At 41.2% G+C, this 140050-nt stretch overlaps 10 protein-coding genes across 15 annotated transcripts; 6 read left to right on the forward strand and 4 right to left on the reverse strand.

The window, feature by feature from the left end:
* Positions 1 to 10891: 10891 nt before the first annotated feature.
* On the reverse strand, positions 10892 to 22707 carry LOC125005002 (coiled-coil domain-containing protein 81-like). Of its 2 annotated transcripts, none has more exons than XM_047579894.1 (16): positions 22150 to 22707; positions 21955 to 22016; positions 21647 to 21800; positions 20451 to 20635; positions 20300 to 20374; positions 20039 to 20210; positions 19371 to 19458; positions 18069 to 18162; positions 17793 to 17939; positions 16029 to 16127; positions 15186 to 15355; positions 15023 to 15101; positions 13477 to 13590; positions 13205 to 13314; positions 12998 to 13123; positions 10892 to 11463 (listed from the first exon to the last, which is right to left on the reverse strand). In XM_047579894.1, the coding sequence occupies exons 1-16, from the start codon at positions 22223 to 22225 to the stop codon at positions 11325 to 11327; spliced, it is 1890 nt and encodes a 629-aa protein (XP_047435850.1). In that variant the 5' UTR covers positions 22226 to 22707; the 3' UTR covers positions 10892 to 11324. The 2 variants fall into 2 exon arrangements, with proteins under 2 accessions (XP_047435850.1, XP_047435849.1); XM_047579893.1 differs by having other exon boundaries at positions 20003 to 20210.
* A 95-nt stretch (positions 22708 to 22802) lies between these two features.
* On the forward strand, positions 22803 to 28469 carry LOC125005020. The gene is made up of 8 exons (XM_047579917.1): positions 22803 to 22993; positions 25301 to 25553; positions 26004 to 26187; positions 26860 to 27004; positions 27087 to 27149; positions 27248 to 27371; positions 27472 to 27617; positions 27698 to 28469. The coding sequence occupies exons 1-8, from the start codon at positions 22936 to 22938 to the stop codon at positions 27871 to 27873; spliced, it is 1149 nt and encodes a 382-aa protein (XP_047435873.1). The 5' UTR covers positions 22803 to 22935; the 3' UTR covers positions 27874 to 28469.
* A 4468-nt stretch (positions 28470 to 32937) lies between these two features.
* Positions 32938 to 39022, forward strand: LOC125005017 (interleukin-18 receptor 1-like). 2 transcript variants are annotated; one of them, XM_047579912.1, is made up of 10 exons: positions 32938 to 33142; positions 35608 to 35848; positions 36394 to 36568; positions 36937 to 37084; positions 37177 to 37242; positions 37332 to 37434; positions 37515 to 37663; positions 38004 to 38147; positions 38239 to 38391; positions 38468 to 39022. In XM_047579912.1, the coding sequence occupies exons 1-10, from the start codon at positions 33043 to 33045 to the stop codon at positions 38836 to 38838; spliced, it is 1650 nt and encodes a 549-aa protein (XP_047435868.1). In that variant the 5' UTR covers positions 32938 to 33042; the 3' UTR covers positions 38839 to 39022. The 2 variants fall into 2 exon arrangements, with proteins under 2 accessions (XP_047435868.1, XP_047435869.1); XM_047579913.1 differs by having other exon boundaries at positions 32939 to 33142; positions 36397 to 36568.
* A 2338-nt stretch (positions 39023 to 41360) lies between these two features.
* On the forward strand, positions 41361 to 48860 carry LOC125005469 (interleukin-18 receptor accessory protein-like). Of its 2 annotated transcripts, none has more exons than XM_047580829.1 (12): positions 41361 to 41688; positions 41850 to 42054; positions 42819 to 42975; positions 43066 to 43234; positions 44300 to 44368; positions 44516 to 44642; positions 44815 to 44969; positions 46026 to 46154; positions 46393 to 46506; positions 46592 to 46732; positions 46806 to 46921; positions 47602 to 48860. In XM_047580829.1, exons 1-12 carry the CDS (start codon positions 41601 to 41603, stop codon positions 47812 to 47814), a joined length of 1683 nt encoding a protein of 560 aa, XP_047436785.1. In that variant the 5' UTR covers positions 41361 to 41600; the 3' UTR covers positions 47815 to 48860. The 2 variants fall into 2 exon arrangements, with proteins under 2 accessions (XP_047436785.1, XP_047436784.1); XM_047580828.1 differs by having other exon boundaries at positions 41391 to 41688; positions 46026 to 46163.
* Positions 48124 to 51345, reverse strand: LOC125005470 (PEST proteolytic signal-containing nuclear protein-like). 2 transcript variants are annotated; one of them, XM_047580832.1, is made up of 5 exons: positions 51197 to 51345; positions 49930 to 50156; positions 49654 to 49728; positions 49506 to 49561; positions 48124 to 49391 (listed from the first exon to the last, which is right to left on the reverse strand). In XM_047580832.1, the coding sequence occupies exons 1-5, from the start codon at positions 51243 to 51245 to the stop codon at positions 49280 to 49282; spliced, it is 519 nt and encodes a 172-aa protein (XP_047436788.1). In that variant the 5' UTR covers positions 51246 to 51345; the 3' UTR covers positions 48124 to 49279. The 2 variants fall into 2 exon arrangements, with proteins under 2 accessions (XP_047436788.1, XP_047436787.1); XM_047580831.1 differs by having other exon boundaries at positions 49930 to 50159; positions 51197 to 51304.
* Positions 51346 to 51957: 612 nt separating this feature from the next.
* stk16 (serine/threonine kinase 16) lies at positions 51958 to 58327 on the forward strand. The gene is made up of 8 exons (XM_047581484.1): positions 51958 to 52023; positions 53670 to 53796; positions 53958 to 54177; positions 54263 to 54396; positions 55224 to 55311; positions 56012 to 56140; positions 56271 to 56392; positions 56589 to 58327. Exons 2-8 carry the CDS (start codon positions 53711 to 53713, stop codon positions 56725 to 56727), a joined length of 918 nt encoding a protein of 305 aa, XP_047437440.1. The 5' UTR covers positions 51958 to 52023; positions 53670 to 53710; the 3' UTR covers positions 56728 to 58327.
* A 19188-nt stretch (positions 58328 to 77515) lies between these two features.
* mnx2b (motor neuron and pancreas homeobox 2b) lies at positions 77516 to 82473 on the forward strand. The gene is made up of 3 exons (XM_047580910.1): positions 77516 to 78935; positions 80134 to 80294; positions 81212 to 82473. The coding sequence occupies exons 1-3, from the start codon at positions 78503 to 78505 to the stop codon at positions 81632 to 81634; spliced, it is 1017 nt and encodes a 338-aa protein (XP_047436866.1). The 5' UTR covers positions 77516 to 78502; the 3' UTR covers positions 81635 to 82473.
* Positions 82474 to 87231: 4758 nt separating this feature from the next.
* On the forward strand, positions 87232 to 95336 carry atic (5-aminoimidazole-4-carboxamide ribonucleotide formyltransferase/IMP cyclohydrolase). Its single transcript, XM_047581650.1, has 15 exons — positions 87232 to 87403; positions 87581 to 87707; positions 87792 to 87935; positions 89552 to 89640; positions 89804 to 89955; positions 91303 to 91459; positions 92172 to 92297; positions 92386 to 92493; positions 92578 to 92663; positions 92743 to 92832; positions 93326 to 93451; positions 93535 to 93627; positions 93716 to 93898; positions 94407 to 94562; positions 94993 to 95336. The coding sequence occupies exons 1-15, from the start codon at positions 87385 to 87387 to the stop codon at positions 95110 to 95112; spliced, it is 1776 nt and encodes a 591-aa protein (XP_047437606.1). The 5' UTR covers positions 87232 to 87384; the 3' UTR covers positions 95113 to 95336.
* Positions 95337 to 96631: 1295 nt separating this feature from the next.
* Positions 96632 to 115414, reverse strand: fn1b (fibronectin 1b). Of its 2 annotated transcripts, XM_047580146.1 has the most exons (46): positions 115096 to 115414; positions 114597 to 114722; positions 114261 to 114395; positions 114002 to 114133; positions 113496 to 113633; positions 113261 to 113407; positions 112939 to 113124; positions 112649 to 112831; positions 112221 to 112397; positions 111641 to 111796; positions 111389 to 111517; positions 111125 to 111268; positions 110114 to 110235; positions 109291 to 109459; positions 109029 to 109205; positions 108665 to 108793; positions 108479 to 108568; positions 108187 to 108381; positions 107162 to 107440; positions 106807 to 107070; positions 106614 to 106708; positions 105859 to 106027; positions 105655 to 105741; positions 105261 to 105452; positions 104105 to 104383; positions 103684 to 103875; positions 103500 to 103589; positions 103129 to 103395; positions 102914 to 103030; positions 102666 to 102827; positions 102403 to 102558; positions 102201 to 102317; positions 101637 to 101906; positions 101363 to 101550; positions 101187 to 101274; positions 100910 to 101089; positions 100715 to 100804; positions 100427 to 100615; positions 100205 to 100294; positions 99357 to 99787; positions 99138 to 99276; positions 98088 to 98249; positions 97879 to 98004; positions 97679 to 97785; positions 97504 to 97596; positions 96632 to 97364 (listed from the first exon to the last, which is right to left on the reverse strand). In XM_047580146.1, exons 1-46 carry the CDS (start codon positions 115232 to 115234, stop codon positions 97287 to 97289), a joined length of 7371 nt encoding a protein of 2456 aa, XP_047436102.1. In that variant the 5' UTR covers positions 115235 to 115414; the 3' UTR covers positions 96632 to 97286. The 2 variants fall into 2 exon arrangements, with proteins under 2 accessions (XP_047436102.1, XP_047436103.1); XM_047580147.1 differs by lacking the exon at positions 104105 to 104383.
* A 17597-nt stretch (positions 115415 to 133011) lies between these two features.
* psmd14 (proteasome 26S subunit, non-ATPase 14) lies at positions 133012 to 137376 on the reverse strand. The gene is made up of 11 exons (XM_047580597.1): positions 137257 to 137376; positions 136425 to 136488; positions 135981 to 136052; positions 135767 to 135886; positions 135550 to 135620; positions 135227 to 135377; positions 134968 to 135075; positions 134255 to 134329; positions 134035 to 134160; positions 133525 to 133587; positions 133012 to 133186 (listed from the first exon to the last, which is right to left on the reverse strand). Exons 2-11 carry the CDS (start codon positions 136470 to 136472, stop codon positions 133088 to 133090), a joined length of 933 nt encoding a protein of 310 aa, XP_047436553.1. The 5' UTR covers positions 136473 to 136488; positions 137257 to 137376; the 3' UTR covers positions 133012 to 133087.
* Positions 137377 to 140050: the final 2674 nt, after the last annotated feature.

Here is a 140050-nt window from a genome sequence, read left to right on the forward strand (position 1 = left end):
GTATGTATAAGTACATTTAACTAAAAATACCTTTTTTTTCTGTTTCACCTTTTCCATTTAGTTGGAAGTTTCCCTTTGGAAAGCAGAATTTTAAGCTCGGCTTTAATGGATGCACACGCTGCAGCAGGATACATATGTAGTCCAACATTTCCTCCAGAGATTCCTGCCTGAAATGTTTCAGATAGAGGACTGGATGCAGTTTTCACTATAATCCATCATTTTAAGGTTGAGGTGTTGTAATATTAAACACATTCGGCCCGGACCAGGGATTTCTGCAGGAAATAGCCTGTATCCAGTTTGGCTTGACTTCAAGTCCGCCAGTAATTGCGTTGGTGTTACATGTCGATCTGGATTTGAGTTTCAGCCCACGCACACACACGCACATAAAGTGGCTTTTCTGTTGCTGTTGGGGCGTATAACTCATGTCTTTCCCTCTACCTCCCTAAAGTCATGAACATTTACCGTGAATTTACTGCATTTCACTGGAACTGGAAGGCTTTGTGTGTTTGCTCTTGTTGGTGAGGTAAATCTGTGCACATTACTCACATCTAGCTCTGGAGAAAGCTGATATATGAATTTGCTCCTTTGGTTGTTACCGACCAGAGGCTGCACTCCTCCATCCAGTTTGATTTAACTCTCTTCTTTTCTTATTTCTTCATGTAAAACTCGTAAATTAATGAAATAATGTATAATTCTGGGAAGGAGAGAACAGCATTCAGAGAAAATGGAAAGAATCCCAGAAGTCTATTGACCATGTTCTTGGCTCTCTGCTGTTTTTGCTGTTCCTAGCAGGCGTTTGATTGAAGACACTCAGAAGAGTTTTATTTCTGATGCGATGAGGCCACAAATCAACCATGAGTGATTCTTTTGGCCACTTGGCAGGAGCGGAATAAACACAGTAACACTAATCTGATACCATCAACTGCAGGCAATATAGAGGTAATGTTTAAATGTAGTGTGTGAGATTTTCGATTAAAGTCAGACTTTTTCTCATCATTCTTATTTTAAAGTCTAACAACAATTTTTTTTTCAGTGGCCCTAATCCTCTTCCGTACATAAGAAAGCAGCATAAACATAAATATAAATATGGGCAACGTCTCCCCATTTCCTTGCACTGGCCAAACTGACCTATTTTCTCACCATCTTGCGACTTTGGAGCCAGAGTCGGCGCAGCACGGTCTGAGAGTGGAGCCACGCAGAGCCGTGACCTCGATTACACGGGGCCGTTTTATGGAGCAGTCCTGTCACATCCTTCTTCTATTGTATGGTGTCAAATAAACACCTAAAAAATGAAACCACAACTAAAACAAATCAAAAAATGACACATGAACATGCATCAACATTATATTAATTACCTAAAATTAGAGAAACCATCCATGAAAAAACAAACAAACAAACAAACATGTGATGCCCGTGTCTCATCCACTAACATGGAGAATCTTATGACCTATACTGCAGCCAGCCACTAGGGGGAGTTCTTCTTGCTTTGCTTCTTGCTCCCTGTACACTGTATAATGACAGTGTACAGGGAGACAAGACATTATTAGATTGTTTTTAAACCAATGAAAAAGAAGCTGCTCAAGATGATTAGTTGTGTTATCTGTTTTATTTACGGTTGGGTAGTTTTCTCAAACTGAGTGTCAGGCCTCATCCATAGTTTTTAGACTTAGACTTAGACAGACTTTAATAATCCACGAGGGATATTACTTTGTCACCGTAGCTTCGTTGCATATAAAAGTAAACACAAGAAAGATCAAATAAAATGAGATTAGATTAGAGTAAAATAAAAATAAAAAGTTTTAATCAAAAGATTATGCCCAGTGCCCAGGCTAAATTGATCCGTCGCCTTCACTGAACAACTAAATAACAACATTAACTTAATCAAGACTGCAAACAAGATGCCACACAAAGTCACAAGTGAGGGCTACTGCGGCGTAAAACTGAACCGAAAAATTGTTACTACTGAAACTACTGTACGTGTTGCAGAGAAAAAAGTCAGAGAGCGGGAACCATGCCTCATGTCATCGCCTGTTAATCAACTACAGTTCATGAGCTCCAGTCGCTCTGCACTGGTTCTGTCTCCTTTAATAACCGAGTGTCTCCTGATATTATGAAGGAACAGCTCCCACTGATCTGCAGTATCAGGTGGAGTCCGTCAGCATTAGGTTGAAAGTTGCTTCTTTTCCTTTTTTATACAGTTTGGCAGGCAAAGCGGGGAAGGGTCTCTGGAGATATCAGTACGACCCAGCTGTGAGCACATCGTGGTAAAGGTGACTCATTACGGTCAGCCGGTGTGTGTGTGCACGCATTTGCATGTGTGTGTTTGCACAGCTTTCCGTGCAATACCGCATTTCCAGACCCTTGATTGCCTGCTGCTAATGAGCAGAGAATTGATAGATGTGAACAGCTGGAGAATGGAGAAGGGAAAGACAAAGAGAGGTGGATGTAATGTTGATAATCTGCCAAAACCAAGAAATTAAACCAGTGTGTGTGTGTGTTCATCTATACTTGAAAGGACTCCTGACATTTTGACTTACGAAAGCTCCATGTCTTGTTTAAACAGCTCTTATCTCAGTTTGCTGTATTTTATTAGTTGGAAATCTGAAGTCAGATTTAGTTAATACTGAAAGACCAGCTTTAGAATATAGTGGAACATTACATAGAGATGAAAGGTGCTGCCATTTGCCTAAGTTTGACCAAACAACCGCTTGGCCTGTCTCTGAAAGTCACATTAAAATGGACAACTACAGGAGAAATGATGACAGCCTGGTACAAAACACTGCTTTGGTCTATAAAGCTCCCATTTAAGACAACTGTACTGATTTGTTATATAACTCACCTCTTGAAAAAGATCCAGTTATACAGTTGTACAGTTATACAACAATCAGCCACAACATTATGACCACTGATGGGAGAACCTGACTGAAACCTTACTTTCATGTGGATGTTTCTTAGACGTGTACCACCCGGCTTGACCAGTCCATGCACCACCTAGTACTTACATAACTGCCTGTTAAACTTCATCTTAATTAGTCATGTTGATCCACCAGAATGATGCAGCTAACTGTTTCTGATGTAATATCTTATAGTTTTAGCAAACTCATTTTGTCGTTCTCTGTTTTATTCTATCTCGTATTGCCCTCTGCTGCCGTCGTGTTTTTCTCACTGAACTGAACCTCTGCCAGAAAACAAAGTAAGAGTGAAGTAAATTAGAAACAGTGAGAGCTTTATAATTTACGACTTACTTTTTAATCACATCTGGAAGAACTGCCACCATGTGACGTGCTTTACCAACTATTTAGGAATGTTTATTTTTTTCTTTTCTCTCTTTCTCCATATTTCTTCGTCTCCATCACTCGATAACTCCACTCCTTCCTCCCGTGCCCACTGGCTGAGCTCTGACTGCCCTCGCCAGCATATCTTGACCATAAACAGGCATCAGGGGCGGCCGAATTAAGAGCAATATGCGCACAAAGATATGCAATAGATTTCAGAGAAGGTTGGAATGCAAAGACTGCCTTAGTCTTTTTCATCCAAACCAGCACACTGCTTGTATGATTTGTCCTTCTTTTTAAAACTAGTTTTGTGTTATCGCAGAGAGTATATTGTCGCGTACTGTCAGAGCATTGATATTCAGTGCAAAGCAACGATCATCTTTAAAAGACCACAACACGGAAACACACATCGACGCGTCCATGCAGATCTTCTGGTGTTGCTGCCAAGATGAGCTCTGCGCAGCTGCTGCTCTTTTGCCCATAATTGAAAACATGGTTATAAAATTAACACGAACGGGAACCTTGAATAATACGCTCGGAATGGGCAAACACAGAGAGAAGCCTTACAAAGGATAGCCGAGAGGCGGAGGGCGAAAAGAAATTAATCAAAGTCAAAAAGTGAAAAACCAAACAGGAGAAAAAGGATGGGCTGAGGGAAAGGAAAAACCGCAAGGATAATCTCACAGCTGGTCAAAGAACGAGCAAAATGCAGGAAAAAAAAAAGGAAGACTTTGAGGTTGGAAGGGACGGGAGGGGAGGAACAGGGATTGAGGAGAGGGGAGGTCAAAGTCAAGGCTGTATGAAATGTTTGTCCAACTCTAAATCAGAAGTACAGCTGCCCTCTGTGTGCACGCGCACCGTCTGCGTTGTTCAAGTGTGAACGATTAAGGATAAAATCCATGATCAGATATGCAGAACATGTGACAAAAGACTCCGCCTGGATTTGTCTGTAGAGATTGTGTGAAACATGGGTATGTGTGCATGTGAGTGTGCAGGCTCTCACGTGTCCCTGTGTAGGACATGCTGTTGAGGAGCCCGGGGGAGCAGGCGTGGTCGTTTTTCTGGGCTCTGTCCTGAAAAGATTATGGTTCTCTCACGTGCTGAAAGAGGCTCTAATCAATAACAGGCGTCCCGTTTGAAGATAAACACAAACGGCCTCTCTAATCATCATCATCATCATCATTATTTCTTTCATGATATCCATGAGTTGTTTTGTTATTTTTCTCACAGAAAAGATATTCACAAATGTCTGTATTTATTTATTAATTATACATTTTTTCGTCATAGGAACCGACTGTAATCCTGCACATTCAGATCCAGTGTCGCCATTTGAATGAATGTTAAATGTGTTAGTAGTAGTGAATGGTTTCTCTTTCACATTCATTCATGCCAGTATTCCCTTTTCAGTTCAGTTCAATTTTATTTTACTTATATAGCATAATAGCAATACAAATTGTCTCCAGACATTGAACAGAACCAACAGCCAGAAACCCCAAGAGCACTCACTGAGGCCACGGCTGGAAGAAAAAAAAAACTTTTACCAGGAAGAAACCTTGAGCAGAACCCAACTCATATGAGGTGGAGCGTGTGCTTGAGGCCAGCTGGGATAGAGACATTATAAAAAAAGAGAGAGAGAACTGTAAAGTTGAGCAGCTGAGTTCACATGTATATGAACAAATCATACATGCAGCATCAGTGGACGCAGTTTACTCTAATCTGACCACTTTTTTCCAGTAACACGTAATCTAACGCGTTACTGTTTCCAAACCAGTAATTAGATTAAAATTACTTATTGCGTTACTGTGCGTTACTATTTTTCACATTTTCCTAAGTAAAAAAGTATTTTCTTTCCTCTTGCGTCTCGGAGAAGTGACGTCACGAATGCGACAAGTCCCGTTTCCAGCGTGAGAACGATTCACGTGTAATAACACTCAGCGACACAAACGTAAACAACAATGGAGGCAGAAGACAGGTGAGTGTTTTCCAGCTCGAAACATCGCCAATGTTTTGAGTTTGTGTGGCTGTGGAGTATTGGTGCGTACCATTTGTATTCAGAAATCCTTGCGATGCCCGAGTTGAGTTACCAAGATGGCCGCCCCGCGTGTAACCAGTAACTACAAGCTCCTGTAATATTCTGTTTATTAGCACTTCTGATTAGTCGTCGTGGCATTAAATCGGTCGTACAGACAGTGTTTTTTCACATACGTACGCTGAAATGCTGTTGCAGTGTAATTTAAATTTTTCATGTGTTATATGAGAACTACAAGCCCATGTCGTGCTAACAGTGGCTAAAAACAACAGCCTGGTAGAACCACAACAGTGCGAAACAGCATCGTGGCAAACTTAATAGTGTATTTTTTTCTACAATTAAAACTTTGAAATTAATTAAATATTTTTTTGTATATTAATTTACTGCCTCACGTGGTCTTGTAGATTTCATCACTGCAAATGATTCTAGTAAAAAACTCATGAGTTGGTTCAAGTCATCTGTTCCTGTTATCTGTAGGCGGCCTTCTTGTTTTACCATTTATTTTTCAAGGTAACTGTGGCAACACTGTGCAGCATATAAATAACAAATAGAGCATCAGGGGATCTCCTTCCATATTATTGTACCTTATTTATCCTTTCTAGTGTGTATTTACTTCTGTCCCCTTTTTATTTTATATTTTATTTATTATATATTTATTAATAAATTTACTATCTTCCAGCTATTTTTCTTTTTTGCTAGTGATTGTTAAGAGTGCCACAACCCCCGCGACCTGATAAATATAATGCGCGTAGCCATTAAATGCTCAGTGATGCTCGCTGTCAGATTTATTTATTTTGGTGGAAATTACGTTAAGAGCAGGAGAAACAGAACGAGGGCCCTGCTGATGAGAAACATTTACACGTCAAAGATTGACACTCACTGTTACACTAATACAGCAGTAGACAAACCAAAAGCTGTTAAACTTGTCATAACTGAATGTAAGAGAGCCCAACCAAAAATCACAGATTGTATTTCACTTCATTGATGGAAATAATAACAACGTTCCATTGGAAGCGAGCCACTACAAAACACTGTAACAGCTTCAAAGCAAAAGAACACTGATTTCGAATTTCAAACACACGCACTAGCTAATTTACACATTTTTATTTGGGTGGATACAGTAACGTTAGACATCCCACAGCTGGCCGATCTAGAGATGTGTTACTCTCACAGACTAAGTATTCACAGAGGAAAACTCTCACTACTGTCAAACTCAGAAATATGATAAACATATCCCTTAGGGGGTTTGCTCAGTGTGCATGCAAACAACCGGGTTCGTCTTTGGTTTCTTCCAGAGTGTAAACAAGTGTCAGTGACACCGCCTGCCCACTCTCATGGCGTGTGGGCAGGGTGGGAACATCTGGATGTGAAATGAACCTCGAACAGCCACGGTCAAAAAGCCAAGAACCATCTGCCTGCCAGCTAAACAAAGATGAATGTCCATTGGATCTACTGTAGCCTGGGAATCTGGAAATAAGGGAACGTGCGCACACTAAACACAAATGGCTTAGGGGGCGGAGAGAGAGAGGGTGTTCACTGTGTTTCTCAACTTTCTTTAATTTCAGACACTTCACGGATTTTGTCCAGAGGGACATTTGAACGAAACAAACAATTTAATTCTGCTGCAGAAAACAAAATTGCTCGGCCTCACCTCACATAAACCACCTCCACGTGCGTGACAAAAAATTTTAAGCATGTTGTCACTGGCCTCCTGCTTCACTGCCGCTTAAGGGCGACATCAGATGCCTCACGAGGCAGTGCCCTCCACCCCTGTGGGAACGCACAAGGCAGCTGATGAGTAACTCACGGCTGATGTTATAATTGAGTCACCAAACCTAGATTCCAAGTCTCCAGTATTTCATTTAAACAACCATAGAAACCACCCAGGGGCAAATTCATGCTGGATTAAATGATTAAAAACATGTTAAAGGGTTTTTACAAACCGAGGAGCTATAAAACAAAGCCTGTCAGATTTCTTTCGAAATAGAAAGCCTGAAGTGCGTCTCTGATGAAATATTGTGAGCAGCAACTGATATAAACTACCAGCAAAGCTCCACGTGTCTTAAACAGCCACAGCCCATCAGCAAGACTTATAAATAGCCAGCAGTGTGACAATGCTAAAATGCTGATGTTTAGCAGACCCACTGCGAACATTTAGTATGTAAACACTTCCTGAGTCGCACTAAAAACAAAGTGGGTTCAGAGAAGAACCAGATGAATTTAAAGTAGACCTCGTGATGGCGCTAGAGGATACCAGAAGGTGTCACTTAAATTGTTACCGTGCACCAAATTCATTTCAGAGCTGAAAAGTCACACACCTAAAGATGTCAACCACAACATGAGGCCCAATGGACAAATTGTGTCATCCCCAAATAAATTAGATTGTATCCTTTGCATGGATATCTGTACCAGATTTCATGGCAATCTCTCCGGTATTTGACAAAAAAAAAAAAAAAAATTAAAAATTAAACAACGAATTCTCTGGGCACTAGGATATCTGTGCAGATAACTAGCCACGTAAAATAGTTGAGATGTCAGGCATAACATTATGCCCACCTTCCTAATATTGTGTAGGTCTCCCTTGTGCTCCCAAAACGGTGACTCATCAGAGAACGGACATGGAGCTTCTGAGGGGGTCCTGTGGTGTCTGGATGTTGTAAGGGGGGGCCTTTAGGTCTATTATGGGTTCAGGGGAGGGGCCTCTGTGGATCATCCCACAGATACTTGATCAGGTTGGGATCTAGTGAATTTGGAGGCCAGGTCAACACCTTGTGCTGTTCTCCATGTTCTTTGAGTTGTTGCTAAACCGTTTTTGTGTGTGTCTGTGTGTGTCTATGGGATGGGGGTGCCTGGTCTGGTCTAGGTGGGCGCTACATGTCTTAGTTACATCCACACGAGTGCCAGGTCCAAAAGTTTCTCAGCAGAACACTGAATTGTCACAAGATTGTCAATGTTATTTACTTCTCCTGTTAGTGGGCATGGTTCTTCTGAGGGGGTCCTTTGGTGTCTGGAAACAGGATGTTGTTAGTGGGGGGTCCTATGGGTTGACGGGAGGGGCCTCCATGGGTCAGGCTTGTTCAGTATGATACTTTATCTGTTTGGGGTCTAGTGAATTTGGAGGCCAGGTCAACGCCTTGTGTTGTTTTTCATGTTTTTTTTGTTTTTTTGTGTGGGGGTCTGTGATAGCCTGCTGCCATCAAAGAGTATCGTTGCTATGGGGTGGGGGTGCATGGTCTGATCTAGGTGGGTGGTACATGTCTAAATAACACATGAATGCCAGATCCAAACGTTACCAGCAGAACATTGTATTGTCTGAAGATGGTCAAAGTTATTTACTTCTCCTCTCAGTGGTTTTAATGTTGTGGCAGATCGGTGTATACCCCCCAAGGCAACCCAACTCAGAGTGTTTAGTAAAAATTGTAAAGATTTCATTGTTGGTCTGTTACTGGTGGCGTATCTCTTTTCTGTGGAGATACAGTATGTGAAGAACACATTTCTTGTGTCGCCACGCAACCTATATGCAACAACACACATCCATCTCTTTATCAAGCTGTAAACTAATCAGCCACATTTTATGGGACAATTTCTGTGCATCTGTTTCAGTACAAAGACCGTTAATGAGTTCATTAAGGCAGTTTTGGCTTTACAGAAGACTGGGACTACAGCCAGGAGAATGCTGTCGAGATCTTGCTAAACAACATTTATCATCCATAGATCCTCCCATATCAGAGGCTCATATCTTCTTTCATCCGTCTCTTGTTTTGTTTTCCTTACTTTTATCTTTGCTCCAATTGGTTTTCAGCCCATGATGATTTATGATAGAAACCATAACTATTTCCAAAGATTTATGTTTTCTTACGCCTATCCTCGCAGACTCGAGTCCCCCATCGCTTGCTGGGTTCAGATACAGGACAACTAGCCTCCATGTTTCATTTCCACTTTCCACTTCCGCAGACACTGTCACACTTCTGCACTGTTCAACAGTGTTATTGTTTGGAGTGTAAGCCCTTTTACAGGCAACGAATAAATTCATTTAAATCACCTGCTCACATGGTCTTATCTTTAGATTCCACTCTGTTCTAAACAGTCATGCACATAACATACCGTATGACATGATTGAGTGTGCAGAGTTGTGTAAGCGGAGTATCTCAGCCAAATCTGGAGGAGCGTTGTTTCACTTTGTGTTGCATCCACTGTTGGCAGTTGAACTGACACTAAAAAAAAGTACGATCTTCTTCGCTGAATATAAGTATTTCTGCCTCTGCGCTAACAGTGATTAGCTTCTCTAAACTCATAAATAAACAGTCTCACGTTAAACACCATGACTTTCTGTATTACTTGCTTTATTTGTCATTATACATGTACTGTACAACGGAATTACATGGTTGGATGGTCCTGGCTCTCAGTTTCTGGGGAGAAACCGGAGTACCCAGAGAAAACCCATGGACATGGAGAACATGCACACACATCCACACAGAAAGGGATTCGAAAGCAGGACCTTCTTGCTGTGAAGCACCAGTGCTGCTCAAAACAAGCATTCCTCCCTGTCAGGGAATCGAACCCCGGTTTTCCACATGACAGGCAGAGATACTGTCCACTATACTAAATAAGTTAAAAGGGGATCCCTAGAAAGGCTGCTGCAGTCACCTACGCTACCGTCTTTGAAAACAGACCAGGAGGTAAATCAAGTTATGTTTGCAGTTGGTTGCCAGGCAACAGAAATGACATGCTAATTGATTGCTGAGGTAGAATTACGTCTGTTTCTCGTTTGTTCTATTTTCAGCCAAGTCGCTGGCGAGTTCAGTGGCTTTACGTTGCTGTGAGGCGGTTCGTTGTTGTGCTGTATGTTGTGGTTACCACCACGCTTAAAGTCGTCAGTTCCGGGAGGCTTTACCTGTGACGCTTCTAGATGATTGTAGTGTGTTGCCTGGTGGTTGCAGGATTGAGTGAGTTGACATCAGCCAACATAAAAATGTAATTCATACACAAACTTCCAGATCCAGACTGAGCCCACGACACCGCCTTCTACCTAGTTCTATGAAATGTTAAGAATCTCAAGCACTCCAGCAAAATATCATTCATCTGCTGGTTACTTTGTGATTGTTACAATAACAAATAAACTAGCTGCCACTGTTGTAAAATCTCGTGAGTATCACAGACCATTATCCAATGTTTTGGCATCTGTAATGCTCAAGGATCTGTTAATGGATTTCCTGCACTGTGTTTTATTGTCTCACCGGCACTTTAAACATCACACACCCTGTTTTACTGCGGAGTTGTTTGCCATGTGAATCCATAAAAAGAGCACAGCTGTGATTCTCGTGTTATTCACTGGACACAACGACAAACGGTATGTCTCGAATAAGAGCTGTTGGCTTGGGACAGTGCTGATGATGCAGCCTCATCCTCTAATACAAACCTTGCCTTAAAAACCTGTAAATTTCTCTTATTTTATTTTATTTTTCTTGTGTTTTTTTAAGAGTGTTTACTTTTATGTGCAACAAAGCTGTGACAAAATCATTTCCCTCATGGATCATTAAAGTCTTAAGTATTTGATGGGGGGGTTTGCGTGTATGAAATGCATCTGTTTCCTTCCAATTCTTGATTTTATTTGGTGAAAAATGAATGAGCTTGACAGAAAAGGTTTGGTAACTGCGGGGCTAGGGGATGCACGATGTCAATCCTCACAAAAATCGTTACACAAAGGAAGTGTTTGTCTAAACCATCTGCAAGTCTGAAAAGACGAACTACACCATTTTATTGTTGTGTTTGATTTTTGTGCCACGCAAACGTGAGACACACATGCAAAAAAAATAACTCCAGAAAATCAAACAATCATGAACTCCAAGGACTAATTCAGGAAAGGAGTAATTTAAAAAGTAAAATTTTCACCTATTACACACCACTGCACTAAAATATGCTCATATTTGGATCTTTAGAGCTGATGAGTTAAAACAGAGAGGTCTTGTCTAAGCTGTGAGGTATCGAAGTTCAGGTGCTGCCGTCGGCTTCCCTCATTATCAGATCATGAACTGGGAGCCAGCGAAGTAATGAGAGTCTTTCCAGATGTTGGTCTCCCCACAGTTGGTGGTCCTCCTCTTACACTGGCAGCAGCGCCTGTACTCTGCAAGCTTATCTACCAGGAGCTGATCAGCAGACCTGAGCACAAAGATGCGTGAGATAAGAATGGATGAAGAATGCATCAGCGTAAATGATGGAGACATTTTTCAGTTTTATCTTTGACATTCAAGAGATAAACACCTGCTTGTTTCTATTTAATCCCGAGAACCACGCTCGCTTGCCACTTTATTAGGTACACACTGTTCAATTGCTTGTTAGCACAAATAGCTAATCGGCCAATCGCATGGCTGCAATTCAGTGCATTTAGGCATGTAGAGGTGATCAAGACAACTTGCTGAAGTTCAAACCAAGCATCGCAATGGGAAAGAAAGGGGATTTAAGTGACTTTGAACGTGGTATGGTTGTTGGTAGCCAGACGGGCTGGTCTGAGTATTTCAGAAACTGCTGATCTACTAGGATTTTCATGCATGCAGAATACCATCTCTGAAATCACAACACGTGGAACCTTGAAGAAGATGGGCTACAGCAGCAGAAGACCACACTGGGGGCCACTCATGTCAGCTAAGAACAGGAGCCAGAGACTGCAGTTGACACAGACTCACCAACACTGGAATTAGAAGATTGGAAAAACGTTGCCTGGTCTGACGAGTCTCGATTTCAACTGCAACATTCAGATGGCAGGGTCAGAATTTGGTGTAAACAACCTTCCAGCAGGATAATGCACCATGTCACAAAGCTCATATCATCTCAAACTGGTTCCTTGAACGTGACAATGAGTTCACTGTACTCCAATGGCCTCCCCAGTCACCAGATCTCAATCCAATGGAGGAGCCTCTGGGATGTGGTGGAACGGGAGATTCTCATCATAGATATGCAGCTGACAAATCTGCAGCAACTGTGTGATGCTATCATGTCAACATGGACCAAAATCTCTGAGGAATATTTCCAACACCTTGTTGAAAGTATGAAACGAATACTCAAGGTAGTTCTGAAAGCCGAACTAGCAAGGTGTACCTAATAAAGTGGCCGGTGAGTGTAAATTTCCTGTCATATTGTGAAAAGAAGTAATAAAAGTCAAACCTCAAACAGAAGAATGTGAATAGAAAAAAACATGACTACATTTCTATTTTAGCTTTGAACTCAAAATGCTCCGCCTGTTACTGGATCTGATGTTTATCTGCTGTTACTCATCAGTTCATATGACTAAATGTTGACTAAATTTAGCCATGACTAAATTTAGTCATGGCTAAATGTAAACATTTAGTGATGTAAACATTAGTGATGATCCATTTGATTAATCAGTTTCCATTAAACCTTGGATTTACAAACTTCCACATACTACTGACTCATTAAACAACAGACTGCACAGTTAGTGTGTGACTGGTGAACATCTAAAGTTAAGTTCCTCGGTAGATGGTAGAATACTAAGCAGAGCTAAAAGTGACTTTCTCACCAGAGGAGGGCCAGACACTGAACTCTGAGTCAATACTAGCGTTTGTTTTTTAAGTTCTAGACAAGAAAATGATTCACAGGTGCTACAGTTTGTCTGTAACCAGAATTCATAAATAATAAAAAATCTCAAGCGACTCAAGGTGCCCCTGCAGCTACACACCTCATGAAGCGCCTCTCCTCCTCCTCTCGCTTGTGTTTTAGCTCTGTGCTGCGACTCCACTCTTCCTCCAGTGACTTACTGATGTCTCTCTTCTTCTCAAAGCGATTAATGCGGTCCAGTATCAACCTGAGCAGAAAAAGAATTAGACCAGGCTGCTGTCTTTCTGTTTCCTCACACCTTCAAGGTTATACATTTACTAATGCTCACTCCATTTTGTTGTGTCTGAGCATTTCTCTTTCTTTCTGCCGCTGCAGCTGGCGACTGTGCACTTCTTCCTTCTTCCTCTGGGTGGCAGCGCTGAAATTCTCCTGCAAGAGCTGCGGTCACACAAAACACGAAACGTTTGAAGCAGGCCGATTTAGGCATGCAGCGACAGGCCTGACAGTGTCTGTGTCTGTCTGGCTTTGATAATTGTTGTTTTTGCAGAACGCATGCAACGTTTGGACGTTTTACAGACAAAAGTGAGAAACACAGGAAACCTTTTGTGCTCTCTCCCGGCTCTCTGTGTTGCTGGCTGCTGTCTCACAGCGGTTCAGCGTGAGTTTGTCTGTCTGGCACTCGGCAGCAGGTTCCATGCACTTCTTGTCCTCCACCTAAGAGAAAATCACTCAGGCTTATTTAAGATGCAGGGTTTCTGTGAGGATGTGGAGTTTGCGATAACAACACAGGTTGTTCTTTTGCAGATGGAGGTGGATCCTAACTGACAGGATGGGTGGGAGCTGTGTTTCTTTAACCTTCGACCTTCCTTTGGACATTCATAGTCTTGCGTTGAAGCTGAGAACTCTAACCACAAACTATATGTTAACCAGAATATACTAAAAGAAATGTCAGGTTGTCACTTCATTAAATGTTGACATTTTCATAGTGTACTTTTTTGCACGAAAACAAAGTGGAAAGTTGTTGGTGTTCATAGATTGTTATGCCATTACGTTACTGGTCCAGCCTGCTTGAGATCAAATTGGACTATATGTGGCTCCTGACCTAAAGAAAAGTTAAAGTAAGTCTTAGTAAAGTCTTAATAATACTAATATAGTAACTTGTTGTGCAAATTATGATGAATATTCTTTAATAAGAATGTTAGAAACTGCGCAACATTTTCTAATAAATAATATGATCAGTTATGAATACGACACTCAACAGTGCCAGTAATGACTCATTATTTGTTATTGCTCAGTCTATAGATTATATAGTTATTAAGTAGTCCCTCATTATGTCCTGATAATAACCGGCAGCAATTGGAGAGATGAATGAGATGATATCAGTGTAGCAGCCAATGATTGAGCCAATTTAATGCGTATTCAGTTTCACTGACACTAATCAAATTATTACATAACAACTCATTAAATACACTAGAGTCTCCCTGTGTGTTCTCTTGTAACTCATCAGTATATGAGTTACAAGTACTTGAGTCAGTTTTCGAGACCTACTTGTGAACTATTAACTGTTAATTATGACGTTATCTTTGATTTGTTCCTCGTTAAGAAAGAAAATAACCCGTTTTCAACTGCTGTGCGGACACTACATTATAAAAACAGCCTAATGCAATCACTTCATTAACAGACCAGTCTAATCTGAAAATCTGTTAAATAGGGAAATATTAGCCCCTAATAACCTCCAGTTGTTGGTGTCTGGATGATGATACAGAAACATGGTGGTGGCTAACATTTATATGAATTCATTGTTGTCAATGAAGTCAGGGACAGATGTCTTCTTCTTCTTCTTTTATATTTCCGACATATTAGCTGCTCCATAGCCGCCAGAACCACTCTGCACATTTCAAACACAAACATCTGGCCAAACAGTTTTATTTGGTGTCCATCTATGCTGGTAGATTAAAATTTCTAATTGGAATGATTTTAATCTAGAACATGAAATGTTGTTCATGTAAACCAGTGGTTGAAATATAATAAATCTCAAATGAGTCCTTTTATTATTCTGAAGCTGTTCTATCATAAAACGCAAACCTATTTTCACTGCCATCCTCTGCCGTTATTGAGTCTGATATTCTAAAAAGTGTTTTCTTGCCTGAGTGTCCAGAGCCTTTTTGTAATGTGAAGTTTTCTCCTGTTTCTGCTGGAGCTGCTGAGCCTTTTTCAAAGCTATCCTAAAACACACAGAGGGGCGCTCTAGTTACCACATGCGATCTTCAAATAAAAATCAAATAAAAGTTGAAATCCCCGTCACTCACTCCTGGACCAGCTGGACCTGGTCTAAGCGCTCCATGAGAAGACGGCTGTGCTGGTCCTGAGCCTCGTGTTTCTGTCGGCTCCCTATCTGGCTCTGGAGGTCGCTCTTGTATCGATGCTGCTGAATCCTCCTGGGGGGTGTGAGGGGTCGGGCCGGGAAGATGAATGAGTTCTAAACACGACAGAGTAGAATTATTACTAAAGATGTGCATAGAGTGACAGGAATAGTTTTTTAAGTCAAGGGTCTCCTAATCTGATGGAGAGATTAAGTAGGGACTCCCCTAACTATTATATGTGTTTTTTATTGAATTGTGCTATTTATAAATATACATTATAATTATAATTTTTCATTCAATATTAAGCTCTTATCGCTTTACTAAAATATGTTGGATTCATGTTAATGTGTATTTTTTTAAAAACTTAATTCGTAGGAGGAAACTAAACAAATATATAAAAAAGTTTAATCAACCAAAGATTTGCAGTACCTAGGGTTGAGGACCCCCTATTGAAGACCTATGTTTTAAGCAGTCATAAGTATTGACTAATGATTCTATATGAAGCGCTTGTATGTTCGTCACATTTTCTCGCGTTTTCCATGAAACACGTGGGGGCTTTACTGTGAAGTGGTCGAGGGAAATGCAGAGCTCTAAGCCTGGTTAGTCATCAAAATCATGGGTTGCACTGTGACAATTACCAAATGTCAACTTCCCCAAGAATATTAGAATTACCACATCCGTAATCAACCGCAGTGACCACACGAATTTGGGAAATTAAATCAAAAAGGATGTAAATCTCCGTCAGGTCAGTGCTTACTTGTAAAATAAATTTAACAGAATTCCACTCACAGGGTACGCAGAAAAGTGTGCGTTGACTTTTTTCTCTGACATTTTCAGATTGAACGAGGCAACGTGCTTCGCATGCTCCCGTTGGTCCTTCACCTTTGCCTGCAGGAAAAAGAAAAACTGGAAAAACACTGATGGCAGGATATATAGATTAAAATACAGGTATAACTTTTTTCCATAGTGCTGTGTTTTTGGTCTGTAAATACCCATTGATGATGATGATGTTCTGATCTGCAGGTGTTTCTTTTGTTTTGTTTTTTTAACCCTCGTATGGTCTTCACTTTTAGGACCCTCTGGTGTCCCTCGGGTCAAATTGACCCTGGACACATTTGGGGTGTTAAAAACAATTCTAATATAAAATTTTACTTCATAAAGCATTAACATATATTGTCTTTATCTCAATTTCAAACAATTGAAATAACATACATCTTTAATGATTGCAATCAGTCTCCACTAGAACACAATTAACAATGGAAGCGTGACTACTCTTTTTATCATGAGGTGGGCATTGTAGTCAAGTATGACCACTGGCTTACGGTCCACACTATGACTTTTTGCTCCATCCCTGTGTAGAGTGCTCATGTGCACCACATTTTGTACCTTTTTTGTACCTTTTTTTTTGGTATGTAAGATACCAGGGCAGTGTTGACTGTGAACATGAAGTTGGAGGAATGGACTGGCATTTTCTTCACAGTTTGAACCTCAGGTGGAAGCTCCGTCCTATTTTTCTGGACTGTTCCAACCATTGTAAGCTTTCGAGAAGCTCCTGTCCCAGACTGTACGATGTAAAAGAAATTGTCACAGGTAATGTTGTGGCCACTGAGGCCTTGTGACGTATCTAGCACCACTCGTGTCCCCGGGTTTCTTTCAGCGGTTCCTCCTTGCGGCTTCCCTGTATGAATTTGCATGTACCATGCGTAAGATGACACAGCATCACAGGCAGCCCAGATTTTGCTGGTTTTGAGGGCATATACTGCCTGAAAGGGGAGCGGCCTCTCAACCCCACAAGCCGTTCGTCCACAGTTACGTAGGGCCCAGGGTTATAAAGACAGGGAAGCCGGTCCACCCACTGGTCCCACACAGTGGGAATTGCTGCCAACTTGTCCCCCCACGGTCTAACAGGTCTTGATTCCCGGTTGTCAAATCTGAATACACGGAAGCTCTTCAGAGACATTGTGGCTCTAAAAATTGCTGTGTGTGTGTGTGTGTGTCTGTGTGGGCATGTTTTTGTGTGTCTCTGTGTATGCGGGTCAAAATGACCCGAAGACCACATGAAGGATGTAAATGTGTGGGGTATAGTAGCATGTGTGCTATTTTGCTTTTGTTTCTTTATACATCACAGAAAATCGGCCAAGGCCATTAAGTTTCAGGTAGAAAAAATGTATACTTGTACCATTTTTCAATTTCAATTTGACCCAAATACCATACAAAGGTTAATCATGTTACACATCCCATGCTCATTTCCCACTGCTGTAAAGAGGAAGAAGTGGGCCCAAACCAGTGGGTCGTTTCCTTTTATTTTTCATCTGTTCCCTCTGCTGCCTGTGGATTCAACGTCATTTCCCCCGCTCAGTTAGCCATATTTACTCGGAGGTTGAGTATTAGTACTTGATTTTCCAGTTAAATGGGATAAAGTGGTCCCCTCAGTCATCGAGTCAAAACAGAAGTGATCATAGTTTTGCTTTGTCTTTATAGAGAATGATGTGGCTCAAATGAGGCATGTTAACATTAAATATTAAATTCTGTGGAAAATGTTCATCAGCCCACCTGTTCCTCCTCCATGTACCGGGCGTCTCTCAGTTGTTCTTCAAGCAGTAAGAGTTTCTCCTGAGCTTTCTCTTCTGCCTGCTGCTGCTCCCTCAGGTACACGGGGACGTTTCTTTGGGCCCTCTGCATACACAGGTAGCACAGCTCCTATACGGGGTCCACAGGAAGGGCACGTGAATGATGATGACGACGCCTTCTGTATGTACAACTCGGGATCAGTTTGTTACATGTTCAAGTGGTGTCGTCTCAGTTCGGTAAATTCATAAGTGAAATTACTTGTCCAGCTCGGGTGTGGCCAGAGCAGCTTGGACTCGGGAAGCGTTCCTCCAGCTTGAGGGGCTCCCCTTTGGTTGAACTGGCGGTGGTGGGTCTGAAAGTGGAACCACACAATATGCTGTGTAAATCGATCAGCCGTTAACATTATGACCACCTTCCTAATATTGTGTAGGTCTCCCTTGTGCCTCCGAAACAGTTACAGTTATTCATCAGCTAACGGACATGGACCTTCTGAGGGGGTCCTGTGGTGTCTGGATGTTGTTACTGGTGGGGCAGGGTCTTTAGCTCTGTTATGGGTTGAGGTGAGGGGCCTCTGTGGATCATCCCACAGATACTTGATCAGTTTGTGAATTTGGAGGCCAGGTCAACAGCTTGTGCTGTTCTCCATGTTCTTGGTGTTGTTGCTAAACCGTTTTTGTGTGAGTCTGTGTGTGTCTATGGGGTGGGGGGGGTCTGGTTTGGTCCAGGTGGGTGCTACATGTCTAAGTAACATCCACACGAAGACCATTTCCAAAAGTTTCCCAGCAGAACACTGAATTGTCACATGATGGTCAATGTTATTTACTTCTCCTGTCAGTGGTCGTAATGTTATGCCTGATCAGTGTGTTATTTTATTGTCTTTGTGATAAAATACTGAATATTGATATTTCATTATAACAGTGTGGTGTCTGCATGATACACAATAAAAAAATACATATATTTATTTATTACAACATAAACTTTGAATTATGGAACAATGTAAAAAAAAATCTTATTGTAATCATCAATATAAATAGTTGTACAGGGGCTGTTTTTGTAAAACTCTTAACATGCGTTAATACTTCTTTGAGAATATCTAAGCAGAATCTATGTGTCCTTAACCATACGCTGCTTTAACGTGGCATATTTCCCCACTGGGGGGCAGAGAGTCTTCTTAGATTAAATTCAAATTTAAACAGACTGGTGTTGCTTCTTGTCCTCTTTTTAATCGTGGGGGGAATTTCTTACCATTTACCCTGATTATAGGTGTATGTGTGTGGCAGCCAACAGTGCATGGAGGTAATGACAGAGGAGCAATCTGGCCCACAGGTAGTTGTGCATCATTGATGGAGCTGGAAACTACCTCTGGATTATAGAAACAAAGTGAGACCACCTCGGAGTTCTCAGCTCTCACTGACTCATCCATCGGCAAACAACGGCTCAATACGCTGCAAACTGAACCCATCCATAGTGTGTGTGTGTGTGTGTGTGTGTGCGTGTGCGTGTGTGTGTGCCAGTGCCAGTCTGCTCATGTGTGTTTTTGTGTCTTTGTGTGTGGGGTACTTGTGTGTCTCCACGGGAGGCCCGACAGTTTTCATCTTGGCAGGCTGCAGTGTCTGATGGGATTTCGATTCTCTCCTTGGTTGAATTTCTGTTGAGATACAGAGCACTCAGAGTTAAAATAATTTTACACCTGCTGCTCTCGGTTTCTTTTCTTCAGAACTGTTATCGCTGAGTCACTGTTCACTCTGTAACACTTATCTGCATCTCTGTCACACTCTATTGACTCTGCTTGGATACAAATGAGTCACAAAGTTGACTGTACTTTTTGTTGGAAGAAATGCTTGAGTAGTTGTTATTGTATTCTGGTGAGAACAGGTTCTCACCTTTAAACTGTGGGTGTAACCAGTTCATCTTCACATGCTACAACACAGCTTCTATGTAGTAACTGGAAATAGTTGGCATTATGGGAAATACAGTTTAATCTTTGCTTTTTTTGTACATGTTGGGCAACAAAACAGCAGGAAATTGGTTAAATGTATTTTTTTTTTTTTTAATCTTCCTCCAACAGCTATGACTATTGCTTATAAGAGAATTTACATTATGTCTAACGCGTCAAATGTACTTCAGCTTCTGCAGCTCCTCATGATAAGGAACACATGTCGTTTAGGTTTGAGTAACGAGCAAACTCCAACCCTGATTGTTAGGGCTAGTGCACAAGACTCTTTCACCTCCAGCGTTCCTCTGGTCTGCACCCGGTGACAAGTCCTGTCCGTCTTTGTCGCCAGCTCTGTTGTCCGGCTTAGGGGAGTAGACAGTTGGCAGGGTGACGGGGTTGGCAGTCTCTGGCCTTTGCAGCCTGGATAGTCCACCGGAGAGTAAAGAGACACTGCTCCCAGGTCTCTAGAGGGGCAAATATGAATATATACTGGTCGTTCATTACATACTTTAACATGAAAACACACTTTGTTTGCCTCTTTTTTTAAACTCACATTCTTAAAAGCCATCAGCAGCCTACCGGTTCCATCCATGGCAGTGATAAAATCTCTGTTGAATTTCATGTGGACCTTCAAAGCACATCAAACCACATTAGATTTGCTGCTATAAATGTGAATCACAGCATACGTATGAGCAGTTGGCAACCTTGTTGTTCTTAAATGCCAGAACGCCAATCCCCTCGAAGTTGAGGAACACGTGTTTATCAGAGGCCAAAGCCCTGAAGAGCAGACGTAGAGTTTCTCTGACGCAACCCTCCGCCACGTCTCGACTGAAAGGAGTGTCCTGCGATACAGCTGCAAAGTTCATTTGCACCACTGGAAGGTGTGTTGCTGCAACGAACATGTTTTACTTTCATCAGCACAACATGACTATCATCATTTTACGGTAAGCACAATGAGTTTGTCATCAAGCCAGTATAAAATCCGCCTGAATATTTGAAATCCTTATGCGGTACATTTAAACTTTACTACAGTCTTACTCTGCCTGTGAGCTGGATTGTTTGTGATCATGTTTGTGATTGATGTCCATCATACGTTGACAATCACGGGTTTTCTGTTCATTCATCATCATTTTTTTCTGCACATGACATGACGAGTCATGTCCAGAGAATTTTGCGTTTTTCGTCATTTGGCCGCACGTCCCCTCGATCTCATGTAGTGACACGTGGTCAGGAACGAATGCATCAGTGTTATTTCAGGTAGGAAGTGATTTGACATTCAGCAGGATTTTGCAGCTCAAGCGATTTAGCAGATTTTGAACTGGTCCCTCCGAAGCTACAAAAGTTACTTACTCCCCAGGACCTGGGGACCTTGAGGTATATTTGCTGGAGTTTCCCTAAATTCAGAGGGTGTGTAACTCATAAACTGTCATATCATCATAATGTGCATAGTAATGTGTCTCTTAGGTTTAAAGATTGATGTTAGCCCAGAATCTCAGCGGCCTTTTCCAGAGAGTCTTACTAATAAATTAAGGCGGCCTAAAGAGACGATTATGAACAATCTGGCCCTACCTACAAATGACAGATTGTTGACAGCTCACAAATCCTTTAAGGCAACGTTTTTCAGGCCAAGGACTCCCAAACTGATGAAGAGATTAAGTCGGAACCCTCTACCTACAAGTGATTATCCAAAAATGGCTTGAATAAGGTCAGCTGGACTTGTAGATATACTACTAGTTATTATCATTTCGTATTCAATATTAAGCTAGCGTGTAATATGAGGCCTCGTGATTGGCTCAGCAGCGATAGGGGCGGGGCCTACCCTGCACAGGAAGCTTAGACTGAGTGCTGACTGAAAAAAATGATGTCTTCTGCCTCCAATGTGCGATCAACAAAAACTCACCTGTAGCCAGCGGTCTGGTCTGCTTTAACCCTAGAGACTGGACCAGTCTCCCAGCGAGGAGGAAAATGGGTCGTTGGATTATTGTGAACTTGTGACCAATGTCCAACCTCTGCTGGGAGAAGGTGAAGGTCCCCAGTCCTGTCATGTGGACCCCCTGGGAGTGTAGATCAATCAGTTCATAGATAGACAGTAAATAATTAGATAAGATGGATAGATGGATAGATAGATAGATAGATAGATAGATAGATAGATAGATAGATAGATAGATAGATAGATAGATAGATAGATAGATAGATAGATGGACTAACCCGTTGTAAGGTCAGCTGTCGTCCTATGTAAGCAGACACATCTGCCCAAATATTTTCAATGTCTGGGTAAAAAATAAATAAATAATAATAAGGAATAGACTTTGGTTATAGACACAAGGATGTGTCATTGATGAGGACTTAAAACTGCGTACATGACACAAATCACGTACATCTGAATAAAGTTACACAACTTACCGTTTTTAGATAACTGTGAGAGAACCGGTAATGACTGTCCGTCTCCATCTGACACCAACCGCAGCATGTCAGTCATCTCCAATCCAACCGGAGGGAAATCAATCCTCCTCGCTGGATGAAGCCCTTTATTATTATTTTTATTTTTATTTTTTTTATTATTATTTTTTTTCTAAGCTCTAAATCAGCCGTCTCCTCTGCTCCTTTGCCGCAGATTCCGGAGACCAAGCGCAGCACCAGACAGACGCGGTTGTCCTTAGCGATGCACCCCCGCTGTGAACTCACAGAGCCGGTTATCCAGAGCGCAGCGGGAGGAGCCAACTACATAGTAAATGCATCTAGTATGTAAACGCCCCTGATAATCATCTTAATTATGCTTGTGAAATCGATTTCATGTCAATGATTGCTCTGTGGGAAAAAGAACTTAGAGGAGTTTTAAGTTGCTATAATATATTACTTATTCATGCATCCATAAATCCATCCCCTGTATTGTGATCGGACCAGGGCCTTATTTTCAAGTCGAGTTTAAGTTCATATCGGCCAAAATAGCACAAATTTAGGAAACGCCTACAGCACAAACCCCCCCCCCCCCCCCCCCCCCCCCCCCCCCCCCCCAAAAAAAAGCAAACTAATTCTATGACAACGTAGAAGTGTATTGACACAACTGGATATTTGTTTATGTTCCTCTAAGTTCTTTCGGTTTCGCTTTAAGTTTAGTGATTCACAGTCTACGTATCTCTGAGTTCATACTCTACTACACTGACTCAGGACGTGGGACCAGCTGTTACAATGACAGTGAAAATGATCGATGCTACTCAGCTGCTTGGCATCCTCACATTATTGACCGGTAAGAGAGTGAACCCTTCATTAGATTTTTTTTTTTTATTTATTTAATTTATTTTTTTCATGTGTGTCATGTGTAAAGCTGTTTTATGTGATGTTGGATGCTGTTAAACATACTAGGATGTCACAAGTTGTATTTTACTTTTCGGCAAGTCATGGTCGCACTATCTAAACTTGAAAATCGAGTGCCCGTTTGCACCGTGTCGGACGGTAAAGCGTATGACCGGTTTTATGTTGCATTCAAGTGCATTCCGTAAACTCAGAAATCTATATTTTTCTTCTTATTTTCATTTGTTGAAAGAACAAAAATATTGAAGCATATTCAGAGTCCAACTCATTTCTGCATAGTCAGATTTAAAAACTTAACTAAGACAAGAATCAAATTGTTTTCCGCATACACTACAGCTTCCACTGTGGTGATTTTCAACTTATTTCACTGCATCATTTTCTGATAATATGATGTTGAACTCATACCCAATAGATGATGTATATGGGCAGATCAAAACATGAATTTAAAAAAAAAAAAAAAAAAACTAATTGTTTTCTGCAAACTCCACCAGATTCTTTTTCTCCTTGTCCCCAGCTACCACTGTGGTGATTTTCAACATATCTCGTGTTGAAATCATACCCAATGAATGATGTATATGGGCAGATTCTTTTTTATTATTGTTTAGCTAACTAGAAGGTGATTGCTATTGAATTTGGACGGTTATTTAATACATTTTAGTGATATATAGTCTTTTTTTTTTCATTAATAAGTGATTGTTTCCATAATAAATAATTATGGATTTTTTCACATATAAAACTAACATAAGAAATTTTCAGAGGCAATGAGCTGAATGTATCAACCTCTTTAATCAATGACAACCGGGGGGGGGGGGCTTCCTAGGTTTCTAAGAAACAAGCATAAGACAAAGTTAAAAGACCTTCACTTCTTGATACATTAACTTAAGCTGTCCAATATTTACCCAAGATATGTGTGTGGGGGGGAATCCCCACGACTAATTACAGCCAGAGCTTGTCTTGTTTTTCCATTTATCCTCATGAATCATCAGACTTGTCCTGTAACCCTTAGAGACCCTGGACTGGACAGCAGCTTAGAAACGACTGAACCATAGCTACATTAAATAGTAATATATAATAACATTTTTATTTACTTTAATATTTCTATAATTTCAGCATTTTTTAGGTGTTTCATTTACTAGAATGGCTTCAGAGTAAAACTTTTTATTATTACTATTATTATACTTTCTTATACAGCACATACTGGGACTTTGTCATCACATAAGGACAAGGATTAGTAAAATAAATAAATAAATAAATGTAAGAACAAAAAAGAAATATTGCCTTTATTGTCATGACTTTGTCCATATCATGTTGATTATTTTACGTGTTATTAAAAAAAATATTTGAGTTGCCCCATATACACTGTACCATTGCATTTTATTTAAAAAGAAAATAATACTAAAAACAAAGGAATCTTGTACTTTGAACTTTTTTTTTCCCCCACCTCCAAAGACATGCTCGTTAGGCTGATTGGTGACTCTACATTGAAGAGTGTGAGCAGCACCTGTCCAGGGTGTACCCCACCTCTGGCCCGATGACAGCTGGGATAGGCTCCAGCAACCCCCACGACCCTAGTGAGAATAAGCAGAAGTAGAAGATGAGATGAAGAATCTTGTTTCTAAAACTAGAAGATCTGAGTAATGTTGGCAGTCGATGGAAACTGCCCCACCTAAAAACGATTTCAATGTTATGATATCAACAGAGATTGTTACTTGGTTCTTTGTCCCCATCTCACACCACCAAGAAAACATTAAAACTTTAAAATACCTACATAGCAACATACTTCCTCATTTCTTCTAAAGCAGTCAGGGATAAAAAAAATAAATAAGTAAATATAAATTAGTTCCTCATACATTAACTTTAAAGAAAAAGTTAGATAGTCGAGAAGCTGCATGAAGAAGATCTTAACCAACAAATGTAACACGTTTCATCTACAAGCAGCTCTGTAGCTCAGTATGGACACGTGATAGTACGACAGAATTTTAAAATCTATGGAAAAATGTGGAGGTTTCAGGTGCAGAGACGATGTCAAGAAACGTCAAAGAAATGGTTTAAGCCTAGCGAGCCGTTTTCTGTGGCTTCGTACTGACTTTAAGGTCTTCATGTGTAACTCTGGGATGTATAAATCCCAAATGTGATTGAAGCAGCTGCCTGGTTCTCTCCTACAACATATATTTTAATTACAAGACAGTTATATGTTGTAGTTTTTCGAAATGAACTATTATCTGTGAACTCTCCGTTCCAGGGGTGTATTCGCTGGGACCCCAGGTATTACACGTCCAGGCAGGGGAGATGGTCGTGCTGCAGTGCAACGACATAAGGTACAACGACCGTGATGCCAAACTGCTGTGGACACTCCACACTACCCGGGGGGAGAATCTGACTGATCTGTCACCATCAGCTGAGCAGAGTCAGATGGGCGTGCTGATCCATGGGCTGGACCTGGTTATTCTTAGAGCTTCTGCAAACCACGATGGAAATTACTCATGTTCTCATGGGTAAGATCCAAACACTGATAAACAAACCACTGTCATTTAACAATACTATAAATAGGCCTATATTGTATCAATAGTTCAGACGTTAAACAAGTTTGATTATTACATTCATTTAGACCACATACTGACATATACTGTTAATACATATTATAAAACAGTAGAGCTTAGTTTAGTCTTGTAATTATTTTATAAGATTTTCTGATGTTGAATTCTAAAATCAGCATTCTAAGGAACACACACATATCATGACAGTCGACCTGCCATGTTAGCTATCTTACTTTAGCGTGTTAGCATGCTCACATTACTTCTGCAGGGATTTGTTCGTGAGCCAAACTGGTGGTGGAGCGACTTTGAGAAAACACACACAAGTTCTCTTTATAAAGTCTTACAATGACCTTCCCAGTGGCTGCTAGTCAAATGCAAAGTGAAACCTCTTCTTTAATCACATTACAGGAATGCCAGCAGACAGTTCAGGCTGGAAGTTTACACACCAGAGTCCAAGGAGCACGACAAGAGGATCACGTACCCCTCAACATGCCAGGAACCAAAGGCCTGCACACTGCTTTGTCCTAGTGCTATTGATCATACTTCTTTGATGGCCCTCAATATTACCAGCAATGGCGTCATGTGGGAGAAGGTATTTAAACAGAGCAAATTGTGGAGTGCGGGTGATGGTGTTTTTACACATTTAAATGTGCACTGTGTTGGATTTAAGGGCATCTGTTGGTGGAAATATGAAAAATAATATTCCCAATTATGTTTTCATGACTTAATGTGAGCCCTTCATATCTGTTGTGAGCGCTGGTCCTCGTCCTCGTCCACCGAGAACGTAATTCTCGACCAGATTTTACTCAAACTTTAGGAATAGGGCAAAAAGGAAAGTTGTAGATGTATTTCAGCAAGAAGAAGAGCAACAAAACAAATCCTTAAAAAAAAAAAAAAAAAAAGGAGACGAAACAAAACCAGTAACCTGGTTGCTGTCCCCACTAAGAAAAACAAATACTGTCATTTTAATGCGACCAGGACAAAACATAAAAACAGCTGATCAGTTATGTGAGTTACATGTTGATGTTTGCACTTCCTATTAAAGACCACCTCAAGTGTAGCCATACTTTGAATTGTGCATTCAGATAATATATGTAATAATAGAGACAAGGCTACTGATTCTTGTTGTTTCTAAACACTTTGAAATGCTGGAGCTGTAAAGTACATCATCCCTACATGCCTCTTAATCCTGTGCGCTGTATCCCTAATCCTAACCCTAACCCTTAAGGATTCACTGATACATTTTTATCTTCCATCTTTTTAGGAAGGCGGGTCAGTGCCAAAAAATGGCTACTTCGCAAGTGTGGACATGAAAGACGAGGGCTTCTACACCTGCACTAGGTCTTATCTGTATCACGGGCAAATACTTAACATGACCTTTACAGTGCAACTCTTTGTCCTGCCACAGAGTAAGAAAAACACATTTTGGAAATGTTTTTGGAAACATTAACTTAAAAACTGACACAATTTTAACTTCTTGTTGTTGGACAGAAAGAACTGGAACATCGAGGATACTGGCACCACACCACAACGACGTATTTCGTGTAGATTTAGGTGAGTTGTTGCTCAGTTGTTCAGATATAAAACATAAACACACTTGACTCTGACACGGACGGGTTTGTAAAAATGTGTGCGAACTCTCCTTCTTCTAGACTCGGAGGTGGTGATTGACTGTGAAGCTGTTGGGTATTCAAATTTCGATGAGGTGTTCTGGTTAAGTGGGGAATCTTTTGTGGAAACAAACAGCAGCCTCCCGGTGTACTACAGTCTTACGCAGTAAATCATTCACACACAAATGTGGACTCTCGCAGTCACACTCAGTATGTCTGAGAGCATAGATCGGCATCAGATTCTCATCTTCACCTTTCCTTTCTAGAGAAGAAAGCACTGATGACATAAAGATGAAGGCATCTCTAGTCTTCAAAAAAGTGTCCAAGGAGGATCTCTCACAACCTTATACATGCAAACTGGAATCGGCTCTCCAGTCTTCAAACTTTGTCACCATCACTCTGACCCAAAAAGGTACCCAAAAAATTAGTTGCATGGCTACACTTTTGCATGAAACATTCAGTGAGTTTACTCAGAAAATAATTTCCTTTCAGCACGTCCTGTAATCCTCCCCCTGGTTCTCTGCTTTGCGGGCATCATGGTTGTGATCATTCTGTCCGTGGCTGTTTATATGAAGCGAAAACAGAACCGCCGAAGCACCTCCTTGCACATGGAGCAGGGGTCCATCATCAGAGGCCTTTCAGCATCTTCGAGAGGCACCTCCGCCTAGCTGCTAAGCAGCGAATCTATAAGACTTTCTATATAAGAGTTTCCAGACCTCATCATTAAATCAATCAGTCAATCTATCTATCTATCTATCTATCTATCTATCTATCTATCTATCTTTAATTATTATTATTATTATTATTATTATTATTATTATTATTATTATTTTACAAACTACTGTCTAGAAGCAGCCATGCTGAGTAGAGAGCTGCATGCTGTTTACAAACTGGGGACGTGAGCATTATTGGATTAGGTAGAACATATTATTCTGCTCGCTCTACGCACACTTTTGGGAGATGAGAGAGTTAACAGTCCTGAATGTACTGAAGTGTTTATATTCTGCAGCAAACTGTAGACTGTTTGATGGAAAGAAAGCATGCAGATGATAAAGTCTGTGATTGCAACAGGCAACTCTACTATTTTCTTTCCTTCCGCCAGTCTGTATGTTTGTTGAGTGCCATATTCAAATCACAAAAAGTCCCAACGCATAAACGAGTGATTTAAAAATGCCACGATAAGGGCAGGTCACTGTAAATGATGTTTTTCCGCCACCTAGTGGGCACAAATCTGCAAGTGCAGCTTCAGAGAGCATCATTTTTTTTTATTTATTTTTTTTTTCAAACTGCTGTATGTGTCGTCATAACTTTAAGATCAACCATTTACCATTAAAGCCTTCTCGCTGGAATCCAAATCTAAGGAGGGTAGAGACTCAGAGGCTTTAGAGTGAGATAAACAGGAAAAAGATTGTATATATTTGTGTGGGCCTGAACACAAGCATAAGATCAACCCGAGTATCCGTCATCCGCACATCATATAAAATGTCTTTCTGTGTTTATCAAAGTCACTGAATACGTAAACACGCAACAGCAGTGGTAAGTGCCACTAACCTCTTGTGTCAGATACATTAAACATCCAGCGTATTCTTAACAGCACGCCGGGCTTTGCCAACTGAACAAATGCTAAGAGAGCAACAGACACAATAAGCAAAGTTGTACATGATCTGCTTTCGCCATCATTAGTGGTGACTTCAATCACTGCGCGCTCTCGCTCTCCCTCCCCTCCTTCAGGCAATGCCCCACGAGGAAAGATAAAACTATCCATCTATTCCAACGTAAATGATGGTTATTCGTCGCTTCCCCTGCCCCCCTTAGGTGGCTCGGACCGTAATCTGGTGCTGTTGTCATCTAAATATAACTACACCACCTGTACACAGACAATCTATCTCCTCCAAATCGGTGCGTGTTTGGTCAGAGGATGCGTGTGCGGAGCTGCGGGGAAGCTTCGAGCACACGGGCTCGATTGTGTTTTATGATGATGAGGACCATAATGTGGATAACACTGCGGATTGTGTCACTGGGTACATCAATTTTTGTGTCGATATGATTATCCCGTGTAAAACGATTAAAAGCTTCGCTAATGATAATAAACACTGGACAACCGAGGAAATTAAAGCTTCTATTAATAATAAGAAACTAATGAAAATGAAATTAATTACAGGTTATGGCTCTATCTCTGCTAAGTAACTGAATGGAGGGTCGTGCGCTGATGAAGCAAACTGCTTTTTTTTTCTAGGTTTTGACAATACTGACTTCTCTGCTGAACGAAATGTAGTGCGCGTCACTATCTCTCAAAGGGGAATTGATAGTCATCTGGTGACGCTGGTGCATCTGTAAGAATTTTATTTTTTGATTTTTCCAACGCATTTCACACTATCCAGCCGCACATTTTAGTTAAGAAATTGCTTGACTGGGATCTAAATAGCTGTACTGCCCAGTGGGTTATGGACTACCTCAATTGTAGACCCCAGTTTGTGAAAATGTGTAATGAGGTATCTAAAACTATTTTAACAAACACGAGGGCACCACAAGGTACTGTTTTGTCTCCTTTTTTATTTACTTTGTACACATCAGACTGTAGGTCAAGCTTGTTGTCGGACCGCCGTCTACAAAAACTTTCTGATGACTCTGCACTTGTAGGCTACATCACTGGAGACGACCATACATCCTATTCAGGTGTATCCTGCACAATGAGGACCACCCATTTTTTTTTTTGTTTGTTTGTTTGTTTGTTTGTTTGTTTTTTTCAATGTTCCTCAGAGAGATTCAGGAGGTCCTTTGTACCTGGTGCAGTGAAGTTTTTTAATGAACACTGTTGTTGATTTTTGTTGATTTTTGTTGTGTGCTGTGCTAAGTAATGCATTGCACTTATTGTAATGCCTGGTCTTCAATGTCTTTTATGTTGGATGTCTGGATGTACAGGGTGACGATTAATTTCCCTTTACAGGAATTAATAAAGTAAACCAACCAACCAACACAGATGTGAAGCTTGAGCAGAACGTTTGATTGGCATTAAAAGAGCTTTAACACAACTTAAAAATAAAAATAATAATAATAATGCTGGAATCCCTCATTCTTGTGACTGTCTATACCAGGCATGTCAAACATACGGCCCGCGGGCCGGACCCGGCCCGTTGGGTCATTTAATCCGGCCCGGCATAAATTTCTGGGTATGTCAAAAAAAGAAGCGAGTCTCTAGCTAATTTCTATTAAAAGTTGTGATTTTTTAAAATAAATACAAACCAAATGCTCCCTCCGGCCGCTAGAGGGCAGTAAATGTGTAAAAGCGCTCACGTCAAGCATGCGGCACTGACACGAGTTAGTCACAGGAAATAAACATTCGCAACGTGATGTGTCCAAGTAAAAATAAACCGGCAGTCTTGCTTCACCATTCACCACTACTAAACAAGTTATCGGTCAACACACCCTTCCCAAAATGGCACTGTCAAAAAAAAGAAGAGTGGACACGGAGTGCAGAGTTTTCCAGGAGAAATGGACCGAGAAGTATTTATTCACAGAAGTGAATGCAAAACCAGTGTGCTTGGTATGTAATCAGCAAGTTGCAGTGTTCAAAGAGTTTAATATTCGGCGCCACTCATCATAAAGACAAGTATGTCATATTAAAGACAATTCAAATTGTGCAGTATATTCTCAACTTCAGTAGGCCCAGCCTAGTAGTTTGATCTGATGTAGTCTAATCCTATTGCCCATGCACTGCTATAACTTATTTATTTATTTATTTATTTTATTTTATTTTGTATTTCTTTTTTCATTTATTTCAAAGCAGTATGACAATTAAGGCGAAAATATTTTTTTTATAGCTCCCACTTGAGTTTGTTTAGTGTGGTGAGTTGGTTCAGGTGTAAAACTGCATTCACTCAACTGTTAAAATAAAACAGTTGTTAACACATTCACGGCCAAACATGAAAAATCATTTTTTTCCCATTGGTTTTGAATAAATGTGTTGTGCTTAGAAAAGATCCCTTGTTATCCGTGATTATAATATGTAGGGTAGGCTACAAATGTAGGCTGAATGATAAAGCATAGTACTGAAAGACAAAGCTAAATATTTGGAGTTGACATTCTTTTGCTGATCCGGCCCACCTGAGAACAGAAAGTCTGGATCCGGACCGAGAGCCAAACTGAGTTTGACATGCCTGGTCTAAGCCGAGTAGAAACACAGGAAGGGACAGGCAGAAGAGGAAGTGTCACCCTTTTAAAAGCTAAGAATATCAGCCAAACTGGCCCCATTAAACATGCAGAATTAAATGTTACCGCTTCCTGTTTGCTTAACTAATAACTAATGATTAATAATTTAATCCTGAGGACGATAATGAGTCCCAGGAAAGTTCCACAGCTATAAAAAGCACTAATCTGATATATATGTTTATTCACAGTGAACACTGGGCGAAGGTGTCGAAATTACATTGAAGACACTCCTATTTCATGGTTTCACAGTTTTACTCAGAATTGTGAACATAAAACAATAACGAAACCTAGAACTAAATTGAAAATGCACTTTCACTTTAGAAATGTCCACATCTTTTGTAAAAGTGCGCTTCATTACTTCTTTGCACTAAAACAAAGGGGAACATTTATCCTTATTTATGGGTTAATAGGCTGTTGTGAAACTGGTCCGGCCCCCTTGAGATCAAATTTGGCTGTGTGGCCCCTGAACTACAATGAGTTTGACGCCCCTGGTCTATACTGTCCTCCAGACGAGGAGACAGAAACTATTCTATGTACAACCACAGCAGAACATCAGTAGCTACCTTAAAACCGGCTTTAGAAACTATAAAGCGATCAGGCATAACATTATGTCCACCCACCTAATATTGTGTAGGTCTCCCTTGTGCCTCGAAGATTGTGACTCATCAGAGAACAGACGTAGGTCTTCTGAGGGTGTCCCGTGTCCATAGTTGCTCCTGAACCGTTTCTGTGTGTGTGTCTGAGTCAGGCTGCAGGTTGTGCCTGGTCTGGTCTGGTCTGGGTGGGTGCTACATGTCTAAGTAACATCCACATGAATGAATGCCAGGTCCTAAAAGTTTCCCAGCAGAACACTGAATTGAAATAACCAATTTTGGCCACACGGGGACGACAGACAAGACGTAGCAGCCAGTGAACTGAACGTCGACGCAGATTAACAGGAGCTGCAGGTTAGAGGTTGTGACTTTTTATGATTCCATTTCATCCCCGAAGGAATTATGTCAGTATTTCCCATTTCGTAGCTGAAGCTGTTAAAGTTAACTCTACCTTGATTCCACACAATATGGCACATACAGAAATTGCCAGGTAATAAGGCTTATGTTATGTGTGTGAATATAGGTAGACTGCTTTTCCCACAATTGCATAAATAGTGCACGGTGCACATTAAAATAAATTAGTAAAACGTCTTATGTCCAAATAATGTATTAATTGGTGATGATGCAAACCAGTGCCTCCGTCTCCTTCGCATTTGTTCTATTCATTTCTGTCTTTGTGTTTTATAAAATAAGACCTACGTTCATCACGAAGTGAAAGAGCCAGGTGGGCCCCCTATAACGACGTAACTTTCTCAAACTGCCTCAGAAACTTTGATTGAACTGATAATATATCTGCAGAACTCGCCGGTGTGCACGGTGCATATTTCACACCTCCGTTACCGCAGATGATACGAAATCGCCACAAAGCACATTTGCATCGTTCCACTTTCATTTTTGGGGCAGAAAGACAAGATCTTTTTAAGGGGCCGTCCAAAGAAAGGGACGGGCTGGCGTGATGACGCGGGGCTCTTCCTTAACTCCCGCTTTTTATTATCTCGCCGATCTGTTTTTGACAAGGCTGAGGGGGGAAACCACATGTGCAAATTCAGTGACACTGCGATCAGTGACAGTATGGCGAAGCTGCTGAAACTTGCCATGAGGATCCTTCTGCTCTTTCTCAGCACACTTTTAATGGGTAAGAGAATTATTTTTGCGTTTAAGGATAATAATAATAATAATAATCATAAAACAGGCAACACACAAGAACAAGCAGGTTTTATCATTTTTGAATTATTGATTTCAAAACGTTGTGCATTAACAATCAGAAAGAAGAAAACATCGTTTACGTAGTGGTCGATTAATGCGTGCATGATTAGTTTTATAGTTCATGGTAATCAGTTATTACACTGCTGGCTTATCTTGTGATACAAGTTGCTTTTACAGTCAGAGACACATTCACCCATTCGCTCATACAAGCACACACACGTTCACACACCAGTGCCAGTTGCACTGGGAGCAAATGGGGGTTCAGTGTCCTGCTCAAGGACACTTCGGCATATGGCACACTCGGGGGAACGAACCGTACTTTAATGACAGTCTTTGTTACCCCAGGTTATATACCCATATGGAAGACGGGGAAAAAGTCCTGGAAACTACTGTGCACAAACGCATGGCAAATGAGCATTTTCCATCATGTATTGAACTTATATATCTATTTAATATATCTCTTGTCATCACAAGTTAGTATTCCTGCATTTTAGCTTAAATTACTCCATGTAGGTGTTTTGGATCATTGTATATCAGTGTGTTACTTGAACTATTTTTGAGTTTTTTTTGTTTTTTTTTTTTGCTTATGATGCAGCTTTCATTTCTTCCTCTTTTTGAGTCCCAATTCCTTCTTGTTTTCGCTGTAACTGCATGCGTCCCTTTCCTTGAAACTGTTGGAAAACCCCAAGCCACAATATTGGCACCTCTGTGCTTTCACATGTAGTTTGAGGTTTTCCACTAAATACTCGTCTCTGCTTTGCACCAAACGTATCTGCTGTGGTCAAAACGCTATGTTTGCCCTGTGGGGTTGTTTTTTGTTTTTGTGCAGTTTTGATATTGTCCTGGCATTGCAGACCAAACTTGTGCAACATCTCTCTGATAATAAGCCCATGTGCTGCCGCCATTCCACAACTGTACTGGTTACCAAAAAATCAGTAAGATGTAAAACACGTATACGGATGATAGCTACAAAGAAGCAGGATGCGGTTTAGGCACATACATTCGTTATGTCACAAATGGTTGAGTGAGAGGCCCACTACTATTAGTGTTGATGTTGTTCAAGTGCTGGTGGCAGCTTGCTTTAACACCCTCTGCTGTCGTTGTTTCTTTCCACCAGATTTTACGCTCCTCTGTTCAGTTTGTATTCAGTAGGATGGTGGTACTTATATTAATTACAAAACCTGAGTACAGATTTGACATATTTGTTGCTAAAAAGCTGCAAATAATTAGTTTAGAGCTGAATTTGTGTAATGCAGACATACATATTTGTTAATTAGTGATCTGTTTTGCTTGTGAGCAGTAGACTCAGCAACAGAGGATGTTAGAAAGAGATGTTACCAAATCTGCGTCCCTTGTAATAGCTAAATTGTTGTTTAATGGACACTGAATTACAAAGGTTCTTAAAAATGTCCGTAAGCATTGCTGTGCACGGGGTGGAACAGTGGTGTAGCACCGATGCCTCAGAAGAAGAGGGTTATGAGTTTGATTTCAGACAAGAAAATGAAGGAATAATTTCAAGTTGTTCCATAAATTTAAACCTTTTACTGTTGTACATCTTTGTTTTGCACTTTTTCTTGTCTTTTTTGAACATGCAAATCCCTCTTAGCTGATTTTGACTCACTCCGACCTAAGACATCTTGTGGACACCTCTCCGGAAGCATATTATTGTTTACTTTGTACATAATTTGCCGAGTTTTAAAGTCAACCAGATCAATGAATTTAAGGTCCTGTGAATTTATGAATAGCAGGTTTGTATGTGCAGTGACTTAATATGATACGCTGTAGCTTCGCGGACGTTGGTGAAATTAAATCAAATTAAATCTCTTTGAATTCCCAAGGCTCAAGGCAACAACCATGACTGTAAAACCAATACATAGCCTCTTTCCAGCTTACAAAATGATAGAAGAGGCTCTAAAATGGACCAAACCTTGTTAAAGCACGTGGATTCTTGTGGCACCAGGGAAACGGGTTTACAGTCATCTACCTCATGTTGCTCATGTTACATCACGGAAACTACCACAGCGTTATCGGTGTCGAAAAACAAGCTTTATTACTCCAGAACTGAAACAGTTCAGGAACATCAGACTTCTTTACTAGAGCACCTTACTAGACGAAACGAAAAGAATACTCTGCCCCCTAATGGCAAGTGTCAACACAGTGTAAGCAGGAAATTAGCAATGCAGCATCCATTAAAACTCATAAACCCCATAGGTGCTACAGTCACGGGGCTATTGATGTGTTGACTGACAGATATGTTAGTTGGTATACACAGGCTTGGTTAAACATGTTGGATATACAAGATTTTGGCTGGTATGCTTTCAACTATTGCTAACATTTTTTTTTCCAGCTGTGTGCTGATTTATGTGGAAATTAATGTGTTGCACTGTCCTGCAGGCGTGTCTCCCCTGACACACGAAGAGGTATTCGTCAGGGCAGGCGAGATGGCATCGCTGGTCTGCAAGGGGCATTATGGCAACAATACCAATACCACACACTGGAAAAGTGACACCAACCAGGAGTTCAACAACATGTCGGCGGCTGAGCAGAGGCAGATGGGCGTGGTGGTTTATGAGAACAACCTTGTGATTCTCAATGCGTCCGTAAACCATCAAGGGAATTACTCGTGTTCTCTAGAGTAAGGTCCAAACCTTCCTTCATTAATGTCAACACTACAATGAGCCAGATACCTTAAACCCATCTTTTTTTGTTCGTTTGCATTTATATTTATGTTTTCTTGCACATGTGTATTCTGAATTCTGAACATTGTTCCAAATGAATTTGAAATGGGCTGTGTAAAGAGCACATTTCTTTTGGATTTTCCAAATTAAACCCTGTTTCGCACGTGGCATTTTCTAATTAAAACACTGGGAAATGCTTATTCTTGTGTTCTTTATGTAAAAATCAGCAGTAATGCAAAGGATGTAAGTTTGCTGGTGAAGATTTGGGTAGTAACTAAACATTGTGGATGTTAAGGCTCATTGTGAGGGGGTTTTATTTTCCTTTTTTAATTTATGTGTTTCAGAATAAGGAGTATTTTGGGTCTGTAACACAGTGGCTGTCATTCAACAGAGCAGAGCAGAAATTCATGGATGCAATGTAGATTCATGAATAAGTTTGCTTCTTCAAAAGCAGCCTCTGAATTTGGGGAATGTTGACTATGTATCTTCTTTAATGACATAGCAGGAATTTCAGGGGCCAGTTCACGCTGAGAGTTTACGCACCTCTGTCCGGAGAGTATGAAGAGAAGCTTCAGTACCCTTCAAAATGTATTGCGCAAAAGTTCTGCACACTGAATTGCCCAGATGTCAATACCCCTGCTGTAATTTTTACCAGCAGTGGCATCACATGGCACAAGGTAATGAAACATAGCAGATATTGGAGTGTGAATGCTTAAAATGTGACTTTCTTTCAATCAACGGCGTTTTTCGGTCAGTGCGCTTTCATGCTCAGCTTAATGGAGCTATGCTCAAAATCCGACTTCCTGAATGCAGTTCTTGTCCCAGTTTACATGCAGCAGAGAAAATCAAATAACTGAAGGGAAAATGTCCTCCTCCTCCTCCACACTGGGTGGCGATATGTGTCTTTTCAGCGGGTTGATACTATGCTAATACGGCCCCCTTTCCGTCATATAATTCCGATTAAGGCAATAATTTGTTTTGTATTTTTTTGACGTGCATGTAAGTTACGCACTGAGTGACTTAAATATTCTGCTTAATTTTCCAGGTCAACGGTGAGTCTTTTCTAGAAGACGGCCACTTGTCAAAGGTAGAAATGAAAGATGGGGGTATCTACACCTGCACCCGGTCCTACCTGTATGGCGGACAAATATATAACATGACCTTTATAGTGGCACTTGATGTCCAGCAACATGGTAAGAAGAGCACTTCCTCCATGTTTTTGTTTAAATAAAAACAAAATAGCGAAAAAGCAAATATATATAGTGTGTTCTCCCTTTACGTGCAGAGAACCCAGGGAAAGCCGCAGTAATCACTTCACCACAGGAGGGTGAAGTGATTCAAGTAGAGCTAGGTGAGTTTTAATCATTCATTCGTTCATTCATTCATTCACAACATCCGTCACAATTCCCACCACAAAATTCTAGTTATTTCTCTTTCTAGGCTCCCGAAAGGAGATTGATTGTGAAGCTGTGACATACTCATGCCATGAATCCCTATTCTGGCTGGATGGAAAGGGCTTTCCGTACACAGAGGAAAAACCATGGTAACCACTTGACACATATGTGTGAGGTATTAGTACAACTAAGTACCATGTCATCCTCAGTCGTTTTCTGTTTTTTCCAGCAAAAACGAAAGCGAAAGCCACTTCAAAATGAAAGTCACTCTAGTCATCAAAGAGGTTACAGAAAGTGACCTATTAAAAAACTATACCTGTAAACTGGAGGCTGAGAATCAGGTCTCAACATTTGTCAAGATCAACCTGATCCAAAAAGGTAATTATGCTTTAATTATGTCTTTATTATTTTTATTTTGTATTTATTATGACATCAATACATAACATTATAACCACCGACAGGAGAAATAAATAATAATAATAATACCCTTACAATATTAGGAAGGTGGTCATAATGTGATGCCTATGATCTGTGTATATGCATTGTTGTTTAACTGCAAATGAACTGTTAAAAAAATAATCAGAAATCGTGAAAATAATTTCTCATTCACTTTATTTGCACTACTATCGAGTCAGATTCAAGCGTTATGACCTTTAATATGTGCTTGAATTCCTATTTGATCATTGATTATTAATTCTGTGTATTTCTTCCCCTGCAGCCCGCCCCTCATATACGTCCCTAGTCGTTTGCATCATCTGCCTTGCAGCTGTAACGGTTGTGGTCGTAGTTGTCTATGTGAAGTTTAAGGTTGACATCGCTCTCTTCCTAAGAGGCACTCTTTCCTGGTGTGGCAGCGCATCAGGTGTGTAAGACGCATTTCTGACTATTTGTGTCATTTAACCTGGCTGCAGACAGTGTGACAGCAGTGACGACGTTTTCCGTTTTTTGCTTAGATGGAAAAAGCTACGACGCCTTTTTGATGTGTTACGAGAGCAACATCGAGGACGGATTAAACTCTCAGGACAGAAAATGGCTGGAGAGCATGTTGGAAGACAGATTCGGTTACACTCTCTGTCTTCATGATCGTGACGTCTTGCCGGGGAATCGTAAGTATTTAAGATGTCTACTTATATATGTGTGTGCTAAATAGGTTTGTGTAACGTGAACTCTGCTTCCGTGCAGCTGTGGCAGAGGCAGTGTTGGACTGCGTAGAACGGAGCCGGACGGTGGTTTTGGTTCCCTCCTCTCCAGGTCCCGACCCAGGATCTGGCCTGCTGAGTGCCATCCACGCAGCCCTCGTGGAGCGTCAGACTCACTTGGTTTTCATCAACACCGAGTCCACAGACGCATCGAGATCAGGTTCATTACCAGAGGCCTTACAGCTTCTTAGCGAGGCTGGGGACCACGTCACCTGGAAGGGCATGAAGTCGATGCATCCCTCCTCCTCCTTCTGCAAGCGGCTACGCTATTACCTCCCTGCCCCACAGTGTCCACCAAAAATAAACCTTTTACCGCAGACCGACCAAGGTGTTACAACACAATACAATGTGTAGCCATGTTAGAATTCATATATCATACCTGTTTTCAGCTCAATAAATGCCCCTCTTGTTTTGTTCCCTGTGTCACTAGGCTCAGGTTCTCTCTCACTTTATTTTTTTATTTTTTTTTATTAACTGTTTTGTTTCAAAAATCTATTCACCTTTTATTCTGATAACACAATAAAGCCCTAAAAAAACATGATGTGGTATGATTTATCTAAAATGCAAACATCCCCGCTATATACACCGATCAGCCATAACATTATGAGCACCTTCCTAATATTGCGTAGGTCTCCCTTGTGCCTCGAGAAGTGTTGCGACTCATCATGGTATGGGCATGGCGGAGAGGCCTCTATGTATCATCGCACATCGGATACTACCACCGAAAATATAGTGTTATGATGTATAGGTAATTAAAGCTGTGGCTGATCGCTGTAATAAGGCCAATTCTTAGGAATAATGAGCATGAATGATTATGGAAATGTCTTGTTGTTGGTTGGTGTGTTTGGATAAGTGTCATGTAATCTACTTATCACATCAAGTATGAAAGATTTGGTTAGTTTTGTGGCTGGCATGTGATGACTGCATCCATCACGCGTAAACAGGGAAGAGAAAAGTAAAAAGTACAGGACTGACAAGCAGGGGCGCCGCCAGGAATTTTGAGCAACCATGATAAAGAATTACATTGGGCCCCACTCCCTCACTGTAAAGGCTGAAGGGGCCGGTCCGTGCACAATTTGTTCATTTGAATTTCAATTCAAAGACTGAATTGAATTTTTTTTTGAAATGTTTAATTTTCATGTAGAAAATCAAGGTCAACAATATATATATGAATATATATATATATATATATATATGTATATGTATATATATATATATATATATATGTGTGTGTGTGTGTATATATATATATATGTGTGTGTATATATATATATATGTGTGTGTGTATATATATATATAAATGAGGTAAATAGGTTGCTGAATAGGTTTGTGTAACGTGAACTCTGCTTCCGTGCAGCTGTGGCAGAGGCAGCAGTGTTGGACTGCGTAGAGCGGAGCCGGACGGTGGTTTTGGTTCCTTCCTCTCCAGGTCCCGACCCAGGATGTGGCCTGCTGAGTGCCATCCACGCAGCCCTCGTGGAGCGTCAGACTCACTTGGTTTTCATCAACACCGAGTCCACAGACGCTTCGAGATCAGGTTCGTTACCGGAGGCCTTACAGCTTCTTAGTGAGGCTGGAGACCACGTCTATATATATCAGAGACCATTGATGGTAACACTTGTCACTTCATGAGGTACTCAGGGCCAGGTACTTCAGTAGTCAATTTAGAAATAGAGATCGAAGTCTGGCAGTGAATTTTAATTTATTTTATTTTTATTGATTTTCCGGTCTGAACTCTAGCCGGTAATTAGCTAGCTTGTTGCACGATGAACAGGTTAATTTCTGCCACTCACAAACCCATGGCCTACAGCCGAAGGTTTTTTTCTTTTTTTGTCTCTGCTCTCTATCCTTTCCCTCTTTCCTTTTTTTTAAAGCACGATTTTCTTTGCCACTGGGCAGCATGTTACTGATGCAGCCATTGCACCAATTTATCACGTTTATGGAACCAGCAACTACGGATAGCTGCCTGTGCAACCGATGCACTAAGGCAGGAACAAGCTATTTCGTGCAGAATCACGAGGATCGTTGGTCAGTATTATTTAGTTTTCGATTAGCAGATATTTATCTTTTCCTGCCAAAAAGATCATTTTTTACTGCTATATTTTAGTATTATATTACAAAATTATATTTTTGTGATGATGGTTTAATAATTTTGCATTTGTATCTTTTCCGTAATTGACATGTGGAGAATAGAATGACTGCCTTCTGTGCTTCAGAGCTGGTTGGCCAAGCTAAACATTACACCAATCAGAGACAACATTAAAACCACTGACAGTAGAAGTGAATAACATTCACAATTCAGTGTCATGCTGGAAAACAGTTGGAAATCTTTATTGTCACAGTTTGGTCCCATTATATCTGTACAGACACCAGCAGAAAGCCTTTACTGCCTGAAATAGAACCCATAAAATTAAAGCGAACAGAGCTTAGTGGAATTCAGGATTTTCACACATGTCTGGTCTATATTTTGCATCTGAAAACAGCAACATGCAAAATACAGACCAGAATACAGATATTTAGGTTAACACCAAACTTAGCACAGTTGGAATACGTGACAAATACCACATAGATGCTTTCATAGAAGAATCCGAATCAGAAAAAATCTATTTATTCCCGAAGTGCAATAAGGACGTTTGTTGGTTGTTTGAGTGTTGTGCTTCACATGTCTTTCAAATGTACCAGATTTGTTTGTCCGTTAAGACCATATATTGTCAGTGCATCCTGCTTATTTTTATTGCGATAGGTGCATTTTCTTTTTCCAGCGGTAGCACGTTGACAGTGTTGGTGGTACCACTTGCAAAAGTGTGAAAGATATTGCAGTACTTCTGAGTTATTTTGCAGGAAGCTAGAAGCAAATACCACGAACCAAAATATTAGAGTAAGTTCCTGTGAAAACATGTCGACACAGGAAACTGCACCACTTACTGTGACGTCTGTATGTCCTGTGAAAGTGTTCCACGACAAGTGCTACCACCTAACAGAGAAGAAGGAGCAAAAAAAAAAAAAAAAAGATATGAAGATGTGGTTACGCTTGAGTAAATATCGGAAGCAATACTGGTTCGCGTAAAGAAAACGGATTTCGCCACGGTCAGGCTGCACCAACAACCAGTCGCAACATGCAAATGGGATATGCTTTGTTTTTTGTCCTCTTTCCGATTTTCTTGAAAGGGTGCTGTGTGAGAAATCATCAAAAGAAAAAAACAGGTATTTATTTCAACGTTAACAGCCATACAGCTGTGTCTTTTTTTAGTGAGAGTGTATTGGTTCAAAGGCAACGTGTGTGTAATTACAAGAGGTGTCTCAGGGTGCTATAGTATAACTTAAATATGCAACTTAAGTGCAGAACTGTTCTGTTTTTCATCCAGGTCTTAAGCAGACTACTCTGCATCAACACTACAGAGCAGTGGAAGGGGAGATTTTTATGATGCCATGCATTAGCTCTGTGAATGAGCACTGGGAACAAACCAGGACGAGAGAAGATGGAGAGGATGACAAGGGCTCATCCTTTGGCTGTGGCAAAGCTTTTTTGGTTGAAGTGACACATTCTGGGAATTACACACGCCGCACAGGGTGAATGATACTTCCCATACTCATGATTAATCTTATTATTAACAGAGGAGTTCACAATTTGATAAGATGTTCCATTATAGGATTTATTCATATATTATACAGTACATTACATGCTGCATATTTTGTTGGGTCAGTTAGTTGAGTTGCATAAGATAACTCTAAACTTATCAGAAAGACACATCAGAGAGGATTTGTTCAGCAGAGACGATTGCAGCGGTAAATATGGGGGCGTGAGCAATATTTTTGAGATAAGAGACCAGAAAAAAATGTGTACTTATTACCACAAATCATACTGTTTGAAAGTTCAGGAAGTCACAGACTGAAACAAACCTGTAAAGCGTTGAGTCCTGGGAGGAACTGCCTCCACCATGACACCTTTCATAGTATTCAAGTTATATTTCACAATCTTCAGCTGCTTTTGGCAGTTGTGGAAAGAGTAGGTCACAAGTGGTGTAGCTTACATAGAGTTTGGGGGTGTTACTATAATTGCACATCTCTCCTCTGTGACAAACATCTTCCCTGACTTGCAGCGTTATCTTTAAAATTTGCTTCGTATGTGTGAATTAAGGTACAATTTAAATGTCATCAGAAAAGAATCTGCTTCACACCTTCGACCGCAACGTGCTGCGTATTTATTCCTAAGATAAGGCACCATGGTGGCCTATTGAGAGGAGAAAACTACTAATTTATTTACTTATTTAATGCTGAATGGTAAATGGCAGGTTTTTTCATGTGTTTAACTGGCATGTTTCGTTGCGCGTTAGGTCTCCGTTGACCATCCATCTACAGGTGCTGGAGAAGAACAGCATAGGATGCTTTCAACCTGAGGAGAGCAGTGCTATACTGGTCACGGGTGTTGGTGGAAAAATCCTCTGCCCCGGCCACAACTGTAGCGACAACTCAAATGTTGTCTGGTACAAGGTGAGGTTCATACAAGAACAGCATTTGTAATTTCTCAACGGACATATTTAAATGAAACCAGATATTTAAAATGACTGTACTTTTCTGCAGGGTAAAAAAGCAATGTCTGAGTGCCGTAGAAAATCCTGTGAAGAAGGCGGGCTGTTAAAACTCTGCCCCGTGAGCAACCATGATACTGAGGTATTCTTCTGTGACAGACAGATACGGGAACAAGGACTCAGTTGGATATTCAGGAGAGCTGTTAATGTCACAGCCATACGTAAGTGCTAGGTAGTGTTTTCTCTACAAAGGGTTAGAGGTTAGTGGTCGGTTATATTCTATATTTGGACAGCTCTGATTAAGCCATTGCCACAAGGTATGAAAAGTAAAACTGTATGAACTACCAGCCATTTTTAGTTATGGCACAACTGTTAGCAGCACGAAGGGTGGTGGTGCAAACTAAATAAACATATTTCCTCCGCAGTGAAATAGTACAGCAAATAGCATTCGTGTCAACATCCAGGTTGTATTTTAATCAGACTTTGTGTTTAGCACTTTCCATACAGAAGTAGCACAAAGTGCTATATACAATAATCCCACATGTACCCCCCAACCCGCGCACTTGTCATCAGATTACATTAATATGTAATGCATCGTTTCAGCCTGGCTAACATCATGGGTTTGAATAAATTGTGACTAAATTATGTTAAGTTAATTATTATTTGGGGGATTCTTGTTACATGTTAATGCTAGTGCTAACGGCTAGGTGAAGCAACGTTAGCTGTGTGTTTCAGAAGGCAGAAACAATCAGAAACTGTATTCACTACATTACCCTCCACTTACCTTGGTAATATCTTTGTTGGAGAGGCTTCACTTGATAAAGACAGACCAGACTTCGTCCCCTCTGTGTCCTCCTTTGGTCAAATCGTCCCTCCAGTGAGTGAGAGTGTAGGGGTCGGTGAATATAGTCCCATCAGTCAGACTTTTTAAAATAAACCTCGGGGTCTCGGGGAGTGAATGTATTAGTATATTCTCTAAAATATGCATTTTCCTCGTCCATTCGTGCCAACAGTCCATTGAAATATGCTAACCAGGCTACAGTGTTTGAGATGTTTGGCATCCAGTTAAGCCCCGCCCCTCAGAAAATGTCACATTGTTTACAAATCGTGAAGGGGTCCATAACAAAACTAACATCAAAGAGGAGTTGTACATTAGGCTTCAGGTGTTTTACTGGAGGCGATAGTTTCCAGTGTGCTTATGTATTTGTTCTCTTTTTTTTATTTCTTTGTCAAACCAGAACGTGCACAGATTTACCACTAATGAGACCTTATTTGTGCCCACATAGCTGCACCAAAGAGTGAGCCTCCCAGCATCAGGTGTCCTGATGGCAACATAACAGTTGAAGTGGAGCTTGGTAAGTGTATGTCCTATCCAAGTCATACGACTATTACCACTGACCTAAACTCTGAATGTCTCCTTTGTGCATTTTCCAAAGTGCTTCGAAAGAAAACATCATCACCATTTAGGATCTGCTTTTAATAGCCATCTTTACCACTTCCAGGTCGGCCCCACACATTGATGTGTAAAGCATATTTTCCTTATGAAATAAAGTTTTCACCAAAGGTGTGGTGGCACATAAACGATGGCGGCAACATGGAGAATATGACTCTGCTACACATGAAGAATGAGTGAGTCGCCCATAGCCACTCTGTCAATATTTGATTTCTCTAGCAAGTACTTATACTTTGAGATTCTTTTTTTTTTTTTTTTATGTAAAATCGGGGAATGTAAATCAGCTTGACTTACATGGCAGTTTTGCTTTAGGATGATGATTTGTCCATATGTATTGTATTTATCCAGATATAACAGAGTGATACATGAAGAGTATGAGGTCGTTCGGAGAGCCATCATTGAAGAGGTGACGCCACAATACTTGAACCACACGTATACCTGCAGAGCCAGTAATAGTTTTGGGAGCAGCAGCGTCACGGTCAAGCTCAAGAGGCGAAATAAAGGTATGTGCACACCGGCTCACCAAAATTGGACAATAGAAGATTGGAAAAATGTCTGACGAGTCTCGATTTCAGCTGTGACATTCGGATGGCAGGGTCAGAATTTGGCGTAAACAACATGAAAGCATGGATCCATCCTGCCTTGTATCAACGGTTCAGGCTGGTGGTGGTGGTGGTGTAATGGTGTGGGGGATATTTTCTTGGCACACTTTGGGCCCCTTAGTACAAATTGCATGATTTAAATGCCACAACCTACCTGAGTATTGTTGCTGACCATGTCCAATCCCTTTATGACCACAGTGTACCATCTTCTGATGGCTACTTCCAGCAAGATAATGCACCATGTCACAAAGCTCATATCATCTCAAACTGGTTTCTGGCACATGACAGTGAGTTCACTGTACTCCAATGGCCTCCACAGTCACCATATCTCAATCTAACAGAGCACCTTTGAGATGTGGTGGAACGAGAGATTCTGATCATAGATATGCAGCCGACAAATCTGCAGCAGCTGTGTGATGGTATCTTGTCAATATGTACCAAAATCTCTGAGGAATGTTTCCAACACCTTGTTAAAAGTATGACATGAAGAATTAAGACAGTTTTGAAGGCAAAAGTCAGGTACAACCTTCTACTACAAAGTGGCCAGTGAGTGTATATTCCAAATGAAAAGCTAGAGAGTAGAAAATAAAAGTGAGAAGGAGGGAAAATGAAGGGACGGTATCAGAACAGAGCCACAATTCAGAAAAATTCCGTGGTTTGTGTCAACCTACAAACCTGCACAACCCCCTATTTACATATGCTCTTGTGGCTACAAATAGGGCAACATTAAAGTTCACCTCATTTAAAGTCTTGACTGTTAGAACCGAAAGAGTTGTAATGAATAAGGTTGAATGACGTGGCTAATCCTGTGGTGACTGTACGAAACGCTGCACATTTCCATTATCCTGTATTTACGTCGACTGACTGCTACCAAACATTTAAAGCTGCATTTACCAGTGCACACAGTCGTGATCATGTTTCTATGCAGATAAAAATGTATTTGTTACCTGCTTTCAGTAAAATGGCCGTGTCTGGTTGGGTATCCTGTTGCGTCTTTCCTACTGGTTGCTGGGCTGGGAATCATCTTGCATGTGAAATGGCTGGAATTAAAGCTTATCTACAGATCTCACCTCTATTATGGAAAACGTGATGGAGGTCAGAATACAAACACACACAAACACAAAGTACAAACCTAAAAGTATAATTAGGCCCCTGTGCATATTCTGCTACCCTGACCATGCAATTTGGTTTCTATTCATAACCCCTTCAAACATCATTACCTTAAAGAAGTTACTTAAACATTGCATTCATTTCTTAAACTAGTGCATGGGCTGTATATGAAGAAAATTACATTTGAGTCTCTAAACTATCTTTCATATCCTAGCTCACCTACCAGTTGAGAAAGAGTTTGATGTGTTTCTGTCCTATGTGTGGAGCCCTTCATCAGTGGAAGGTTTGTCACTTTCCTTCACATCGGGACCTTGCAACGATAAGGAAGGTAGGCCTGAGTGTTGAACGGCATTCACTCATTTGGATTTCATTTGACTATTTTGTGCTGATGAAGTAAATTCCTTGTTTTTTAGGGGCACCATGTCTATCCAGCATTAACCATGACGAAGGCAAAGCTACCTGTAGATCACTAGAAGTGCTTCTGCCCCACGTGTTGGAGAACCAGTGGGGGTATCGCCTGTGTCTGCTGGAGAGGGACATCCTACCCGGAGGAGGTCAGATGATCTACATTTGTGTGTCCGTGTGTTTTTCCCCCGAACACTCATTAGGGTTTTTCTGGTTTTACAGCATATACAAATGATGTCGTGCTTGCCTTAAAGAGGAGTCGAATGCTCATCTGCGTCCTGTCAGCTGACTACCTCAGCAACAGTGACGCTGTCTTTGTACTGGAGTCAGGAATCCAGGTAGGCTTAATTTCTCAGAAAGTATATATGTTAAAAAAAAAAGAAAAAAAGAGGGTGTCCTGTATCGTCTGTTAACAGGATGTTGTGAGTAGCGGCTGCTTTGGGTTCTGTGGTTTGAGGGGAGGGGCCTCTGTGGATCAAGTTTATTCTACAGATACTTAATCAGTCAACACTTTGTGCAGCTTTTCACATTTTTTGAGCTGTTCCTAAATCATGTTTGTGCGTGTGACAGCCTGTGTCAGGCTGCATCCTGCTGCCATCAAGGGGTGTCATTGCTATGGGGTGGGGGTGCCTGGTCTGGTCTCCTGTCATGTTGTTACTGACTGCTGTCACACTTTATATACATTACGTATAATATGATGTAACAGTGACATTCCTGTATTGACTGTGACTATTAAGTAATTAAAAAAAAAAAAGTCCTGAATACGGGGAAATCAGTTTGTAGGTAGGGCCCCCAATAAGACACATACTGAAAGCAGAAATAATCACGTTGGTTTCCCTTTACCCACATACACGGAAACCAGTAGTTGTGGCAGGTGGCAAACTACATCTGAAAATGATGAGTACATTCCACAAGCAACATTACCCGACAGCATGATTCAGATTTAGTACTGATTCTAAATGATGTGTTGTTTATTTTAAATGCATATTATTGGTACTTTTTTCCCCCACACCTTTAGGCATTGCTCCAGAAACCTTCCCTAAAACTTTTGTTAATATGGACCAATAGAGCTTCAGCATCGCGCATTCGGCCAGAGCCCCCACTGCCCACGCTTGTCCACAGGGCCTTGAAGGTGCTGCCCAGTCTGGATTGGAGCACGAACCAACCTGCTGGAACCGCCCGCAAATTCTGGAGATCCTTAAAGAAGGCGATGGTCAAACGCAGGGAGTGAGGCTGGTTTCTGTCACGCTGCACCAAGGGGCTATGTTTTCATAACTTTGTCATGCAATGCAAATGTCAGTTGTGCTTATTTTTTGACAGGAAGGGCAAGACCTGAAAGAACATATGTACAACGGAAATTTCCATGATGGTTGGGATAAACTTGAATCATCCTGCTCAGCTATGAGCACTTGCATGTAAATTACGAAACGCAGCAATGTACACGGTAAACTTCCTACAGTTTAAAACATCTGAAATAAAGAATATAACGGAAAAAAAAAACACGTGCATGTGTGCACTGAATGAAGATGGATGACTCATATAAACTTAATCAGATTTTATATGCAAGGTGAAGTTTATCACAGATTGTGTTACAACCAACATTTCCACAAAACAACACACATCATCCAATTTGAATAACTCACTTTTAAATGTGTATTTAAGAGAAGACCATTTCATGAAAACAGATACTAGTGAATGTTAATGTTAATTCATTCATTTGGGGGTGTCTGTACAACATTTAGCTAACCCACAAAGGAAAACAAAATTCATACTTCAGACCAAGGGAAATTTCCTAAAAGAATTTCAGGCGCAGGAAAAGTCACTGAGGTGTAGCGCAAATGGATAGACGCTGCATTTGTGACGTTAGAATGGAAAATAAAAGCGTTATCTTATTATTACTAATCATTATTTTAACCACCAAAACATTATGACTGTTTCCAGCACCCGGGTATCCATGTCACGGGTTTCTGATGTGGTGTACACATTCCTGTCAGCTAAAAATATGCATTTAACTGTGAACATAAAAATGAACGCAACCACATGGCCGATGCATGTTTTCCAGAGATGGTGACGTAACCAGGAAAACAGGGTTCAAAGAAGCCGAACACAAAGCATGAAAAGTAAAGTAGGGTAAACGAAGACAGCCTCTGATGTGGTACAGCTGGTGAAAACAAAAGGTTCTACATTGATGTTGAGAAACTTAACAAAATCCATTTAAAGTCTACTTTTCTCTGCAACATGACGTAAGAGTCGAACTCTAATCTGGGGATTTAAAAATAAAACACAGCAACACTTCTATGTACATTTTTACACAAATATTAGACAAGCAACACACTCGCTCAGGACATAACCAGCTTGATGAGGACTGAAAAATGCTTTTAATTTACAGTTAAAACAATAATCTGGCTAATTTGCTCGTCCCATCTCTCCATCACCAGCCTGCACCTCTCATACAGAGGCTTGAAAAAACCTCTCATTTAGGAAATAACCAGTAGTGGTTAAGAACGTACTGTAAACACTTTAAAGGTTCAGTCACAATCTTAGAAAGCTTAAAGTATTCTTCATAACATGTCCACAATGCTCAACAGTTGTCAACAAGAAGCTCATAATGAGGAATCGTTTGAGCCTTCTGAGATATCGGACAACATCAACCTATACAAAATTATCTGTTTTAGAAAACAATCTGTGATAGTCATTTAGTATTTATCTGATTGGGCCTTTAGCTTTCTCTCCCAAAGTTTTTGATGATCAGAGAAGCCCTGCTTGCCTTTGTTGAAGGAATTGGGTCCTGCAGATGTTGGTGTCTCCCTTAAAAAAAAAAAGCAAATCATTTTGAACAAAAACACATAAAACATTCTGAATCTACTTTCATTAAAGCACAAGCTCAAAGCTCAACAACTGTGAAGTTTATCATGTATATACCTGCCAATGTTTTTCATCCTCATCTTTGCTTCTGGAGGCATCTCCTCTGGTTCACTCTACATGTCAAGTGAGAGTTTAAGTCAGCCTCAGCACATGTGGTGTTTATGCATATTTAGAACCATGACAATGAGCTCGCATGTGCACTTACATCATCATCTTCATTAAAAACCGATGCCAGCCCTGTCTTTTTTGGAGGAGCTGATGGTGCAGGCTCTTTGGGCTTCTGGAATAAATTGGGGTCAAAATATTTAGCAAAACATGATTAAAAAAAACACAAGTTAGGAACATATTTTCTGTTTTCATTGAATTAAATTGCAACTTGCCAGTCACAATGGTAAAAAACAAATATGTGCATGTTTAAATCTTTTAAGGTCAGCACTTTATATCAGTAAAAACAATCTGTGGATTATATAAATGTGCTCACCGTTGCTCCCAGTTTGATAGATATAGGGTTAGCTTTCTTCGCCGTCTGACTGCCCATGCTAAAGCCTATTTTGGAGACTTTCCGGGGCGCTGGTGAGTCTCCTGAGGACTCGTCTTCATCTTCAGGGGCGAGATGCTGAGATGTGCGCTTGCCCGTGCTCCCTTCTCCTCCCAAATTGCTACAAGAGACAGGCTTAGTTTTCACTCTGCCTCCCTCCTCCTGCGGCCCTGCTTGAGGCAAGACAACTCACCAAGGTGAACAACTGTTTTCTGAGACCTGCGAGTAATAAAAGTTATCTTTACCTGCGAGGCTAGCCATAACCGAACCAATGGTAATTTAGGTTGCACATTAGATTAGGTTGGATGAGCCTTTATTGTCATTACACATGTACAAGTACTGAGCAACGGAATGCAGTTTACCATCTAAACAGAAGTGGTATAAGCACTAAGTGCGTGTAGTATAAATAGTGTGGTGTAAGCGATATGGTACAAGTTGTTTTTATTGCATACGGACAACATTTACAGATGAAAACCTATATACAGATGAGTGGGCAAGATATACACAATGATTGATTGAGGTAGTATGAACATATTACACAGATGGATAGTTGCGTTAAATGTAAGTAGACTAAACAGGAACTATATCATAATTTACACTAGAGGAAGTAGGCAAGTGATAAATAGGTGATATAAAATACAGATAAATGGAGCATTAAACAGTGCATAATTAATAAGCAGTAGCTATCTAATGTTACTAAACTAGTGCAATATTCTAGAAGTAGTATTGTGCAAACAGATTATTTAAAACCATTATTATTATTAGCATTTAACTTTCTTTATGTAAGTCGATATCGGGGCAGTGTGTGCAGAAACTATTTTACGATATTACACGTAACTGGAGTACTTTAGCAAGTGTTTGAAACCAGCTTGTAGCAATGCTGCATTACAGGTGCTAACCTAAGCTAACTAGCTTTAGTTAGCTGCCTGCACACTATTTAGGAGAAATTTAGCCAACAACGAACCGCAGACCGTTGCAGAGACATGAATGCGGCAAGGAGAGTGCGCATTATTATCTGGAAAACAGTATATTTAGACCATAGCTTAACGGCTAACGTTAACACAACGATGACTGTTACTTTGCATTAGCTAGCTAACGATACACGGCTAACGTGGAGTAGCATGGAGGACCTGGTTTAACGAGCAGGCAGAATAACACGCAAACACGAAATAGTGATTGTATCTTAAAGTTAAAACAGCACAAATATCACCTCCGTCGTCGGTGCGACTTTTCTTGCTATGTTCGTTATCCGCCATCATTTGTTTTTTTCACTATCTTCTTGCCGGTTTGTGCCGCTAGTCTTCTTCCAGCGCTGTGTTCCCAAGAAGAAGGAAAAGAAGAAGAAGAATATGTTCGATACCACCGATTTCACCGAATTCATTCTGGTATCGGCGATATCCATCCGATACTTACACCTAATGTGTCTGGTAAATCTAAATAAGTAGTGTATTTCAAATCATAGATTCATAAAGAATACAAGACATCAGAGTTATTTATTTTCTTATTTATTTTAAACTTAGAAGTATATTGAGGTAGCGGTCGCATTTTCTATAGCTATAGCTCAAACAACAAGCAGAAAAACAGAGGACACACAATCATACAAAATATGTGAAAACGGTGTTTCAAACACTGATAAAGGAATAAATAAAATCATGAGACCATTAAAATAAATTATTCTTTAATTATTGAGAACTATAAAAATATATAAAACGTGCATCTCCTTTTCTGTCCTCATCTATCCATCTCATCATACATGCCTCGTATTCTGTGTTGTGGTTTAACCTGAGGTGTTTTACAAGATTTGTTGTGTTGCCACAACCCAGTAGTTTAGTTACTTTCCTTTCCACTGCGTTCCTGTTGATTTATGGTATCAAAAGTATCGATATTTTGATTGGAGAATCGCTTTTAGAGCATAAAGAGCTGGTATCTGAGTTATCGATGTCACTGTATCGATCAGCATATCGCCACTAATAAACTGCCAACAACAACCGTAGAAGAAGAAGAAGAGCAAAATGTTAGCAAGCTAGCAGAGAGCTGGTAAGAATAAACATAAAGACTTGACTCCACAACATTTTAGCGTATGTCATAACAAGGGGGAGCAGATAACATTTCTTTGGCTTCCAGCGCATGTGGGGGTGAGAGGGAATGTTAAAAGCAGACAGGTTGGCGAAAGAAGCGTTGAAAAAGGGACAGGTAGAGATGCGTATAAGTAACGCTACTTCTAAGGAGAAAATGTATCAAATGTGGCAAGAAAAACTAAACAAAAAGGGTGGGATACAGAGAGCAAAGTAAGGCGCTTATATTAAGTATTAAAGGTTCAAGTGAAGGAGAAAGAAATAGAAAAGAAGAGGTGGTACTGAGACGTTCTTTGAATAATCCATTAAAATTGGTCGGAAAGCTTGAGACTGGACTGTGTGGACGGTGTCAGGAAATGGAGACGATAGAAGATAATGTGGTGTAGCAGGTATGAGGAAGGAAAGGTGTGATGATGAGGAACAGGTTGGGATAATCTGGGGTGAAGCAGGTAACACTGTGGGGCTTATTTAACATGGGGGACAGGGTCCAGGGAAAGACACTGCTACAGTATATAAGGGAAACGGACATTTATCGCAGGAATTAGGGCGATATGAGCTTTACAGATGAGTCAGTTTTATGTTTTTCTTTTTGTTTTGTTTCATTAACTGGTGAGCCGCAGCTAAAATTATTGTCAGAGACAAAATTCTGTAACAAAAGGTGGCAGTAATGCACCAAAAAGACAGACCAACCACGTTAAACAACGAGAAGAAGATTAGATTAGACTTTAGACTTTATTGGCATTACACAACGAAATGCAGTTTAGCATCTAACCAGAAGTGCAATAAGCAGTAAGTGTATGTAGCGTAAATAGTGTGGTATATAAGCGGTATAGTACATGTTGTTTTTATAGCGTATGGATAATATTTACAGATGAGACCTTATGTACTGTTAACATATACAGATGGAATGGTGTGTTAAATGTAAGTAGATTATACACGGGAACTTTAACACCTGTGATCAAGTAATTGCATAGGTGCGCTCACGTTTTTAAAGGTTACACAACATTTGTAATATGTTGGTCCTGATGAATGCTGATAGACCGAAATGTTGACCCAAGACCCAATAAACAGTGAATTTTTACAGTGAATTTTCCTGGGGATGTGTTTTTCAGCACCACCCATTTCAGGGAGAATGTGCATGTTGTTTGAGCCTTGATTATAAACAGGAACTGTAACATAGTTTACACTAGGTGAGCACAAGATAAATTAGGGGATACGTAATACAAATGACGTGATCATTAAATAGTGTATAAATAATAAGTGTGTGTGTGCAGAACAGTCCAGTAGTGCAGTGATGATGGTGTAACAGAAGAATACTGTAGCATATGCATGTGTAAAGCTGCACATTACTTTTTTTCTTTCTTTTTTTTGCCAGCATTGAAGTGGACATTAATATCATATTTTGTTTGTTGAAACATTGAAGATGTACTGGGCTACTACAGTAAACTTTTGTTGACGCTCATCTGTTTTTTTGACATATTCCTACACTTGGCTTGCCTCTTGCAGTTTTCTTCACACTAATCACCTTTGTTTTTATTATTAAGTGAGTACCATTTCGCCACTTTTCTGTCTTCTCAAATAAGTTTTTTTTTTCTTTCTTTCCCCCAGGCCATTTAAAAAGCTTGCTGTTAAACAATGTACAAGTCAAGATGGGGCAGACACTGTGCATATGCTCCCGTGGCTCCATCACCATTGACAACAAAAAATATTACTTTGTCCAGAAATTAGACGAAGGGTAAGATAACATTATATGGTTTTAACTTCACAGAAGTCCCATCTTCTGTGTGGTCAATGTGGTTTTTAAAAATGTGTTTACAATATACACCCGCAGTTTTACTCAGTTTTTGGATTCATATGCTGCTTCCAACTTCTAATCTCTTCATGATTCTGCTACAGGGGGTTCAGCTATGTTGATCTGGTAGAGGGGGTGAAGGATGGGCACTTCTATGCCTTAAAGAGGATCCTCTGCCATGACCGTGAAGGTCGCCAGGAGGCTCAAACGGAGGTGGAAATGCATCAGATGTTTAATCACCCCAACATATTGAGCCTGGTTGCATACACCTTTGTTGATCACGGAGGCAAGAGTGAAGCCTGGATACTTCTGCCTTATATTAGAGTGAGTATTTCATCTGCAGTTTTCATGATCGGAAAACATTCTAGCAGGAAATGATCTGATTCTGATTTGTTATCTGTTTGCGCAGAAAGGAAGTCTGTGGTCTGTGTTGGAGAAGCTAAGAGACAAAGGGAGCTCGATGCCAGAAAAACAGATTTTGCAAATCTTCCGTGGAATCTGCGCTGGACTAAAGGCTATTCATGAAAAAGGCTACGCACACAGGTAGCCCGTCTCTCAATGCACGCACATGACAAAAACCTACAAGCATACAGCCAGAGTTAAGACTTTAATGCTTGGTTGGAGTTCTGCAGCAGGATCTGTCTCATTCATCAGCCACTAAAACAACTGGTGAATCAGACAGTAAACATAAAAAAAGGCAAAACTATCATTGACCAGCTTTGTACACTTTCCAACTTTATATATTCTTATACATATTAATGCAGGATCACCAAGCCATCACCACAAATTCTGTATTCTACAGAACGCAGGAATATAACATTTTATCTGCTAGTGCTCAATGCAGATGGTTCTTTGCTTTATTTATGCCACTTGAATCTAATTATATGCTTCTAGAAATGGTGGGGCCCTTTTTAAATTGTATTTTTTAAGGAATCAGTATACACATACTTGTAAAAATTAAATGACTACAATAACTGTTAGCCATATGAACACTTCATTTTTTTACACGGATCTTAAATCACTTTGATTTATTGTAGTGTAGACAGTTGAAAGTGGCATATACTAACTAACTAATTACCTTAATTTCACATAAAAACTAATGTGAATGTATGAATCTCCGTGCCAGTGAGTACTTTATGTACACCTGCACAGGATGGATGGTTTATATCAAGGCATTCTGTATAAAATGATTAATAATTCCAAGTGTAAATTCTTTATTCTCAACATTGAATTTGGAAGCATAATTGAAAATAGGTGTTGAAATGTTGACCCAATCACATTTTTTAAATACAGATATGTATCATAATTATATAAAACTGCTAATTTTTCCAAATAGTAACTTGTGTTGTTCTTTAAAAAATATTAAACAGAGACCTGAAGCCGACAAATGTGCTTCTGGATGAGGACGACAGGCCGGTTCTGATGGACCTGGGCTCAATGAACCGTGCGAGGATTGAGGTAAGTGTGCAGGGCATGTGCTGTTTCATGATGAGGAAAATCTCACAGACTCTTCAAAGCCACAGTTACTTCAAATGAATCCTGAGTTCAGTCGCATCTGCACAGTCTGTTCTTTATGTAGCATGAGAGTAAGGCACAGTGTGTCCTCTTTAAGAAGAGTTCAAAGAACCTTTTCTTTAGATGTTGCTGAGTAGCTTTTTTTTCTTTTTTCTCTTAATGGACACGAGCAAGTTGAGACAGATAATTTGCAATTTCCATTGAGACCAACTACCAAATACCACAACATAACCGTTGTTTGCTTGTGTGGATATTGTTGAGGGTAAATTTTATACTTGACACCTCTAGATGGCAGAGTAACATCTTTAATGGCATCAAACCTCCTATTCAAACAACCATGCTATCCTTAAAGTGGATATTATCTGTCTTTTTTATGAATATAACTCCTCACTTTGTGGCCAAATGTAAACAAACAGTGGAACACGTAACAAGCAATTGCATGAGCAGTGTTACAACGGATAAATATTAAAGCTATTTTAAATATTAGATACATCTTTTTGTTGTTGTTGTCTGGAAGTTTCTAATTGGTCGTGTTTTTTTGGTGTCTACAGCTTCTGCAGTATTTCCTAAATGTTTATTTTCTAAGCAATGGTGCCAATAAGTGATATTTAATCAGGTGATGATTTTAAATTAAACTTGACAGGTTCGAGGATCCAGAGAGGCAATGACCATTCAGGACTGGGCGGCCCAGCGGTGCACCATTTCCTACAGGGCTCCTGAACTCTTCAATGTGGAGAGCCACTGCATTATAGACGAGCGCACTGACATCTGGGTAAAGCTTTGTAGTGTTCCGCTCTTTTGGCTTGTGTCTGTTGTTCTCGTGAAACCTCAGGAGATCATTTCTGTGCATCATTCAGTGATTACTTGGTTCTCTTGTTTCTGGTCTTTTCTTACTCCTCCAGTCCCTTGGTTGTGTGCTTTACTGCATGATGATGTTGGAAGGGCCTTATGACCTGGTATTTCAGAAAGGAGACAGTGTTGCCCTGGCTGTCCAGAATCCGGTGTCCATCCCACCGTCTTGCAGGTCAGTCTTCAGGTTACAGTTTCCATCACTTTCCCAATGGGAAGTTATGGAAAATGAAAAAAAAACGTTGTTTCCTTCTTGTGCAAAACAAGAAGGAGTCACATTAATGACATGATTGGCATCAGCACGGATGCTCGGTCCAGATCAGTGGAGGACTTCACTTATGATTTGGTGTCTGTTTCTGTCTTGTGGTCAGTTACTCAGAAGGCCTGCAGATGCTGCTAAGCGCCATAATGGTGTCAAATCCCCAGGAGAGACCAAACATCAGCTGGGTCCTCGACCAGGTACAGGACCTGCAGAGTCGCAGCCCAAACACCCAAACCAACATGGTCTGATCTCGCACGCGGCGCTAGATGTGGGATCACGGAAAACCTTTTGCACACTTACATGAATGACTCTTTATTTCCCAGCTTGAAATTATTTCTTTATTTATTGATGTTAGAGGGAAGCCGAGTTACAGATTTTCACTCATGTTGGGGAGCTTGGCAACAGTATTAGCTTTTAGGTTGGATAGTTGTCCTCATAGTCTTAGTAAATAGATCTGAAGAATGTGCAATGCCGTAAGTGTAATTTGATCCTTTCGGGAAGGCTCAGATGTTTTGTCTAATAATAATCAATTAGTAATCTTGATGGGGGGGCAGTTCTAGATTTTTAAATTTTTATTTATGGCTCTGCCTTACAAACACAGCTTTAGATGTGCTGTCTGCCCCTTGCCCTCCAGGTAGTGGCTGTAGCTTCAACAATTAAGCATATTTTAGAGTATGCTTTTAAGAAAAGAAACAGTTTTTGGTCTTAAAGTTGTAGTGGATTCTTTTCTCCTTTTTTTTTTTAGTAACGAGTAAAGAGATAAACTAAAAGCTTTGCCAAACTGTCCAGTGGATGAAATCTACCCGAGTTCAGTACATATCAGATGACGTTCCCCACCCAGAAGGAATATGATCTCATTCCATGTGTTCTTTTTTTTTTTTTTAATCTTGATTCCTCAGTGCGTCTGTACCATTATGCGGGTTGCACATTGTTTGTGTGTGCTGTGATCATCAGCGTAGACCTTTTCCACACCCCTTTCGTTCACAAACATTTTGCCTGAACTGGAGAAAAGAGGTAGAGCGTTTCTCACTTGCAATACTTCGTCTGAACACACAAAGGTGCTCCACCATCACAGTCCCTTTCTCCACGTATTCACATGGTAATGTACCATATGTGTAAATGAACTGACTTTTTGTCGAACACAGCTTTAAGTATGTGTTTGCACAAAAAGAAAATAGAGATGGGGTCAGGTGTTGCTGTTACAGCCCTGAACACATTCATTTTAATCAGTTTAAGGACTTGTTTATATTAACTGTAAGTTGAAGTCATTATCATTTGTGACTTTTAACCACTTTCTTTCACTTTTCGCTGTATTGTGTTTTTAAACAGTTAAACATTTTGCATTTAAACTATACTTTGGTTTCAGTCCTGGGTTTCTTGTCATGTAAATGTCATCTTTCACTTTGGTTTTCTCAGGTTGAAACCTCATCTCAAAGGGTCTATTTATTTATTTTTTTAGCAGACCCAAATGGTACCATCAAAACTATTATTAATCAAAGTAATATTAAGGGCATTTAAGTTAAGTTTAATGCTTTTTTTGTGACTGTAATGCTTTGCGGTGATACAGGATCATATTTAAATTGTGCTCAGTAGTTAACTCATACGGTTTATTGTTGGACTATATTGGAATGGTAATTAAGACTCTGTTTGATTATATTATCTTTTAAAGCAAGGTTTTGATATATTAAATGACTGTAGTTGTTAGTAGGAAAGTAATACTGGGTGGAGCCTAATGGTTTTTAGGTAACTCCCAGATATTAATAAGAGTGCATTATTTGTTTATTTGTTTAATTCTATTTCATTTCTTATTCACTGCACAGTAAAGAATAAATAAAAACTAAACATGTAGCATGTCGCATGCCGTTTTGAATACAATTGTGAAATTTTATCTGTATAATGCACATAACAGTCAAAGAAATGAGATAATGCATTTTCAATTGATCACAGTTGCCACGAGGTTCCCGACAGAAAGACTCAGGCCAGAGTATCTTGTAAAGTGAGGGATTTACAGATTGCTCCTTAAAAACTGCTTGCAGGCTCATTGGGGCTGGTCCCATTTATATCAAATGTGTTTAATAGACTTACAGTCTGGATGATTGCATCAGTACTTTCACAATAGCCCCTGAGAGAAACAAGTCTACTTGGACACATTTTAGCCTTTGAGGCTAACGTTAGCAAACATAATACTGCTGGCAGTAGCATGCTAACTAGTTAAAGTTGACCAAGTCTACATCATATGAGCTGATTTTAGACACTAGTCTCCATTCGTGGCAGCTCTGTGGGCTGAGAAAACCTTGTTCTGATTTTTGCATCACAAAATCTGTGATAAGTTTTAACTGATTAAGCTTGGTGGGTGATTTTGAATCCAGAAAAGTTAATGTATATAGAAAATTGGTGTTAGTTCAGGTCTATGACTGTTCACCTAGAGCATGCGTCTTCAGCAGGGGGTCACAAAAACTTTGGTTGAGACATTACATATATATATATATATATATATATAAAAAAAAATTTCACCAAAGAATTTGAACATGAAACCAACATTTTTAGTAAAGGGATAAATGGAGGCAGAAAACTTTCTCTCAGCTCTTCACTCATTCAGTGATACAGGAGCTGCCTAAACAGTGCACTGTTTCACACAGAGCACCACACTAGCCAACTACAATGCAGCATTTTACTGCTTTTGTGCATGTTTTGAAACAAATATCAAACTGCTCATATTTTTGGATTTCCAACCCTCACATCCATTCAGATCAGCGAGATATCGCACTTCAGTGCAATCCTGAACGCAGGTAATTCCTATCTTTTACAGGCACAAACACACAAACATGAAAAAATAAAAATACAAATACAAATACAACGTGTACACTGCATGTGCCCCTTTAAACATCCTATGGAGTCACCACACTTGAATTAATCATATCCCGTCTGATTTCCTCTTCAGGCCCACCTTCGGATCCCCAGATTCCCCTGGGGCTGGGTTTCAGAACGGACCTGCGTTTATAGGTTCAGCAGGGACTCGCACATAAATGCACAGCCACACTTTGCCCCTGCCTTTTTATATTCACCATCATCTCCCCGTGAGGGGCTGAGTGATGTCACACGACACCAGAGCAAGGTCAGCCCGGTGATCGGCCTCATTTTAGCACCAGATTCCTCTGCTTTCTTGTCGTTCAGAGGATGCACCTGTGCTTTGGAACCATACGCGAGCGCGTTTCATTTGTAAGCAAACCCAGAGTCTTCAAACACAAACACACTTAAGCTCTCACATCATAAACCATCTGCGGGCTTTATTGATTTGGCGATGAATCAATTAGTGAATTATTTAATTAGCAAAGCATTATGGGTCAGTGCCGAGCTGCTCCCACCGCGCGGCGTTCCTGGGTCCCTTTAAATCATTTTGCACATATGTTGGGAAAACCGCATGCTAGCATGTCACATGCATCCGTGCGAGACGACAAAAGTTTTCTAAGTGCAGTGAATTCAGACGTGATCCCGGAGAGACCTTGTAAAAGTCGCCCACCAGGTTGCCAAACGAGGAATCCTATTTCTTTAAAGCTTTATGTGTCCAGACTCAGAACTTTTGCTGTCACTCAAGTCCAAATTAGCCTTGGCTGCCGCTGAAAGAGGGAGAAATATGGACATTACGTCTGTCCCGTTGAGTGGGTGAGTTATGACTTATGCTTGTGATCGGGACGTTCTTTCCATCCAGGAGCTTTCTGTGTGCTCATTAATTCACGGGAGTGTTTGGGTTAAAATGCATAATGAGTTCATTAAGGGGGATTGGCGTAATCAAGAAAGGTATTGCCTTAATTACTGGCACAGGGCCAGACCTATCCGTTCTCTCTGAGATCTGCAACCCACCCTGTCCGCATAGCTCACTAATTTAATTAAGTGTACAAAATGCTACACCCTAACGTCGCCCTTGGGGGCAATTATGGCACTAGAGATTGAAAGATCCCCGCCGGGGGTATTTTACTCACTGGCAGGAGATTGCCTGTGTCAGTTAGCTGATTGCATTGATTATATTGATTTGTAACAGCTTTTCGGGTAATTTCATCTGCAAAGGTGAGAGCAACACGTTGGCCCAGGGACTTTTTTATTTATTCTTTCTTTATTTAGACGCTGGACTCTTTTGCCAAGTGATTAGATGAAATGGAGCTCCACAATAAGTCTTTTAAAGTGGGAGTTGGGCGAGGGGGATCGATAGTTTTTATTTGCCGTATAAGGTCAGCACAGGTTGGACGTTATGAATTCTTTTAAAGGCATCACAGCTCCGTTTCACCTGCACCAGTAGCTGCATTGTCGTGCTGAAATGGCAAGAAAGTGACTTAAACGGCACCGTGGAGGACGGATTATTATGACTCTGCAGCACCTGAGAAACACCGATCAGCACACAGGGATAGATACCTTCACATAAGCTTTACTGAAGTTCACTGTCTTGGACTCGTTAAGCGTACGGATGCAGAAAGAAAAGATAAAATTCTTGATTACTCAGCATAACTACATACATGGTGTGTCACTAAAATAAAAGCCAAAATTCATTTCAAACTGAAGCACAGGTGCCTTTATCCTAACTTTTTCAATAGATGCCTTTTTAAACAGGAAATACACCAATATAAAGATATTTTATGATAATACCAATACAGTAAGAGCCTCAGCCAAAAACCAACTGTAATGAAATTAGTTGTGGTGTGGCCATACAGCAGAGCCTTCAGGTAAGATTTTTTAATTTATTTATTCTTCATTATGTAAAATGAGCAAAGCACTAGACTAGATAATTTCCACATGGCTCAATGCAGTCTCGACTAATGCATCAGCTTTTCTCTTTGAGGTCACTTTTATGTAAACTAAGAACCAGAGGTTGTCCCGGCTCAAAACAAAGCAATTAACCCGTGGGTAGCTAGTCATGGAAACACTGAATCTGTTAATGACACCGGCATATAGTTAGTAATTTCACATCAAAACGAGTAACTGATCTGATCTGTATAATAATACCAGGGCTGCTGATGCAAAGCCAGTACATCTGCTCTGCCTACTAATGTTGAGAATTTAACTTGACGTTTGCACACATTGCCCCCTTAGTAATTGTATTAATTAATTACTAGCTGTGACATGCTGTTTGTTTCAAACCTGCTACTTTTAGATTCTGTTCATACCTTTAAATTGGAATTCAAAGTAGTAAATCAAATACCCATTTCTCTCTGTTCTCTTGGTTAATCCGCATCCTTGACGGATTTGTCACAGTCCATTTTACAAGTTCTTCCAAAATAAAAAGTGGCTAATAGAGCTCTGGTACTGTCGTTTAGGAAACCACAAGAAAATGAATCAGATTTAAAAGAATAGAATAGAAAAATACCTAAATCATCACCTGGGGGAAACTGCCCAGTAGCTTGTACACAAACATACACCGACGACAACATAATATAACAGCAAAATCAACAAGTATTAGCAGCAGTAAGAATGAAAGACTGGTAATATATATGAGACTGTATTAAACATGCATGTCTGTGCAAAAGAGCGCCAACAGTGTCTGAGTAGTGGTGGTTCTAAACTATGTACAGTTAACTGGGCATTTTTATATTTTTACAGTTTTTACAAAGGAACATTTAAATAGTGGTGCTGTACAGTCTGATGACCATGGGGACAAAGGACCTCCTGAACCTCTCAGTCCTGCAGCGTAGTGTTCGAAGCCTCAAGTTTCCTCAAGTGTGTTGATTTCCTTGGTTTCCAGGAAGATGCACATTGATGTACGATAGGTTGAAAACATCACTTTGAGAAGACGTAGGCGGCATTTGGAGGCCAATCCCCTGGCAGACTTATTCACTTGCCTTGTTCAAAAGATCCTTGTGTCATTTGCAGTCTGTCGAGAGTCTCTTGGTCATTATAAAAAAAATCTACTTGAATGGCTATTAAAGACAGAAATGTGGCCTCGAGGATTAGTTTTAATCACAGGCCTATAACCTTTGCTGACTGTGGCAAAGGTAAAAAGGGGCTAATAGTTTGATGAGCAGTTCATCAGCACTGATTAAGAGGACGGGATGACAAGATAATCCAGAGGTGGCGCGGTCATTAAAGGTGGCCAAAGAAGAGCAAATTAGCTGATTAAACAACTTCCCGCCCAGCTGGGAGGGAGGGTCCCGCGGGTGATGGATGAGGAGGCGTGGAGGAAGCGTTTATGTCGCTCGCCGGTAGAGTTGTCACTGAATGAGTGAAGTGTCTTCATCAATTTGGAGCCATTATCATGTCAAAAGGAGACGATGGTGCTCGAAGGAGGGGAACAGGCTGGGGGAGGAGAGAAGCGCAAAGTCCATCTGCATACTACAAGCTCATTCATTTACGAACACTCCTTTCTCCTCCGGCCCCTCCTCCCAGGCAGGCCAGTTTACCGTAAGGCCGTTTAATTTTCCTGAAATAGGGCTGTGACAGCTGTGTCATGCTGATGAGAAGGTGCAGAGGAGAGTGGCAGCCTGTCACATCTCATCTATCTCAGCTCCAATACTGCTCAGCCTCCACCACCACCACCACCACCTCCTCCCCATGTCTCCCCACTCCTCCTTCTGAGATGTCAAACTTTTTCTTCCTTAGAAAAACACAGCAGGAGAGTCTGTTAAAGCACCATGTCGTAAAGGAGGGGCAGTGATTGATGCAGGAAGAGGACAAAAGTAATAAAAGGGAGCTGCTTTCTTTTCCCCACCTGCATTGATTGTTATAGGTCTTTTTTATCATTTGACCCGGCTCAATTATGCCAATTGGATACCAGTGACACCATGAGGTGGTGGGGACAGAAAGCATGAGGGGGATTGCGGTATGCTGTACGTGTGGGTGTGTTTGAGAAAGGTGGAGTAAAGACGAAGTAGATGAGCGGGAAAAATTGCGTCTTGGGTGAATATGCATCACTTAGCATGTATTACTTTGCCCCGAGAAGGACAACAATTTAAATGTTAGTGATGTCATATCCAACCGTCAGTCATGTCAGGGTGCGATAAATGTGGAGCCATTACATAAATGAGATGTTGACGTGACCCTCCGTATGCACGCATGCAGACGCGCGCACGCCGGTGTCTCTTTAGTTTTATGTAAATACAACACAAATCTAGCAAATAACCTGACCCCTCCTGTCAGCAGTAACAAGGAACTCATCAGCTGAGAACCTGGAACGTCAGGAAAGACTCTCGTAAGTGCGGCATCTGTTCTGAATTTGCCCAGTGGATTACTCACTTCGGTGCGCCTCTCGTAACGTCGGTTGTGCCAAACCTTTAGCAGCTAGCTGGTGAACATCATGGGGTTAAAGAAGCAGATGCGTGACCAAACATAGATAAAGGAGCGTTCATGTCAGATTAAATTCATCAGGGTAACAAATATGGCGACTGCAAGTTAGTCTAAATGTCAATTTAGTGGCATTTGGTTTGAGGTTACAGATTCCAACCAACTTAAAAACCCCTTCCTCGTGCGTATCTCTCCAGGCGTGTACTAAAGCATCTTCATTTAAAGGTGATACACCTTCTCTAGAGCCAGTGTTTGGTGTGTCTGTCCTTCGCTACTGTAGAAGCATCAACACCTGTTTTATATAATAAGTATAACGGGCTCAGTCCAAGTTAATAAAAACACACGGTAGTTACAGGCGGTATACATAAAAGAAAAAGTAATTGTGAATACTGAATGATAATTCACTTTCTGCTATTGAATCCTGTTAAATCCTACACATTAGTATACACAGTCAGTGGTTAGACCTTTAAATGTCATGTTCACTATTTGTTTCCGCTGCCACCAAGTGGTCACACAGTCCATCCATTCCAGACTCATTCAGGGAGCTGAATGAATACATAAGATGGGACCAAAGTATTTTTTTAGTTTACATGGTACTCATTCTGCCTCTCTACACGCTGTTTGATCCTTAGCGTATTCAGACTCAATGTAATGCCGTCAGCTTTGACAGCTTTGGTCCTGTTCAGACAAGATGTCCCATACAGGAACAGCATGGCAACAAGAGAGTTTCTAGACTGAGCAGTGGCTGCATTTTTCTGTTAACCCTCTATCGTTCCACTGGGTCATATGTAGGACAGCGGCAGCTCTTTGAACCAATCGGAGCTCTGTGCAAGAGTTGTGTTTGAGTAAATGTTACATGCAGTGTGTAATTCTCTTCCGAATTCATTGACAAAAGTCATTATAGGAGTCAACCAACACATTTTATCATGTAAGTATGTAAGGCTAAAAGGATAAATAACAGAAGGGAAGCATAACATGGACCAACAATACTATTGTCTCATACAAGCTGAGAATAGAATTGTGTAATAAATGCAAAGGTCAACATTTTAAGTTAATTTGGAAAATCATAAAAGAAGCTTTTTTATATATATATTAACATCTGAAGCTTTTCACACATTGAAGTAGAGCACTTTCACTTTCTGCTCCTTCCCACAATAATTATATTAATGAAAGAGTATCATTTAATGCATGTGAAGTCCCGATCCGACAATAATTAATTAGTTTTCATCTGTTATTGTCATTGGAGATTCGGGCCTGGGGGCGTTCCTGCTCTCATTCCTCTGCAGAGATGTCTGTCCTTAGAACCTGCTAACCTTTAAAACACCGTAATCATCCGCTCTTCTCCTCTTCGTTTTCAACACTGACACTAAAACTGAAGCAGCAAAGCTAAACTATATCTCTTTAATTTGCGGAAATTTGTGTGTGCACACATATGCAGTTTCCCAGTCTTACAAGCGGACATGCAAGTTCATGTGTAACCTTCACAAACAGTGGATGGAGCCGTTGTGGCTACGCCTCGGCCCGGGACTGTCACTATAAGTGATGCAAGCCGCTTTGATGCTGTCAGTCAGACAGATTACTCAGCTCTTAACCCTCTTTTGAACCCAGTGTGCCGCACAAAAGCCAGCTGTACACTTTCATGGCAGTGCAAACACTTATTCACATTAATGCCACTTTATTCACTGTTGTTACCTCACAAGTGGAGGACTGACACATTTATTTTGAGTCAGCAGCAAGATCATGTCACGCTTAAACCAGGTCGGGCTAGAAAACAGGCCAATAGCTCAGTGAAGGTATACACAGTTCAACATCATATGTCAATTAGTGGAACAGTTCTGGGAAAGCAAATATAGTTAATATGATAAAAAAACAAACAAAAAAACTCACTTGCTGATGGATCAATGTCACAAGAGTATTGTTCGGTTGTTTGTGATAATTTTATAGTTTTTCAGTAATAGATGTCACTTCTTTTGCAGGAGAATGAGAGAATGAACGCTCTAATCAACCTGTAGTCTTCACAGGGCTCGGTTGTGCTGAATGTTCTGATAGAGGGGTTGTCTTCTGGGTACCATAAATTAAGATTTATAGAAATTAATCTAATATCTGTAGAGGTTTTTCAGGTTGGACCAAGGTGAAGGACAGACTGGAGCTGCGCAACCAGTAACACAAACACGCATCCAATCTTACGCCATTTTGTCTCCCATCATAGTTACCATCAGGATAGATTATTGAGTCGTGATTATTTCTAACCCGTAATGATTCTTCTTGCTCCCCTGTGTTTATATGGGGCCTGGTGACATATTTTCAGTTCAGGGCAACGACTGACAAGGCCCGTCTTTCATTAAGCATAGTGTGCAAATTGGTCATTTAATTTAAATATGTAATTTATAATCTCAACAGCGTTTCCTCCTGACACTGTTGAAACTGAGGTGTAGGCTGATTAGTACAGAAAACAATATCCACGCGTCACTGCGTCTTGCGGAGCTGAGGTGGGAGATGCGAGCGGCAGTGGAGGGGGTAGGAAGGGTTGGAAGGTCAGTGTCTCTGCTGCCGGAGGAGGGGGAGGCTGTCTGTGTAGGTGTGTGGGTGGGTGTGTGGGTTTGGCGGAGGAGGGGGGGATTTAATTAGAACGAGTGCCTGCATCCCCCTCTGGTGTCCTGCTCCGAATTACTACTTGCTGCCAAGGGTTAACTGGCCTGATAAATGGGATCAGTCACACTTGTGCATGCACACAACACACACACCTGAGTTGTAGGGACGGAACGACTAAGGCCGGTATGATACTAATAAAAAAAGGCGAAGATACAGATATTGAAATAGCTTGTAGTCTACACAGTGTTCTGATACACTGCAGCGAGACATGCTGTAGCAGCAACATTTTGTGTTGGTCTTAACTCTTGAGTGTTTGGTCTGGCATTGAAGTGACTTATGAATTAGAATCTCGTGTATTAGCACAAATTGAGGTCACAGAACATCGGCAATGTTTGGAAAGCCGGATTTGTCGTTGAAAACTCTTCTTAAAAGACTCCTCTGTTCATCTATCCAGTTTTAACCCATGCTGCAGAGACGTTAGTGTCGGTTTGCTGTTTTCCACTTATTCCCAAACAAAGTTGATCTTTCACTATTAAAAATCAACAGCAAGAGAATGGATTGGCATTACTTTTTTTTTACAACACAGCGGGAAAAAATAATGATCCTGATCCTGATTTAGTGAATTCAGTCCTGCCATCCTAACCCAGAAATCGCAACCAGTCCGCTAAAATTGCCATGCATGATTTCCCACGTGTTTGTTATGATATGCGCAGATATATGGTGGCCGTATGTAGTCTAACTAAAACCTACGCTGCAAGCGGCATTTCAAAGCCATTTATTTATAGTTTTTGTTGTCGCGCAAACACTGAATACTGAGGTGTTTAAAATATTCTGTGTAGAGTCCATATTATTTATAACTTCTTTTTTTTTTTTTTTTAAGTAGGCCTTCCAAGGAGTACGTAACTACGTTATCAATACGGCTCATACTGCTATTTGTTAATTAGTTAATTAGTTTTTGTTTTTTTGTTTTTGTTTTTTTATTATTGTCATTGAACGCAACACCCCTGCTGACTAGGGTCGTGCCCCCCGGGGAGATAGCAACAGTTACGCTGCGATGTTTCTCTGGTGAGTGTGCACTGTGTTAGCACCGATTATTCATCATAATTTCATATCTAAGTGGGGTTTTTTTTTTGTTAATATGTTTTCATAATGTTTTAGCTCCCTGTGGTATGAGCACCTAAATTGTTGAAGTTACGATGTTTTCAATTGTTGTTGGTTGCATGAATAACATCTAGTGGTGAGCTAGCTAATTGGCTAATTTTTTTTGTTTTGTTTTTAGCTTCCCGGTGTGAGAGCAGGTTTGAGGTTGACTGACTGTACATTCTCCTGTCAGGTACGCTTTGTGTGTGTTTAATGTTCTTTTTTTCTCTCTCTGATTGCACATTATCCCGCAAGGAATAAACAGCCAGTGACAGCAATAGTTTGGTCTTCGTTTGGTCATTACAAACACAACGCACACTAGCAGGGCTGTACACTTTAAATCTTGTTTATTTGGCCTTCTAGATTAACAAGAGTAATGCAGAGTAAGTTGTGCTTTTGTCTGAATTATCAAATACGTCTCTATGATTGATTTTGTGGTGTGTTATACTGAACAACTTTGCCAACATGAATTTTCAGTCCAAAAGCGAAATCAGAAAACTGTGCTGCACCTGTCAAATAACAGATGGGGTAAAAGAAGCAACTATACCGGGGGAATCGTCTCCTTTTTTTTTTTTTTTCCCCCATAAATCTTATGTCTTAATCAAAGCGGAGGCCGTATCCGTTAATAACTCAGTGTTGGTGCCCTGATGGCAGAACACAATGCAACTAATGGAACAATTTATTTCCATAATGCTGCATTGTCAGGGCAAGTGCACAGCCTTGGGGAGGGGCAACAGGAGAGGACGATGATGAAGGACATTGGAGAGTTTTGAGAACATTAGTGGGTGTATCCATATCGCATTTCACCCTAATATGATGGGAGAGTCGTTAGCACTGACAGCTCACAGCATGAAGGTTCTGGTTTCAGACCTTTCAACCTGCTGTGGCCTTTGCCAGACACCCTCAGAAAGCCTGTGTCTATTCTCTGATGGGTCACAATTGCTTTGGAGGTGCAAGGGAGACCTAGACAATATTAGGCAGGTGGTCATAATGTTATGTCTGATCAGTGTGCATAACGTCAGACTGGTTATACTTTAATGGAGGGGGGGCTTATTAAATGTTTCAAACACCTGCTACCTGCAAAGTTCACCCCTGAAGTTATGCCCTTAAATTCCTTTAAAAGCACATTGCTTCCTTTCTGGACTATTTCTTAACGTGATCAGTAATTACAATGCATACTTTGCGCTGGCAGCTTTCTGCACTAAAAGTTATTTTTACAGAAGAAGATTGTTAACGTCACAGCACAAAAAAAAACTCTAAACAAAACGGATGATAACTGAATTCTGTTCACTTGCTTGGGTTTCAGGATGCTGTGCATGTTGACTTAGAGATTCGTTTTAAGCTTCAGTTTCTTTGATGAGAACAAAGGTTTTATATAAACAAGAGTGCAGGAACTGAATGGCGTGAGCCACAGAGCACGACCAGAACAGTGAATCTCATTTAGCGACTGAAGTTTTGTTTCTGACGCTGTGTTTGACAGAGCAGGAGACAAATCACTTGGTGACCCAATTCATCATCTCAGACTGTCAGACCTGCTGGCACAATGGTCGATTATGAAATTCGCTAATTCCTCAGGTAGTTGACACCGAGTGTCATGTCGGAACATCTGACACATTTCCCGAAACTTGAAACACGTCAGAGGGCCAAGAGCATACAGAATATCACAAACGGCGCTAATCTCCTAAGGATCTGTGAGCAAAGCCAAATGTCAATAAACATGAGATATAGCTGTGTAAATATGGTAATTTAGTTCCTCTGGAGTCGTTTTCAGATGAAAATGTCCTCATTTATAAACAAACTAATTCATGTGGCATTTTAAAACAAAGGTGTGTCGCAAAAACACCAAAAGACAAATCCTAATTTCAAAGACTTTCAAAGAGAGTCATAAAATGAATGTGTCGAGAAAGAATAAGTTTTAGAACCTCTGTTGAAATAAAAATATTAAGCGTTGTGGTAGGATGACCCTTAGGGGATGTCACAGTTGAGAAAACCTGTGGATAAGAAAACTCCTTAAGCTACCACAGGAAAAAAGCTCATGACCCCTGATGTTAACTCATGAAAAAAGGTCATGGCTTAAAACTGGCCTGCAATTTTACCGTCCACTCAAATGTACGTCAGTGTAAACTGTGCAACATGTAAAATATGCATGCAGTATATAAAACGTCAGTGTAGAAATTTACCTTTTTATTATGATAAATGTCTCAAAATTAGTCGTAAATTCTAAAAAGTACAATGTGTAGACTTTCATAATCAGACTATTTAGGCAAAGTGGTGAATCTGTCCTGGTATTTGTGATAGGCCAACTAAAAATGATTTAGGCTGCCTCAAAGATTGAGCATGTGTAAAGTTTATTAGGAGGAGGGCCCACCTATTCAAACCAATTAGTGCACTGACAGAGAGGAATGAGCTCCCTGACCTCTGCACCCTCATGGCTGTAAATACAACAAATATAATATACAAAGAGTGAAGAAAAGATGCGTGTACAGTGTAATTTGAGCTTTGAACCAAGAGCTTGACAGGACACTTTAATATGCAGAAAGTTACTGAATGTCAAAAAAGTCTCGATTAAATTTTTATTGTGTTTCTCGTTATTTTGTCACCTGCCAAAATAAACGTAAAGATCCATCGATTGTCTGAAGGTTTTTTTGTCACTTCATCAGGGCCCTGTTGCCAAAGGAGTTGGTCCGGACCGCACTTTGTCACACCTCTGACGACGTTTTGATCAATTCGGAGCCATTAAAATGCACCACAATGCTGTGATTTACATCTGCCACAGTTTCATGGATTGACAAATCTTAACAGCGCTCCATTAGTCTATTGACAACGTCAGTGGCTGATCAATTCATTTCAGTTTTTGGAATATTGACTGCCTCCTAACAGAAATTACCTGATGGTAGGTGGCTCTATTAGCATTACTAGAAAGCGATTCATTTGCTTAAGAGATTAGCTCCATGTGAGATTGAATTATTGTCCCATGACATTTAGTTTTATCTGCTCACCTCTTTGTGTAAAATCTGTCCAGCCCATAAGTATTTGGACACTTTCGGATATTTTTGTTCTTTGGGCATGTGCTACACTACACCGATCAGGCATAACATTATGACCACCTGCCTAATATTGTCTAGGTCTCCCTTGTGCCTCCAAAACAATTGTGAGACTGTGGGGCCTTTGGGCCCTATGGGTTGAGAGGAGGGGCCTCTGTGGATAATCCTACAGATACTTGATCAGTTTGGGATCTAGTGAATTTGAAGGTCAGATCAACACCTTCTGCTGTTTTTCATATTTTTTGAGATGTTTCTAAACCAGAGTGTTGTTGGAGTGGGGGTGTCTGGTCTGGTATAGGTCGGTGGTAAATGTTTAAGTAACATCCACATGAATACCAGGTCCAAAGGTTTCCAGCGGAACATTTAATTGTCACAAAATGCTCAGTGTTATTTACTTCTCCTGTCAATGTCATTGTTGTGGCCGATGGGTTATGAAAAGATATGACAGTCTGGACTGACTGTGGTCTTTAGTCTGCCTGCTACAGTGTAATTTAGTTCAACACATAATCAGCGCGTTCACATAATGTATAACTCAACTTGTTGCACACCGAATATCTTTAAACCAGCGTCCAATTATTGATTTTTCCTGCAAATGCAAGATTTCTTTATCTAAATTACGTTCACTCTCTTTCGCGGCTTGTCTGTCTGTCTCCCCTCAGTAACCTTTGCTTAGTGTCAACAGGTAAATTAAGCAATAGGTAGAAATTACCTGAGTGCAAACGGCAGCAGACTGTTTCCTCACACTGGAATTCATGGCAGAAAACTCGTGAGCAAACAGTCACATCTCCAAAGGAGCCATTAGATATGGATTTAACTGTCATTTTATAAGCCAAGGTATGGCTCACAGTGATGGGAAACAAATGGAATTTATAACATGCCCCACACTCGAAACTGAGCCAACAGGTAGATGTGAGACACCGAGACAAAACAGCCGACTGGCGGAGACCTTCAAAGAACTCTATGGCTCTGGATATGGTCATAAGTGGCCAGATAATGCATGGCGGAGAGGGACAGTGAGATAGCAGGGTGAAAATAATGATGTGTTGTTGTGACTGATAAGGTGTATTTATCTCCTATCTCCCATATCAAAGCACAATGGGGCCCTTGTATTGGTGACAATAAAACCCAGGGCGTTAAATGGAGGGATCCATTAAATGGTCATAAAAGTCTGCGCTGCACTGGTTGATGTTTAAAGGAAACTTTTGTTTCTAGTCTGGAAAAACAAACAAAGCGGTGGGCCAGGAAACCAACTGGAGAGCCGCAATGTTGGAATTCCCCCAAATTTCGACTTTAAGCTGACCTTTTGTGGCTTATTAGATGTGTCCACTTTATTAAATTGCTTATTTTGTCAACATAAAAACTTAGGATTCAACTGTTGGGATCAGATAATCTGTCACTGATTCACCAGAAAACCACAAAAACATTTAATTCCAATCTGATATTTTTATATTTGGAAATATGATGTTTACAGATATGTTATGTATGATTTGATCAAGAGTATTACTGGTAGGATGTAATACGTACATTATTCTTAAGAACTATACTGTGCTTATCCATTCATTCAAAGCTCCTTTTAGACAGATCGCCCGAGTATGTTAAGTTTCTAAAATACGTATTTTCCTCATATCTCTGAAACTACACAGTCTTGGTTTTAGAGCACAAATCTTTTCGATAGTCACTGTTGTAGATGTTGAAGTGATTGTTGCATCATCAAACTGTAACGATCAACAATCTAACATACAGGTCCGGTCCATTCTGTCATTAGCCAGTCCTGTGAGTGGAACCAGGAATCTTTACTACCTGAAAACATGTATATCACATCAAGTTTCCACTCTCTCCATAATAGCACTCTTTTCTCCAGACCTTCAAGTGTCATCATTTGGAAAAAGACTTGTTTTTGTGGACTGGACAATGGTTTATTATAAGTATAACCTTATAATGAGTGAGTGTGTGCACAGGTGAGACAGGGAGTGTTTGTGGATGCGCTATCTATATATGGGTTCAGGGAAGGTGGGTGGGGTCTAATTTATGTTATTGTTACTGTTGCTATGTGTTGTGTCTTCTAAGAAGAACTATCATGATTTTTCTGTCAACGTGCAAGGACAATAAAAGCTGGCAAGCAACAACCTTTGTCCGGGAAGGCGAGTGTCAAGTATGTCTAACTACCTCAAGACCAGATGTTGGACAGTGGAGCAGAGCACGTGATTGGACGTTGCTGATAGACTTAGAGCAAAAGCTCTGCATCCCAGCTAAGATTGCGTCCACCAGCATGTGAGCAGACATTATGGTCATCTTCGATCAGGCACGTATACATCATCGAGCTCACAGTGCCCTGGTGGGAGCTCAGTAGAGAAGGCCTACAACGTACAAAAACAAGGCTGGAAAGTGAGGGTTGAACCAGTTGAAGTAGGCTGCAGAGAGTTTGTAACCATCTCAACATCTAGGCTACTCCGGGAGATGGGAATGCGAGGGAAAGTCCACCGGAAGACAGTTAAGGACCTCTCCAGAGCTGCTGAAAAGGGAAGTCAGCAGCTGTGGATGAAGAGAAACGACTCCACCTTGGCCTTCAGATGAGTTCATGGTGTCTATGGTATGAACTTGGGACACTGGGATTCACCACTGAACCCTCTGGAGGTTTTTTTGGGCCTATCAGCCAAACACCCAAGGAGGTCACTCACTTGATAACCCAAACGGTGCCGTCTCTCACTTGACATCCCACAGATTCTTAATGGTGTCTCAAGTATGCGAATAGGGATACTAACATCTAGTCCCATGTAACATATCTGATCTGAACCTGGCACTTAAAAGCAGTAATTTGGGGTGAAGGACATGTTAGTGGGGAAATGGGATGGTGGTGGCATTTACTGTCAGTGGAAAACAGGAAACTAAAAGCATCAAAGTCCAACGTTTATTGACCCGTCCATCCACTCATCCAGCCTCCTACCTACGCATGCTTTGATGGTCACTTATGTAACCTCTGTGTAGTTTTGATGCAGTACATTTTATTGGGTTGGTTGGTTTCAATCAGTCGGACACATAGAAAATAGAAATTAATCTAAATTATTTCCACAGAGATAAACACAGATAATTATCAAGGAAAACCATTTTGAACCCACAAATCTGGCATCATGGTTGTTGCCATCTTTGTTTTTTGAAGCCAGAAGTTGCCACATTTTAATGAAGATGCCTTGGAACTAGTAATTGAGACCATGAACTCATTAGACAGCTCTTCACTAAGTAATAAATAAAATGAGAAGTCAAACTGTATTATATTAGACTTCTGACCAACCACTGGTGTTGTTCCCTGTGGACAATGTCTGCTTCTTGTAGATAGTCAACGCTTACTACAAGTGCATATTTTTGTAGCCACACCAGATAAATATGCACAATTATCAACTTTTGTTATTATATAGTGGGTTTTTGGTGTGGTTTGTTAATAAGTTCAGCAACATTCGAATGGGCTGCAGCTCATGCGGTTAATATTGGATTATATTTGGATGCAGCTTTAGTGACGGTGGCTTTGCAGCGATGTTTCCAACAAAGAACAGAACTAATACTCAGCCACACGTCGACCAGACTTTATTGACTCATTTTGTCATAGACACCAATTGTTATGATAAACAAAACTTATTGCTTCCTTATCACCCTTCCAGGATAACAAAAAAAAAAAGGAAAGAGTACTCACAAGCTAAGCAAACGACTACATTATCATTTGCCGAGCTCATGAAAGTGGTGATTTAAGAGAGAGGGGAGCTGGAAGGGGCCAAAGTGGCAAAGACAGAAAAAAGGAGATTCACATCCAGTGGGCTAGATGTCATATGGTGAAGCTCAATATTAGTTAATAAATGGCTGGGACAGGGTACAGAGACTGAGGGGAGAAGTAAAACTCTAATAAATTAGCTTTATCTCCTTAATGAGACAGCATTAATTTTGGTCTCAAGGTCTGGCAGAAAACAAGCCGATTCATCATCTGCCTTTAACGCTGTGGGAATTAGTGTAATTACCAGGGGTATGGAGAGCTGATTTTCACTTCACAGAAAGCCCATTGTGCACCCGAATCATTTATCATAGCCGCAGCTCGGACGTTGCACTCCCGCCCTGGTGGGAAAGGCGGTCCTGGACGACACCGTCCCCTCAACGTGTGACACAACATGCCTGAAATAAGAGCAGAGGAATGTGCAGTACAAAAACACACACGCACTCAAACAAGTGAATCTTCTCTGTGTTTCAGGTAAATTAAATAACCTGTATCGTGGTCTGCTGCAATATTTTCTGTGTAGTCAGAGAGTCAATATTGCGTCATTTCAGCTCCTGGACTTTCTTTAGTCTCATCCATCAACAACATGAGGGATTCTATCAATAGGTTAAGTAAACCTGTACAAATCAGTGACCTAGTGGGAGCCACTAATGTACTTACTGGGCCAGCACACAGGCTGCATAAGAGCACACCTGGAGTAGTTTAAGGACAGGGCAATCTGTCTTGGAGCTGTGGTAATGATTGAAAATTATGCCTGTAATTGCTGATAAGCTCTTTAATGTTTCAGTAAACTCCTGTTTGCCGCAAGCTTTACTGACGCATAACTCGTCGATAAACCCTGGCTTTGTAGTCAACGGCTGGCGGCCTCTTTGAACCAATTGTCCTCTCAGGTTGTGGAGGGTGTGCGCTGCTTTTTCTGAGATCTGCAAAAGGTTCAAGAGGGCATGTGCATGTGAGGACGTGCAGCGGAGGAAGAGAGGTGAGACGAGAGCAGACTCTGTGTTCGGAGACTTTTCCATCCTGCAGTCAGAGACTTCAGCGGATGTGCCGCTACCAGACATTACAGTTGCTGTTTCTGACTCTGCGCAGTAAATCAAAATAGCACCACTGAGCTTCACTGTTCCTGGCACTGATGTCTATAGAGGGTTCTTTCCTAATTAATCAATATACTGTGAGAATACATTACTGTGTCTGCTAGGTGTAAAGCAAAACAAAGCAATAGAGTCAACGGCTGCATGCGGAGCTTCACTCTCTGTGAAACTCTGGCGCTGATAGTTTAACAATGACCATATAGGTTTAATGTATTAACACCGTTGGGAAGCAGTGAACCCAAAGTACATCTGAGACTGATGGGAATATTTTTAGATTTGCATAAAACATACCAGGAAAATTAATAGTTTGCCCCAATCAGAAATTAAAGTGAAAAGTCATGGGAATGAGGACAAATGTTACTAAAGCAAGAACCAAACTTGTTGTTTGCAAAATGCAAAATAGATGTTAAAGGGCAAGTTGCAACAACTTTTCTAATGTTGTCCATAGGTCACAGTTTAAAGGAAGCAATGGAGGAGGCCTCCTTACCCCACACAGTGACAAATCTGTACACAAAGGCAGTGTTTTGGGGTCAATACCCCAGAAAACATCACCACATTTGTGAAGACCTTTTTGTCTTTAGCTTGAGATTTTTTTTGTTTAATTTGCAGTCAGTTGAGGATCTCTACAATGTGAGATAACCAGTTAAGTAAACTGTCCGGTGTCTCTAGACACTCGGCCTTTAATTGGCCCTGTGTCACTTCGTGATCATTAGATATACAATGTTCATTAGATGGACTGAAAATTGTGTTTAGCAACACCGACGCAGGTTTCGCATTCTTTTACAGGCCTTGCAGAGACACAAATTAGTTGGTTCTTCCTTTACTTTGTTTGCTTTGCACTTCAATTTTACAGTTGATTTCATCATCCTTACAATAAATATTTGCACTGGTGCTTTAAATGAGTTTAATAATGTCTGAACCTCAGCTGTTATTTATGTTTGTTTATCACGTTGAATTATTTAAACTGTTGGTTGGTTCTCTCATCTTGACCTATCACCCACGTCTTGTATGCCTTATGAATTTATAGAATTACAGGCATTTTTGTGATTTTAATCTTAGAAATGACCGCATTTATTTGTAGCATGTGGCCTGTTCACACAAACAAAAAACATTTGATTCTTTCAAGGAGAAAGACAGAAGCTGGGTTCAGGCGCAGATTCAATTTAATTTGTGGGCCTCTGTGAAAAAGGCCTGGGTGACAGATTTACCTGTGGCCTGGCTATTTAAATTACCTTCAAATAATAAAAGCAAAGAAACGAGAGAAGCAGTCAGAAAACAGCACTGATTTCCCCGGAGCAAATTACCTCTATATCAGCAGCGGAGACAGGCGGTAATCTGCTAGATAGAGGATGAGAGACACCGAGCTACACACGGTGAAGGAGAAAGAGAGGGAGGTGGGCGGACCTGCAGGGCCGCTCCAATTTCCTGGAGGTCAACTAAGGCGCGCTCCGCACATGCACCGGCCAATTACAAATCATGAGCAGGGGTGTCTTCAAAAGATGTGGTGTTTATTCATATCAGCAGAATGGATTTCAATTTCCTGAGATAATATAGATGCTCTGAGGGCGGAGGCCGCAGCTCACTGTAATATTGTGGTACCTAAAGCAAAGACGGTCGCCTGTTGTTGTTGGAAGAACTTAAAAACTGGTGAAGATATCAGGCATATTCCGTTAAGAAACGGGCGTAAAAAATGCCTCAAATTAGTGAAGTTGTTGCGCATGAAAGGCAGAGCTCATGGAGGTTGTTATTTTCATTTTATTTATATTAACTGACTGTTTGATAAGTAAATCATTAATAAAAGAGTCTTATTTCCCATCAGAATTTTCTTTGCAGATTTTTGCATTACAACACAGGCATGATTAAAATTACTTTAAACCTTTACTTAGACGGGTTGAGAGGAGTTCAACTGTTAAAAATATATATATTTCGTTCAGTTCTGCAGAAAAGGCGCCTCATCAAAATAAATTAAGTGCAGACAGTTGACCGTCATTGTCTTCTCTGTAGTTTAATAGTAATCATGTCAGTTGTTTGTGGTGCATCGACTTGCAAATGTCTTCGATTAAAAGTCTCTGATGAGAGACGTTGTCCTTAACAAATTGATCTTGCGCAATTAAACTTGTGTCCTTATGCCTCGTCTTTGTCACGTTGAAACGAGAGGCGGATGCACCTCTGCTTTTCCGGGCCTTTAAGTGGCATTAGTTCACATTAAGCAGAGGGCCAATTAACTTATAGCCTCGTCTGCTCTGTCATTACAGTTTTATACGATTTGTGTGCAATTCTCGATCGTAAACTTTAATGGCGTTGGTATGGCCTTAGTATGGGAATGAAGCGATCCATTAGTATTAATGATTTAAATACTGGTCGCAACGTAGTTTTTTTTTTTTTGTTTGTTTGTTTTTTTCCTGTTAACCTCACCAAATCAGAAGTTCCCAATAACATTAGTTTTGCGAAAAACAGGCAACATTTGTTGCTGTGAGGATTGGAGTAAGTTTGCAGTGCTAATGATTAATTTGCACAACCAAAGTAGTGAATAATTCTTATGTTTATGGCAGGTAGCCGCAGTCTGAGGTGGGTGCGCTGGCAGTGAGCTAGATACTGAAAATACAATTGGCCAATCTTCTAATGTACGTCCGCGCTTTGATGCAGTTGAAGGTGTTTGCGGGCGGGACAGGGGTTGGACATTACCTCACTCTGAATGCTTTCTGGGGGGAGAAACGAGCGAGTAATTAGCTGATTAGAGGCCCGTCAGAGCAGCTCAGCCTCCAGCCAATCCCAGCGCACCGCGGGCCGCTGATGGAGAGGGACACATACCTCTGTGGTGTGTGTGAAGGACGTATTTGCGGAGTCACACGTGTAGGTAAAGAAACGGATGGAGGGATGCATATGCGAAAGTCAGTCTTTTAGAAACCGACAGAAAGTAGAGGCATTAACACGTTTACAACGTATTAGTGAAGCGCAACCGTGTCTGTGTTGATTTCTATATAAAGATAAGGAGAACATATGAGTTTGTGACTGAAGAGGTTCCGCTGTCTGCGCGCTGAAGCACGGAACAGGTGCGCGTCCGCGAAGCTTTTTTTTTTTTTTTTTTTTTTTTCTTGGAGACTTCGTAGTGTCACTTCTGGGCGAAGTCGACATGGAGAAATCGAAAAACTTCAGAATTGACGCTCTTCTCGCCGATGAGACGAACCGGGGCTCCCGGGACCTGTCCCCAAGTCTGAGCAACGACAGCCCCACTGGCAGCCCGATCTCCTGCCGCCGTGCGGACACCCCATCTCCGCGGGGCCCGCAACTTCAGACCGGAATAATCCCCAAGCCCAGCGTCCTAAACCTCCCACACCCAGGACTCGCCTCACTGCCCCACGGAGCAATCCCCGGCATGTATCCCGCACCCATGTACCCGCTGTCGGCGTTGGGTGGACAGCACCCCGCGTTTGCGTACACCGGTTTCACGCAGCTAACACACACCTACCCGGAGCACCTGAAGGCGGCTGCGATGGCTGGATCTCTTCCCCTGGAGCACTGGATCCGCGCCGGGATCATGATGCCTCGACTGCCAGATTATAGCTGTAAGTACGATGATCAAAATTAAGTTTAGGTTCAGAATGTCTAAACTTGCTCAAGTGCTAGAAAAGGAACGAGAGAATTGGCACGTGTTGAAATGTAGTTTTTATGTAGTAGATCTGTAGATACACTCTTCAAAAACCGAAATCTGTGTCATTCGTTATCAGTAGATAAACAGGAAGTGAGAAGATTTAATCAGACCGTCTGACGTCTGAAGAACCGCACCGCAGATCGGTTTTAATGTCAAACTGAGTTCATTTCTTTACTACGCTTTTTTCCTACTAGTGTTATCATTACTTTCATTGTTTATTTGACGAGAATAGTGCTCATGTGTGTCAGTTATTATTAATAATAATAATAGTGTTTTATGAAATGCCATAATGAATCATGATGTTTTCGTTTAGATTATTTGTTTCTTTTTTCCTTTTAGAATATTCTATATTTCTATATTGAATATTTTATATTCTATTCTATATTTCATTTATTGTTAGTATTATTATTGTTTATGTCTTTTTTTGCTTTGGATACATTAACAAGAAGTGTTTTTTTCCAGCCAGTAATTATTATTACCAAAAATATATATATTATTTGTTTGTTTGTTGACGTTTGCTTTGAATACATTTATTCAAGGTAATGTGTAAGATCTTATATGCTGCATTAGTATCCGTCCAGTGGCCTCTGTTTTACTGCTCATCTCTATGTCATATTTTCATTTTGGCCCATTTATTTCTCTATAAACGCCAACCGGATGGAAATTGTCTTTGTGCGACGAAGAAACTATAAACAAACACCTAAAACGTTCTGTAGTTCATCAATAAAATCCCCAAAGCCTTCATTGAATTTTCATTAAGTTAATGGCATGCCTGTGTTTTTATGGCCTCTGCGCCCGCTTCTACTGTGTCCCCCCCCCGTCAACAATAAACTGGGGGAAAGCTATTACAGTTAATGATGGCCACAGAGTGCTGGCATATGTGTGCCTGCTCCCACCCACAACATCACATTGAACTTCTTATGTCCTTGGTAAATAAGACTCATGGCAGTGCCAGGCCAGATATGCGAGACTGGAGTCTGAAATGAATCCAGACGTTACAAAACAGGTTTTAGCTGAAATATCAAAACAAGAATATGAAGGCCATCAAATAATGAATACTTGTTCATCTAAATTTGGAACCAAACATCTAAATGCTATTCTTCTTCTTCCAGCGGGCCCCCAGTCCGGCCTGTTGGGGAAATGCAGGAGGCCCCGCACCGCCTTCACCAGCCAGCAGCTCCTGGAGCTGGAGAACCAGTTCAAACTTAACAAATACCTGTCCAGACCCAAGCGCTTTGAGGTGGCCACCTCACTCATGCTGACCGAAACGCAGGTAAGATTGTTTTTCATTGAAGTAGACACTGCCAGACAGAGTTTACTGAACTAAAAAGGCAATTTTCCAAGTCAAAACGAGCTGCAGCTACACACAGGCCTGAAACAATATTCATTTAACATCAGTTCATAGTAGTGGAACAACGGAATTTATCTGACTACAGGGAACATTTGTGCATGAAAATTCCGAGACTTTATGGCCATTTTTATTACGTTCAATTAAGCCATCTCCTTTTATGAGTGACTGGCTCAAAATGTGCAACAACAACAGTAGCTCACAAACAAGGCGAACGACACCAACGACTGTTCCTTAAAATTGAAATCAAACAGAATTGTGAAATAATTTGTAGCAGAATCATGTAAAAATAAAATGGGAGACACTCATGAAAAGAAAAAAGACCAGACCTTTATTTTATTAAATAAATCTGAATGGTGGAAACAACACTTGCTCGATAGATTGTGACTGACAACATGTTGCTTTCATTATTGTGGTGGTGTTGTTCCGTTTCAAATGTGTGTATTATTTATCTGTCCACATTTATGTATATGAGTAGGACAAAAAGTATTGTGGAAATTTTACATTTTTAACTGTCATAGTGTGAATAAATTATTGTGGATGTATTTTTGATTAGTATTTTCCTGAGTGTAACTTATTGATTACTTTATTAAATTATTTTGAACTGGAGGTTCTTCACTTTTACTTGAAGGAGATTTGACTATAGCAAAGAGGAGAGATCTGTCTTCTAGGCTTGGAAAGCATAAAGATAAATTATTTAAAAGAAAAATCAAAGGATATCGTCTATTGTTGAAAACGACTGGTGTAATTACTTAAATGTACATTTCAACTCTAATCTCTCTCTTGACTGTATTTTCTCAGCGCGTTAAACATGTTTTTTCATCTTCTTCTTTCCTCTTCAGGTCAAGATCTGGTTCCAGAATCGGAGGATGAAGTGGAAGCGCAGCCGGAAGGCGAAGGAGCAGGCCACCGCCTCCACCCAGTCTGAGACAGAAAGACTACGAAGCGGAGGGAAAACAGCCAGCAGCAAATCCGATGAGAACCGACGAGTCGCGACTCCGGACGACAGAGGGGTGGACCTCAGCCTGGAGGACGGAGAAGAGGACGAAGAGGAGGAGGATGAGGAGGAAGAGGAAGAGGACGAGGAGGAAGCCCAGCACCGTTTTCCTGTTGCCATGGGTAACAGAGTCGGGATGCCGCGATCCACAGACTTCTTGCAGCGGAGTAAGGGCGTCGACTTTAATCCCCACAGCTCTTTCTCTGATGATGAGCTGGATGGGGTGCAAGTAGGTGGAGGGGACAGGAAGATCGGGGCCGGACTGTGAAAAGACACCATGAAAACACTGGTTTCCTGAGCATCACAGAGACATTACAGCAGGAAAAAAAGGTGTTTTTCATCATCAGAGGAGACCTAAAGATCTTTGTCTGGTTTGCTCATTGAATGTTTTTTTCCAATAAGGACATTTGTTGGAATTGGACAGAAACACATTCAAGATCACAATGCATATCTTGTTTATCTGTTTATCTGTAAATTAAAAAAAAAACATCTCTGTACATTTTGTAGCATGCGGAAAAAAAGGTGCTCATCTCCTCTCTCATTTTTTATTTTTTTTGCTGGCGTCATGAGTAACCTGCCGATCACCTTCTGGTAACCTTGTGTTTTGCTCTGTCCCACGACAGCTTGAGCTCCACCCAGTCGACACACACGCTTCCACAAATGAGAGATGTTTAGCGAAGTGAGACAAGTGAACTGTCATGTACTATCCTCTTCATCATGAAGGTAAACTCGCTGTGTTGTGGCTGAAGAAACAGTTAAATCTAAGGAACATCTGCTTTTTTGGACGCTTCCAGTTCCGATGCTTTGCAGACCGTCGCCCCATGTCTCGCATTTACTTTTGTGCATTTTATGTGAATATCGATGTTTTCTGTTTTTGCTGATGTCTATGAATTTGTTCTCGTTGCTTACATGTAAGTGAATTATCTTAATTTATTCGAATGTTTGCAAAGATGAATCACATGTGTATTTATCCCAAACCTGTTTGTGGTGTAACTGTGAAATAAAATAATGTTCACAAAAGAACAATGACAAAAAAAAGATTTCTTGATTAATATGTCACATTAAAAAAAAGAGAGATATTAAAAATAGCCTTTCTTCAAACGTCAATGCACTCTGGCTTCTTATTTCAACAACTTAAAAATGCACTCATCACTGTTATGACCGAGGATCTGAAAATGAATCTAATGGACGCTCACAATGCAAAAGTGAGCCTGAAAAGATATTAAGCCCTTTCAGTTTAGAATTTCTATTATATAATATTTTTTTTTTCTTATTTATCCCACATGTGGAAATTATTTATTTGCATTTGATCATCCATTCACTCTGTGCAGTGGAGGTTAGCTCAATGCACCACAGCGGGGAAGGGGTCCAAAAAGCTGCTTCTCTAATCACTATGCCACAACTGTGGAAGTTAAAGGGAACAATGAAAGTCAAGAAGCGATCTGAGGACAAAATAAATTTTCAAGTAAGGTTGCATGTATGCAAAGCAAGCACCAACGGGCAAAAGAGCAGAAATGTTTGAGCAGAGTGTTGGTGCACCATTAGTGTGCAGCATTGATGCACCACAGGGCGTACAAGAGGGAACAGTCACTAGAAAGGTCTTACCTGCAGCTTCAAGGCAAAAGTGAAAGTGTGAAGTCTGCAAATGAAGTCTCATCAGACAAGCTCTGATAAGCCAGTGTCAGGTCAGGGTGTTGTAAACGTGGTGTCAGCAGATAAATGCAGACTGAACTCTTTGGCATGTTTGCGCACCAAAGAGCAGCATAAGAGAAGCAGATTTCTACAGCAGGATAGAGATCTACAGCACGTCTGAAAATGGACACACAAACACATCGTAGATCTGCATGAGTATGAACATCATGCATAAAAAAAAAAACCTACCTGGCTGCAGAAAGTGTTTACTGGCTGTGATTTTGTCAAAAATATTGTCTACGTAATTACTAGGCGTTTAACTATGCTGGTGCTTTGAGCTAAATGCTAATGCCAGCATGCTAACACCCTCACAAAAGCTTTGCTAACATGCTGACAATTAAATATATAGCATTTACCATTCACTTTTTAGTTTCGTTAGCATACTAAGATTTGCTTATTAACACATTCTGGTCATTAGTAATAATTTTGCAATTTGCTAAAATGCGTATCCTTCATCTTGTAGATTTGTCCTTCAGATGTTGATATATTTAAATTTGGACCAAAGTAGTGAAACACCTGACCATCACTGACACCCCTGTAGAGTTGTGATCACGAGGAGTAAGTGGTATTTATCAGTCTCACTTATAGAAATTAAGGTTAACAGTTTCATCCCTATTGATCATCTGAGAAGAAAATCCTTTTTGTTTTTTACATCTCGAAGCCTGCGTGACTCTCAGTTCACCGTTTTAATTTATGACGGGGTCTCTCAGATATTAATTACTCGGCGGGGTTTACTGATAGCCAAATAATTAAGTTAATGAATAGGAAGTAAAGCAATCAACAGCCTGATGGTGAGTGGTCACACGGGCCCAATTTTAATTTCCAAGAGCAAAAGCACGATGAGCGCGTGCAAGTGCAGCGGGACGTTTTATTGGGCCCCTGTGTGAGGGCTGTGATTAAGGAGCACACAGAGGACGTACGGTGTGGTGTCATTTAGCCCCCTCTCAGACCAGGCACATATTTATATAGTGATTAAATGCATTCTTAACTGGCTGGACGCACTCTCGCTCTTGTTTGTGGGGGGGAAAAAAAGAAATAGAAACTGAGCTGTGCAGTGATCAGAACGACATTTAAACACTGATGGCTCATTTAGCTGAGACTTTGTTGGGCTACGGGCAAAAGCTGCTGCACGGATGTAACTGGAGACAAACTCAAGGATATCACGTACATCCAGTTTCCTGTAATGTGTTTTTTTTATTGTTTGCTTTTGCTTAATTAAATTAGCAAAGAGGAGAAAGAAAGTATTTTTAAACACATATATTCAAATCTTATTTAGGACGTTTGCTAATGAACTATAAAACAATCACTTCACACTGAGACTCAATGTGACCGACAAAAGATTACAAATAATAGCTACCAAAATAAATCTTTATACCATTTTCTGGGGTCAATTCTTGATATTTTATGAAATATCTCTTGAACAGATTTAGTAACTGATTATGTTGTATTCTATAGGTTTGGGGGGAAATAGTCTCAATATTAACGGTAGTATAAGTGAAATCCTCACCATATTTCAGGATTGATTGTTCAGAAAGTTTGTTGAGTCAGTATAGGCCATTAGCTGCAATTCATAATTGTTTATAAGTCTATATTTGCAATATGATAAATGATAATACCGTTTGCCTAATTTGTTTGCCTAGTCCAACATTACACATTTCTATGGAACAGAAAAGGAATTAAATGTACTTCATTGTGTGTTTTGTTTTAATTACTGTTACCAAAGTGCTTCCATAGTGTTTAGATGAGGCCACACATTTTATTTTATTTTGCTCGTCATGTTCTGTGACACACAAAGATCTCACTCTATGAAAATCTCCACAGACACTTTTCTTATCACGTATCTGAATATGAATATAGCCAGTTTTTGGGTTAACAGTGATTAAACTGTTCTGAATATGTTATGGCTCCATGTTTGTCCGTGCAGCAAATGATGAAGGAAAAACTGTGGTTGAGCTACAGAGAAACGCAGATGTTCTGGAGCGACGTTTTTTTGCAAACTCGTTTTTTAAAAACTAAACTACGGCTCCGAGAAGTGTCACGAATGAATCAATCTGCAGCTTCAAACAGTTAGCTCAGCTCACCAAATGAAAACCAGTTAAACGTCTCACTTAGAAGACTCCAAGGACTTTTTTTTTTCTACTTTTCTACTTGATTTAATACGAGCAAATAGAATGCATAACAAGCTTGCAGACTGAACCGCTATCAAACGGCTGCTTTTAATTTGGCTGATGAAAAATCATGCGAATCAATAGGAGCTCATTTAGTTGTGCGACTTGTCAGCCACATGACAAACGCCATTTGGCCCCTTTTATGACAAAGGCCCCACTGACACAGTACAAAAATCACAGCTAATTGATAAGGCAGCGGAGCAATATATGGAGGTCATTGATTCCGTTTCTCTTCTAATTTAATCTGAATACAGCGGTCATGTTGATTAAAAATTCCCCGCGTAAATTACGGTTACTGCTGATAACGCTGTCAGTTTTCTCGACAGCCGCCCTGACGAAAGTGCTGACAGCCCTTCTGCCTCTTTCTCTTTTTGAGCCAATAATGCATAGTGAGCCTGTGTCTTTCTATAAAAATGTTTCACTGTCTATTGAATCACTCAAGTCACCCCTAAGATGTCAGACTGGCCCTCAAACACCAGAGTGGTTACCAGAAACCCCCATTTTCATAGTTAGACAAATAAATTGGCCTCTTTTTGCTTTGTTGGACTGTAAATCAGGAGCCCCCTTAAAATATTTACACCCTTTAGTTTAATCAATCAGCAAAATGTCAGGCTCATTACGTAAATATGAACAGATTGTGCGATCTTTTAACGTAATCACACGTATTGCTGCAGGTTTCCCAGGGCCCTGTCCTGTCACTTAACTAATGGACAAGTAAGGCACTGAGCGACGGGGCCCAATAAATTCACATCTGTCCGACTTAAAACGCTGTTCTAAAGCATGAAAAAGGCACCGTTTTGGCCAGTAAAGTTTATTAAAAAGGCTGTCTAGGGTGAATGTATTCATGAACGTCATTTATTGTTGCAGGAAATGCACATTGCAGGTGTTTTACCAATTATAGTGAGAATAAAGGCCCTCGCTGGTGTCAAAGTAACCTTCAGCTCGCGCTGATCAGCAAGAAACTGCAACCTACCTCAAAGAAAAGAAAAGAAAACTTTAGCTCGGCTTTTATTTCATTCTTGGTTAACTCTGTTTTATTCAAAAACACAGCGGAAGAACAAACACGTCTTCTGATACAAAGGAGCGTTTCATTCGTGAGGTTTTTGGAAAGCAGTAAATTACAGTGCAAAGCAGCAACGTGTCTGGATATAGGCTTTATCATTTTATAAATATATAAATGTGCCCTTCTTAATTCAACAACTGAGGTTAAAACTTTCAACAGACGCCGACACAGCTCTGCATACAAACTTTACTCTCACCATTTTGTCAGTGAAGTTTATATCGAGCTGTGGATTATATGTGTTGTATAAATATATGCATCTGAAATATACATCATGCAATAACTAATTGCCCATGAGGACGTTGCATAGAAGAAACGTTTTCTCTGTTGACACGTTCACCAGGAAGATCCGAGGCTGCCCCCTTGTGGCTAAATAAAACACTCCTACAGGGCTTGACCATACGGCCAGATTATATATATATATATATGTATATTTTTCCTGCACAGAAAAACTTTAACACGCAAGAAAAATTACTAACAAATAAACTTTGTCTCTGAAACACAATATGTTTTGCGTTTTAGTCTAGTTTTGATGTACAAATATAACGGTTATGAAGCATAATATTTAAGTTTAGAAATAAAGAAGACCTTTTTCTTTCTTCAACAGAGAGTATATGAGTTGTAAAGTTTAGAATACATCCTAAATTACCTGTTCAATAGCTGTATTTGACATAGTCCCAGTTTTTTTTTTTTTTTTTGACTGTTTTCTTAATCATAATTTGAATGGGAATTCTTATTTCAGTGAACATATTAGTTGGCAGTTTACTAGTCTTATATATTATTTTTCTTCATATTTATTTTTATTTTCATCATTTATTATCATTATTACGTTAATCGTTTTTATTTAACGTAATAAAATGCGTATTTCCTGCGCCGTATGGTCCTTCTGGGTGCGTGTGGCGCGTCAAGGGCGGGCCATCGTCAGAAAGGGCGGGTCTTTCCACTTTTGAAGCACATGATGAAGCAGTGAAAGGCTTGTAGATTTGTCTCATCCTCCTTCTTCCTGCACGGCAGCGCTTGCTAATAGTGAAACGTGACCAGAAAGCCAGCTGACATCCACGCCGACTGCGCGCTGACACCGACACTGTGACTGTGATCATGGCCTCAAAGGAGCTCGGTAAGACTCGGATCCCGTTGCATGCCTCATGAACTCCACGCCTTCACTATAAAAGTTTTGTTCTGGAGCATGCAACGTGCTAGCTCCCTGGCTAACATTGGACAACGTGGCCCACTGTAAAACTTTATCTGCAAAATAAATAAGGAGCTTCAATGCGTCCTCGATCTTTCTTCGCAGCACTCTTGAGCGTGTCAGACAAAACTGGACTGGTGGACTTTGCTAAACGGCTGGTGGACGTCGGGCTGTCTCTGGTCGCCTCGGGTGGCACAGCCAAAGCCCTGCGTGATGCTGGGCTTAAAGTCAGGTGAGTTCCTCACAGTGAAAGTGTGTTTGTTTACCGCCTGTGAGCGGCCTTTTCTAACCTGTCGGACTCTCTGATCTGTTTCAGGGATGTGTCTGAGCTGACTGGACATCCAGAGATGCTGGGAGGCAGAGTGAAGACCCTGCACCCAGCTGTCCACGGAGGCATCCTGGCCAGAAAGTCCCCAGGTGACACCGCAGACATGGAGAAGCTGGGCTACAGTCTGGTCAGGTGAGAGGAAGAAGGAAATGTCTTAAACCAGGGGTGTCAAACTCATTTTAGTTCGGTTGCTACATACAGTCCAATTTGATCTCAAATGGACCAGACTGGTAAGATAATAGCATAATCATCTATAATTCCATTTCCATCCAGAACAAGTAAATGACTTACTTGGATAAACTATCCTTCAAAGAAACATGACATTTCTTAAAACAAATAAGTGCAGTTTGGTGCACATTGTTGTCTGCTGTTTAGTCCTGGGTCTCAGTGTTGTGTTCTGTCCACTTCTTTTACTAAAGCAGTGCACAAATCAGGGATAACAGTTATTTTTATTCAAATAAATAAATTGGAGTCTTCTATCTAATTTCTACACATTGCAAATCCATGCTGCAGGCCAGATTTAATCCTCCTGCGGGCTGCTTTTGGCACCTAAAAGAGTAAACTTTTAAACGTCAGTCTCAGCAACATGAGAGATGGGTGATTTGTGTCCGATTACAAAGCCCATTCATTCAAAGAGCATGCGTGACTCGTGGCTGTCAATCAGATCATAGACTCCCCGTGCTTATCATGCAGACGTGGAGGAATCATGTGCAGTTTATCTGGCCGCGGCGGTAATTGGAAAACTGATGCTCCTGCGGACTCATCTTGTGACTCTCATTTGTGTCGGGCACGACGAGAAGAATGTGATTAGATCAGTTTTTTACTGAGCCGTTGTGTGTTAAATCCAACACCACACTCGATTTGAAGACCTGCAGATTAGATATTGATCGCTTAAAACACAGCGTCTGATAGGAAAATCTATAGCTTGAGTGTTTCATTGATTAATTGGGAGGATTGTGAGTGTGACCGAGAGGAAAAGAGTTTGAATGAATCATCTGAGGAAAAGTCGTGCAGCTGGTTTGTTACATCATAGACGCGGATGGTTAAAATAGTGGAGGTTGTTGGGCTGACGGTGAAGGCAGAGGAACAGAAATGGTTCTGAAAAAATGCAGATATTTTTCTTGCATAATGTTGTTCATTGTAATCTATGGGATCAGGACAGAGGGCGCTACTTCTCAACAAAATTAAGTGAATCTGTTCTGTAAATTTGAGCACATGGGTCCTCGTGACACGTGTTCATAGTAATTTCCCAACAAATTCTCTTTTGCCTAAACTTGTCTTAGATGATTCTGAGCATTAGCATGTTTCTAGTATCAGTTCTAGTGTCGAGGTAATCTAGGATTAGAAGATGCATGTGGACGTCACCGTTAACAAAGTGTTTACTTATTTATTACGAGGAGCTGTTTGAATTAAAGTAATGGCGCTTTTTGCACAGTAGGTTTGCATCTTTCATTGCACATATGACTTTACAAAGAATTTGTGAAATAAGTTACAGCTGCGCCTCTGTCAGATTTTACCCGTTCACAAATATAAATTGACATAATGTCGTCAAAAGACAGTTCTTTTGAAGATGATAACTTCCTTACTCTACCTTATTGTGTTATTGTGGATTATACACTGGGCAGTGTGCAGTTGGTTGGCTGTATGCTTATCCAGGATTTTGTGTGTGTATAGATATATGAATGCACACATGATGTTTGTATTTTTTGCTCCATAAAAATTTTGAATCTTTGTTGGTTCTTTTCTAGAGTCGTGGTTTGCAACCTCTATCCGTTTGTGAAGACCGTCTCTAACCCGAATGTCACAGTGGAGGACGCTGTGGAGCAGATTGACATCGGTAAATGATGTATAGTAACTTTAGAATATATATATATATATATATATATTAAAAAAAAAAATTTAAATGTTGCATGAAAGTCCAAGTTGAAGCCTTATTTAATTTAAAATGTTTCCCTTCCTGCTATTATGATGACTTCCATGAATATTTATTAAAATTCTAGGTGGTGTTACTCTGCTGAGAGCAGCAGCTAAGAATCATGCCCGCGTCACCATCGTGTGCGATCCCGCTGACTATTCCCTCGTCGCCAAGGAGATGGAGGCTTCAGGGGACAAAGACACGGCCCTGGAAACACGCAGGACTCTGGCGCTGAAAGTAGGTTGCTTCCTCACAGTTTGAACAACATGTGACCTGAATTTGCAGAAAGAATTTGCATAATGAGGCTATTTAATATATTTTTAAAAAAGGGGGATTCGGAGTGTGTTTTTCATGAGACGTCACGTTTTTAAAAAAAATAAAAATATTGTTTCTGTATCTTAAAAATTAGACTTTGTTTTTATTTGGAAATGAATTAAGGGCAACATTACAAAAACACTGACCCAATTACTTAATTTGATCCATTATTCTGCAACAACTTCAATAATCATTTAAAATAAAATAATAATTTAATCAAAAACACGCTTGTTCCAGCCTCTCATATGTTTTTGCTAATTGTCTTAATCTTCTAGACATGTAAACTGAATATTTGGTGATGCTGGCCTAGTAAAACCAGCTGTTTTAACATTATCTCTGGGTGGCAGTGGCAGTGTTCTCCTCTGCGTCATAATCCTTGGCTGAAAATCAAATATATGAATAATTATAATTCACATCTACCTCAAACATCCGTCAACCCTTCCCTTCATGTTCAGACTCGTTCCACTATGATCTCAGTCCTGAGAAGAGTCTTGGAGCGGTTTGGAAGAAGAAGGGAATTCTTGCCTTCGGCTGTTCTGTGAGCGTGGGTGTGAGTGGGCGTTAAATTGAAGTGTTGCAGTGTAGTAAACGTATCGACGTCAGTGGGTTCATAAGGTAAAAGTCATTTTCTAAGGTGTGAGGAGGGTCACAAAGAACATTTTTTCCCCTGTGTTCACTCGTTCACTGGTTTAGATGTTGGCTCAGAGGTCGGGGTCAGAGAGGAACGAAGTCCAGTGCAGACTTTTTATCAGAAGTGTTGAAATATATGTTTAGGTTTCAGCGTTCAACATTTGGGGGCTGGTGAACTCTGACCTCAATGTGGGACTGAGCTGATCACATACACCGATCGGGCATAACATTATGGTATATTGTGTAATATTGTGTAGGTCTCCCTTGTGCCTCCAAAACAGTTGTGACTCATCAGAGAATAGACATGAGCCTTCTAAGGGTGAATGTAGTATATGTATCCAATAGTTTCCCAGCTATTTCGTATTGTCAGTGTGATGCTCTTCTCCTGAAATGTTGTGGCTGATCAGTGTAGTTGTCCATCTTTTTATATTTTATATTTACTTTGCATACATTTCTACCTCTGTGATTCCTCTGACTGTGTAATGATGCCACTGGATACTGAATTGTATAATGTATCTAGTAGTTGTGACCTTGTGTTATATTTGAGCTTTAACAACGTATCACTTGACTATTAAGGTAGAAAAAATACGTATTGATGCACAAACTCAACCGTGTGTGTTCCTTTTCTTTCCTCTTCAGGCCTTCACACACACGGCCCAGTATGATGAGGCTATATCGGACTACTTCCGTGGACAGTACAGCCGCGGCGTGTCTCAGCTGCCTCTGCGTTACGGCATGAACCCGCACCAAGCGCCGGCCCAGATCTACACTCTGCGGCCAGTCCTGCCGCTCAAAGGTACACTCACATCACAGAGTGACCTTTTCAGATGTAGAAGAAATAGAAAGAACTAGCTGGGTTCGTTCCAGTATCTCAAAGTGTTTAACGTATCAATGATGGTAAACAAAATGAATATATTAAGTTTTAGGTACTGGTAGACATATTTCTATACTGTTTTAAGTATTTATGTGACTGAAGCTTAACAAATGAGCCCAGCATGTTCCATTTATTTAGATATAAACATGAATAGTTTTAAGTGTTTATTAGTCTCATCCAAAACTGCTCACAACAATTTCAACAAAAGAAAAGGTCACTAAAGTTTAGATGACTCATAAACAGCAGGAGTTAAGGCCACATCAGTCTGAGAGAATAGAATAGAACTTTATTTGTTCCACAATAGGGAAGTTACAGTTTGCAACAGCGAGACAACATAGGGGCAGAAAAATAACAAGAATAAGAGTGTTGTAACAAAGTTTTCAATTGCAAACAGATAATAATTGTTGGATATTGCACAGGGTTGAGAGTGTGGAACCTTGAGGAGTAATACTATTGCACATATTATGAGTGTTCATTGTGGAGCTTGATAGGAAAGAAAGGTCTTTTGTATCTTTCCTTCACACAGTGAGGGCTGCTAATTTATCAGCAAAGATTAAGAAAAACAAAGGAATAAAATCATGTGTAGAAACTAGAGGATATTGTGTGAAACTAAATAAATTTACTGGTCTCTCAGTTGTCAACGGTTCTCCCGGGTTTATCAACCTGTGTGACGCTCTGAATGCTTGGCAGCTGGTCCGAGAGCTGAAGCGCGCCCTCGGCATGGCTGCTGCCACTTCTTTCAAACACGTCAGCCCTGCTGGTAAGACGCAATCAGACAAACTCTTAATAAACTTGAGTGTCTCAACTCTGACACTGACTTTTTACATCTTTTTATTTGATATTTAAAGGAGCTGCAGTAGGAGTCCCACTGTCTGAGGAGGAAGCCAAAGTGTGCATGGTGCATGACATGCTGAAGGATCTCAGCCCGCTGGCCACAGCCTACGCTAGAGCCAGAGGTCGAATACGCTGATACATTAAGCAGATAATTAAAAGTATGTATCGGTTACATGGAGCTGTATTAACTCTTTCTGAATCTCCAGGTTCGGACAGAATGTCGTCTTTTGGAGATTTCATTGCTGTGTCAGATGTGTGCGACGTTCCCACCGCCAAGATCATATCGAGAGAGGTAACGAGTAAATACAGATGACAGGGGATGAGTTTCTTATGCAACGTTGTTTTGCTTAATTTAATCTGATTGTCCTCAGGTATCAGATGGTATCATTGCTCCCGGTTATGACGAGGAGGCGCTCAAAATCCTTTCCAAGAAGAAGAACGGCAACTACTGCGTGCTCCAGGTGTTTTTTTTTTTTCTTTTATTTAAGCTTTTGAAAAGTCAACATGCTGGATTAGTTCTTGTTTTGGTCGTGTATTTGGATTTACAGACAATTTATCTGATCATTCTTAGGGAAATTCTACTATTATGTCGTGCATATTTTGTATTTCTTGGCATTTAATTTTGCGGTGGAGTTGCTATTAAACTGCATGTCAGGTTTGCAGTTTCAAATTTGACTCTTAGATACATTTTGACAGTTGCACACTCATGTTTTTCAGTAGCCTGTATAAAAGGACTAATTCTCCCTCCATGCTTTCCCTTAAAACTTTTACAACATAGCCTAACTTTGATTTGAACCCACCAGCTAACAGTACAGAAACAAAAATTAGAGCTACCTGTCCAGTCAAAGGAATGATTAGCGCATTTTCATTAAATCTGGGAACACAGCATGAGAGATATTCATGTTCAATTTACCATTTGAATTAACATTTTGTACGTGTGTGTCTTTGTCACAGATGGATCCAGAGTATGAGCCCGATGACGCTGAGGTCAGGGTGTTGTTTGGTCTCTATCTCAAACAGAAGAGGAACGGAGCGCTCATCGACAAGGAATTCTTCACCAACGTTGTTTCCAAGGGCTCGGTGAGTTGCAGTGGTGTATTTTCACGTTATTTTCCATTTCTATGTCTTGGTTAGTGACTCTTTGCATTGACTGTGTTTAAAAGCTCTCTGAGGAAGCTGTACGTGACCTGACCGTGGCCTCCATCGCCGTCAAGTACACCCAGTCCAACTCCGTCTGCTACGCTAAAGATGGACAGGTGAGAGGAGGCGGACGGAAGGCAGAGGAAGGAATCTGGATGAGGCACGAGTTTTCTGTGATGTTTTGCCTCGTGTGTTACTTTTCAGGTTATTGGTATTGGTGCGGGTCAGCAGTCTCGTATCCACTGCACACGGCTGGCCGGAGACAAAGCTGATAACTGGTGGCTGAGACACCACCCGCGTGTCCTGAACATGAAGTTTCGCAGCGGTGTGAAGCGAGCAGAGATGGCCAACGCAATCGACCAGTACGTCAGCGACACCATTGGAGAGGTGAGGGAGCAATGTACATTTGCATGTTGTTTATATATATATATATATAATTTTTTTTGTGTTCCAAAAATAATTGAATGTTTCTTTTTTTCTCACTGTTGAATGACCATTATAATAAATGAAGATTATGGGTTATTATTGTTTTAATCAGTGATGCAACACTTTAGCCTAGATGTTCACCTTAAATACACAATGTTTTGTTTCATAGTGCACTCACAATTTTTACAAATCAGAATGAATGTCCCAGTATTTAAATATGATGGGACAGTTTGAGTACAGGAAGAGTTTTGCAACAGTTCCTGAGACATGGCTGCAAGTTGCATGTGACTGATTCATACTGGATTTTCTCAAACAGCACATTAGTCTCCAGTCATCCAGTGTATATCTGAGCTCAGATGTGACTGCAGTAAGAGAGATGGAAAGTGACCGAGAAGCCCTGAATTGTGTATTATTATTATTATTATGATTATTATTATTGAAAATTATATATATATATTTGCGTTGGCAGGGTCCAGACTTGGCAGTGTGGAAGTCAATGTATGAGGAAGTGCCTGAGCCTCTATCGGACACTGAAAAGAAGAACTGGATAAGCTCCCTGCAGGCGGTGGCTGTCAGCTCTGATGCTTTCTTCCCCTTCAGAGACAACATAGATCGTGCCAAACGGGTAAATATCACCCAAAGTGTTGTATACATTTAGGAATTGCACTGGAATCATAGACTGTATGTAAATATGGACACTTCCACTTCCTGATGCCGTTTTCCTGGGATTACGGGCGGCACCGTCTTGCTCGGTACGTGTTGGAAATGTTGGATTATACACTGTACTTTTATTTATTCTAGAATTAATCAATTTAGTGCTTTAGTTTGGCCAAAGTCCCATCCACTAATGTGGAGGATGTGGAGTTTATGAGCCAGCCAGCCACCAGGGGGAGCTCTTGTTTTGGCTTCACTTCCACCTCTACACTGTCTATGGTTGGAATGGCCAGAAACCACTTGCTGCAATCTTTCACAAGCAGGAATGTGACCACAGTTTGGACACTGTGGTCTGCCTAACTGTCGTTTCTCACGGTTCTTCCTCCTGTGTCCGTCTGCAGAGTGGCGTCGAGTACATCGCAGCTCCGGCGGGCTCTGCTGCTGACGAGGTCGTGATCAACGCCTGTAACGAGCAGGGCATCACTCTGGTGCACACCAACCTGCGCCTCTTCCACCACTGAGCAACACGTTTCCACTGCAGGAGTTCGAACGTTTTTTTTTTTTGTTGTTGTTTTTTTTCTAACATAGACGATACTCAAACATTCCGACTAGTGGAAAGCACAAATGCACTGTTACATTTAATTGCAGACTTGGGATCATAACACTAGAGAGATCAGTAGAGTAACTGTTCAAGTTCATCAAGTTTAGTCATGTGTCAGTGTGAAATAAACGGTTGGTGACAGTTCATGAGTTTTCTGTCTTTTTGTGAGCTGTTTGCGACAGTGTTGGTCAGACTCTCCTCTGCTTTAGTACAATGTGAAATGAGTCAAATAGTTGGGATTGCAGAGAATTATCGAACCACCGAAAATTTTAATTTATTTTTTTTTGGTGAAATAGTTGGTGAAAGATACTAATCTTTTCAGAAGGATTACCACTGAATGCTGTGCAGCCAGTTAGGATGAATTCATCCTGAAGATCCTTTTACTGCTTTCTTGACAAAACCGTGATCTGGTCAAAGTTAATCATTCGCTACAAATCTCAACAGGTTTGTCTTTAAGTGCATGGTGGTTGAACTCAATCTGCAGAAGAAGTTTATTTTAGGGGTTAATTGCCTCAGATCATTACACACAGGCAACTTGGAGCTCACTAGCTACTTAGTTGCAATGGACACACCAGTTCAATGGATGGTCAGTGTGTCTTCATGCATGTGAAAAAACAAAAACAAATTGCTGCCTTAATCGGACTTCAACTGGACAAGTGCATGTAGACTCATTACTCCAACTAAAATCGGAGTTCTCCTTGTCTGAAACACCCAGATAATGCGATTGGAAACTGATTTTCTCTGGCATGTATACACTTAATCAGACTTTAACTAGACAATGCATGAGGGATAGCGCCATCTTATCTGCACCATAAGTAGCGCACACATTAAGTACAAGACTAAAAAGTTGTACTATTATCCATCTTGTTGTTTAAATACCAGTCTGCCACACGAATGACACTTGTTTATTATATGATGTAATAGGTAATAAAAGAGGCCGTATTAACATGGTGTTACCCCACTGACAAGACACACATCGCCACCTAGTGTGGAGGAGGACATGTTCTTGTCAGTTATTCGTTTTTTTTTCCGTTGCATGTAAACTGGGACAAGGATCACATTGAGACAGTCAAATTTTGAGCATAGCTCGATTAAGCTGTGCATGTAGACACACTGATGGCCTGACAGGCTTGTTGTTGGCAAGACAAAGGTGAAGGAAGGTGCAGCACAGCACAGCTTTTTTTTTTTGGATCAACTATAGTGTTTACTTTCATCCCTGTTGCAAGGGTTTTGCAGCCCAGTACCCGGGGACCCCTGGTCAATTTAGGTTTAATGCTTTATTCGCAAGCAGAGGGCCAAAAAAGAAGTGGGAAATGACACCAAACAAAGCTCTCAAACCAGAGCTAAAGCAATGATAATGAAGTTCAAGTGTGTGTGTGACTTCAAACTGATTCAAAATCTGAATTATTTCCAGAAACATCAATGAGCCACTGCAGTAATGGTTTCAGGATCTCTCCAGCTTTATTAAAATAAGGGTCTTCTTTTAGTCAAAGGTAGAAACAACTTTGGCACCGACAACAAAGTACAAAAATAGAACCGCTCTCATTCGCACACACGAGTTCACATTCATTCACACGTCGTGATTAAAGGGATAAATTAGTAAAAAGACATGGGTGAATCCAGAATGTGTCAGTCACACACAGTGCAGCCCCCTCAGGGATGAAATAAGGGCTGCAGAGAAGACGAGAGAACATCATTGAAACAACATTGTTAACGGCAGATACATTGACATTCTTTAACACAGTGCTTCTTACGTTCTGACAGTTTCTGCTTTTTGATTAAAAAAAAAAAAGTTTCTAAACATTTAAATGAAAAAAAACTAATGCCAGTCTGACAAGTCTATAAATCTGGATTTTTGGTTTTCCAATAAGAGCGAGAATTTAAAAGCAGTAGCAGTCTTCAACAGTGAAAAAATACTGAGTTAAGAAAATGATAAGGATTGATCCGGCAGCAGTGTAACATCTAAACGTGTGTCAGAAAAGTGATAAGGCAGTTAGTTCATTCGTTCACAGACAGCGTGGCTTCTTTTAAGGTGAGACAGTGCAGCAATCTGGACGGTGAGGGGAGCGAAGCACATGTCCGATGACCAGTCGGTTATTGCTGAGGATGTGGGGGAGCATGTGCATCTGCCAGCAGGTCGGGTCGGAGGCACTCGATGGGGCAGTGAATGTTCTGGAGAAAGAGCAATCCAGTTAATTCATTACTAATAAAAGAATTTACATAATGATATGCAATTTAATTTAAGTCGCCAAGAATGATTGGGATGTTTTTTTTTTCCACATTAAATTAACAAGACATCAAATAACTTTACCTTGCGTAGCGTGTTGTCTCCATAGCGAACAGGCTGCAGCAGACTGGCGTCGACCTCTGCACCCGGTCTGCGGCAGTTATCGCATCGCCAGCCCTGACGAATGAGATGAAACATCCACAAGCATTTAATCACACTTCATTTAACTTGACCTAACTACAATTGATGCACCACTTACCTGTTGCCCTCCAAAGCATGTGCAGGTGCAGATGGCGCCCAGGTACTCCTTCTGCCACTGGTTGCCCACCTGGTAGGTTTTACCGTCATCATAGCACGTGGACTCATCTGAGTGAGCAGAAACAGTAGTTTTTTTTTTTTTTTTTCTCACCACTTCGAGATTGTCACACATATTTCATTTGGCTTCCTAAAAGGCCTTACGTGGTTCACACTTGAACTCCCCCTTCCCATTTCCCAAGCAAGTGCAGCTCATCAGGTGGCCGTTGTCTCCCTGACGGTCCCACTTGTCTCCAATGCGGTAGTTGCTGCCGCTGTCATAGCACCACTCTACCGGGAGTAAGCAGAGAAACAAAGTCAAGTATTTTGTGCTGATGATTGTACTACGGGGTGAAAGTGTCACAAAGACTTACTGGATGAGTCACATCTGAAGTGGCCGCTGCCCAGGCCCAGGCACCTGCACCACAGCTTGAAGCCCGTCTCGGACATGCGCTCCCATTCAGTGCCAACATCATGGTAGGTCGCAGTGAAGGCGTCATAGCATGAGTCTTTGTCGGAGGAAGAGCCCTCTGGGACTGAGGGAATAAGAATGGGGTGATAACAGATTTTAGATTTCATTTTACTTATTAACCCTTTAAGACCTTAACATCCGCCTGTGCATAAAAAAAACTTGCAGTGTTTTAATTGCTGTAATTCACAGATGGATAAAATTCAAAGTGCGGCTGAACACTGGGAAGTTGCACTTTCTGAAAAAAAAAAAGAAGGTGCCATTACGGTAATGATGACGCACCGCTGCTGTCGGCTGCAGGTTGAGGAGCGACGCAAAATCAGGGAGACACAGGAAGAGAGAGTTGTTTGGAGGAATTTGTTGGTAAAAACGATGTTATTTATACCCTTGAGATGTCACAAAGCTCTTCCAGAGAAAAGCACAACTTCCCAATGTTCAGCCACACTTTGAATATTGTTAATAGCGTAAACCATTGTGAGTTACGGTAATTTATATATTGCGTTCCGTTCGGTTTTAAAATATTTTCCATTAGCAGCATATCTGTAAGTAATCAAATTATAAAATTATAACAAAACTACACTCACAAATGTTAGTTAGGCTTGGTCAGATCAAAGTAAATTATTTAGCCATTAAAACAGTATTTCTGTACAAGAAAAAAGAAATGTCCATGATGAATATGATGTATGTAGAGACTTTATACCAAAACTAGTCATAAATGGATGTAAACATGTAGTTCTTACTGAGGTTGCATTAACTGTAACCAAAAAAATAAGCAGAAAATTAAAGAATACAGATTTTCAGGATATTTTCTGACCTATCAGGTTTGGTTTTCTCAAAGAATAAGCACCTAACAAATGTGGAGGTTCACAACTTCCTTTACACATCAGCAGGCGCTACTTTAACACTGACGTTTGACTATATTCAGCATCATTTAGGCACTTTGAAGGGCGCTTACCTGTGTTTCCAGCTGTGACCTCCTGCTCCAGAATCTTGTGCTTGAGCGCGCCCATCAGTGCCTCCACAATCACATTGTAGTTCGCTCCAGGAGTGAGTCCAATCAGGGTGGCAGTGGTGGCTGTGCCTGGCAGCCGGAACTAGACAGAAGAGAGTCCCGTGAAATGAGAGATCTCCTTTTAATAACATGACGGGCGGCTTAATGGCCTTCATCTCTTACCTGGAACATCTTCTCATTCAACTCTGTGACGGGATGGCAGGACACCAGATAGGCGTTGCTCTGCTTGTAGGGCTTCCAGGCAACGGTGGTCTGCGTTTGGGCCTCTTGCGGCCCCGTCTCGTTACCCAAAGTAGATCCGATGGGCAAGTTCAGCTTCACAACCGGCCGTCTGCGGCCCTCTGCATCAGGAAGGGGCACATAGATGAGCGGCTCGCGAAACTGCCCGTCGGGAGACGGCCGGCGATATGTGCTGTCTCCATTGTTGTTGTACTCTGTGTACTCCACATGCTGGTTCTGATCACCAAACCCGTTCGGGCTATTGGTGCCCACTACCTGGACCCTGTTGTCCAGGTCGGTTTCAGGCACATCCAGCCTGTCACCTCCAGGGCGGTGGGGCTGAGGCAGAGGCAGGGGAAGGAGGGAGTCTGGTTCTGCGCGGGAGAGAGGGGGTTAGGGAAGCGAGCAGGTTAGAGGAGTTAAGGAGAGCTGCTCTAAGGTATCTCAGGGGGCGACACATACGCAGCATTGCTGTGGTACTAGATCATTGCAAAATGCCGTACTGCACACACACAGGAGATATTTTGAATGACATTTGTAAGGGCATTCAAATAACAAAAAAAAAAAGGGGGGGTGGTGCTATTATGTTTTGGCAGCTGATTTATCGCAGAGTTTATCTTAGTGCATCTTTGTTGTCGCAGCAAAACTTCTAAGCAGCTGAGCAGATTAAAGCATCAGCGTGTTCTTTGCTCTCTACGTCTGACTTTGCTGAAATGTTTCTCTATGACACGTCGCTTCGCTACCATCTTTTACCAGACACCGTACCGAGCAGAAGTGTCAAAAATACTCACGAGTCCTGACACTGCCCTCCAGAGGCGTGCTCCTCTGTGTGTTCTGGATGGCGATGATCTTGATGATGTACGCTGTGGCTGGTTTAAGACCTGGACAGAGAAAAGTGGAATCAGAAAGAGCACAAGACTCAGGTGAGTCTTCTTCCTATCTGTTCTCATTCTCATTAGAGATGAATTACACATACTGGCTATATTGATTTATATATCAAACCCCGGACATACCGGATATGGTGGCATAGTTTTGGCCGCCGTGGGGTCGAGGGATGAGCTCGCGGGGCTGTCTTCCCGACTCCTCATAGGTGACGTAGTAACCTGAGATTTGGGCAGCAGGTGGCTGCCAGGTGAAGGAGACGGATGTGGGTGTCACAGAGGTGAACTGCAGGTCAGTGGGAGCCGGGACCACTGGTGCTTCTGCAAAGAAAAAATCATTGTACATTGTTCTATGTTGTGTCTGATCGTTGGAACTTCATTAATAATTAACAATATGGAGACACTGTTTTTGCATCGTACCTGTTCGAAGCCTGAGCGTAAATGGAGCGCTCTTTGTGTTGCCATTCAAAGAATACAGGTTAACGGTGTATGTGGTGGCCGGCTGAAGACCTGAGAAAAAAAAAAAAAGAAGTCAATGTGAAGACTGCGACACCAAAATCACGCACAAACCCAAAACCATTTTAAAGATGTGTTTGTCAGGAAGGTGTGATGTACCTGTGAGAGTGTAGGTGGTTAATTGTGCTGGGAGGGTCCTGCTGATGGTGGAGTGCGAGTCGCCGATGGGAGTGGCTTCAATCAGTGAGCCGGTGAGCACTTCATCCTTGGTGCGCCAGCTCAGCGTGAAAGAAGTGTCTGTCATGTCAGAGATGCGCACGCGACGAGGAGGACTCACGTCTGGATTGAAGGTAACACAAACACATGAAACAGACGTGGCAATAATGGGTGGTTGGCAGGAGAGTGTCGATTTATTTATACGCAGCCAGCCCCTCACCTTCCTGAGTGGTTGCCTCTCCCTCCAGTGGTCTGCTGGTGACAGAGTCCTTCAGAGCGTACACCTGTATTTGGTATGTGGTTGCCACCTACAATGCACAGACATGCATTTGATATTTAACCACCGACCAATAAGGAAGTCAGGTTAGCAGGTGTTCAGACAGGAGATCAGTTTACCATGAGCCCTGGTACAACCACACGCGTGGCGCTTGGAGCAACGTTCATTTCTTTGCGCGGGCCGTGGATGTCCTTAGGGGTGACAACTACGCGGTAGCCTGTCAGGCGGGCACTTGGGCCCCGCCATGACACAGTGAAGACAGAAGGACCGACCTCAGAGACCGCCAGGTCCGTTGGAGCAGGGATTACTGAGAGAGAGGCACACTTGTGAGCAAAAACATGAAATAAAAAAAAAAACTGACTGAGCTGAGTAATGAACCGAGTGTATTTCTACCTGTGGACTGGGTTCCCACTAATGGTGCGCTGGGGGTTCGGCCATGGAAGGCGATGACTTTAACGGTGTATTCAGTCCCTGGACTAAGGCCTCTCAGCACCGCAGTGTCCTGGTCACCTCTGGGTGCTGGACGCAGGTCTCTTTCGGGCTCCCCTGGGCTGGAGTACAGGACGCGGTATGACGTCACTGTGCCGTCTGGGCTGTCCCAGGTGATGCGCATTGAGGTGGAGTCGATGTCGGAGAAGCTCAGTTCCTTGGGACGGTCCATAGCTGCAGGAAATAAATAGTAAGTAGCGGCTTCTGATTAAAGAGAATAACGCTTCTAAGGCCATAAAAAGAACTGCCATGCTTGTGAGTTACTCAAAGCTATGGAGAAGAATGTAATTTTGAGTCGTCACAGCTGACAAGAAAGCAAGATTATACTTCGCAACCGTTCTCTTAGGCTGCTGCTTTGTCTTGTTAACACACATATTACAACCCTTAGTCAGACATTTGCCAAAGTAGCATTCTCTGACCTTTCAAACTAACTCATTACTGTATTTAAACATCAGTTTTCAAACTAACCAGTGATGGCGTTGTCCGTCACAGGGGAAGAGGGTTGTCCTTCACTGCTCAGGGCATAAACACTGACAACATACTCAACAGTGGGCATCAGACCTGTGATGGTGATCTGTGTCTGATCTGTAACAGAAGAAGAGGACACCGTAGCGTCAAATACATTAAAGAAAATGACAGGATTGGTTGCTCTTACTCTCGCCTGTCTTACCTGGAGCCACATCCTCGGAGTACGATGGGCCCAAGCCATTCTTGGGGAGAGTTGTGACTCTGTAGCCGCTGATTGGTCCGTGAGCAGGAGACCAGCGCACAGTTATGGCGTTGTCGCTCACATCGGTCAGTCTCATGTTAGTGGGGGACTCGGTATCTGAGGGAGAGACGGATGTATGACTACATTTAGATTTACTTTCGCCACTGAACAACTTGTTTTGTTTTGTTTTGTTTTGTTTTTTTGCTCTTTTTATTTGGTCGTACCAGTTTTATGTGTCACGTAGACGGGGGTGCTGGAGGCAGGGCTGTCACCGCGTCCAGAAACAGCATAGACGGTGATGGTGTAATCAGTACCAGGTACCAGCCCAGTGATGGTGGCGGTGTTCTGAGTGCCCGGGACTGTAAACTCTTGAGGATTCTCGCCGCCTAGAATTAGAGCAAAGAAGAGAGTGTGTTAAACTCTGAATATGGCTGAGCTTCAAATGAAACTGTGTTAAAAGACAAGAGCATACTTGTTCCTGCGTAGGTGATCCTATAGTTCTTCACTGTGATGAACGGGGCCTCCCACCGAATGGTGATGCTGGTTGGAGTGGACGCTGTTACTTCCAGGTCAGTGGGTGCATCAGAGACTGAGAAAAAAGACAAGGAGGATGGATATTTATAATCCTGTGGCCAGAATTCTGTCACTAAAAGAAGAAAAGAGGAGTTAATCAGAATGGAAACTCACTGGTGGCTTGAGTCCCAGTCAGAGGCAGACTCTCCTGATTGTTGTTGACGGCATACACAGATATCAGGTACTCGGTCTCAGGTGTCAGTCCAGTCAGAGTGAAGTGGTTCCTTGTTGGGGGCAGCCTCTCATCCTTGGCCCGCCCGCCGCTTGTTTTCTGATAACGGAATCGGTAGCCGGTGATAGCAGCGGTCGGGGCCAGCCAGTGAACAGTGAAGGAGTTGGTGCGAATGTCGGAGAAGTCCAAGACGGTCGGGGAGTCCAGAGCTGAGAGGAAAGGTGTACGAAAATTATGATTAATTATAGAAACATAAAAGAAAAAGTATCAATCAATCAATCAATCAATCAATCACCCTCTGTGTCGTACTCACTTGTCCTCTGAGTCCCTGTGGCCGGTGCACTTTCTCGTTCACCGTACACAACAACGACACTGATGTGGTATTCTGTGTTAGGCAGCAGGTCTGTAAGGAAACAGTGAGATATAGATCCAGTTTGGAGGGCAAAGCAAAACAAGTGCTTTTTTTTTTTTTTAAAAAAGTCTTTATTTCAACTTACTCTGCAGCAGGAAGGTGTTGGAGGCTCCGCCCACATTAACCTCCTTGATGTCGTCATCTGAGGCTACAGGGTGGTATCGGATGACATACCGGGATATGTCGTTTGGTGTGGCAACACGGGGGGATGTCCATGTCACCCTAATGTGGTCAGGACCTACCCCTCCAAACTCCAGATTGGTGGGAGCTGGAATGGCTGGAAGAATGAAAGATTGTAAGTCAAAGCTAGCAAAAGAGGGGGGGGAGAAAAAAAGGGTTATTCAAATAACATTTGATTTACAACAGTATAAAAATCAGTGATGTGCTAAAATTCACAATTTACTGTAGAATGTGGGACATTAATAAAGCCATATATTTGCCTTCGTTAAATCTCTCACATCATAACCCAAACCCTCCCCACTGATGGAGTGAAAGAATTAAATCACCAGCTTGTGTGTGCTTTGTGTATGTGGTCGGCTCGCTCTCCCCCTCCTCTGTTACAGTCACGATACTGATGTCATAGTCCACGCCCGGCTCCAAACCGTGAATCGTGTAATAACCAGCGGTCGCTTCCACCATATCTTGAAAAATTGGCAAGCTCTCGCCTGACGTTACCACATTTATCCGGTAAGCGGTAATGGTCCTATAGTTCTGGGGGATCCACCGCAGCCCAATGGTGGTGTCAGTAATGTCGACAAAGTCAATGTTTCTTGGTGGCGGTATGCCTGAAAGGGTTAGGCCAGTTGCAAAGCGCAAGCAAAATTAGACAGACTGAAGGTAGAATAATTACATTGGTTATGTTAAGAACATTGATTTCACCACCAATAAAGCATCCAGAAAACCAGAATGTACTAGAAGCCATGCTAGACAATTACAGTTACAATTACACATTACTTGGTTGTAATACATACATAAATCACATTATCATTAAAGGTACACCTCAAGCATGCTAAAATTTCAAAAAAACAAACACACACACACACAAATTAATAAATAATGGACATGATCCCCATGCAAATGGTAGATTAGCCAATGATCAGTTAGTAGTAGAGGATGATCAATATAGCTGCATTAGATAAAACTTTTATTTTATATTAACCTAAAAGCCAGTGGCTTTTAGTAACATCTCCACTGAGAATTAGCCCCTTTGCGATTTGATTTGATATTTTTGGCAACATACACCAATGTTTTTTTAGAGTTCAGCATTTAGTCAAAGTCTCAGATACTGAGGGAGACCGAAACAGAGCTAAAGGGACAAACCTTGTTTGATTTATATTGGTCAGATTGGTAGAAACACAACTCACGTGTGCTATTAATATTATTCCCAGTCTGTTGAATGTGAAAGCTTTTTAGTCATAACAACTTTTTTAAGGCATGTTTTTGTTTGGTCAGAAATCAACTAATGCAGCTTTAGTTTCTTCTGAAACTACTAGGCCAAGCATTTTAAGAGTGGGATAACTGAGAAGATTGTCCGTTGGACGTCAACTCAGCCTTTAATAGAAAATTCTTCTCTTTCATTCCTCCTTCCCAGTGTTTCCTGTGGACACAGCTGTGTGTTTGCTGTCTGTTAGCATGTGTAGTCACCCTCCTAGAGGCACCTACCTGGTGTGACAATCGTGGACGCAGGCACACTTTCCAAATGACCCTTGGTTGCGTACACGCTGATGTTGTACTCAACACCCAGATTCAGGTTCTCTAGTAAGCCTGAGGTCTGATCAGGGCCCACAAGCTCATCCAGGGAATTTCCTCTCTGGCCGTTGGTTGGCGTGCTTGTCACTCTGTAGCCTGTGATGCCTGCACATAGTAAGGAAAAAGGAGAAATAATGGGGAGATAGAACATCACGTGGCTTTTGCGATTTATGAGTCACTGCGAGGAAATACCGGGAAGAGGAGTTTGTCCCAATGTAAAAAAAAAAAAATAACATTCAAAGGCCAAGGTTGGACTTGGCATGAGTCAGTGGATTGGCAGCGCGTGGGGAGCACGGTCAATATTTACCTGGTGTTCTGGAGGCGACCCAGTGGACTGTGAGATCTCCTGTGTTAGGGTTGGACTGTATTCTCAGGTCAGTGGGAGGAGAAAGGGCTGAAAGGGCACACAGGGAGAACACGAGGCATAAAAAATTTAATACAGATGGAACCTCTTGTGACAATTCATGCCAAATGGTTCTTTTCCTAAAACAAAGAAAAATGAAATACGCACAAGTGACAACGTTGCGTGTGATGGGGTTTCCACGGTTGCGTCCATTGTAGATGGGCTGAACACTGTAGGTGTACTCAGTTCCAGGAAGGAGACCATCAATATCAATGCGTCCAGAGGCTGAGGTCTGTTCTCTGGGAGACTCGCCTTCCTGGCTGGGGAGCACAGACAGCTGTGGAGACGGAAGCAGACACGTGGGAATCAGAAAGTTAGAAAACACGCTAAAAATGTACTAAAATCTGATTTAATTACTTTACATTTGGGTTCAGTTAAACAGTCTGTGAAAATGCTGCAGCATGTCGATCAACTCTGACTGCATATGAAAGTGATCAGTGCATGCAGACAGAAAGTAAGCTGTGGGTTGTAAAAGCTAAAAAAAAATACACTTACATGCTACGTAGAGCTCATGGGAACGGCATATATTAATCATATTCATTTTGTATAAAACTTGGTGTGGAAGCCAGTCCAATTTCCCAACCCACAAACTATTTGTATCCAAAAGTTGGTCTCGTATCCCTAAATTGGGAACTGATTATGTTCCAGCAAAGATCTGCAGGCCCAGGTGAATTGCTTAGGTAGGTCTTTATGGGTGGCATGGAGTTCAATATGTTTGCAACAAAATGGTTCACATGGGTTATACAACTTCTCAATTGCGTGAAGACTTTTTTTTTCTTCTCTGTATCGGTTACACGTGTCTTTTCTAAGCATGATTGCAGAGGTAATTTCACATAAGGAGTGGTGATGATGTGGGTTTTTACCTTGTAGCTGAACTTGCGGACAGGAATCCATGTGACTATGATTGAGGTATCAGTAACCTCAGTGTTGAAAGTAGGAGCATTTCCCAGCTGGGGAGCTAGAAGATGGAGACAATGGAGGGGGGAATAATTGAATTGAATTGAATTCAATGCAATAATTTGTGGCTCCGTATGTTCTGTTTCTTGTGATACCAACCAGTGGTAAAATATGTGGTGACGCCCTCGCTGAGCTCTTTGTCCAGCTCGGAGTGCAGGGTGGCAGTGTACTGCGTATCTGGACGCAAGTTCTTCAGGGGATACTGGGTGACCCGGCCGGGGATCCTCTTCTCAATGGGGCTAGATCCCTCGATGCTCAGGAGGAGACGAAAGCCAGTGACGATTGCATGGGGAGCCTCCCAGATTACTAGTGCACTGTCTTTGTCGACATCAGTGAAACGCACGTTTGTGGGTGCATCAGGTTCTAGAGGGGTCGGAAAATACAACACGTTAGAGGAAATCTCTAAACTTTACATTTAGTTGTAATTCATCAGTTAGTTTGTGGTGGAACTCACTGGTAGTCTTTTCTCCAACAAGCGGCTCACTCTCGACTCCATTGCTGATGGCATAGACGTAGAAGCGGTAGAGTGTGCCTGGCTGCAAGTGGGTGACCTCGGCGTATGCGTTGGGGGAGGGAGACAGCTGCAGGGGTCTGATGTCAGTACCGTCCCGGTCAACGGGGCTGAAGACCACTCTGTAACCAGTCACGTCTGTGGGCGGACCGTTCCAGGTGATGGTGATCTTCACATCTGAAACCTCATAGAACTGGAGGTCTGTAGGGGGCTGGACCACCTCTGTGGACAGGAAGTGGTGATTGACAAGGTGTCAGACTACCCGAAGTGGTGGAGTAATGTTGTTATGGGTGGGGTGCCATGATGTTTGGAGGAACAAAGTGCATTGAATGTTTTAGGACAGGCTGACGATATTCCTGGAAGATGCTGAGTGAGAAATTAAACATAATTACTAGCCTACCTCAACTTTTACTGTAACTTAAAAAAATAAATAAATAAAAATCTACAATAAAAAGAATGTTTCCAGACTGAGATACTTACAACTGGCATGTGGTTTTGTTATTTCAAACATAATGAAGCAGTACATTTGGTCGTGCCAGGCACAAAGTGTAGGGAGCCAGGGCCCGTTTCAAGATATCCTGAGGATTTATGAAGTGTGTGTGTTTGCACAGGGGGGCTGGCTGCATATGCATGCTTGTCTTCCTATGAGCTTTAACTTTGTGTGTCTGATACCATGGCTTAAAGAGGTCATTCAGGGGCTACAACATGTTAAGATGGAGACATGAAGAAACAATATTGAGAGAGAGGAGTTATAGCTGTACAAGCATTTTTTGACAAGGCTGTGTTTTGACAAACTCAGTCTCAACTGAACATTGAAAAAACACTTCCTTAGGTTTACAGCCTAACTATGAACAACTATAAAATGCTCAACTTTCACTCACACAGACAAAGTCTTGGTGTGAACTTGCGCTGCAATTCTCATGAACTTTTTATGTGAAATGATGTAGCGTTTGTTTTGACAAGTTCACCTTGTTGAGAAGATCCAGCGGTGTTGACCTGCACGAAAACAGGCACGCTCTCCTGGTCCTCCTCCACAGCGTAGATGCTGATGTTGTAGAGCAGACCGGGGAGAAGGTCATCCAGGGTCACAGAGGTCTGGGAGTCTGGCAGGTTCAGCTCGGTGCTGCTGCCTTCCTCCGACGGCGTGTACACCACACGGTAACCTGCGCGCACCAGCAAACGTTTAGACGCAGGCCTCAAAAAAACAGACTTGCATTTCAAACACCTACATGGAGGGAAGTGAAGAAGCGAAGCTCTTACCAGTAATGGGAGCCTGAGGTCTGGTCCAGCTGATTCGGATGGAGGTCTCTCCCACCTCGTCGACGGTGTGCTGAGCAGGCGTGTCGGGGGCTGAGGAAGGAAAAGAATGGTTATCACAGATGAAAGGACGTACACGATTTGTAGGTTTTAATGTCACGGCCAAGAGGAGGAGCGCGCGTCTCCCACCTGTGACCTGTGAGGTGGTCAGGATGAGGTTCGGCTCTCCCTGATCTGGGAGCTCGTAGACGCTGACGTTGTATCTGCGTCCTGGCAGGAGGTCGCTGATGGTGACCGAGGTGGCAGTGCGAGGGACATCTGGAGAGCACAATAGAAGTTGAGTGAATACATCTGTAACAGGTTCTCCATAATAAATAGACAGATGGAAATAGATTAGATAGATTTCTGCCTGTTTAGTTGGCTCATATCTATCAGTAATAATTAGAATTAGGCTTGTGACACATCATACCACAAGTAACCAGAGAAAGATCAGTTAAAACTTCAAACTAAAAATGAGATTATGGCTGTTTCAGTGCTAGTTAAAGGCTCTTACTTAGGACTTTAGACTGGGATCCCTCCTGACTGAGCTCATACTCCACCCTGAAGCCCGAGATGGTCGAAGAAGCCGACGTCCAAGACACGACAAAACTGTTCGAGGTGATCTCTGTCACTGACTCAGACGTGTCCACCAGCGGAGGAGGCGGGGTCGTCTCTCCCTCCGATGTTTCCACTTGAAGGACAAACGGACAGAACGCCCTCGTGAATATTTGTCTTCGATTCGATTTCCACTGAGAAAACTGCTCTCGTTTACTCACAAGAGCCGCTGTTGGTGGTGAAGTCGAAACGCGTGACCTCGCGGCGTCCGAAGCTCAAGATGCTGATGAGCTGACCCTCGTAGGTGACGCCTGGACGCAACCCGCTGATGGTGTAGGAGTTCAGGTTGCCGGGGATGCTGACTTCCCTCCAGGGTGCACGAGTATTTTTCTACAAGAAAAGGCAAATAAAACCATAAACAATTAATAGGATTTAACAGGTTCTCAACTTTAACTTGTAGTGAGATTTTTTTTGAGATTGCTTAAATTGTCTTATTTCTTTATGGCAATAGTAAATCTGCAATGACATTTATTAATTAAAGAGAGGATTAATTCTAATAATTCATTTCACACCCATTTATTGCCACATTTCCCTATTTGCTGGGTTAGTTTTTAAACTGTGTCCTCACTGCCAAACAAAATCTCGAAAGTTCCTAAGTGGGAGGAGGGGGGTCAGATGAAGGATCTGAGTGAGTTTGCTTTCCAAAATATACAGTGTGCACCGCATAGGAGGAAATTTGTTCAACTCCATAAACAACTCAACCAGCAAGTCAGTCTTTGAGGTCTTCAAAGAGGAAAATATGTGTGAGGAAAAAAAATCACATGGAGGGGAATATTTATCTTGGACTGCGTTTGTGTGTCCGGACCGTAAAGTGGAGTTCATGTTCCTTCTAATCACGCTGTTTGTTCATGAGAACACTTCGGACAACATCGTCAGAAGCTCTTGACCTCATTCATTCCTGTCCGTGTACATTTACTAAAGCCATTCAACTTGCTTTAATGCAAATGCAAATACAATTTTGAGTATTAAGAACCAAGTACTCACAATTCTCCATTTGAGGATGTACTGGGTGATGTGCACAGATGAAGGCGGGTTCCACTGAATGGGGTGAGAGTCTGGCTGTTTTCCGGCCTCTGTGATGATAACCTGAACAGGTCTGTGGCCGTCTGAGGGGGTGAAAAGCACATGAGAGCAAAGCTGCCTATTAGGCCTATTGGCGCAAGGTGGGGGGAGGGGGACACTTTCACATAATATAACAGTGTTACCTACAGGGAGCGTGGGTGAAAGTTGGCCACTCTTTAGTGAGCTCTGTCAGAAGGATTTCATCAATTTGGGGGCGAATCTAAACCACCAGACTGTGTTAAACCAGCTCAAACACCCGGTGACATCTCACAGTGTGACCTAACACTGGAGTACTATATTTATCACGGTTTATCTAGCCACTGTTCCCTCAAAAGACAAACACACGTATAGTTTCACATACAAAGTAAGGCGATGGTGAGATTTTTTTTTTTTTTTTTAGGTCAGTGTTTGATTAAATGTCCTGCAGTACAAAGGGCAACATAAAGCAACCAAACAGATGAAGTGACTGTCTCCAATGAACCCAAACCCTTAGCCAACAATGCGTCACTTTTCGCCCCCAATAAAGCATCGTCGGGCAAAACTGGTGGGAGGTGGGAGAAAATTTTCCATTTGCTAGCCTCCTCTCTACACCCACCTGCTGTCAGTGAAGCAGGGGAGTTGAATAAGTACAGCGGAGATAAATTAACTAAAAACTGCTGTACAACTTGAGGAAAACTGCAGATGAGAACGCTAGAAATATAGAAATATACAACTGAAGGATGCTGAAGGTTTAGGCCTTTTTGGGGTGGGGGTGGGGTCACCATGGAAATCACTGGATTTGTTTAATTCTGGAGAAAGAAACCAAATGCAATCGTGCTTAATCTAAAAATATATAAGTCACATTTGTGAGTTCTGATTCGAAACCGCACAGACCCTGCAGAAACAGAGACGTTCCCCTACTAAATGATGTTGGGAAGGTTGTTTTATATTTACCTTGGTAGGTCTGCTGAGGTTCACATCTCATTTCTCCAATCCCGTTGCCGTAGCAATAACAGCGGTAGTGGATGCTATGGATGACTTTGTCCCAGGTCTCTCCGATCTGATAGAAAGCCCTGCTCTGTGGCTCCTGACACTGATCTGTTGTAAAACAAACCGCAAGGAGACAAAAGATGGTGAGCAGGTGGGACGATGAGACGTTCTCACCTGCAACTGCGTTTGAAGCGTTTAAACGGTCGGGCAAACGAGCCATGAACTCACCGATGGCGTCGCACTTCCAGCGCCCACGTCCCTGTCCGTAGCAGGTGCAGTTCATCATGTAGCCCTCATTGTGGCGCTTGGAGAACTCTTGGTTTACGTCATAGGTCAAGCCGTCGACAACACACTGATCTGGAGATTTGAAAGTAGACAAGACAGGAACAAAAATTGTGCATTTTATTCGCTAATTTCAAAATTGCTGATTAAATCAAATTGGCTCCTTAGAGCAAGTAGAAATCTAGACGGCAGGCTGACCTCGCAGCTGCGAGTGAGCAATGCAGTTCCACTCCCCGCGGCCATTGCCCAGGCATGTGCACTCCATCATGTGACCCATGACGTCATGGCGTTTGTCCCACTTGTCGCCTACACGGTACATCACTCCGTCAGAGGTGGTGCATACTTCTTCGTGAGCTAATTAAAGAAAGACAAGAGGGGAAAGAACAACAATCAGCACTTTCCTTCGTGGGATTATGATAAATTTCATCATTCACATTCTGCTGTGTGTGTTCAGATGGGGGAATTTGCTCAGTCCAGTTCATCCCAGCAACACAGCTGTGTATATAATGTCTCTGTTATGTAACAGCTTTAAAAGAGCCATTGCTTTCCCATGACTACTCTAAGTGCCCATTATTTAGTCTGGGAGAACCAGATGAGATAAAGACTGAAGAATTTGGTTTAATTATATACCTCATCATGTTAAGTTAACCATCTCATGGCTGTAGCTTCAAGTATGGGTGTTGCATTGTTTTTCTTATCAACTTGAAAATTACCAGAAATGTTTACTGTGTTTACCACTTAGCATAACCAAACATGGTTAGTAACCAGCAGGACTCACCGGCCATTGGGCAAAATCCAAATTGCTGTTCTGAGTCATAGTTGTAGGTGGTGCCACACCACCTCATGCCATCACGTCGACCATCAGCGGTGCAGTCAGTGTAGTTACGACCACTGTAGAGATAGGGAAAGTGGCAGAGGGCGCCATTGGAGTTTCCTCCTCTTGTGGCCACAATGGCTAAAATTGAGACAGACAGACAGACAGACGACAGTTTGTGCACAGCTCTGAGGCAGACACAATCATTATGCAGGGGCGTCACTAGGTTTTAAGGGCAGGGGAGGCTTAGCCCCCAGGAGATTCACAGGATGTGAGCTGAAGAATATTACTTGAATTAAATTGACGTTAACGCGTGGAATCATGTTTAAGTTATCATATATAATTATTTATTTAAACTTTCTATTGAATTTACAGAAGATCTTGAGTCTCACCATTCTTTTCAGTACAGAAGGAGTATTGCTGGTCTCTCGCATAGTCTGAGGTTGTAGCGCACCAGAGCTGTCCGTCGGTACGCCCGTCCGATGTGCACGAGTAGTAGGTCTTCCCCATGAAGACAAAGGGGAATGCACATGGCTGGCCGTCAGAGTTACCACCGTACACCTGGGTCCTGGCCTCTGCAGAAACAAGAGAGAGAAGGGAGAGAATGTGTTCACTGCAGCAGAGACAGAAGCACCGGTCAATGGATGTTTAAAATGTTGTGACATAACCCTCCTGTACTCACCCCACTCCTGACAGCTGATTCCGTTACCCACACAGGTACAGAGCATCTGTTTGTTGCCCTGGGCTCTGATCCAGCGCTGTCCGTCATGGAAGGAGGACCCAGAGTCTGTGCGGCAGGTTCCCTCGGGAGATAGCCGCAGCTGAACTGTCTCGGTGCGGGCGGGGGTCAAGACGACAGCACCTGTGGCTGTGAACCACGAAAAAGATTAAAAAAAAAAAAAAAAAAAGGCAATGAATGTCAGTGCTATTTACAGCAACAAAAAACAGGGTAACAGTTTTGAGATTTGCTGAATGTCAGCAATAGTTTCGATTGTGGGTCTTACTTCTGCCTGAGGTGTGTCGGTCACACTTCCACTGTCCACGGCCGTTTCCTAAGCACTGACACTGCAAGGTGTTTCCACTTGTATCAGTCTTCTTCCATGTTTCTCCGATACGGAAGGACCTCCTGACTTCCTGGTCATTGCAACGGTCTGGTTGGAGAACAACAGCCAGTCAGCAGTCGCCCCCTGAAATACTTAAAACCGTGCCTTCTTGTGTGCGTATTTCTATTGTGCTTACTCCTTGAGGTGCAAGTGATGCGTCCATTTCCCTCTCCCATGCAGGTACAGTCCAGCATCATCCAGCCTTGGTAGGGCTTCTCCCATGTCTGCCCAACCAGGTACGATGAGGAAGCGCTAGTGTCATAGCAACGTTCAGCTGCGCAGCAAAACACAGCAGAAACTTTATTTAGTGCGTGTGCAGCTTTGTCTCAACATGGAGTACATGTTTATGAAATAAACCCACTGAAATTCAATAGCTGTGGTGTAAGATGAGTAAATCAAATAGATATGTCCTTGGGCTTACTTATCTTATTTGTTTTGAGGGATGTCAAATATTTACAGCAGTATGAAACACTCATGCTTCCGAGAAATGCTCTGTCAGTGAGTGTATGTCGGTAAACACATGACCTGGATTTTTTCTTTTTTACGTTGTGGCATTTCACATATATCTGCATAACAGTCCCTACCAGTATGTCCCTCCTTCCCTAGCTGCCAAAATTTAAATGTATGGGCCAAATCACTCACCCACGGGCTTGCAGGTCCACTCTCCTTTGCCATTTCCAAGACAAACACACTCCAGCATGTAATCGGCAGTGTCATGAGGCCTCTGCCAAGTATCCCCGATTTTATAAGACCTCCCACCTTCATGGCACCGATCTGTAGATGTCAAAAGTTAGGACACTCAGTGAGGGAAACAACACTCAGACAAAGGTCACTCAAAAAATCAATTGAACTGAAAATCCAATTCTGTAAACTACAAGCAGTTTGTTTTCTAGTAACTCACTTGCGATGGTACAGCTGATCTTAGCCCGACCGGAGCCAATACAGGTACAGTCCCACATCATCCCGTCCTTTGGTCTCTCATAGGTTTCACCTACCCGGTATGTCCGGTCATTGTACTTGTCGTAACAGACTTCCTCTGAGAGAAAAACAGAGGAAACACCAAAAGGTTAAGAAGCTGCTATTGTGAGCCTATTGTTGGTTCTTGCTGCGTAAAGACGCACAGCGTGCTGTTAAGTCATGTACTGATTTAGCCAAGTTGCAAGTGCATTATTGGCACAAAAGATCTGAAACTACTGATTCAACGTTAAGAAGAAATACCAGCTGGTGTTCCACTGACCTTGGGGCTTAGTTTCACACTTGATGTTCGCTCCTTGGTGGCAGGTGCACACTAGTGTTTTGTCGAGGTACACTTTCTCCCACTGCTCGTTCTGTCTGTACGTGCGACCATTTTCCTCACACACGGCTAGAAATCATACAATAGGACTCTTATTACGGAAATCTTAATATTGGTTATAATTATAATATACTTAAAGTTATCCTATAATCTTTCAAGACATAAGTCCTAGGTATTTTGCAGCAAAATGACAAAAAAATAAATAAAAATAAAATAATAACGAAAAACAAATGCACCTATCCAAAACATAGTAACACAGAGTTATATGAGCTAAAATGTGATATTGTCGGTGTCATAGTGCTGCAAAACAAAATCAGTACTTATGTCTGTAAACTTACTTCAGCAGCCGCAATACGAAAATCACCTTCTAATGCATGCTGAACCCAAGAATATGCAAAATAATAATAATAATTTTTAATGCAATGGAGTTTGTTTTACTAACCGGTAGTAACAGCCGCTGAGTCGTGAAGCTCGGGATACACCTGGTACTGGCCACTTTGTCTTTTGCTCTTTGGCAAGCCGTGGACTGCGCTGCTTACGCACAGCGCAACCAGCAACCCCGTCAGCGGGCCACCAGTCATTTTAGCAAAGAAAACAACAACGTAACGAACAGACAAAAGGTATATATATATATATTTTTTTTTTTTTTTTAAAAAAGAAGCAGAAGCTGGATTAAAGCTTGGAGAGATCTGGTTCTGTCCCTTATTCTCAGCAACCCGTCGCTGCTTTTCCTGGCGGTTCGGTCTGCCGCCTCAGCTGGGTCTCCAGACTGAGGAGAGGGGAGCGCACTGGCTTTATACCCCAGCGCGAGGCTGCAGCCTGTTGGAAGGGAGGGATTTGACGGGAGTTTGGGACGACCCACCCGAGTGTGAGCCATAATTACACCCTTCACTTTCAAGAAATGAAAGAAGTCATGAAATGTGTGTGTGTGTGTGTGTGTGTGTGTGTGTGTGTGTGTGTGTGTGTGTGTGTGTGTATATATGTATATATATATAGCATGATGAACTGATGTTGCTGAATATGTTGCACCACCTTGGGTGGAGTGAGGCCATGCAGAGGATCAGCGAATTTACCATAACCTGCAATGTACTCATTGGAAATGATGATTGGTACTTCAGATTACTGCTCCCCAAATCCAAAAATGTCCTCCCAGCTCTAGGACTGCGCTGGGAAATAGCTTCATCACAACCTCCACTGCAGGCACATGCGCTTTTGCAATTTTTGCATCTTTTCTCCTCCACCTGTTCCACATTCATCATGCTGTTTTTCCCTTCTTCATCTGTCAGGTTTGGCTCAGCCTGTCAGACTGAGAGAGAGAGAGAGAGAGAAAACAAGACAAATTGATGCTTTCACTTCTATCCATAGTTCATCTTCAGCCTGCAAGAACGTTTACAGTAAACCGCCTGTTGGGCCGTGACAATGAAAAGAAGCCTGTCCATGATACTTTTTGTCTTTTTAGTGAGGAATTATGTTCTCCTGCATTTAAATATGATGTTATGTGTTCGGTGAGTGCTTCATAGTGAAAGAAAAACATGTCATTGAGACCCAGATGTTTGAAATACTACAACTGCTCACACAAGATAACATTTTCCATGGCTGTATCTTCACGTTTGATGCCATTCCTCTTAAACTTTACCCCACGTTTGAACCCAAAAACAAAGTAATTCCTCTAACTACCCTGTTTCATAATGATGTACCCACATGGGAGGGTGGGGTCCGTTTGAGGTAAGTTTACATCTCTGCCAAGAAATGAAATGTTTTCAAAAAACAATGTGCAAAAGTAGCAACCGAGACCACCGCATACTGTCTTGGCCATGTCATGTTGCAGGAACAGAAGGTTCCGCTAAAACTTACTCATGTGTCTGGTCTGGAGAGCAGCTACTGTGTGTGAGAGTGCGGTTTAATGATTCCTGTCACCGGGCAAAAAGAACGAGTCGTTCCAGAGGCTCTGAAACAGACGGTTTGGAGAGAAACAGAGGAAGAAAACAGCAAAAGTACTGTCCTTGTTTTTTTTTTTAAGTGAATGCAACTGACTCACCAATCTCTCCCGTGTGGAAAAAGCCTCCACATACTTTCCACTTGAGAAACAGCGCCAAAGTGTGGAGGATCAAAACACAAGACATTTTTTAAGGCTTCTTGCGTTGCTTAACGTGCATTTTCAGTGAAGTTGTACACCAGGTTTCCTGAATGCAGTATAGCGAAGGAGAAAGTGGCATAAAAGAACGCATAAATATTTGAACAAAAGAAACATTCAGTTCCTTCTAGAATGGTGGATGTTGTGTATGACTTAATATCCTGGCCTGTGAGGTCTCACTATCAGATTTATGAGCTGTCTTTGTCGAAGCCCCTGGAAGGCGGCCTGGCTTATTTCAAAGTGATTCACCTCAGCTCTTTTTTTCTCTCTCTCTCTCTCCGACTCTATTTTACATACATAAAATCCATATTCCACCAAAGATTCAGCTCCGCTCTTTGTTGACCCCGAGTGATTTGTATTTGGGAGTTCCCTGGGGTGGATATCTGTTTAGATAAATGGACCTGCCATTTCTGCAGATTGTTTTCCACCATGTGGAGAAGAGTAGATTCCTGCTTCTCACTTTTCAGAGGAAAACAACTTGGAATACCGCTTGAGTTGGAGAACAGTTTTCATATTGCATTATAATTACTAAGACAAATGTATTATACAGCTTATTTGGAAAATGACTTAGCAGAGTGTAAAATTAATTTAGATTACCTAGGCCATTAGAATAAAGGGAAAACGGATGTTACTTCCATGTGTCAAAGCACCAAGCTTAGCTCAAAAACTGGATACACTGAGAAACAAGTACAGGCCAGGCTTTGTTCAAAGGTACAGCGGTAAGTGGTAAGAGCCTTTTTCAATTATGTGGTTTTCTCCATTAATTGGCGCATAATGTGATCTTACTGCATGTGAACTGCTTCCATCATCCCACAGCATCTGTAGCTGGTTACGATCTGGTCACCAAGAGTCAAATCTACGCCATTTGTAAAAGATTTAATTTATTTTGATGCATGAACCGGCTTCTCCTGAACGCCACCTGACATCATCCTGTAAGACGCCCTGATAAACGTGACGTCTCACGTTGATGCCGATGCTGACTATGCTTCACTGTGGTCACTCTATTTCTGTACGGCCACATTTATTTGGACTATTTGACTAAGCGAGGAATGATAAACACTTTCAGATGACAGCTTTCAGATTCACTCGAATCAGCAATTGTTGAGCCTTCTCCTTTTTTTTTTTTTTTTATGACACATGATTCACATGAACAGAGATTTCATGCGGATTTTTGAAAAAGTTTTATAAATTGGTTTCTCTATAGCGTACACATTTTCTTTTAGCTGAAAAGCAGAAAAGGCTGAATTTATCAGTTTAAACTGAAGAAAAAATGCATAAAACAATTCTATCATCTTCACAGGGATTTTTTGTGAGCTGCAGCAAACAAAAGAGATAAAAACACGCAGGTCCAGCTGTTTTGTGTCTCCAGGGATTTATAATGAAAGGAAAAAAAGGCTTCTGTAATAAGTGCCAAGCTTTAACTTGGGAATACTTGTTTTTAATGCGTGCTTCCATGCCCCACCTTCCCTGAAATGTGGATGGATCTAGAATAAGAGCCAGATGGCCACAGCTGGAAGAATAATTGGGGGGAGGAGCGAAGGACTCACAGAGGTTTGATAGAGAGATGAAAACATCTCTGGATGAATAACTGGGGGGAGGAGTGAAGGACTTGTGGATGTTTGATGGAGAGATAAAAACAAAATTGGGTTTAGAAGAGAAATAGAAAGGTAGAGAGTTAGGTGGCTGGTTTAAGGTCTGGATTTGTGGAGGGAGAGATGAGCTGCTGCAAAGTGACCCATGACTGTCTATCTATCACACCTCATGTATTTTTTGTTCTCCTGCCATTTTGAATCTGCAACTCTGCAAAAAAACTAAAAAATATGAAAGTAAAAATGCTTATGCTTAAGAATGCAGAAGTTCATGCTCCAGACAGCCTCTCTGCAAACGCACTGAAGTTGAGCAACATCATTCAAGCCCGTCAGCGTTCTCACTGGTCCTCGCCATTGCCCAGGTCTGAATCAGCCTGAGACTTTCTTCACAGGATGTGAAGATCATCCGCTGTTCAGCCGGCGACAAATGTCAGAGATGGCTGAGGACGGGCGGCCCCCTCGGGGGAGACGAACACCCTGACGAGGCACTCACCAAAGATTCCACAACACAGTGCTACAATACAGAGTTGCCACGGAAACAAGTCTGGGTGGGGGCACTTGCGAGAGCGACAGCGACGGATCGACTTGACATGCGAGGGGCGTTAATGTCAGCGCTTCATCGACTAAATTGTGAGCTGAGTCACAGAGGACACTAGCACACCCCTGAGATGAGCCAACATCCGTGGCAGGAGCCCAGAGGAGCAAAGGAAGTACAGGAAATATTTCACATATCATCAAAGTCAACTCATAAACAAATGGCACATTAAAATGAAAGATTACTAAAAATAATATTAAAAAAAAACAAAAACATATTACTTCCAAAGTTCCTTACAAGAACATGTCCAGAGATGTGCAGCTGTTATCTTTACCGCAATGTTAAAGTTGACAACTTGAGAATTTATCGTTTACAGACAAAAACAATGTGCCGATAACTAAAAGGATTGTTGGCCCATTATTTATATGAAAAAATAAATAAAAACTGATTTAAATATGACATTAAGATATTGATGGGAACACCAAATGTGTCTTTCTCCACTGCAGCAATATGAGGAAGTCCACTCTCTTCCATCTCTCTGAACTTTTCAAGAGTCCATCCTGATCCGAGAGCAGCACTGTGTCTGCTGAACTCTCTGCACCCCCCACCCCCCACCGCCCTTCTCCAGACAGCTGGTATTCGTCAGCTTTGTCACAGTTTATACTTCCACCAGTCAAAGCAGTCATTAGCCGTGTGCTGACGTTTCCAGGAGAGCAGTCTTTCGTGATGCTTCTCTTCCGGTTGCGTGGAAATATTATCTACATATTTGCGCCATGACATCAGGCGTAAATAAGCTCACACGTGTGTTACCCTGTGCTTCGGTTCCTGCAGTGTTTTCGTGTGCCGCCGTGAGATGTGCAGCGAAACGGCGGGCTTGATCGAACAGAGGTGGAAGAGTTCATTAACCTGCGGCCCTCACCTGTGTTTTGCACAGTTTAGTCACGGTGAATCACGCTGTCCTTTTTCCTGCAGGGTTTAAACCCCAGACTGTACCCATGGTTTTAATGAGGCCAGTGAGTAAAGGAAACAAGTCTGCATCATGTTTGCCCACCAGATTTAAAAAAAAAAAAAAAAAAAAAAATAGCCACTTTGTTAGTGCTGCACAACAAGCTTCGCGGACGTGCACAGAATTTGGGACCTATGTGAAAGCGTCTGTCCCTTTTCCTGCCGCCACACCAACTAAACACTGATTGTCTTATTTAAAACAACAAAGTTCATTGATCACATCGATGAACTCCTGACTCAGCCGCCAGAGGAAAGGTGACGAGATTCACACAGACAGGGCACATTTCCAAAGGGCTGACAGTAAAGCTCCACGGGCAGCGGGGTAGAGAACCGTTCAATCCTGACCACTTACTAACACTGTTGGTGTGTGTCTGCGATGTGCGCTTGTGTGCGACCACGTCTACACAACCTGCCTTGTCATCTCACTCACTGAGCAGGTTGTCCTGAAAAGTTCCTGCGGGCACAAAGACGTGCTTTGAGGAGGCAGACGTTTCGCTGGCCTTCACAGAAAGCGTCTAAAATACAAAAAGATGGCCCAAACTTCAAAATTAAATTAAAATAAAAAATTAAAATGTTCCAAAAAAAGTTAAATTAAATTAAATTTAAAAACCTGGTAAAATAAAATTTAAAAAAAACATGGAAAAATGTGCATATGAACAAATGTACAAGAAATAGGAACAGAAGTAAGTATATATTTTAAACATAGTATGGAGTAAAAAGGTGTAAAATGTGCATTAACATTCATAAGTTGTTGTACAGCATTGAGAATGGGATGTTCCGTAGCGTAAATGAGAAAATATGATAATTTAATCTCCAGTAAAAGCTGCTGATGAAATGCGGATCCCTGCTGTAGCCTTACTGAAAAAAAAGTGCTGTTTCTATAATCGCCATGTATTTTATTAGACATACGTTGCTTTCTCTTGGTCCCAGTGTGCTGACTGGCCCTTAACATACAGCAGGTCAGAGCATTCCTGTCTGCCTCCTTAAACTTCCTTACGACATTAGCTACGATGTAAAACAGACTTTCATAATGTCCATCCCTCTGGGAAACCCAACTGAGATTTGCTGAGAACTGAGCAAAGGGAAAAAGTGTATTTCAGTCTCGTCTCTTGCCGTATGTTTTTCTCATTTGCACTGTTCATTTCCCAGTAAAAACACATATCTTTTGTCACATATCAGCTGAAGCCCTGATGATGCAAACCCACTTTCCAAACCAGTGAGGGGAAATATCATAACGTGTGTAACTTGCTGTAAGCATCACCATTACTCATTCATCCCGTCTAGACAACATGGCCTTGCCAGCTCACCTGGGGCCATATGAAGGGGGAGTGGGCCTACACCCACTTCGCCCCAGGTGAAGTTAGCCTGTCTTGGGGGAAAAGCACAACACGCCGCACAATACGACATTATACGGTGGGAACAAAATTTGTACCTATAAATTTGAGAGGCAGGATCCTGAAGTGGAAAAGATCTGCAGAGCTTGAATAAGGGGAGCGGCACTTTTTATATTCTGAGTCACGGTGTGCCAAAAGAGTTCAAATACAGACCACCACAGTCCCCTCGTCACGCACACACACACACACACACACTGGCAGACTCCTCCACAAATATAAACACACGTAGAAATCCACAGACACCTCAGCAAACACAGACTGCAAAGGATCTTTTTAATGAAGTACTTTAGTGTAATCCTTACAGCCGCATTGGCTCCTGGTTTTTGCAGACACATTTGTGTTTGTATTCTGTTTTGACACCTCTACTTGAAATAATACACTGGACTCCGTATCAGCGGTGCCAGCCTGAGCGTGGCAGGGGTGGGGAGGCTTGATTCGGAGACGGAAAGAGGTGAGGGTGAGCACTCTGCTGAGTGAAGCCTGGGTCACAGTTCACACCCAGACAATGATTCTAGCAGCGGCTAACAAGAGGGATATAATGGCATTTCTTCGACACTGGCAGGGTCATGATGATGTCGGAGTTGTCTACTTCACACACGGACAAGTAGCAATATTTGAATCCTATTTCCAACAGTGTTGACACTACGCACATTTTTGGATTATGCTGAGTTTGACATTTGTTTTTGCGTGAGTTTCTGACGATTAGCACGTGTTGTTCTTTCTACAGTAATGGAGAATGGAGAGAACAGTGCAGTTTACGTAAGAAACACATTAGCTAACTGCAAATCTAAGGTTTGGCAACTGAAGGACACGGTTAAATATAGGGAATACTTGAGGTTGTAGTTAATTAAAAGGCGCCTGTTAAATTCGTACATCTAGGACAGGAGCCAAACTACGAAGCTACAGGCACATCCACAACACCAAAAATCCACCTCTTATGATTTGCCTGGTGACACTTCTTTCTGCATTAGCAATGAATCTTTGCACTGGATAAAAATGTGGAAAATTAATGTAGAGATTCTGGACTCAACATTAACAGAAAGTTCAGTATTGTACACGTGTTAACCCACTAACCAGGTAGTGTCCCCTTCTCTAACTTCCTCCCTTACATAGTAATAGTGGAAAAATTTGGAGGCAAGCTTTCTCTACAGAAGTACTAAAACAGACTGGGATACTGGAATTTTTTTATTTTTTTTTTTTTTACACTACAGTAGTTGTGGTTTAAGTCACATTTACAGGCATCTCCTTTTTTGTCTCTTCAAGCAAATGGAAAAATGAGATCTGTTCTTTCACATGCACAGCTTAATATAGCTATGCTTGAAATTCGTCTTTCTGAATACAGTCCTTGTCTCAGTTTGCATGTAATGGAGAAAATCGAATATCTGATGGGAACATGTCGTCCTCCTTCGCACTAGGTGGCGATATGTGTCTTTTGCGGATTAACCAGCCTCTTTCTGGTCGACCCATTACGTCATATAATAAACAAGAGTTAAACCGTGCGGCGGACAGACATTTCAAACAACAACAAGATGTATAATAGTTCAGCTTTTTTAATCTTGTACATAATGCGCGGTACTTATGGTGCGGATAAGTTGGCGCTATCCCTCAGATGGTTCTTCTACCAGCTCTGTTTACCTTCTTCTTCTGCGACTGGTGTAGGTACCAGATCTGCTCAGGTATCTGGCGCTTCGAGGAAGTATGGGATATTGATGTCATGTTTTATAATTGGCTGGACAGCGGGAAGAAGCGGAAGTGGAAGAGAGGTTAGCAGTTTTAATGGTTGTTATCGAAGCAGAGCAACTTATCTTTTTTCAGAATAAAACTGATGGATTGAACTCAATTTATTTTGTCATTTTATTACTTTGTGTTTTCATGAATAATATGCTGTCATTGTATTTTTTGTGTTTTGAGGAAAATTAAAAATGATAAAAAAAAAAAACTTTATCGAACTACCTCTTCCAAACATATTCTGAAAAATAAATTAAACTTGTGTTGTCTAATCACGGACCGATCTCGCATTCTGAGCCAAATGGAGCCGAACAAACAGGATTCAACTTAAAGTTGAAGTCTTCTGGATACCGAGCTGATGTGGCTACTGGTTCTGTTTACCATCTTCTTCTGCGACTGGCTTTCTTGGATGTTTTTGTTCCTGGGTCATACACCAACGCAGTGGTTGTGTAGCATGCACACTCGTGTTGTCCAGTTATAGTCCAATTAAGTGTATGCATGTCGGAGTAAATCAATTTCCAATGGAATTATCTGGATATCTTAATCGGATAAGGAGATTTTAGTCCGAGTAACGTGTTTACATGCAGTTATGTGGTCCAGTTAGTTTTTTCATGTGCATGTAAACATACCTGTGTTTACTTTTAATAAGTTGTTTGGACAGTTGTTGTGGGTCAATTCTGATATTTTTAATGTAGTTTTTCATTCTCTGACACCAGCATGTATTGTAAGAATCCCTTCTACATTTACATTCATGTTTTCTTGAAATGAAATCCACCCATTGAGTGCTCAAAAGTTAAATAAACAAAATCTCCAGTACAGTCTTTCAGATTAAAAGATGAAAAGTGCAAGCAGTTCCTCAACAGTAGCGTCATCAAAGAATGATTTCACGTGGGTGTCATTCCACATTCTGCTGGATTATCCATTGTTTCCCCCACCACCCACCACCACCATCTCATTTCACTATCCCCCGCACTCCTCTTTCCTCTTTACTACCTTTTTTGGTTTGAGTCTGAATTCGTCTCTCCATTTGGCTCTGTGCGAGTCTGACCGTGGCCCTCCTCAGTCCATTTGCCACGGCAATGTTTTCTGAGGGAAATGCCAGAATGTTTTACTGAGTGTGGCACAGAGAGCCGAGCACTATTGCCACAACACGTGAAGCCACCAGAGTCCCTTCACTGTTTTTATTGTGGTAAATCTTTGATTTCTCAAGCTGACATGCAGAAAAAAGCAAACTTACTGTAATAATAAACTCACTTGGTTATGGGTCTAACAACTCTCCTGGTTGGTTATGACTCATGTGCATGGCGATGCAGCAGGACCAAATCATAACCAAGCTGTGAGAGAATGACTCACAGTCTGTGGACGGGCATGCCGACAGACCCTATTACATTATTTCCCAGCAGAATGTTTCACTGGATGGAGAAAACATTAAGAATGAACTGAAAGGAGTTTCCTGAAGCTGTCCTTGTTAAGCAAGCCATCAGAATCCACCACAGCAAGAGAAGTTACAAGCCTATTAAACATACTTGGAAACAAAACAATTGTGTAAAAAAGCCAGAGGAGTTAGGTCTGTGACATACTACTTTATTGCCAACTTGTGCTAGTAAATTAACATTTCGAATAAAGTGCCATGCTATCGAGAAAGTGAACTACAAAGGTGCACAAGTCACGACGAATCCGAGGTCCCAGAAGTCACACTTTGAGAAAAATATCTGCTTCACATGCCTGTTGGCTGGCTTTGTCATCGTTGGTCAGACAAAACACTGTCAACTCAGAATGCGTCTCGGCAGTTAAATAGACGATGATAAAGTCTCTCAGAAAAAGCATGACATCATGACAGTGTGTTTGTGCATGTTTGATGTCTCTCATCCACTCCTAACCGACTATAATTACACAGCTCATTCTCCCCTGAAGGAATCCAAGCAGATTACATCACACAGACCATTTGCTAGTTACCCATTTAAAGGTGAAACATTGGAACATCTTCATGCGTTCACACACTATACGGAGGTTTGTGCGATGTGCTGCTCGTCTGACTCACTGGAAACTGTGACATAACAGAAGTGCACATACAGGTAAAGGAAGTAACATATCAATAACTACCTGTATGTAAAACAAAGCTTCCCCCCTCATATTTATATAGATACAGTATATCAGGTTGAACTGTGGCTGACCTAAGCACTGCTGAGAAGAAGTGAAACTCCTTTGGCATATATATATATAGGGCTCATGACGTCTGCAGCTGCAAATGCAACAGTGATATGGTTACAGTATTGTGAAAGTTTGAGTTTGTTGTGGAGATGCTGTGGTCAGTAGCGTCTTACGGCCAAAGAGGAAGCCTGAGGCTGAGAGGCTATGGAGAAGTCACACTGGCTCCACACTACCTCCCACACTCCCGTCTGTGTCATAATGACTTTAGGACACCAGGTTTTCTGAGAAAATTAAATACACAATGAAAGGGTGCACTGAGAATTTTTCCAAATGGCAGTCCTTTCTTTCATATTTTAAAGAGCTGCGAGTAACTGCCAGATTAGATCCTGGTTTGTTAAATGTTTGGGATTTCTGCCTCCGTCAGAGTGGAACGTGTGAATGTTGGGATTAATTTACTGATTTTATTTAGTTTTATTCTTGTGGTTCTTTGTTTCCTTTGTCTAATTGTTTTTCTGTTCTTCCAAAATACCAAGTATTTGGCAAGTCTGAAATGCAGTTTCATTGTAATTGTTATTTTTGCCAATAAAAATATTTAGTGGGAAAAAAGAAGTAATGCATAAAATTAGGAAGTGAAACTGAAGTGAAAATCACGGTACTTTTTAAAAAAATCTATCTATTAAGTTTTTTTTTTCTTCACATATAATAACTTTCTGTTACTATACAATATCATATAATAACAGGTACATACAGGCTAAGATGGAAGCTAAGAATAGCTACACTTCCAATTGAGACTAAAGATGGGAGTTAGCATTTTAAATATTTACTGGAAGCAACAAACTTGATAATAAATCACAAATCATAAAAAAAAGCCATGGTATACACTAAACAAGTCTACAGCCATGCTAGCAGCTCTATAATGTAGCCACATCAGTGCTAACATCCTTACGCTAACTAGCAAACATACTTAAATTTAACATGTTGGCAACTTAGCGTATTGCTCAATTATGGTGTGTTCAAGTACATGCAATATTAACAACACAGACAACAAAATAGTAATATCCTCAATAGTTTTATCCTCCTTTTTTGCATTTCCTACATTGTTATCCGGTCGTTAGCTCATTTAACAGCTAGCCTCCGTGGCCTAGACACCAACTATTTCTCACAGATGTGAAGGCAGCAGTAGTCTCCACGTGTTAGTTCAGTATCTTAAACACTAACATTTGAATTGGCACCAAAACAAAGAACAATGGAGGACAGTTGAATCTAATCTAATGTAAACTGATAGGTACTTGTTCATGAGTAGTGGGGGAGCTGTGGAGTAGGGGTTAGATGCAGCTTGGGCCCTGTGGGTCTCAGGTTCACATACCCCTCCCGTTTCCATTGCTGTGGTGCCTCGAGTGACCGCCTAACCCTCAAATTGCTACCGGGGCGCGGTCCTGAGAGGCCGCAGGCCACTGCATGGGTCAAAATGCAGAGTGAGAATTTCCCCTTGTGGAATCAATACAGCATCAATCATCAATTATTATGAAACCAAAGTAATCAAATTTCTCCTTTTGTTTGAACCGCACATGACTTAAAGTCGCCACTGGCTGCATATTTAATAAAGTTTGAATCAGCACCATTACTGAGATAATGGGATGAATCTCATTTGTAAATGACTCAATCCTTCTTTCTCGGAAAACAACAACATCACACACAAGTATTTGTCATGACGTGTGTTTGTTGTTCCATCAACAGTGGTAGGATTGTATATAAAAGCTCTCCCATAGAGTTCTTATTTTTGTCATCATCTAAACGTACAACCCAGCGAGTCAAATCCCACAACATCATTACTTGGTGGAAAACCTGGAAGTAATAAATTGTTCCACACTGACATCTTAGACTTCTTGGTTGGCATCATAGGAAAGACGCAAACTTATCGTCAGTATTTTTTCCAAGCGGATTAGACTAAATTCTCAAAAACACCAGCTGCATTTCTTGATCGTATACAGTACTTTGTGCATGTAACATAGACGTACGTTTTTTTTACTATTATTTGGCCATTCTTCGAATCATAAATCAAAAACAGTAAGATTAAACAAAACAATAGACTAGTTATACTACCCAGTGTGTGCCTGCAGGAATATGTCAGAGGTCATTATTGACTTAAAACCAGCAGTCCAGACAATGTGACCCCGAAGCTTAGACCAATGAAAGCAGCGCCTCTCGTTTGTGGGTGCGTTCAGGACGACCCTCTTCCCCGTGACTGCATGCACAAAGCTCACATGCATACACACCCACTGCATCTGTGCAGGCCTTCGGCTGTGGTGGAAACTCTGTGGACGGTGACATCATCATGCCGAGACCACTGATTAACATGAGAGGGAAGAGTGGAAATCTGGTCCAGGCAACGAGTAACATCACAATACATCACGGCACGGCTGCTGTCGTTACTGCGCCACAACCGTGGAGGCAAAGACTGTGCAGGGTGCGACAATCACCCGCGCAAAACACAGGAAGGAGGGGCAACTTTACTAAGATCTCCACCTTTAGACACCTTTAGATAAACACTCTCGAAGGGGTGAGCTATCCGCCGATATGTTTATCTCTTTCAGATGATAAGACTTTCTGGTAAATTCTTGAGCTTATTTGCTCTCTCCTGAAGACTGAAAGCATATGGCTTCATTGCATAACACAGACAAAGAAGGCAAACATGCAGGGAAATGACTTCACGTAATTACGAGAAATGGTTGGTAGGCAGGCTCCCTGTGTTAATTAGCATTTTGACTATTCTTTTGTTGCCTGAAAAGAAATGCGAGTCTTAGTCAGTGTTTCCTTTTCCCAGGAAGCAACAATTTAATATATCCCAAGAGACAACAACAGATTGCCCTTCCATATCGCTGCATTAACGAACATCTGTGGGGCGCAATTTCAAATGACTTCATTTATCCTTCAAAGCAAACAGCTGGATGCACGTAGAGGCTGGAGGAAATCAGGCGCTTTAAATATAAATGGCAACATAAAAATAAGTAATAAACAGCCGAGATTGCAGAACATGCCAGTTCTGTGCTCATGTGTTTAGTAGTTACTGGAACCGTAATCCCCGTTTCTTTGCTTTTTACACATAAATGCATCGATACCACAGAAAATGCCTTTGAACTGACTTTTTAAGAATCCTCATGCGGAAAATGTAGCACTAAAATGACAATCAAATGCTTAACAGTCCGTTTAAGTGACAGTCCTAAAGGAATTCATGGGGAGGAGGCAGAATAAATCGCAGCCATCAACGGATGTGCATGCATTTGTTGGATTTGTATTCAAATCACTCAACTTTTTAAAGGCTGCTTCACTAAATCTCCTAAATGTCTCCTCTCGGCCTTACCACAGTTTAGGCTACATTCAAGGCCTAACTGTGATTATAGCGGACATGGAAGGATCAGCAGTACAGTTTGTCACAAGTTAAAACTGTAAACTGCTCACACCCATTTGTGACTATGTGAAAGCCAGTAACTTCTCCACGAGACAGCTTTCTCTGTTGCAGCTTCTTTTGCATTTCTTAAGTTTGACTTATTATATTGGATCCTTTCAGGAAAGAGGGAGAGGAAACTAATTTAGTATACCTACTGTAAAACACCAGGTCTTTTTTGGGCAAAGTCAACAAGAATAATTACTGGACTGTGTTCATATTTTGGGCACTAAGTTTTGGGACCCTCGAGTCAAGGAAAGCGTCCATTGTTACACCACTTTACTAAATATTGATCAGAGGTTAAGAAACAGGACAGAGGCAAAACCTGCACTGTTAGCTTGGCGTAAGGTCTAGCACGTAGATGCAAACTTTTCAAACCACTTGGTTCCTAATTTTCTGCATGATTTTTCAATTAAAATACTCTCTCCGGTAGCAGAGCTCCAGTAAATCCACAGTATTCCTGCAGAAACTACATTTGCGTTTAAGATATATGAGGCTGACCAGCTGCGATGAAGGTTTGACCCGAGCCTCCTAATTATGAGGTTAATGCAAAGTCAGTCCACATTCCATCCATCCCAAACATCGTGCCCTCTTCTTGCAGTAGCAGGCACCATTCATCACATGTTGTATACATTAGCGTGTGCCAGAAAACTGCGATGTGCAGGTACAAGCCGCCCCGCGGCGACCCAAGCCGAGTGATACGAGAGTGCAGATGTGTTTATTCTTTGGCTGAGCAGATGTGCTGAGAAAGCAAAGAGCTTGTAGGTTAAGGGCACGCTGACTGATGAGGAAGGGCACACACGAACCGAGTTGGACTGTGATGTAACACAGCTGTCTGGCAGACTGTGTTACACTAAAATGCCCAAAAGGTTCACGTTAACTTCGCTTGGACACGTTTAATGGGAAGTTAAGAAAAAAGGGAAATATGCTCAGGATGGAGAGAGGCCTCTGTGGAAACTGTGTAACAGTAGATCTGGGTGATGGGTGAGTGTTTGTCACTCCTCAGAGATGTTCCTCCAGATGTTCAGAGTCACATCATAAACACATGCCAAAATTCACATGCATGTAACGAGCAAGTAAGACTACTTTGACTTTCTTACATATGCAGTTCAGTATGCAGACACCTCCCAAACCAGTGTGCAAAACACTTTAATTTATTTGCTGTCCCGGGATATTCAATCATCTCGCATGACGTTCACTGCACTGTTTCCCGTTTTTAAGAGAAATGTAGATATCTGAATGTCAGATGAATGTAGTGCAACAATGGACACTTTCCATCACTGGAGGGTTCAAAAATAGTGCTCACCTGCTAACATTTGCACATTAGTACAATTGTCCTGGAAATTCGATTAACACACCATCTGATAGCAATCCAGAGACTGGACTGGGAGACTGAAAAACACAACCTCAAGATGGTTCCAGTAATTAGGATTTATTATGTGGAAACGGAGACAGTACAACAGTTTGTGCAAATCAGTTTGTGAGCAGGATTCATCCTGTGCAGATGGATGACTTCAACTTCATGGCAGTGCATTAAGTCTGGAGGACCGAAGTGGTGGATGCCCCTTAGGAGCAGAGCCTCTAGCTCAGACAAAAACACCATCTGTTGGTACAGATCATGTGACTTAACCAAAACCTCCAGAACAGACATTAACTATTAACTATGATTTTTTATTTTTTTTTGTCAAGTCCAAGACTGAACTTCGAAACTCTTTCAAAATCTCTTCACACTATAGTCTTCTTTAAAGCCGTAATTTTTTCATATTTCATGTCTGTCTACACTTGTCATGTGCAAGAGCACGCTTTAAGAAGTCCTTAAGTATGTCATCCTCTGGCTCTCGTCCACTGAGGCGAGGCAGAGTGTGTGCGTACTTGGCCTTGGCCTCATGGGAGTGATCCGTCCTCTTAAACCACACCAAAACAGCACCATTTATTAAGCAACGTTTATTAAAGCCCTCCCCCCCTTTAAATCATCTGCTAGGAAGCGGTTTGCCACGAGAGGAAAGCAGGGAGAAAAGCACTCCTTTGAAACGTTCGAGCGCTAGGAGGAACGTGCAAGTCGTCCTCTGCTGGACCTCCGTGCAGCGAGGAGGAGTTGATTTGAACAGGTGGAGGAGAGAAGCCCGACGCTCTGACCGCAACCTCAGCGTTATTAGTGAGGCTCCAGTCAAATCGGGCAGCGAACGTCCACAATCCACTCAGACGAAAGCACAGCTGAGGCTTATCTTATTCTCAGAGAGGAGGGAGAGAAAGAAGAAAAATCTGTCTCAGACTGAGCACAGAAGAAGGGGGGGGTGTTCCTTATCACAGACTCAAAGATAACATTGTGTTGCTGTCCATATGGCTTCTATGGGGGACTGGTTTGGTTTTAGTCTGTAATCTCGGTGAGACATCTCCTGACATTTTCCAAATGGATATGTCACACTCCGTCTGAACACACCTCCATTTCTTCGGCCGGCTAGGATGAAAAAAAATATGGTGTCGTGATTCAGCGCGGCAAACACACAATGGAAAAGGCACGGCCTGTAAACAATAACACAGACGTGTTTTGGCATTACAGAGGTTTCTTTTCTTTTAGACTGTAAAAGATGCTTTACAGCCCGTGCTGTCAACGTTGCATTTTAAAGCCGCCTCTTCACAGCAAGGACGCTGGTACAGTAATTTATGTGGCGAGTAAACAACTGGCAAGGCACATGTTTAAGTCTTTTCTCAGCTTCCGTTCGGCGGCGTCCAGACTAAAAGGCTGTTTTCATTTGCCTCTGCTAATGGAGGAAAGTATGAGCTAAAATGTTTTCATTTGAACAGAATCTGGTTGAGATTGGCTCCACTTCAACCAGCAAACCAAAGATGACTTACACAGCAGGACATCGGCATAAACAATCCAAGAATATTTAGCAGTTTAAAGGTTTGGGTTATAATTTGACCTTATGGACTGTGGTGGAGCTCACTTTGTCGTAATTTTACAGCCTTAACCTTTCAGATTTTTTTTTTTTTTTTTCCAGAAAGCCAATTTCCTCGGGGGGTTAAAGAGATTTTGGCCAGGAACAAAAATGATGTAACCTGAAGCCCCTTAAGACCGATCTGCTGGCGGGAGGCCACGTCTGTCATAACTATCTGTCTGCTTCGTATACACTGGACGGGGAGGAGGAAGACCATATGCTCACCGCTCACCATCATTAGACTTATTGCAATATGAGCCAAATCCTTGGCTGAGATCCTGTGAACCCATTATGGAGACTTTTAGTTTTCCTTTCCCTGTAATAAACTAAGAGGGATATTGGCTGCTAGGACCCGCTCCCACAGAGAGAACACGGGTCCTCCCACAACAAAACACCCTGCACATGCTGCTTAGATGTTGCTATTAAAGGCGTATTTACCTCTCGGTATACACGTGACTTGTAAACTTTACTGGCTGAGCAGCGCTTTCTGTTTAGACCAAGCCTGAATGTCATGGTTGCTGCATAATTACTTGTTTTTACTTATTTCTTTCAAAAAAAGCTGCCATCTGTGCAATTTTTCGTCCACGTTTCTGTCCTGACTGCTGACTCAGTTGAACGTCTGTCTACGCAAACTTCAACACAACTCTCCAAACAAGTCTTGCTGATCAGGGTCTTTTTTTTTAAAAAAAAAGAGAGTCATCATTACTTTTTTTTTTCTCCCCACATGGTTATACATGTATATTTAATATGAAGGATTTTGTCGCAACTTCATGAAATTGTCAAATAGTCACCCCTACAAAATATCATCTGGAAAACAAAAACCCTTTTGTTCTAAAAGTCTAAAAGTTGCACCTTATTGTAGTTCTTAGCCAGCTCCAGCATTTCTTTGACAATTGTCTCGTTGAGCTTGCAGTGCTCGCTGTAGTCCTGCAGGGTCAGACCCTCCATCCAGCTTTTCTTATGCAAGTTCAACAGCATCTGAAGATTAAGAAGCAACATTAGAAACCACCAATAAATACAGTGACTTTTTTTTTTTTAAAAAAAAAAAAAAAAAAAGACTGAATGACCCAAACCTTTTGCTCCAGCTCGTTTTTCAAAAATCCTTGCTGGATATAGAGAAAGTAAAATATGGTAAAACTTTTCAAAAATGACACGTAAAATGATGTTTCCCATCTTGACTTGTGTTCCAAGTTCTTCACACTGTAACTCTTGCACCATCCAGTGGTTATTAGGATATTAGTGGTTATTTGTCCACATACCAATGGGCTGTGTAATGACGCTTAGTAATCCTCGATTTATTTTATTTAGTCTACATCCCACATTATATTTGTATTTTTTTGGTAAACAAAATAAGTCAGTTTTTCTCTTTGACGAGTATAAGACCGATGTGAAACACAGAAACAAAAGAAACGACTCAAGTCAGACAGAAGCAAATGTATCCAATTCATAGATTCATTTATTTTATATAAAAGAAAACAGGGGTTGTAATATTAACAGTTATACACACAGGACCATTACTGGAAAACTACAGTATCCAACATGGCAGCTAGGCACTGGACAATGTTGGATGTCATTAAAACATCTACGTGCTCCTCCAAGTGTCTCTTGGGATCCTGCGAGAGGAACGAAAAGAAAAACAAATTAGAGAGAAGAAGAAAAAAAAAACAGGAACAAAAAACATCAACAATGAGATGCGATTTGTGATAGGCACGTTAAGCAAATACAGATTGTGTTTAGGAAAGGTATTCGGTTCCAGCAAACTTCGGTAATGCAAACAGGAAATAATAAGACAATCTGATTGGAAGATTCTCTGCTTGCACTGACACATAGTTCTGCACTCCATGACTCAAATGCATCTTTCATTTACTTCTTTACCAACAATCACTCAACTTGATATAGCAATTTGTTTAACATTTAAACAAATCTTAACACAGCTTGAACAGAACTTTACCTGTTTGCCAACATTCTTGATTGCCAGCTGCTCTGGGGTCATTTTGTCTTCTTCTTCAACAGCCTGAGGTGAAAACATGAGAGCAGCTTAGTATTGTGGAGGAGCATGGATCAAAAAAAAAAAAAAAAAAAAAAAAAAGAAGTCCACGCTCTGCTTTGTATGCATGGTGCTTTTTGCAGTTTGCACTGCTGAGGAAACGCTGCACACGGATTTTAGGTCGTGCAAGAACTCGTGTATAAGAGAAATACAGCACGCAAGCTTGCATCAGTTTACCAGTAGCATGAGATCACAGAAATCAGTGAATACAAGGGTGAAATCCTACACAGTCACACAGCAGAAAGTGCTGCAGTGCAGTCAACAGTTGAACCAAGAGGTAAAAGAAAAAACAGTCCGACGAAATGTAATACAAAACAGCTGTACAGTCCTAAAGGCAATATTAAGAACCTATCGCAAGAAATATATTGTGAGAAGAAAAAAATCAGATTGTAGAATAAAGTGTAAAAGTTGCACCTTATTGTAGTTCTTAGCCAGCTCCAGCATTTCTTTGACAATCGTCTCGTTGAGCTTGCAGTGCTCGCTGTAGTCCTGCAGGGTCAGACCCTCCATCCAGCTCTTCTTATGCAAGTTCAACAGCATCTGAAGAGTAAAAAGCAACATTAGAAACCACCAATAAATACAGTGACTTTTTTTTTTTTTTTTTTTTTTTTTTTTTTAAATGAATGACCCAAACCTTTTGCTCCAGCTCGTTTTTCCTGTAATTGATGGTGATGGAGTAGTAGTGTCTGTTCAGTCCATGAATCAGAGCCTGAAAAACACAGGAAACCTAAAGTTAGGTACTTGAAACAATAACACATACACTTTTTGGTACCGATCCATCAGCAAATGGGAGGAAATTAATATGCCAGTACTTAATTCTGAGCCAATGTTCTTTAGATCTTTGACAGGAACTGGACTGAGTCAACTTACAATGGTTGGATATTGAGTGTAGTTTGTGATATTATACACAGTTTTGTATTCCTGCCAACCCGCCCCTCCTTGCTGCACTCTCCTCAAAAGATCAAGGCGGTGGCTGCTTTTTGCTTTGTTTCTCCCTTGTTTATAGAGAACTTGCGCACGAAGGTGATTAAATGTTAAATAAATAATTTTCTCTCATTAAATCCAGCAGCTGTCAGCTACGATGTTTCACTGCCCTCTAATGGCAATCTGTCAAACATCTAACAACTATTTCAACAATATTTCAGCTCATTTTTATTGAGAAACCTCAGCATAATGACCATTTGATTATAATGCAATTTCTCCAAATCATTCAATGTAGGTACTATGCAGAATCATCAGGCACTAAAAAAAAACATGTCCTATCTGGCAACCTCTACTGCTTTCCTACCATGTGCAAATAGATTTGAGGACCCTTACTATATGAAGGACACGTATAATATATGTTACCTGAATTGAGGGCTTGTTCAGATGACCCAGGTTGGATGTGGTTTGCCTTGGTTCGTGGCCCAAGACCATCATGTTGGCATTGATCAATCGGAAGGCATCAATAACAACCTGAAGATACCAGGAAGAAACACCAGAAAACAGAAAAGCAGTTTACTAAATAGCAGGTTATTTGTAATTCACTTTGAATTACAGTCAAGAACAGATCTTGCACTTCACACTTTTTGTTTTGTTTGTTTTTGTAGTAGCTGCATATCCTCACCTTCCCTTTGACGCTCTGAATGGGATCAACTACCACAGCGACAGCTCGCTCTGACAGGGCCTCGAAGCTCTGCTGTGTGTTGATATCCACACCAGACAACCAGCAGCCGAAACCAGGGTGACTGTGGTACCACCCAACAACCATCTCTGGTCTGAGATGAGCAGTAACAGTGAAGGGCAAGTGGAGGAAGTTTTGGGGAAAGAAAGAAAAAAACATAAGGAAAAAACATTTACTCTAAATTTGATCTTTCCTCAACAATCGTATACGGCCTCCTGTAAACCACTCAACCACAATGTGTGGCTTTAAGTGCATGAGACATTTACCTGCCAGTCTGTTTCAGCATGTCCAACATCTTAGCCTGGAACACAGGGTCCACAGCTTCAACACTCACTCCCTGCGAGGTGCAAAATTATTATTTCACTGTGAAGAGAAAACTCAGCAGCCCTTTTACAAATTACATTTAACACACAGGCGGATAAAGTCTCTCACTGAAGGTCAATAACATTAAAGAATAATCTTGACATAAGGGAAAATACATACTGTTCCTGACTGCGGCATGGCAAACACATCAATCACTCGCACTGTGTAGTCGTCAACAAATTCTCCCAGCATCAAACCCATGACTTCCATTGGTACACCAGCACGCCCGTGCTTCAGCATCTAATGACAAGACAACATGAGGATTTACAAAGATTTTTTTTTCATTTTCAATTAATTGATAGACATCATAAAGCTGTGCTGATGATGTGTTTACCTTAAGCAGGGCCAGGGAGGAGATGTAAACCTGCTCCGCTGTGTCCACAGCAGGAGCATCTGTTGGAGGGCCCTGAGGAGGCAAAGTATTTATTTGTTCACGCCCTCCGTACAGCAGCTGCTCCAACTAATCACCACAATCCAACTATGTTTTAATCCAGCACGCTATATTAACATAGTGTGATGATGTGAGATTGCAATTATTGCTGTTGTTGTTCTTGCCCATACTGACTTACTTATATGTATTTTGATTTGTTTTATTTTTATAGTGCTTATTCTATTGTTTATATTTGCACTTCTTTAGCCAGAAGCTACGATCCAAAGATTTGTTATGCACACAAATAATGACAATAAATGATTCTTGAATGTAATATAATATGTAACAAAACAAAATCCTTTAGAAAGTTATATACTTGCTCAACAAACTATTCCAACTTTCTATTACCTGGCCAAGCCCTGGCATTCCACCTCCAAGCCTCAGAAGCCGATCCATACTGAGATCTTGAGATCTGTATCAAAAAAACAAGAAAAAAAAACTTGCATTAAATTCTAGCTGAGCTGCAAACACAGGCAGGATAACAAGGACAAGGTTTGTGTAAATACTGATTTATATGATGAACCTCATGACCAACTACAAACATAAGGGGGGACAACAACGACTCCTTTTTACAACAGGGACTAAATAAAAATGTATCGTTTATATTCTTTCTAAAAAACAGAAGTATGCATGTATGAAAATTAAAAAAAAAAGCAAATTATATCATTAACAGAGGTTTTAAATGTGTTTGTCTAAGTAGCATTTGACAACAATATGACAAATGACACATTTCTGACATGTTTGTATTTAAATCAACTCACGGACTCAAATTTATACCAGTTTTCTAACCTTTAAAATCAGATGTCGCTCAGTTTGAGACAATAACGACTCAACTGAAGTAACCGAAAACATCACCAGAGAGCTAATGTTAGTTAGCTTCTGTCAGCTAATATTCCCATAGTCACTGAACGTAAACAATACATCACATGGCAGAAACAACAAATCCTAGGTTCAATTCTTGGGCAAAGGTTAGTTAAGACGTTTTACTGATAACAACTAATAATTTCAGGGTGTAATAAGTTAATAACTCTAACCCGGTAATGTTAACGCTAGCTTGCTGATGCTAACTTAGCGTGTCTCGTCTCGTACAAGAAAATTACCCAAAAATGATTTACAAGGGTTCCATATCACCGTATTTTATGAAACATGTGCGCCGTTTTCAAGCTGTAGAAGTACTTACTTGTTGTCAAATCTTTCGGTATTCAAAAGAGTACGATTTTAAGCGTGCAGTCAAATTAAAGCAACTGGCTACAATGAATCAGCCAGAATTGTCTTTTTTTTTTAAGCAACTACTTCCGTCGCATTGATGACGTATATTATTGTGGCCCATTTGCAATTTCAAACAACGGGCACAAGGGGGAGCCACAGTAATTAATACAGCAGCTGACTACCACCACACCACCACTACTACTACTATTACTCATAATAATAGTAATAATAATAATAATAATAATAATAATAATAATAATAATAATAATAATAATAATAATAATTGGTATAGAAGAATAATATACCTTTAGATTATTACATAAATGCATTTATCTTAGTGCTACTTTGCTCTTACTAATTCAGATAAGCTGTAATTTCTACAAACAATTTCTACAAGTTCTTTACAGATATGACAATTGAAATATAATGCAAAGTATAGTTCAACTGTATGAGAATAGAGAATACAGTTCTTTCTGTTCTGGGTCTGTTTTCTGTTCTGTGGTTAGGCTGACTCAGACAGACAAACAACCACTCACATTCACACCTACGGCCAATTTAGAATCACCAATTAACCTAACGAGCACGTCTCTGGGAGGAACTGAGTCGCCCCTTTAAGAATTTTTGTTGTTTAGAGTTTTGTTCCTGTAAATGATCAAATCTAGCTCCCTGTATCCTGTTTTCCTTCAGTTAATAAACTGTACAGTGTGTTTTCAGATGTCATTAATTTTAATAAATTAAACAAACCTCCTTTCCTGTGCAGATTCATTTTGATCAGAAACGCTGATAAAATAAATGCTGTCTTTACTCCAACTAATGAAGAAAAGGAAGAAAAAGGCTGTGATGTTTGTGTGGTTTCTCACATTTCAACATGCAAACATTTCATTATTCCCTGAGGAGTCCCAACCTCTGAGTCAAACCACAGAATCCCTGGCCTTGTGAGAAAGCATCTCTGTTTGGTTGCGTATATTCCAACTAAGGCGTTGCCAGTTCCACAGATCAACTCATATAATCTCACCCAGCAGTGTTCCTGGCCAGACAGGTCAGCTGGCATGCTGAGATTGCCAGGGGGAATTTCAGATTCCCTAAAACTCTGGTGGATGTGGAAGGAGCAGATAATCATCTACATTCCTAAGTCCCCCTCTCTTCAAACCCACAGAACCCCCTGCTACCTCACTACAATTCAATACACTCCACATTTTTGACCAGGATGTGCTTCCTTATGACCGGTTGAACTAGTTCCTTTGAGTTTACCCACATTAATAAGGAATATATTAATAATGTAGCATCAGGGTTTCTCTAATTTATGTTGGGTTACTGCTTATCGTCGTTATTTGAATCTACTCTCCAATAATCTCTAACACTTCTGCAGGTGTGCATTTACCACTGAAGGATCTTATGTAAGCGTTATCTTGACCAGAGTCAATACAATCCAGGAAACAAACTCTCATTATTCTTCTTACAACAGAGTTAGCTGAATGGATCGTCTCATTGATCCCGTCTCACGTTTGGTTGACAGTTTAAAAGCTATTCATTTTGCTGCTCAGAGCAAACAGACGAGTAATTTCTTAAGCTTTTTGATGAATTATCCAAACAACTAGTGAATAGACCGATTGACGAATTGGATATTGGATTCATTTGAAGCAGAGCGTGCTAAAAACACAATGCTAATAGACGTCCCAAACAACAGCTTCGATTCGCAAAATACGTTCCGTTTCTGAAATCCCATCAATCACCAGCACATTTGATCTAATGGATTTATTAATCAATAGCTGGATAACAAGGAGCACAGGAAACCATCTATGTACAAAAAAAAACAAAAAACAAAAGCTGCAGCTGATTATTCAGATAGGAATAATTGGACTTTTCAAGGCCCATCAGAAGTAGCTTGTAACATGAAACCAGTGTGAAACCTTAATCCTGCCGGCAGAGGAAATAAGGAAATTTGATGCTTTAAGAGCTTCCCTGCACCCTGATGGGATTTGGATTTAGCGTCACTTTATAAATCTCCATGGCTGCTAGTCGCGAGCGCGGCTTTGAGGCCTTATGTGTCCATATGTGAATATAAAATATGTTTAATTAGATGAAAGTGCACCGCTGTAGGTGGGCAGCTAGGCTTGCACACGCGTAGTTTCCCCCATTGCGGCCGCTTTATCCGTCTGAATATTCATAAAATACATCGGTAATGGTTAATGTATGAGCTTTACGTATGCTTGTTCGTGCCTTTTATGTGTTAGCTGGTAAGGTTTGATAAAAGACACACGGTTGCTCAAGAAATGTTTATACAAAAGCTCGAAAAACTGCATAAAATGTCACTTATTGACCTACGTGAACTACTTACACGGGGTTTTTCTCTAGAGCAAATCTGACGTCAGAAACATCCTCTTATTCCGAGGACTCTGAAAGTATCACACATTTTTTTTCCTGTATCTGCTTATTTCGGTTCTACAAAGAACCGAGGCTGTTTCTACGTAGTGAAACATTTAAACAGAAGTTCTTCATAAGTTATTGTCTATTGCACACACTTCTGAGAAATGCAGGCGACATATTGTCATAAAACTGTACATCTTCTACAAGAATTTGAAATAAACTAAACCAGACGGCGTGCTTAAGGTTCACAGTGTAATGCACCAATCTATCGTGGCAGGTAATTATCCTAATTTATTAAAAGTGTTCAGATCATGAAATTCTAATGCAAACATGGTAAACGTTTGCGTTAGTCAACATTTACCTGTCAAATTCAAATCAGTCTGTCAAATTTAAATTGA

The sequence above is a fragment of the Mugil cephalus genome, chromosome 3, assembly GCF_022458985.1.
Source record: "Mugil cephalus isolate CIBA_MC_2020 chromosome 3, CIBA_Mcephalus_1.1, whole genome shotgun sequence".
NCBI lineage: Eukaryota > Metazoa > Chordata > Actinopteri > Mugiliformes > Mugilidae > Mugil > Mugil cephalus.

What these genes read in the sequence shown, in the direction of transcription:
- LOC125005469 (XM_047580828.1), top strand. Translation starts at nt 41,601, where the DNA reads ATGCAAATGGGATATGCTTTGTTTTTTGTCCTCTTTCCGATTTTCTTG. An exon ending in TGTTAATGTCACAGCCATAC is followed by an intron (nt 43,235 to 44,299) that starts GTAAGTGCTAGG and finishes GTGCCCACATAG; the next exon opens with CTGCACCAAAGAGTGAGCCT. An exon ending in AACAGTTGAAGTGGAGCTTG is followed by an intron (nt 44,369 to 44,515) that starts GTAAGTGTATGT and finishes TACCACTTCCAG; the next exon opens with GTCGGCCCCACACATTGATG.
- LOC125005470 (XM_047580831.1), bottom strand. Translation starts at nt 51,245, where the DNA reads ATGATGGCGGATAACGAACATAGCAAGAAAAGTCGCACCGACGACGGA. An exon ending in CTATCAAACTGGGAGCAACG is followed by an intron (nt 49,729 to 49,929) that starts GTGAGCACATTT and finishes AATTTATTCCAG; the next exon opens with AAGCCCAAAGAGCCTGCACC. An exon ending in TTTTTAATGAAGATGATGAT is followed by an intron (nt 49,562 to 49,653) that starts GTAAGTGCACAT and finishes CTTGACATGTAG; the next exon opens with AGTGAACCAGAGGAGATGCC.
- atic (XM_047581650.1), top strand. An exon ending in CAAACACGTCAGCCCTGCTG is followed by an intron (nt 92,298 to 92,385) that starts GTAAGACGCAAT and finishes TGATATTTAAAG; the next exon opens with GAGCTGCAGTAGGAGTCCCA. An exon ending in TCAGCGACACCATTGGAGAG is followed by an intron (nt 93,899 to 94,406) that starts GTGAGGGAGCAA and finishes TTGCGTTGGCAG; the next exon opens with GGTCCAGACTTGGCAGTGTG.
- LOC125005020 (XM_047579917.1), top strand. Translation starts at nt 22,936, where the DNA reads ATGACAGTGAAAATGATCGATGCTACTCAGCTGCTTGGCATCCTCACA. An exon ending in GTGTACTACAGTCTTACGCA is followed by an intron (nt 27,372 to 27,471) that starts GTAAATCATTCA and finishes TTTCCTTTCTAG; the next exon opens with AGAAGAAAGCACTGATGACA. An exon ending in CATCACTCTGACCCAAAAAG is followed by an intron (nt 27,618 to 27,697) that starts GTACCCAAAAAA and finishes ATTTCCTTTCAG; the next exon opens with CACGTCCTGTAATCCTCCCC.
- LOC125005017 (XM_047579912.1), top strand. Translation starts at nt 33,043, where the DNA reads ATGTGCAAATTCAGTGACACTGCGATCAGTGACAGTATGGCGAAGCTG. An exon ending in ACTTGATGTCCAGCAACATG is followed by an intron (nt 37,085 to 37,176) that starts GTAAGAAGAGCA and finishes CTTTACGTGCAG; the next exon opens with AGAACCCAGGGAAAGCCGCA. An exon ending in GATCAACCTGATCCAAAAAG is followed by an intron (nt 37,664 to 38,003) that starts GTAATTATGCTT and finishes CTTCCCCTGCAG; the next exon opens with CCCGCCCCTCATATACGTCC.
- psmd14 (XM_047580597.1), bottom strand. Translation starts at nt 136,472, where the DNA reads ATGGATCGGCTTCTGAGGCTTGGAGGTGGAATGCCAGGGCTTGGCCAG. An exon ending in GAATGCCAGGGCTTGGCCAG is followed by an intron (nt 136,053 to 136,424) that starts GTAATAGAAAGT and finishes TTGCCTCCTCAG; the next exon opens with GGCCCTCCAACAGATGCTCC. An exon ending in ATGCTGAAACAGACTGGCAG is followed by an intron (nt 135,378 to 135,549) that starts GTAAATGTCTCA and finishes TGCTCATCTCAG; the next exon opens with ACCAGAGATGGTTGTTGGGT.
- LOC125005002 (XM_047579893.1), bottom strand. Translation starts at nt 22,225, where the DNA reads ATGACTGACATGCTGCGGTTGGTGTCAGATGGAGACGGACAGTCATTA. An exon ending in GGTACATGGAGGAGGAACAG is followed by an intron (nt 16,128 to 17,792) that starts GTGGGCTGATGA and finishes TTTTTCCTGCAG; the next exon opens with GCAAAGGTGAAGGACCAACG. An exon ending in GAGGAGAGGCGCTTCATGAG is followed by an intron (nt 11,464 to 12,997) that starts GTGTGTAGCTGC and finishes CTTTGTGCTCAG; the next exon opens with GTCTGCTGATCAGCTCCTGG.
- fn1b (XM_047580146.1), bottom strand. Translation starts at nt 115,234, where the DNA reads ATGACTGGTGGCCCGCTGACGGGGTTGCTGGTTGCGCTGTGCGTAAGC. An exon ending in GATCAGCTGTACCATCGCAA is followed by an intron (nt 114,134 to 114,260) that starts GTGAGTTACTAG and finishes TGACATCTACAG; the next exon opens with ATCGGTGCCATGAAGGTGGG. An exon ending in TGGATTTTGCCCAATGGCCG is followed by an intron (nt 111,797 to 112,220) that starts GTGAGTCCTGCT and finishes TTCTTTAATTAG; the next exon opens with CTCACGAAGAAGTATGCACC.
- stk16 (XM_047581484.1), top strand. Translation starts at nt 53,711, where the DNA reads ATGGGGCAGACACTGTGCATATGCTCCCGTGGCTCCATCACCATTGAC. An exon ending in TGAACCGTGCGAGGATTGAG is followed by an intron (nt 55,312 to 56,011) that starts GTAAGTGTGCAG and finishes TAAACTTGACAG; the next exon opens with GTTCGAGGATCCAGAGAGGC. An exon ending in TCCATCCCACCGTCTTGCAG is followed by an intron (nt 56,393 to 56,588) that starts GTCAGTCTTCAG and finishes TCTTGTGGTCAG; the next exon opens with TTACTCAGAAGGCCTGCAGA.
- mnx2b (XM_047580910.1), top strand. Translation starts at nt 78,503, where the DNA reads ATGGAGAAATCGAAAAACTTCAGAATTGACGCTCTTCTCGCCGATGAG. An exon ending in TCGACTGCCAGATTATAGCT is followed by an intron (nt 78,936 to 80,133) that starts GTAAGTACGATG and finishes TTCTTCTTCCAG; the next exon opens with CGGGCCCCCAGTCCGGCCTG. An exon ending in TCATGCTGACCGAAACGCAG is followed by an intron (nt 80,295 to 81,211) that starts GTAAGATTGTTT and finishes TTTCCTCTTCAG; the next exon opens with GTCAAGATCTGGTTCCAGAA.